This window comes from Aulonocara sp. 'chitande type north' Nkhata Bay, linkage group LG18, assembly GCF_057382095.1.
Source record: "Aulonocara sp. 'chitande type north' Nkhata Bay isolate Kocher_YH1m ecotype deep benthic linkage group LG18, A_spYH_male_GT1.1, whole genome shotgun sequence".
Classification (NCBI taxonomy): domain Eukaryota; kingdom Metazoa; phylum Chordata; class Actinopteri; order Cichliformes; family Cichlidae; genus Aulonocara; species Aulonocara sp. 'chitande type north' Nkhata Bay.
This window is the reverse complement of record NC_141361.1, coordinates 25095704-25239882: the sequence shown is the minus strand read 5'-3', so window position 1 is coordinate 25239882 and position 144179 is coordinate 25095704. Positions and strand designations below refer to the sequence as shown.

General features: G+C 41.8%; 3 protein-coding genes and 1 long non-coding RNA gene across 15 annotated transcripts; 1 reads left to right on the top strand and 3 right to left on the bottom strand.

The window, feature by feature from the left end:
* Positions 1-58668: 58668 nt before the first annotated feature.
* On the bottom strand, positions 58669-61449 carry LOC147308666 (uncharacterized). The gene is made up of 3 exons (XR_015126094.1): positions 60145-61449; positions 59634-59721; positions 58669-59337 (listed from the first exon to the last, which is right to left on the bottom strand). It is a non-coding gene; the product is annotated as an uncharacterized LOC147308666 (long non-coding RNA).
* An 11792-nt stretch (positions 61450-73241) lies between these two features.
* ptger4c (prostaglandin E receptor 4 (subtype EP4) c) lies at positions 73242-75808 on the top strand. Its single transcript, XM_086270983.1, has 2 exons — positions 73242-74359; positions 74488-75808. Exons 1-2 carry the CDS (start codon positions 73505-73507, stop codon positions 75079-75081), a joined length of 1449 nt encoding a protein of 482 aa, XP_086127109.1. The 5' UTR covers positions 73242-73504; the 3' UTR covers positions 75082-75808.
* Positions 75809-76140: 332 nt separating this feature from the next.
* On the bottom strand, positions 76141-94561 carry LOC147308664 (uncharacterized). Of its 2 annotated transcripts, none has more exons than XM_086273272.1 (5): positions 94066-94561; positions 93145-93464; positions 81216-81277; positions 78650-78860; positions 76141-78327 (listed from the first exon to the last, which is right to left on the bottom strand). In XM_086273272.1, the coding sequence occupies exons 2-5, from the start codon at positions 93272-93274 to the stop codon at positions 77828-77830; spliced, it is 903 nt and encodes a 300-aa protein (XP_086129398.1). In that variant the 5' UTR covers positions 93275-93464; positions 94066-94561; the 3' UTR covers positions 76141-77827. The 2 variants fall into 2 exon arrangements, with proteins under 2 accessions (XP_086129398.1, XP_086129399.1); XM_086273273.1 differs by lacking the exon at positions 94066-94561 and adding an exon at positions 93615-93930.
* Positions 94562-98569: 4008 nt separating this feature from the next.
* Positions 98570-142956, bottom strand: st3gal3b (ST3 beta-galactoside alpha-2,3-sialyltransferase 3b). Of its 11 annotated transcripts, XM_086270771.1 has the most exons (14): positions 136566-136942; positions 136430-136459; positions 134626-134773; positions 129201-129287; positions 128697-128738; positions 127442-127484; positions 126102-126194; positions 122749-122843; positions 117751-117814; positions 117559-117654; positions 116999-117185; positions 106134-106280; positions 104133-104279; positions 98570-101233 (listed from the first exon to the last, which is right to left on the bottom strand). In XM_086270771.1, the coding sequence occupies exons 3-14, from the start codon at positions 134732-134734 to the stop codon at positions 101144-101146; spliced, it is 1200 nt and encodes a 399-aa protein (XP_086126897.1). In that variant the 5' UTR covers positions 134735-134773; positions 136430-136459; positions 136566-136942; the 3' UTR covers positions 98570-101143. The 11 variants fall into 11 exon arrangements, with proteins under 11 accessions (XP_086126897.1, XP_086126900.1, XP_086126901.1 ...); XM_086270774.1 differs by lacking the exons at positions 136430-136459; positions 136566-136942 and adding an exon at positions 142885-142956; XM_086270775.1 differs by lacking the exons at positions 136430-136459; positions 136566-136942 and adding an exon at positions 142861-142912.
* Positions 142957-144179: the final 1223 nt, after the last annotated feature.

Sequence of the window (144179 nt, the reverse complement as noted above, 5' to 3'; positions counted from 1 at the left end):
TCAAGCCTTCTCTCGGCCTGGCTTGGGGGGCGGGGAGACGTGCACTCGCCTTTCCTTTTTGCTTTTTCCTGCTCTTGCCAAGTCCTCTGCCGGCTCTATCTCTCCTATTAGCTTTTATTAGGCTTGCACTCATGCCTTTGCCTTTCACCACTTCAAAAGTGCGCCTACTTGAATATTACCTTGATAGGCTCTCTTTGTTTTTGGCCTTCCTCACTACACCGTGAAGAGATGTTGAATAAAAAAAAGCAAAGAAAAGATGGTTTTGTTTTGTGTTTTATTGAAAGCACTTTCCAGAAAGTGTAATTGTTTAGAATGAAGACAGAAGTAGGTAGGTAGGTTTCCATGTGTAATTGATGTGTAAGAATATTGCAGAATCTGCTGTGCTGTGTACTTTGTAAAAACCATGAGAAGGGCTGGCTGGCTGGCTGGAGAAGAAATGATAAATGTCCTTTTTTTTAACCGTTCTCTCGGCCGGCCGTTTGGCGTATGATGTGAGGCAGAGCACTCTGGTACAGAGTGCCGCCAGTTCGAACCCCCACGATCTCGCTGCCACGGCCCTAGCTTGGGGGGCGGGGATGCGCATTCGCGTTTCCCCTTTTGCCTTTTCCTGCTCCAGCCAAGTCCTCCGCCTGCTCGACATCTCTCCTATTAGCTTTTATTACGCTTGCACTCATGCCTTTGCCTTTCACCACTTCAAAAGTGCGCCTACTTCAATATTACCTTCATATGCTCTCTTTGCTTTTCGCCTTCCTCACTACACTAAGTACCATTTTTTAACGCTGTGTACTCACTCTTGCTAAGTACATGTGAACAGATCTTGAAGAAAAAAAACGAAACAAAACATACTTTTCTTTTCTCTTTAATTCAAACCACTTTACAGAAAGTACAATTGTTTACAATGAACAAAGAAGTAGGTAGGTTTCCAATGCTTAATTAGTGTGTAAGAATATTGCAGAATCTGCTGTGCTGTGTACTTTGGAAAAACCATGAGAAAAACAGCTGGCTGAAGAAGAAATGATAAATGTCCTTTTTTTTCAAGCCTTCTCTCGGCCTGGCTTGGGGGGCGGGGAGACGTGCACTCACCTTTCCTTTTTGCTTTTTCCTGCTCCAGCCAAGTCCTCCGCCTGCTCGACATCTCTCCTATTACCTTTTATTACGCTTGCACTCATGCCTTTGCCTTTCACCACTTCAAAACTGCGCCTACTTCAATATTACCTTCATATGCTCTCTTTGCTTTTCGCCTTCCTCACTACACTAAGTACCATTTTTTAACGCTGTGTACTCACTCTTGCTAAGTACATGTGAACAGATCTTGAAGAAAAAAAACAAAACAAAACATACTTTTCTTTTCTCTTTAATTCAAACCACTTTACAGAAAGTACAATTGTTTACAATGAACAAAGAAGTAGGTAGGTTTCCAATGCTTAATTAGTGTGTAAGAATATTGCAGAATCTGCTGTGCTGTGTACTTTGGAAAAACCATGAGAAAAACAGCTGGCTGAAGAAGAAATGATAAATGTCCTTTTTTTTCAAGCCTTCTCTCGGCCTGGCTTGGGGGGCGGGGAGACGTGCACTCGCCTTTCCTTTTTGCTTTTTCCTGCTCTTGCCAAGTCCTCTGCCGGCTCTATCTCTCCTATTAGCTTTTATTAGGCTTGCACTCATGCCTTTGCCTTTCACCACTTCAAAAGTGTGCCTACTTGAATATTACCTTGATAGGCTCTCTTTGTTTTTGGCCTTCCTCACTACACCGTGAAGAGATGTTGAATAAAAAAAAGCAAAGAAAAGATGGTTTTGTTTTGTGTTTTATTGAAAGCACTTTCCAGAAAGTGTAATTGTTTAGAATGAAGACAGAAGTAGGTAGGTAGGTTTCCATGTGTAATTGATGTGTAAGAATATTGCAGAATCTGCTGTGCTGTGTACTTTGTAAAAACCATGAGAAGGGCTGGCTGGCTGGCTGGCTGGAGAAGAAATGATAAATGTCCTTTTTTTTAACCGTTCTCTCGGCCGGCCGTTTGGCGTATGATGTGAGGCAGAGCACTCTGGTACAGAGCGCCGCCAGTTCGAACCCCCACGATCTCGCTGCCACGGCCCTAGCTTGGGGGGCGGGGATGCGCATTCGCGTTTCCCCTTTTGCCTTTTCCTGCTCCAGCCAAGTCCTCCGCCTGCTCGACATCTCTCCTATTAGCTTTTATTACGCTTGCACTCATGCCTTTGCCTTTCACCACTTCAAAAGTGCGCCTACTTCAATATTACCTTCATATGCTCTCTTTGCTTTTCGCCTTCCTCACTACACTAAGTACCATTTTTTAACGCTGTGTACTCACTCTTGCTAAGTACATGTGAACAGATCTTGAAGAAAAAAAACAAAACAAAACATACTTTTCTTTTCTCTTTAATTCAAACCACTTTACAGAAAGTACAATTGTTTACAATGAACAAAGAAGTAGGTAGGTTTCCAATGCTTAATTAGTGTGTAAGAATATTGCAGAATCTGCTGTGCTGTGTACTTTGGAAAAACCATGAGAAAAACAGCTGGCTGAAGAAGAAATGATAAATGTCCTTTTTTTTCAAGCCTTCTCTCGGCCTGGCTTGGGGGGCGGGGAGACGTGCACTCGCCTTTCCTTTTTGCTTTTTCCTGCTCCAGCCAAGTCCTCCGCCTGCTCGACATCTCTCCTATTAGCTTTTATTAGGCTTGCACTCATGCCTTTGCCTTTCACCACTTCAAAAGTGCGCCTACTTGAATATTACCTTGATAGGCTCTCTTTGTTTTTGGCCTTCCTCACTACACCGTGAAGAGATGTTGAATAAAAAAAAGCAAAGAAAAGATGGTTTTGTTTTGTGTTTTATTGAAAGCACTTTCCAGAAAGTGTAATTGTTTAGAATGAAGACAGAAGTAGGTAGGTAGGTTTCCATGTGTAATTGATGTGTAAGAATATTGCAGAATCTGCTGTGCTGTGTACTTTGTAAAAACCATGAGAAGGGCTGGCTGGCTGGCTGGCTGGAGAAGAAATGATAAATGTCCTTTTTTTTAACCGTTCTCTCGGCCGGCCGTTTGGCGTATGATGTGAGGCAGAGCACTCTGGTACAGAGCGCCGCCAGTTCGAACCCCCACGATCTCGCTGCCACGGCCCTAGCTTGGGGGGCGGGGATGCGCATTCGCGTTTCCCCTTTTGCCTTTTCCTGCTCCAGCCAAGTCCTCCGCCTGCTCGACATCTCTCCTATTAGCTTTTATTACGCTTGCACTCATGCCTTTGCCTTTCACCACTTCAAAAGTGCGCCTACTTCAATATTACCTTCATATGCTCTCTTTGCTTTTCGCCTTCCTCACTACACTAAGTACCATTTTTTAACGCTGTGTACTCACTCTTGCTAAGTACATGTGAACAGATCTTGAAGAAAAAAAACAAAACAAAACATACTTTTCTTTTCTCTTTAATTCAAACCACTTTACAGAAAGTACAATTGTTTACAATGAACAAAGAAGTAGGTAGGTTTCCAATGCTTAATTAGTGTGTAAGAATATTGCAGAATCTGCTGTGCTGTGTACTTTGGAAAAACCATGAGAAGGGCTGGCTGGCTGGAGAAGAAATGATAAATGTCCTTTTTTTTAACCGTTCTCTCGGCCGGCCGTTTGGCGTATGATGTATGGCAGAGCACTCTAGTACAGAGCGCCGCCAGTTCGAACCCCCACGATCTCGCTGCCACGGCCCTAGCTTGGGGGGCGGGGATGCGCATTCGCGTTTCCCTTTTTGCCTTTTCCTGCTCCAGCCAAGTCCTCCGCCTGCTTGACATCTCTCCTATTACCTTTTATTACGCTTGCACTCATGCCTTTGCCTTTCACCACTTCAAAACTGCGCCTACTTCAATATTACCTTCATATGCTCTCTTTGCTTTTCGCCTTCCTCACTACACTAAGTACCATTTTTTAACGCTGTGTACTCACTCTTGCTAAGTACATGTGAACAGATCTTGAAGAAAAAAAACAAAACATACTTTTCTTTTCTCTTTAATTCAAACCACTTTACAGAAAGTACAATTGTTTACAATGAACAAAGAAGTAGGTAGGTTTCCAATGCTTAATTAGTGTGTAAGAATATTGCAGAATCTGCTGTGCTGTGTACTTTGGAAAAACCATGAGAAGGGCTGGCTGGCTGGCTGGCTGGCTGGAGAAGAAATGATAAATGTCCTTTTTTTTAACCGTTCTCTCTGCCGGCCGTTTGGCGTATGATGTGTGGCAGAGCACTCTGGTACAGAGCGAAAAAACATGAGAAAAACAGCTGGCTGAAGAAGAAATGATAAATGTCCTTTTTTTTTCAAGCCTTCTCTCGGCCTGGCTTGGGGGGCGGGGAGACGTGCACTCGCCTTTCCTTTTTGCTTTTTCCTGCTCTTGCCAAGTCCTCTGCCGGCTCTATCTCTCCTATTAGCTTTTATTAGGCTTGCACTCATGCCTTTGCCTTTCACCACTTCAAAAGTGCGCCTACTTGAATATTACCTTGATAGGCTCTCTTTGTTTTTGGCCTTCCTCACTACACCGTGAAGAGATGTTGAATAAAAAAAAGCAAAGAAAAGATGGTTTTGTTTTGTGTTTTATTGAAAGCACTTTCCAGAAAGTGTAATTGTTTAGAATGAAGACAGAAGTAGGTAGGTAGGTTTCCATGTGTAATTGATGTGTAAGAATATTGCAGAATCTGCTGTGCTGTGTACTTTGTAAAAACCATGAGAAGGGCTGGCTGGCTGGCTGGCTGGAGAAGAAATGATAAATGTCCTTTTTTTTAACCGTTCTCTCGGCCGGCCGTTTGGCGTATGATGTGAGGCAGAGCACTCTGGTACAGAGTGCCGCCAGTTCGAACCCCCACGATCTCGCTGCCACGGCCCTAGCTTGGGGGGCGGGGATGCGCATTCGCGTTTCCCCTTTTGCCTTTTCCTGCTCCAGCCAAGTCCTCCGCCTGCTCGACATCTCTCCTATTAGCTTTTATTACGCTTGCACTCATGCCTTTGCCTTTCACCACTTCAAAAGTGCGCCTACTTCAATATTACCTTCATATGCTCTCTTTGCTTTTCGCCTTCCTCACTACACTAAGTACCATTTTTTAACGCTGTGTACTCACTCTTGCTAAGTACATGTGAACAGATCTTGAAGAAAAAAAACGAAACAAAACATACTTTTCTTTTCTCTTTAATTCAAACCACTTTACAGAAAGTACAATTGTTTACAATGAACAAAGAAGTAGGTAGGTTTCCAATGCTTAATTAGTGTGTAAGAATATTGCAGAATCTGCTGTGCTGTGTACTTTGGAAAAACCATGAGAAAAACAGCTGGCTGAAGAAGAAATGATAAATGTCCTTTTTTTTCAAGCCTTCTCTCGGCCTGGCTTGGGGGGCGGGGAGACGTGCACTCACCTTTCCTTTTTGCTTTTTCCTGCTCCAGCCAAGTCCTCCGCCTGCTCGACATCTCTCCTATTACCTTTTATTACGCTTGCACTCATGCCTTTGCCTTTCACCACTTCAAAACTGCGCCTACTTCAATATTACCTTCATATGCTCTCTTTGCTTTTCGCCTTCCTCACTACACTAAGTACCATTTTTTAACGCTGTGTACTCACTCTTGCTAAGTACATGTGAACAGATCTTGAAGAAAAAAAACAAAACAAAACATACTTTTCTTTTCTCTTTAATTCAAACCACTTTACAGAAAGTACAATTGTTTACAATGAACAAAGAAGTAGGTAGGTTTCCAATGCTTAATTAGTGTGTAAGAATATTGCAGAATCTGCTGTGCTGTGTACTTTGGAAAAACCATGAGAAAAACAGCTGGCTGAAGAAGAAATGATAAATGTCCTTTTTTTTCAAGCCTTCTCTCGGCCTGGCTTGGGGGGCGGGGAGACGTGCACTCGCCTTTCCTTTTTGCTTTTTCCTGCTCTTGCCAAGTCCTCTGCCGGCTCTATCTCTCCTATTAGCTTTTATTAGGCTTGCACTCATGCCTTTGCCTTTCACCACTTCAAAAGTGTGCCTACTTGAATATTACCTTGATAGGCTCTCTTTGTTTTTGGCCTTCCTCACTACACCGTGAAGAGATGTTGAATAAAAAAAAGCAAAGAAAAGATGGTTTTGTTTTGTGTTTTATTGAAAGCACTTTCCAGAAAGTGTAATTGTTTAGAATGAAGACAGAAGTAGGTAGGTAGGTTTCCATGTGTAATTGATGTGTAAGAATATTGCAGAATCTGCTGTGCTGTGTACTTTGTAAAAACCATGAGAAGGGCTGGCTGGCTGGCTGGCTGGAGAAGAAATGATAAATGTCCTTTTTTTTAACCGTTCTCTCGGCCGGCCGTTTGGCGTATGATGTGAGGCAGAGCACTCTGGTACAGAGCGCCGCCAGTTCGAACCCCCACGATCTCGCTGCCACGGCCCTAGCTTGGGGGGCGGGGATGCGCATTCGCGTTTCCCCTTTTGCCTTTTCCTGCTCCAGCCAAGTCCTCCGCCTGCTCGACATCTCTCCTATTAGCTTTTATTACGCTTGCACTCATGCCTTTGCCTTTCACCACTTCAAAAGTGCGCCTACTTCAATATTACCTTCATATGCTCTCTTTGCTTTTCGCCTTCCTCACTACACTAAGTACCATTTTTTAACGCTGTGTACTCACTCTTGCTAAGTACATGTGAACAGATCTTGAAGAAAAAAAACAAAACAAAACATACTTTTCTTTTCTCTTTAATTCAAACCACTTTACAGAAAGTACAATTGTTTACAATGAACAAAGAAGTAGGTAGGTTTCCAATGCTTAATTAGTGTGTAAGAATATTGCAGAATCTGCTGTGCTGTGTACTTTGGAAAAACCATGAGAAAAACAGCTGGCTGAAGAAGAAATGATAAATGTCCTTTTTTTTCAAGCCTTCTCTCGGCCTGGCTTGGGGGGCGGGGAGACGTGCACTCGCCTTTCCTTTTTGCTTTTTCCTGCTCTTGCCAAGTCCTCTGCCGGCTCTATCTCTCCTATTAGCTTTTATTAGGCTTGCACTCATGCCTTTGCCTTTCACCACTTCAAAAGTGCGCCTACTTGAATATTACCTTGATAGGCTCTCTTTGTTTTTGGCCTTCCTCACTACACCGTGAAGAGATGTTGAATAAAAAAAAGCAAAGAAAAGATGGTTTTGTTTTGTGTTTTATTGAAAGCACTTTCCAGAAAGTGTAATTGTTTAGAATGAAGACAGAAGTAGGTAGGTAGGTTTCCATGTGTAATTGATGTGTAAGAATATTGCAGAATCTGCTGTGCTGTGTACTTTGTAAAAACCATGAGAAGGGCTGGCTGGCTGGCTGGCTGGAGAAGAAATGATAAATGTCCTTTTTTTTAACCGTTCTCTCGGCCGGCCGTTTGGCGTATGATGTGAGGCAGAGCACTCTGGTACAGAGCGCCGCCAGTTCGAACCCCCACGATCTCGCTGCCACGGCCCTAGCTTGGGGGGCGGGGATGCGCATTCGCGTTTCCCCTTTTGCCTTTTCCTGCTCCAGCCAAGTCCTCCGCCTGCTCGACATCTCTCCTATTAGCTTTTATTACGCTTGCACTCATGCCTTTGCCTTTCACCACTTCAAAAGTGCGCCTACTTCAATATTACCTTCATATGCTCTCTTTGCTTTTCGCCTTCCTCACTACACTAAGTACCATTTTTTAACGCTGTGTACTCACTCTTGCTAAGTACATGTGAACAGATCTTGAAGAAAAAAAACAAAACAAAACATACTTTTCTTTTCTCTTTAATTCAAACCACTTTACAGAAAGTACAATTGTTTACAATGAACAAAGAAGTAGGTAGGTTTCCAATGCTTAATTAGTGTGTAAGAATATTGCAGAATCTGCTGTGCTGTGTACTTTGGAAAAACCATGAGAAGGGCTGGCTGGCTGGAGAAGAAATGATAAATGTCCTTTTTTTTAACCGTTCTCTCGGCCGGCCGTTTGGCGTATGATGTATGGCAGAGCACTCTAGTACAGAGCGCCGCCAGTTCGAACCCCCACGATCTCGCTGCCACGGCCCTAGCTTGGGGGGCGGGGATGCGCATTCGCGTTTCCCTTTTTGCCTTTTCCTGCTCCAGCCAAGTCCTCCGCCTGCTTGACATCTCTCCTATTACCTTTTATTACGCTTGCACTCATGCCTTTGCCTTTCACCACTTCAAAACTGCGCCTACTTCAATATTACCTTCATATGCTCTCTTTGCTTTTCGCCTTCCTCACTACACTAAGTACCATTTTTTAACGCTGTGTACTCACTCTTGCTAAGTACATGTGAACAGATCTTGAAGAAAAAAAACAAAACATACTTTTCTTTTCTCTTTAATTCAAACCACTTTACAGAAAGTACAATTGTTTACAATGAACAAAGAAGTAGGTAGGTTTCCAATGCTTAATTAGTGTGTAAGAATATTGCAGAATCTGCTGTGCTGTGTACTTTGGAAAAACCATGAGAAGGGCTGGCTGGCTGGCTGGCTGGCTGGAGAAGAAATGATAAATGTCCTTTTTTTTAACCGTTCTCTCTGCCGGCCGTTTGGCGTATGATGTGTGGCAGAGCACTCTGGTACAGAGCGAAAAAACATGAGAAAAACAGCTGGCTGAAGAAGAAATGATAAATGTCCTTTTTTTTTCAAGCCTTCTCTCGGCCTGGCTTGGGGGGCGGGGAGACGTGCACTCGCCTTTCCTTTTTGCTTTTTCCTGCTCTTGCCAAGTCCTCTGCCGGCTCTATCTCTCCTATTAGCTTTTATTAGGCTTGCACTCATGCCTTTGCCTTTCACCACTTCAAAAGTGCGCCTACTTGAATATTACCTTGATAGGCTCTCTTTGTTTTTGGCCTTCCTCACTACACCGTGAAGAGATGTTGAATAAAAAAAAGCAAAGAAAAGATGGTTTTGTTTTGTGTTTTATTGAAAGCACTTTCCAGAAAGTGTAATTGTTTAGAATGAAGACAGAAGTAGGTAGGTAGGTTTCCATGTGTAATTGATGTGTAAGAATATTGCAGAATCTGCTGTGCTGTGTACTTTGTAAAAACCATGAGAAGGGCTGGCTGGCTGGCTGGCTGGAGAAGAAATGATAAATGTCCTTTTTTTTAACCGTTCTCTCGGCCGGCCGTTTGGCGTATGATGTGAGGCAGAGCACTCTGGTACAGAGTGCCGCCAGTTCGAACCCCCACGATCTCGCTGCCACGGCCCTAGCTTGGGGGGCGGGGATGCGCATTCGCGTTTCCCCTTTTGCCTTTTCCTGCTCCAGCCAAGTCCTCCGCCTGCTCGACATCTCTCCTATTAGCTTTTATTACGCTTGCACTCATGCCTTTGCCTTTCACCACTTCAAAAGTGCGCCTACTTCAATATTACCTTCATATGCTCTCTTTGCTTTTCGCCTTCCTCACTACACTAAGTACCATTTTTTAACGCTGTGTACTCACTCTTGCTAAGTACATGTGAACAGATCTTGAAGAAAAAAAACGAAACAAAACATACTTTTCTTTTCTCTTTAATTCAAACCACTTTACAGAAAGTACAATTGTTTACAATGAACAAAGAAGTAGGTAGGTTTCCAATGCTTAATTAGTGTGTAAGAATATTGCAGAATCTGCTGTGCTGTGTACTTTGGAAAAACCATGAGAAAAACAGCTGGCTGAAGAAGAAATGATAAATGTCCTTTTTTTTCAAGCCTTCTCTCGGCCTGGCTTGGGGGGCGGGGAGACGTGCACTCACCTTTCCTTTTTGCTTTTTCCTGCTCCAGCCAAGTCCTCCGCCTGCTCGACATCTCTCCTATTACCTTTTATTACGCTTGCACTCATGCCTTTGCCTTTCACCACTTCAAAACTGCGCCTACTTCAATATTACCTTCATATGCTCTCTTTGCTTTTCGCCTTCCTCACTACACTAAGTACCATTTTTTAACGCTGTGTACTCACTCTTGCTAAGTACATGTGAACAGATCTTGAAGAAAAAAAACAAAACAAAACATACTTTTCTTTTCTCTTTAATTCAAACCACTTTACAGAAAGTACAATTGTTTACAATGAACAAAGAAGTAGGTAGGTTTCCAATGCTTAATTAGTGTGTAAGAATATTGCAGAATCTGCTGTGCTGTGTACTTTGGAAAAACCATGAGAAAAACAGCTGGCTGAAGAAGAAATGATAAATGTCCTTTTTTTTCAAGCCTTCTCTCGGCCTGGCTTGGGGGGCGGGGAGACGTGCACTCGCCTTTCCTTTTTGCTTTTTCCTGCTCTTGCCAAGTCCTCTGCCGGCTCTATCTCTCCTATTAGCTTTTATTAGGCTTGCACTCATGCCTTTGCCTTTCACCACTTCAAAAGTGTGCCTACTTGAATATTACCTTGATAGGCTCTCTTTGTTTTTGGCCTTCCTCACTACACCGTGAAGAGATGTTGAATAAAAAAAAGCAAAGAAAAGATGGTTTTGTTTTGTGTTTTATTGAAAGCACTTTCCAGAAAGTGTAATTGTTTAGAATGAAGACAGAAGTAGGTAGGTAGGTTTCCATGTGTAATTGATGTGTAAGAATATTGCAGAATCTGCTGTGCTGTGTACTTTGTAAAAACCATGAGAAGGGCTGGCTGGCTGGCTGGCTGGAGAAGAAATGATAAATGTCCTTTTTTTTAACCGTTCTCTCGGCCGGCCGTTTGGCGTATGATGTGAGGCAGAGCACTCTGGTACAGAGCGCCGCCAGTTCGAACCCCCACGATCTCGCTGCCACGGCCCTAGCTTGGGGGGCGGGGATGCGCATTCGCGTTTCCCCTTTTGCCTTTTCCTGCTCCAGCCAAGTCCTCCGCCTGCTCGACATCTCTCCTATTAGCTTTTATTACGCTTGCACTCATGCCTTTGCCTTTCACCACTTCAAAAGTGCGCCTACTTCAATATTACCTTCATATGCTCTCTTTGCTTTTCGCCTTCCTCACTACACTAAGTACCATTTTTTAACGCTGTGTACTCACTCTTGCTAAGTACATGTGAACAGATCTTGAAGAAAAAAAACAAAACAAAACATACTTTTCTTTTCTCTTTAATTCAAACCACTTTACAGAAAGTACAATTGTTTACAATGAACAAAGAAGTAGGTAGGTTTCCAATGCTTAATTAGTGTGTAAGAATATTGCAGAATCTGCTGTGCTGTGTACTTTGGAAAAACCATGAGAAAAACAGCTGGCTGAAGAAGAAATGATAAATGTCCTTTTTTTTCAAGCCTTCTCTCGGCCTGGCTTGGGGGGCGGGGAGACGTGCACTCGCCTTTCCTTTTTGCTTTTTCCTGCTCTTGCCAAGTCCTCTGCCGGCTCTATCTCTCCTATTAGCTTTTATTAGGCTTGCACTCATGCCTTTGCCTTTCACCACTTCAAAAGTGCGCCTACTTGAATATTACCTTGATAGGCTCTCTTTGTTTTTGGCCTTCCTCACTACACCGTGAAGAGATGTTGAATAAAAAAAAGCAAAGAAAAGATGGTTTTGTTTTGTGTTTTATTGAAAGCACTTTCCAGAAAGTGTAATTGTTTAGAATGAAGACAGAAGTAGGTAGGTAGGTTTCCATGTGTAATTGATGTGTAAGAATATTGCAGAATCTGCTGTGCTGTGTACTTTGTAAAAACCATGAGAAGGGCTGGCTGGCTGGCTGGCTGGAGAAGAAATGATAAATGTCCTTTTTTTTAACCGTTCTCTCGGCCGGCCGTTTGGCGTATGATGTGAGGCAGAGCACTCTGGTACAGAGCGCCGCCAGTTCGAACCCCCACGATCTCGCTGCCACGGCCCTAGCTTGGGGGGCGGGGATGCGCATTCGCGTTTCCCCTTTTGCCTTTTCCTGCTCCAGCCAAGTCCTCCGCCTGCTCGACATCTCTCCTATTAGCTTTTATTACGCTTGCACTCATGCCTTTGCCTTTCACCACTTCAAAAGTGCGCCTACTTCAATATTACCTTCATATGCTCTCTTTGCTTTTCGCCTTCCTCACTACACTAAGTACCATTTTTTAACGCTGTGTACTCACTCTTGCTAAGTACATGTGAACAGATCTTGAAGAAAAAAAACAAAACAAAACATACTTTTCTTTTCTCTTTAATTCAAACCACTTTACAGAAAGTACAATTGTTTACAATGAACAAAGAAGTAGGTAGGTTTCCAATGCTTAATTAGTGTGTAAGAATATTGCAGAATCTGCTGTGCTGTGTACTTTGGAAAAACCATGAGAAAAACAGCTGGCTGAAGAAGAAATGATAAATGTCCTTTTTTTTCAAGCCTTCTCTCGGCCTGGCTTGGGGGGCGGGGAGACGTGCACTCGCCTTTCCTTTTTGCTTTTTCCTGCTCTTGCCAAGTCCTCTGCCGGCTCTATCTCTCCTATTAGCTTTTATTAGGCTTGCACTCATGCCTTTGCCTTTCACCACTTCAAAAGTGCGCCTACTTGAATATTACCTTGATAGGCTCTCTTTGTTTTTGGCCTTCCTCACTACACCGTGAAGAGATGTTGAATAAAAAAAAGCAAAGAAAAGATGGTTTTGTTTTGTGTTTTATTGAAAGCACTTTCCAGAAAGTGTAATTGTTTAGAATGAAGACAGAAGTAGGTAGGTAGGTTTCCATGTGTAATTGATGTGTAAGAATATTGCAGAATCTGCTGTGCTGTGTACTTTGTAAAAACCATGAGAAGGGCTGGCTGGCTGGCTGGCTGGAGAAGAAATGATAAATGTCCTTTTTTTTTAACCGTTCTCTCGGCCGGCCGTTTGGCGTATGATGTGTGGCAAAGCACTCTGGTACAGAGCGCCGCCAGTTCGAACCCCCACGATCTCGCTGCCACGGCCCTAGCTTGGGGGGCGGGGATGCGCATTCGCGTTTCCCCTTTTGCCTTTTCCTGCTCCAGCCAAGTCCTCCGCCTGCTCGACATCTCTCCTATTAGCTTTTATTACGCTTGCACTCATGCCTTTGCCTTTCACCACTTCAAAAGTGCGCCTACTTCAATATTACCTTCATATGCTCTCTTTGCTTTTCGCCTTCCTCACTACACTAAGTACCATTTTTTAACGCTGTGTACTCACTCTTGCTAAGTACATGTGAACAGATCTTGAAGAAAAAAAACAAAACAAAACATACTTTTCTTTTCTCTTTAATTCAAACCACTTTACAGAAAGTACAATTGTTTACAATGAACAAAGAAGTAGGTAGGTTTCCAATGCTTAATTAGTGTGTAAGAATATTGCAGAATCTGCTGTGCTGTGTACTTTGGAAAAACCATGAGAAAAACAGCTGGCTGAAGAAGAAATGATAAATGTCCTTTTTTTTCAAGCCTTCTCTCGGCCTGGCTTGGGGGGCGGGGAGACGTGCACTCGCCTTTCCTTTTTGCTTTTTCCTGCTCCAGCCAAGTCCTCCGCCTGCTCGACATCTCTCCTATTAGCTTTTATTAGGCTTGCACTCATGCCTTTGCCTTTCACCACTTCAAAAGTGCGCCTACTTCAATATTACCTTCATATGCTCTCTTTGCTTTTCGCCTTCCTCACTACACTAAGTACCATTTTTTAACGCTGTGTACTCACTCTTGCTAAGTACATGTGAACAGATCTTGAAGAAAAAAAACAAAACAAAACATACTTTTCTTTTCTCTTTAATTCAAACCACTTTACAGAAAGTACAATTGTTTACAATGAACAAAGAAGTAGGTAGGTTTCCAATGCTTAATTAGTGTGTAAGAATATTGCAGAATCTGCTGTGCTGTGTACTTTGGAAAAACCATGAGAAAAACAGCTGGCTGAAGAAGAAATGATAAATGTCCTTTTTTTTCAAGCCTTCTCTCGGCCTGGCTTGGGGGGCGGGGAGACGTGCACTCGCCTTTCCTTTTTGCTTTTTCCTGCTCTTGCCAAGTCCTCTGCCGGCTCTATCTCTCCTATTAGCTTTTATTAGGCTTGCACTCATGCCTTTGCCTTTCACCACTTCAAAAGTGCGCCTACTTGAATATTACCTTGATAGGCTCTCTTTGTTTTTGGCCTTCCTCACTACACCGTGAAGAGATGTTGAATAAAAAAAAGCAAAGAAAAGATGGTTTTGTTTTGTGTTTTATTGAAAGCACTTTCCAGAAAGTGTAATTGTTTAGAATGAAGACAGAAGTAGGTAGGTAGGTTTCCATGTGTAATTGATGTGTAAGAATATTGCAGAATCTGCTGTGCTGTGTACTTTGTAAAAACCATGAGAAGGGCTGGCTGGCTGGCTGGCTGGAGAAGAAATGATAAATGTCCTTTTTTTTAACCGTTCTCTCGGCCGGCCGTTTGGCGTATGATGTGAGGCAGAGCACTCTGGTACAGAGCGCCGCCAGTTCGAACCCCCACGATCTCGCTGCCACGGCCCTAGCTTGGGGGGCGGGGATGCGCATTCGCGTTTCCCTTTTTGCCTTTTCCTGCTCCAGCCAAGTCCTCCGCCTGCTCGACATCTCTCCTATTAGCTTTTATTACGCTTGCACTCATGCCTTTGCCTTTCACCACTTCAAAACTGCGCCTACTTCAATATTACCTTTGTAGAAGCCTACATGCAGTTTAATTTGAAATGTATGCTTTTATTTTGATAGTGCGGAAAACAGGAAGTTGGGTGAGAGGAGAGTGGAGCCATATGGTTTTTTGACCTCGCAATCTCTCTTCATCCATTTTGAATTGACCTTTATAAGTTTTTGTAATTTGGAATTCTGTTGCTGTGTACCTGTTTGGACTTTTGAAGTAAATATTGAGAAACTATCAAGGACTGCGGTTTCGTTTTTTGTTTTTTGTGGATAAGGAAAGAGGGACCAAGCGGAGCGTCAAGCTAAGGCTCCATTAGAAGGAAACCTACATTAGTCAAAAAACCTGCTCTTCACGGATTAATGGAGTTTGGAAACGCCTGACTATAAAGTAAGAAGGAAATACCGCACCGAGGAAAAACTGAAGATGGAAAACCGTAAGTCTTAAATTGCCTTGCCTTTTTTTTTTAATTTGCTGAGGTGCATGTGTATTGATTGAGTTTGGAATTTTGCTACCCATGGACGAACAAAACAGTGGAAAAAGGATTGTAAAAATGACTGAGAAGGCTATGGAAGACTGCAAGACTAGAAATGTCAACACACGTAGACATAAGCTCTCTCAATTAACCGGCATGAAAAAAGAAATTGAGCAATTAATGGAAGATGATGCAAACGTTGACCTCGTTAAAAATAAATTACGAGTTGACTTTAGCTCTTTGCAGCAAGACTTTGCTAGCCTAAATTCTGAACTGCAACAACTTATGAGTGAAGAGGAATTTTTGGAAGATCAAAATAGTTGGTTTGATCCAAAGAACAAGTCCCTGAATGATTTCTTTTGGAAATGTGAAGGGTGGATGAATGAAGTCATGAAACTCTCTGAACAGAACAGAGAGGACGACACAAGAAAGCAGGCAGACAATAGGTCCATGTCATCAAAGTCGGCAAGCAAACGCTCCAGTAGATCTGGATCACAGCGCGGAAGCATTTCCTCTACATCTTCTTCTACATCTTCCTCTATTAGATTAAAGGTAGAAATGGAGCGTGCTGCATTAAAGGCAAAGGCTGCAGCTCTGGAGAAGAGTTTGGCAATAGAAAAGGAAGAAGCGGATTGGTACGCAGAAATGAAAGGAAAAGAGGCTGCAATAAAGGCTAAAAAGGAAATGCATGCTATGCAGACTGCCCTTGCTGAGTCAGATGCAAAACTGGAAGTTTTGCAAAAATATGAAGATACACAGCCAGACATGAGCATTTTTGTAAATGATGATCAGAATGGCAAAACTGAAATTAAAACCACATTCCACCCAACATTGCAGTACGTCTCATCAGCACCCTACGATGGCGACGATGTGCAGACACCAATGCATGAAAGGACAGTGCCTGCGCCAAGCACTGAAAGGGCCGGTGAACCTGTGCTCGATAGTTTGTGTCAAGCCATTTCTCAGCAAGTTAATGTCACTGAGTACCTGGTAAAGAATCACAAAGCTTCTCTATTACCTGACATCTCCATTCCAACTTTCAACGGAGATCCACTTGAATACAACTCTTTTATCGGTTCCATTGAACATGGAATTGAAAACCGCACTGATAATAATCGTGATCGTCTACAGTATTTGCTTCAGTACACGAGTGGACAACCACATGAGTTGGTTAAAAGTTGCATCCACATGGAACCTTCAGTGGGTTATACAAAGGCGAAACAAATGCTCAAAGAGTTTTTTGGAGATGACTTTAAGATAGCTGAAGCCTACATAAAGGAGGCCTTGGATTGGCAGACAATTAAGCCAGAAGACGGCACTGCACTACAGTCCTTTGCATTGTTTCTCACCGGCTGCTACAATGCAATGACAGATGTTAACTACATGGAAGACTTGGATAATACGTCTAACCTAAGGGCATTAGCTAACAAGCTTCCTTACAAACTTAAAGAAGCGTGGCGAAAATATGCTTGTGACCTGCAAGACAAAACTAAGAAAAAGGTCAAGTTTAAGGATTTTGTCAACTTTATCAATAAGCAAGTTAGGTATGTGCTACACCCACTTTATGGAAATATAAGGGAAACTACAACAGGTGTGAAGGACTCATTCAGACAAAGAGCAAAGCCACAATATGCAGAGACATTCAAACCAAAGAAAGTGTTTACAACAGCAATCACTGACCCTCAAATGGAAAACAAGACAGAAAGTGCCAAACAAGTGGCATCAAAAACACGGACCGTCCAAGTGGATTCAAGCAGCAAACCTTGTGTTTATTGCAAGGGAGAGCAACACAACCTCCAAATCTGCAGAAAGCTCAAGGACAAGCCTCACAAGGACAAGATTGAGTTTTTAAGGAGCATAGGACTGTGTTTTGCCTGTTTGAAACATGGCCACATGAGTAGCAGCTGCAAAGACAAGCTCCATTGTCAAGAATGCTCTCGACTGCATCCTACCCTGCTGCACATCACCAATAGGGACTCACAAGAAGAAACAGCAAGGGGGGCTGCTCAACAGTTCGTATCAAGTGCTCTTGTACAAACAACAGCAACTTTCAGCATGACTGGGGCCGGTAAGGAAGATTGTATTCTTCCAATCGTTCCAGTACGTGTCAAGGCCCAGAAAGGAACCAAGACAGTAACAACATATGCATTCTTGGATCAAGGCAGCTCAGCCACCTTTGTGACAGAGTCACTGATAAAACAACTGAACCTGAATGGACGAATTACGAAAATTTCACTCCGCACGATGGGAAATGAATCTGTTGTGAACACCTGCATTGTGACTGGACTGGAAGTCAGTAGTCTGGATGGTAGCCAGTTTATTAAACTTTCAGAGGTGTATGCACAAGACCACATTCCTGTAAGTAAAAACAATATCCCAAGCCAAGAAGATGTTGACAGGTGGTCACACCTGACGGAAGTGAAACTTCCCACTATCCAAGCGGATGTTGGATTACTCATAGGAGTGAATGTTCCCAAAGCCATGGAACCGCTTAAGGTGGTAAACAGCGTGGACAATGGACCCTACGCAGTGAGAACAATATTAGGTTGGACAGTAAATGGACCACTTAGGAGTGGAGGCGACATGAGTGGGAGAAACAGATCGGCGCAAGTGACTGTGAATAGGATATCAGTAGCCAGGTTGGAAGAGCTCTGGCAGCTACAGTTTAAGCAGGACTTTCCTGATGCAGGACAAGACGAAAATCTTGAAATGTCCAAGGAAGATCGTCAGTTTCTGAACATGGTGTCTCAGTCTGCAAAACTGGAGGATGGCCATTATAGTATTTGTCTTCCAGTGAGAAGCAAGGCGCTGTGCTTGCCAAGCAACAGAGAAGTCGCAGTGCAACGTGCGCTGAACTTACAGAAAAGATTCACCAGAGATGTCAAGTTTTACGAGGAATATGTTGCATATATGGATGATATCCTAAAAAAGGGTTACGCGATCAAACTGAACGATGCTGAATGTAAGTCACTGGAGGGACGAACATGGTATTTGCCTCATCATGGAGTGAGACATCCGGTCAAGCAAAGGTTACGTGTTGTCTTCGACTGCGGGGCAAGCTTTCAAGGAACATCGCTGAACCAGCATCTCTTGCAGGGACCGGATTTGACAAGCTCACTGGTGGGAGTCCTCCTGAGGTTTCGACAGGAGATTGTGGCAGTAATGGCTGATGTGGAGGCCATGTTCCACCAGGTCAGAGTCAGCAAGGAAGATACAGATCTCCTCAGGTTTCTTTGGTGGTCTGATGGGAATTACAAGGAGAAGCTTGCAGAACACAAAATGTTGGTCCACATCTTTGGTGCCACCTCTTCGCCAAGTGTTGCATCTTTTGCACTTCAGAAATGCGCTACTGATTTCGAAAGGGAATTTGGTCAAGAAGCTGCAAGGACAGTCAAGAAAAATTTTTACGTGGACGACTGTCTTAAGTCAATTGCAGAGGAAGATGCAGCAATCACCCTGTGTTCTGACTTGAGGAACATGTTGGCAAAAGGCGGATTTCGACTAACAAAATGGTCAAGCAACAGCAGAAAGTTGCTCAACTCAATTCCTGATGAAGAAAGAGCACAAGGATTTAAAGTTCTGAATCCGGACGAGAGTAATTTGCCGATGGAAAGAGCATTGGGAATTCAGTGGTGTGCTGAATCAGATCAGTTCAAGTTCAAGATCAACCTTAAAAACAGACCGAACACTAGAAGAGGACTGCTTTCCCTTCTCAGCTCCATCTTTGATCCACTGGGATTTGTTGCTCCGGTGATTCTGTGTGCGAAAAAAATCTTGCACGATTTATGTCGGAGGAAATACGGCTGGGATGAATACCTACCGGAGGACGTCATTAAGAGCTGGAATAAGTGGGTTGCAGATTTGCAAAGGCTTGACGACTTTGGAGTTGACAGGAGCATCAAGTCAAAGCAGTTTGGTGCACCAGTCTTTGCGCAGTTGCATCATTTCGCTGATGCAAGCGAAGACGCTTATGGCACAGCAAGCTACCTGTTGCTGCGCAATGCAAGTGGCGAGACTCAGTCCACCTTGGTAATGGCAAAGGCAAGGGTTGCACCTTTGAAGTGTCCAACCATCCCACGAATGGAACTGATTGCCGCAACAGTTGCAGTGAAGATGGATAAACTTCTAAAGAAGGAACTAGAAGTAGAACTGCATGAATCTGTTTTTTGGACAGATAGCACGGCTGTGCTAAAGTACTTGAATAGTGAAGGCACAAGATTCAAGACCTTTGTTTCTAATAGGATCTCAGTAATCTTGAGCCATTCTCACATTCGGCAGTGGAGATATGTCAATACCACTTTGAATCCAGCAGATCATGTCTCTAGAGGACAGACTGTTGCAGCATTCTTAAAATGTGGCGATTGGCTTTCGGGACCAAGTTTCCTATTCTGCTCAGAAGATCAGTGGCCGAAGAATCCAGATCCCAGAATGCTGGATTTTGATGACTTAGAGGTCAAAAGAGAAGCTCAGACACATGTCATTCAGATGCAAGGGCTCAAAGACGCAGTAGACCAGCTGATGAATCACTACTCATCTTGGACAAAGCTAAAGCGTGCTGTAGCCTGGTTCATGAAACTGAAGAGTTTGCTTAAGGAATTAATAGCAAAGAGAAAGGAAGCAAGCACAATGAGTGAGGAAATCAGGATGAGCCAATTCAAGAAAGCTTTCAAGGGAAAAAATCTAACCTGTGATGATTTGTCTAAAGCAGAAATGGAAATTGTGAAGTACTGTCAGAAGCAAAGTTTTGAACAGGACTTGGCAATGCTGAAAGAACATCAAAGGGTGAAGAAAAAAGGCTCTCTCTACAAGTTGACTCCAGTACTGCAAGATGGAGTCATAAGAGTTGGAGGAAGGTTGAGTCGAGCAGCGATGCCAGATGATGCTAAGCAGCAAGTCATCTTGCCAAAGGAGTCACATATCACACAGCTTGTGTTAAGACATACCCATGATGTTACAGCTCACGCCGGACGGAATCACATGTTGGCTCATCTGCGTCAAAAATTTTGGATCCCTGGAGCAAATGGAGCCATTAGAAGGTTCTTGTCAAAATGTGTCACCTGTAAAAGGCTACACGGAAGTACTGGCAAACAAATAATGGCAGATTTACCAAAATGCAGGATCCTGCCTGATGACCCTCCGTTCACCAAAGTAGGTGTTGACTACTTTGGTCCATTCCTGGTAAAAAGGGGAAGAAGTCAAGTAAAAAGATATGGTGTCATTTTCACATGTCTTACCACACGAGCTGTACATCTGGAGGTTGCATCTTCACTTGACACTGATGCGTGTCTCAACGCCATCAGAAGATTCCTTGCCAGAAGAGGACAAGTTAAAGAGATGTACTCGGATAATGGAACCAACTTCCGATCAGCTAACAGTGAGTTAAAGAAAGCAATTAAAGAATGGAACTCCAGTATGATCATAAAATCATTGCAGCAAAGGGGGATCCAATGGCATTTTAATCCACCAGCAGGATCTCACCATGGAGGAAGCTGGGAGAGACTCATCCGCTCAGTGAGAAAAATTTTGAACGTCACAGTAAAAGAACAACTGTTGGATGAAGAAGGTCTCCACACCTTGCTGTGTGAAGCTGAGGCTATTATAAACAGCAGGCCTATTACAAAGGAATCTTCAGATCCCAATGACCTGGAGGCTTTAACACCCAACCATCTCCTGTTGCTGAAGGTTAAGCCAGAATTACCCCCAGGAATCTTCAACAAGGATGCCCAGTATGTAAATCGCAGGTGGAGACAAATCCAATATCTTGCAGACATTCTTTGGAAACGCTGGTGCAAGGAATACCTCATGCAGCTCCAAGAGCGTCAACGATGGACTACACCTAAGAGAAATTTCCATGTTGGTGATGTTGTGCTGATCGTAGATGACACAGCACCCAGAAATTCATGGCCACTAGGAAGAATCGTAGAGACCTTTCCAGACCAGAAAGATCTGGTGCGTCAGGTGAAAGTAAAGACCAAGACCAATGAGCTTTGTCGACCAGTTACAAAGCTGTGCCTTTTGCAAGAAGCTGAAGATAATTGATGCACTCTTCGAAAATCAAGAACTAGTTTCCTCTGAGGGGAGGAAAGTGAAAGAAGATTCTTTTAAGATAGTTGAAGTTCAGTTAAGTGATGTAGTCATAGATCTTTTCATTTAAGTTAAAGATTTTGTAGTAATTGTTTCAAAGACATTGATAACAATTAGGGGCCGGTAATGTAGAAGCCTACATGCAGTTTAATTTGAAATGTATGCTTTTATTTTGATAGTGCGGAAAACAGGAAGTTGGGTGAGAGGAGAGTGGAGCCATATGGTTTTTTGACCTCGCAATCTCTCTTCATCCATTTTGAATTGACCTTTATAAGTTTTTGTAATTTGGAATTCTGTTGCTGTGTACCTGTTTGGACTTTTGAAGTAAATATTGAGAAACTATCAAGGACTGCGGTTTCGTTTTTTGTTTTTTGTGGATAAGGAAAGAGGGACCAAGCGGAGCGTCAAGCTAAGGCTCCATTAGAAGGAAACCTACAACCTTCATATGCTCTCTTTGCTTTTCGCCTTCCTCACTACACTAAGTACCATTTTTTAACGCTGTGTACTCACTCTTGCTAAGTACATGTGAACAGATCTTGAAGAAAAAAAACAAAACAAAACATACTTTTCTTTTCTCTTTAATTCAAACCACTTTACAGAAAGTACAATTGTTTACAATGAACAAAGAAGTAGGTAGGTTTCCAATGCTTAATTAGTGTGTAAGAATATTGCAGAATCTGCTGTGCTGTGTACTTTGGAAAAACCATGAGAAAAACAGCTGGCTGAAGAAGAAATGATAAATGTCCTTTTTTTTCAAGCCTTCTCTCGGCCTGGCTTGGGGGGCGGGGAGACGTGCACTCACCTTTCCTTTTTGCTTTTTCCTGCTCCAGCCAAGTCCTCCGCCTGCTCGACATCTCTCCTATTAGCTTTTATTACGCTTGCACTCATGCCTTTGCCTTTCACCACTTCAAAACTGCGCCTACTTCAATATTACCTTCATATGCTCTCTTTGCTTTTCGCCTTCCTCACTACACTAAGTACCATTTTTTAACGCTGTGTACTCACTCTTGCTAAGTACATGTGAACAGATCTTGAAGAAAAAAAACAAAACAAAACATACTTTTCTTTTCTCTTTAATTCAAACCACTTTACAGAAAGTACAATTGTTTACAATGAACAAAGAAGTAGGTAGGTTTCCAATGCTTAATTAGTGTGTAAGAATATTGCAGAATCTGCTGTGCTGTGTACTTTGGAAAAACCATGAGAAAAACAGCTGGCTGAAGAAGAAATGATAAATGTCCTTTTTTTTCAAGCCTTCTCTCGGCCTGGCTTGGGGGGCGGGGAGACGTGCACTCGCCTTTCCTTTTTGCTTTTTCCTGCTCTTGCCAAGTCCTCTGCCGGCTCTATCTCTCCTATTAGCTTTTATTAGGCTTGCACTCATGCCTTTGCCTTTCACCACTTCAAAAGTGCGCCTACTTGAATATTACCTTGATAGGCTCTCTTTGTTTTTGGCCTTCCTCACTACACCGTGAAGAGATGTTGAATAAAAAAAAGCAAAGAAAAGATGGTTTTGTTTTGTGTTTTATTGAAAGCACTTTCCAGAAAGTGTAATTGTTTAGAATGAAGACAGAAGTAGGTAGGTAGGTTTCCATGTGTAATTGATGTGTAAGAATATTGCAGAATCTGCTGTGCTGTGTACTTTGTAAAAACCATGAGAAGGGCTGGCTGGCTGGCTGGCTGGAGAAGAAATGATAAATGTCCTTTTTTTTAACCGTTCTCTCTGCCGGCCGTTTCGCGTATGATGTGTGGCAGAGCACTCTGGTACAGAGCGCCGCCAGTTCGAACCCCCACGATCTCGCTGCCACGGCCCTAGCTTGGGGGGCGGGGATGCGCATTCGCGTTTCCCCTTTTGCCTTTTCCTGCTCCAGCCAAGTCCTCCGCCTGCTCGACATCTCTCCTATTAGCTTTTATTACGCTTGCACTCATGCCTTTGCCTTTCACCACTTCAAAAGTGCGCCTACTTCAATATTACCTTCATATGCTCTCTTTGCTTTTCGCCTTCCTCACTACACTAAGTACCATTTTTTAACGCTGTGTACTCACTCTTGCTAAGTACATGTGAACAGATCTTGAAGAAAAAAAACAAAACAAAACATACTTTTCTTTTCTCTTTAATTCAAACCACTTTACAGAAAGTACAATTGTTTACAATGAACAAAGAAGTAGGTAGGTTTCCAATGCTTAATTAGTGTGTAAGAATATTGCAGAATCTGCTGTGCTGTGTACTTTGGAAAAACCATGAGAAAAACAGCTGGCTGAAGAAGAAATGATAAATGTCCTTTTTTTTCAAGCCTTCTCTCGGCCTGGCTTGGGGGGCGGGGAGACGTGCACTCACCTTTCCTTTTTGCTTTTTCCTGCTCCAGCCAAGTCCTCCGCCTGCTCGACATCTCTCCTATTACCTTTTATTACGCTTGCACTCATGCCTTTGCCTTTCACCACTTCAAAACTGCGCCTACTTCAATATTACCTTCATATGCTCTCTTTGCTTTTCGCCTTCCTCACTACACTAAGTACCATTTTTTAACGCTGTGTACTCACTCTTGCTAAGTACATGTGAACAGATCTTGAAGAAAAAAAACAAAACAAAACATACTTTTCTTTTCTCTTTAATTCAAACCACTTTACAGAAAGTACAATTGTTTACAATGAACAAAGAAGTAGGTAGGTTTCCAATGCTTAATTAGTGTGTAAGAATATTGCAGAATCTGCTGTGCTGTGTACTTTGGAAAAACCATGAGAAAAACAGCTGGCTGAAGAAGAAATGATAAATGTCCTTTTTTTTCAAGCCTTCTCTCGGCCTGGCTTGGGGGGCGGGGAGACGTGCACTCGCCTTTCCTTTTTGCTTTTTCCTGCTCTTGCCAAGTCCTCTGCCGGCTCTATCTCTCCTATTAGCTTTTATTAGGCTTGCACTCATGCCTTTGCCTTTCACCACTTCAAAAGTGCGCCTACTTGAATATTACCTTGATAGGCTCTCTTTGTTTTTGGCCTTCCTCACTACACCGTGAAGAGATGTTGAATAAAAAAAAGCAAAGAAAAGATGGTTTTGTTTTGTGTTTTATTGAAAGCACTTTCCAGAAAGTGTAATTGTTTAGAATGAAGACAGAAGTAGGTAGGTAGGTTTCCATGTGTAATTGATGTGTAAGAATATTGCAGAATCTGCTGTGCTGTGTACTTTGTAAAAACCATGAGAAGGGCTGGCTGGCTGGCTGGCTGGAGAAGAAATGATAAATGTCCTTTTTTTTAACCGTTCTCTCGGCCGGCCGTTTGGCGTATGATGTGAGGCAGAGCACTCTGGTACAGAGCGCCGCCAGTTCGAACCCCCACGATCTCGCTGCCACGGCCCTAGCTTGGGGGGCGGGGATGCGCATTCGCGTTTCCCCTTTTGCCTTTTCCTGCTCCAGCCAAGTCCTCCGCCTGCTCGACATCTCTCCTATTAGCTTTTATTACGTTTGCACTCATGCCTTTGCCTTTCACCACTTCAAAAGTGCGCCTACTTCAATATTACCTTCATATGCTCTCTTTGCTTTTCGCCTTCCTCACTACACTAAGTACCATTTTTTAACGCTGTGTACTCACTCTTGCTAAGTACATGTGAACAGATCTTGAAGAAAAAAAACAAAACAAAACATACTTTTCTTTTCTCTTTAATTCAAACCACTTTACAGAAAGTACAATTGTTTACAATGAACAAAGAAGTAGGTAGGTTTCCAATGCTTAATTAGTGTGTAAGAATATTGCAGAATCTGCTGTGCTGTGTACTTTGGAAAAACCATGAGAAAAACAGCTGGCTGAAGAAGAAATGATAAATGTCCTTTTTTTTCAAGCCTTCTCTCGGCCTGGCTTGGGGGGCGGGGAGACGTGCACTCGCCTTTCCTTTTTGCTTTTTCCTGCTCCAGCCAAGTCCTCCGCCTGCTCGACATCTCTCCTATTAGCTTTTATTAGGCTTGCACTCATGCCTTTGCCTTTCACCACTTCAAAAGTGCGCCTACTTGAATATTACCTTGATAGGCTCTCTTTGTTTTTGGCCTTCCTCACTACACCGTGAAGAGATGTTGAATAAAAAAAAGCAAAGAAAAGATGGTTTTGTTTTGTGTTTTATTGAAAGCACTTTCCAGAAAGTGTAATTGTTTAGAATGAAGACAGAAGTAGGTAGGTAGGTTTCCATGTGTAATTGATGTGTAAGAATATTGCAGAATCTGCTGTGCTGTGTACTTTGTAAAAACCATGAGAAGGGCTGGCTGGCTGGCTGGCTGGAGAAGAAATGATAAATGTCCTTTTTTTTAACCGTTCTCTCGGCCGGCCGTTTGGCGTATGATGTGAGGCAGAGCACTCTGGTACAGAGCGCCGCCAGTTCGAACCCCCACGATCTCGCTGCCACGGCCCTAGCTTGGGGGGCGGGGATGCGCATTCGCGTTTCCCCTTTTGCCTTTTCCTGCTCCAGCCAAGTCCTCCGCCTGCTCGACATCTCTCCTATTAGCTTTTATTACGCTTGCACTCATGCCTTTGCCTTTCACCACTTCAAAAGTGCGCCTACTTCAATATTACCTTCATATGCTCTCTTTGCTTTTCGCCTTCCTCACTACACTAAGTACCATTTTTTAACGCTGTGTACTCACTCTTGCTAAGTACATGTGAACAGATCTTGAAGAAAAAAAACAAAACAAAACATACTTTTCTTTTCTCTTTAATTCAAACCACTTTACAGAAAGTACAATTGTTTACAATGAACAAAGAAGTAGGTAGGTTTCCAATGCTTAATTAGTGTGTAAGAATATTGCAGAATCTGCTGTGCTGTGTACTTTGGAAAAACCATGAGAAAAACAGCTGGCTGAAGAAGAAATGATAAATGTCCTTTTTTTTCAAGCCTTCTCTCGGCCTGGCTTGGGGGGCGGGGAGACGTGCACTCGCCTTTCCTTTTTGCTTTTTCCTGCTCTTGCCAAGTCCTCTGCCGGCTCTATCTCTCCTATTAGCTTTTATTAGGCTTGCACTCATGCCTTTGCCTTTCACCACTTCAAAAGTGCGCCTACTTGAATATTACCTTGATAGGCTCTCTTTGTTTTTGGCCTTCCTCACTACACCGTGAAGAGATGTTGAATAAAAAAAAGCAAAGAAAAGATGGTTTTGTTTTGTGTTTTATTGAAAGCACTTTCCAGAAAGTGTAATTGTTTAGAATGAAGACAGAAGTAGGTAGGTAGGTTTCCATGTGTAATTGATGTGTAAGAATATTGCAGAATCTGCTGTGCTGTGTACTTTGTAAAAACCATGAGAAGGGCTGGCTGGCTGGCTGGCTGGAGAAGAAATGATAAATGTCCTTTTTTTTTAACCGTTCTCTCGGCCGGCCGTTTGGCGTATGATGTGTGGCAAAGCACTCTGGTACAGAGCGCCGCCAGTTCGAACCCCCACGATCTCGCTGCCACGGCCCTAGCTTGGGGGGCGGGGATGCGCATTCGCGTTTCCCCTTTTGCCTTTTCCTGCTCCAGCCAAGTCCTCCGCCTGCTCGACATCTCTCCTATTAGCTTTTATTACGCTTGCACTCATGCCTTTGCCTTTCACCACTTCAAAAGTGCGCCTACTTCAATATTACCTTCATATGCTCTCTTTGCTTTTCGCCTTCCTCACTACACTAAGTACCATTTTTTAACGCTGTGTACTCACTCTTGCTAAGTACATGTGAACAGATCTTGAAGAAAAAAAACAAAACAAAACATACTTTTCTTTTCTCTTTAATTCAAACCACTTTACAGAAAGTACAATTGTTTACAATGAACAAAGAAGTAGGTAGGTTTCCAATGCTTAATTAGTGTGTAAGAATATTGCAGAATCTGCTGTGCTGTGTACTTTGGAAAAACCATGAGAAAAACAGCTGGCTGAAGAAGAAATGATAAATGTCCTTTTTTTTCAAGCCTTCTCTCGGCCTGGCTTGGGGGGCGGGGAGACGTGCACTCGCCTTTCCTTTTTGCTTTTTCCTGCTCTTGCCAAGTCCTCTGCCGGCTCTATCTCTCCTATTAGCTTTTATTAGGCTTGCACTCATGCCTTTGCCTTTCACCACTTCAAAAGTGCGCCTACTTGAATATTACCTTGATAGGCTCTCTTTGTTTTTGGCCTTCCTCACTACACCGTGAAGAGATGTTGAATAAAAAAAAGCAAAGAAAAGATGGTTTTGTTTTGTGTTTTATTGAAAGCACTTTCCAGAAAGTGTAATTGTTTAGAATGAAGACAGAAGTAGGTAGGTAGGTTTCCATGTGTAATTGATGTGTAAGAATATTGCAGAATCTGCTGTGCTGTGTACTTTGTAAAAACCATGAGAAGGGCTGGCTGGCTGGCTGGCTGGAGAAGAAATGATAAATGTCCTTTTTTTTTAACCGTTCTCTCGGCCGGCCGTTTGGCGTATGATGTGTGGCAAAGCACTCTGGTACAGAGCGCCGCCAGTTCGAACCCCCACGATCTCGCTGCCACGGCCCTAGCTTGGGGGGCGGGGATGCGCATTCGCGTTTCCCCTTTTGCCTTTTCCTGCTCCAGCCAAGTCCTCCGCCTGCTCGACATCTCTCCTATTACCTTTTATTACGCTTGCACTCATGCCTTTGCCTTTCACCACTTCAAAACTGCGCCTACTTCAATATTACCTTCATATGCTCTCTTTGCTTTTCGCCTTCCTCACTACACTAAGTACCATTTTTTAACGCTGTGTACTCACTCTTGCTAAGTACATGTGAACAGATCTTGAAGAAAAAAAACAAAACAAAACATACTTTTCTTTTCTCTTTAATTCAAACCACTTTACAGAAAGTACAATTGTTTACAATGAACAAAGAAGTAGGTAGGTTTCCAATGCTTAATTAGTGTGTAAGAATATTGCAGAATCTGCTGTGCTGTGTACTTTGGAAAAACCATGAGAAAAACAGCTGGCTGAAGAAGAAATGATAAATGTCCTTTTTTTTCAAGCCTTCTCTCGGCCTGGCTTGGGGGGCGGGGAGACGTGCACTCGCCTTTCCTTTTTGCTTTTTCCTGCTCCAGCCAAGTCCTCCGCCTGCTCGACATCTCTCCTATTAGCTTTTATTAGGCTTGCACTCATGCCTTTGCCTTTCACCACTTCAAAAGTGCGCCTACTTGAATATTACCTTGATAGGCTCTCTTTGTTTTTGGCCTTCCTCACTACACCGTGAAGAGATGTTGAATAAAAAAAAGCAAAGAAAAGATGGTTTTGTTTTGTGTTTTATTGAAAGCACTTTCCAGAAAGTGTAATTGTTTAGAATGAAGACAGAAGTAGGTAGGTAGGTTTCCATGTGTAATTGATGTGTAAGAATATTGCAGAATCTGCTGTGCTGTGTACTTTGTAAAAACCATGAGAAGGGCTGGCTGGCTGGCTGGCTGGAGAAGAAATGATAAATGTCCTTTTTTTTAACCGTTCTCTCGGCCGGCCGTTTGGCGTATGATGTGAGGCAGAGCACTCTGGTACAGAGCGCCGCCAGTTCGAACCCCCACGATCTCGCTGCCACGGCCCTAGCTTGGGGGGCGGGGATGCGCATTCGCGTTTCCCCTTTTGCCTTTTCCTGCTCCAGCCAAGTCCTCCGCCTGCTCGACATCTCTCCTATTAGCTTTTATTACGCTTGCACTCATGCCTTTGCCTTTCACCACTTCAAAAGTGCGCCTACTTCAATATTACCTTCATATGCTCTCTTTGCTTTTCGCCTTCCTCACTACACTAAGTACCATTTTTTAACGCTGTGTACTCACTCTTGCTAAGTACATGTGAACAGATCTTGAAGAAAAAAAACAAAACAAAACATACTTTTCTTTTCTCTTTAATTCAAACCACTTTACAGAAAGTACAATTGTTTACAATGAACAAAGAAGTAGGTAGGTTTCCAATGCTTAATTAGTGTGTAAGAATATTGCAGAATCTGCTGTGCTGTGTACTTTGGAAAAACCATGAGAAAAACAGCTGGCTGAAGAAGAAATGATAAATGTCCTTTTTTTTCAAGCCTTCTCTCGGCCTGGCTTGGGGGGCGGGGAGACGTGCACTCGCCTTTCCTTTTTGCTTTTTCCTGCTCTTGCCAAGTCCTCTGCCGGCTCTATCTCTCCTATTAGCTTTTATTAGGCTTGCACTCATGCCTTTGCCTTTCACCACTTCAAAAGTGCGCCTACTTGAATATTACCTTGATAGGCTCTCTTTGTTTTTGGCCTTCCTCACTACACCGTGAAGAGATGTTGAATAAAAAAAAGCAAAGAAAAGATGGTTTTGTTTTGTGTTTTATTGAAAGCACTTTCCAGAAAGTGTAATTGTTTAGAATGAAGACAGAAGTAGGTAGGTAGGTTTCCATGTGTAATTGATGTGTAAGAATATTGCAGAATCTGCTGTGCTGTGTACTTTGTAAAAACCATGAGAAGGGCTGGCTGGCTGGCTGGCTGGAGAAGAAATGATAAATGTCCTTTTTTTTTAACCGTTCTCTCGGCCGGCCGTTTGGCGTATGATGTGTGGCAAAGCACTCTGGTACAGAGCGCCGCCAGTTCGAACCCCCACGATCTCGCTGCCACGGCCCTAGCTTGGGGGGCGGGGATGCGCATTCGCGTTTCCCCTTTTGCCTTTTCCTGCTCCAGCCAAGTCCTCCGCCTGCTCGACATCTCTCCTATTAGCTTTTATTACGCTTGCACTCATGCCTTTGCCTTTCACCACTTCAAAAGTGCGCCTACTTCAATATTACCTTCATATGCTCTCTTTGCTTTTCGCCTTCCTCACTACACTAAGTACCATTTTTTAACGCTGTGTACTCACTCTTGCTAAGTACATGTGAACAGATCTTGAAGAAAAAAAACAAAACAAAACATACTTTTCTTTTCTCTTTAATTCAAACCACTTTACAGAAAGTACAATTGTTTACAATGAACAAAGAAGTAGGTAGGTTTCCAATGCTTAATTAGTGTGTAAGAATATTGCAGAATCTGCTGTGCTGTGTACTTTGGAAAAACCATGAGAAAAACAGCTGGCTGAAGAAGAAATGATAAATGTCCTTTTTTTTCAAGCCTTCTCTCGGCCTGGCTTGGGGGGCGGGGAGACGTGCACTCGCCTTTCCTTTTTGCTTTTTCCTGCTCTTGCCAAGTCCTCTGCCGGCTCTATCTCTCCTATTAGCTTTTATTAGGCTTGCACTCATGCCTTTGCCTTTCACCACTTCAAAAGTGCGCCTACTTGAATATTACCTTGATAGGCTCTCTTTGTTTTTGGCCTTCCTCACTACACCGTGAAGAGATGTTGAATAAAAAAAAGCAAAGAAAAGATGGTTTTGTTTTGTGTTTTATTGAAAGCACTTTCCAGAAAGTGTAATTGTTTAGAATGAAGACAGAAGTAGGTAGGTAGGTTTCCATGTGTAATTGATGTGTAAGAATATTGCAGAATCTGCTGTGCTGTGTACTTTGTAAAAACCATGAGAAGGGCTGGCTGGCTGGCTGGCTGGAGAAGAAATGATAAATGTCCTTTTTTTTAACCGTTCTCTCGGCCGGCCGTTTGGCGTATGATGTGAGGCAGAGCACTCTGGTACAGAGCGCCGCCAGTTCGAACCCCCACGATCTCGCTGCCACGGCCCTAGCTTGGGGGGCGGGGATGCGCATTCGCGTTTCCCTTTTTGCCTTTTCCTGCTCCAGCCAAGTCCTCCGCCTGCTCGACATCTCTCCTATTAGCTTTTATTACGCTTGCACTCATGCCTTTGCCTTTCACCACTTCAAAACTGCGCCTACTTCAATATTACCTTCATATGCTCTCTTTGCTTTTCGCCTTCCTCACTACACTAAGTACCATTTTTTAACGCTGTGTACTCACTCTTGCTAAGTACATGTGAACAGATCTTGAAGAAAAAAAACAAAACAAAACATACTTTTCTTTTCTCTTTAATTCAAACCACTTTACAGAAAGTACAATTGTTTACAATGAACAAAGAAGTAGGTAGGTTTCCAATGCTTAATTAGTGTGTAAGAATATTGCAGAATCTGCTGTGCTGTGTACTTTGGAAAAACCATGAGAAAAACAGCTGGCTGAAGAAGAAATGATAAATGTCCTTTTTTTTCAAGCCTTCTCCTGGCTTGGGGGGCGGGGAGACGTGCACTCGCCTTTCCTTTTTGCTTTTTCCTGCTCCAGCCAAGTCCTCCGCCTGCTCGACATCTCTCCTATTAGCTTTTATTAGGCTTGCACTCATGCCTTTGCCTTTCACCACTTCAAAAGTGCGCCTACTTGAATATTACCTTGATAGGCTCTCTTTGTTTTTGGCCTTCCTCACTACACCGTGAAGAGATGTTGAATAAAAAAAAGCAAAGAAAAGATGGTTTTGTTTTGTGTTTTATTGAAAGCACTTTCCAGAAAGTGTAATTGTTTAGAATGAAGACAGAAGTAGGTAGGTAGGTTTCCATGTGTAATTGATGTGTAAGAATATTGCAGAATCTGCTGTGCTGTGTACTTTGTAAAAACCATGAGAAGGGCTGGCTGGCTGGCTGGCTGGAGAAGAAATGATAAATGTCCTTTTTTTTAACCGTTCTCTCGGCCGGCCGTTTGGCGTATGATGTGTGGCAGAGCACTCTGGTACAGAGCGCCGCCAGTTCGAACCCCCACGATCTCGCTGCCACGGCCCTAGCTTGGGGGGCGGGGATGCGCATTCGCGTTTCCCTTTTTGCCTTTTCCTGCTCCAGCCAAGTCCTCCGCCTGCTCGACATCTCTCCTATTAGCTTTTATTACGCTTGCACTCATGCCTTTGCCTTTCACCACTTCAAAACTGCGCCTACTTCAATATTACCTTCATATGCTCTCTTTGCTTTTCGCCTTCCTCACTACACTAAGTACCATTTTTTAACGCTGTGTACTCACTCTTGCTAAGTACATGTGAACAGATCTTGAAGAAAAAAAACAAAACAAAACATACTTTTCTTTTCTCTTTAATTCAAACCACTTTACAGAAAGTACAATTGTTTACAATGAACAAAGAAGTAGGTAGGTTTCCAATGCTTAATTAGTGTGTAAGAATATTGCAGAATCTGCTGTGCTGTGTACTTTGGAAAAACCATGAGAAAAACAGCTGGCTGAAGAAGAAATGATAAATGTCCTTTTTTTTCAAGCCTTCTCTCGGCCTGGCTTGGGGGGCGGGGAGACGTGCACTCGCCTTTCCTTTTTGCTTTTTCCTGCTCTTGCCAAGTCCTCTGCCGGCTCTATCTCTCCTATTAGCTTTTATTAGGCTTGCACTCATGCCTTTGCCTTTCACCACTTCAAAAGTGCGCCTACTTGAATATTACCTTGATAGGCTCTCTTTGTTTTTGGCCTTCCTCACTACACCGTGAAGAGATGTTGAATAAAAAAAAGCAAAGAAAAGATGGTTTTGTTTTGTGTTTTATTGAAAGCACTTTCCAGAAAGTGTAATTGTTTAGAATGAAGACAGAAGTAGGTAGGTAGGTTTCCATGTGTAATTGATGTGTAAGAATATTGCAGAATCTGCTGTGCTGTGTACTTTGTAAAAACCATGAGAAGGGCTGGCTGGCTGGCTGGCTGGAGAAGAAATGATAAATGTCCTTTTTTTTAACCGTTCTCTCGGCCGGCCGTTTGGCGTATGATGTGAGGCAGAGCACTCTGGTACAGAGCGCCGCCAGTTCGAACCCCCACGATCTCGCTGCCACGGCCCTAGCTTGGGGGGCGGGGATCCGCATTCGCGTTTCCCCTTTTGCCTTTTCCTGCTCCAGCCAAGTCCTCCGCCTGCTCGACATCTCTCCTATTAGCTTTTATTACGCTTGCACTCATGCCTTTGCCTTTCACCACTTCAAAAGTGCGCCTACTTCAATATTACCTTCATATGCTCTCTTTGCTTTTCGCCTTCCTCACTACACTAAGTACCATTTTTTAACGCTGTGTACTCACTCTTGCTAAGTACATGTGAACAGATCTTGAAGAAAAAAAACAAAACAAAACATACTTTTCTTTTCTCTTTAATTCAAACCACTTTACAGAAAGTACAATTGTTTACAATGAACAAAGAAGTAGGTAGGTTTCCAATGCTTAATTAGTGTGTAAGAATATTGCAGAATCTGCTGTGCTGTGTACTTTGGAAAAACCATGAGAAAAACAGCTGGCTGAAGAAGAAATGATAAATGTCCTTTTTTTTCAAGCCTTCTCTCGGCCTGGCTTGGGGGGCGGGGAGACGTGCACTCGCCTTTCCTTTTTGCTTTTTCCTGCTCTTGCCAAGTCCTCTGCCGGCTCTATCTCTCCTATTAGCTTTTATTAGGCTTGCACTCATGCCTTTGCCTTTCACCACTTCAAAAGTGCGCCTACTTGAATATTACCTTGATAGGCTCTCTTTGTTTTTGGCCTTCCTCACTACACCGTGAAGAGATGTTGAATAAAAAAAAGCAAAGAAAAGATGGTTTTGTTTTGTGTTTTATTGAAAGCACTTTCCAGAAAGTGTAATTGTTTAGAATGAAGACAGAAGTAGGTAGGTAGGTTTCCATGTGTAATTGATGTGTAAGAATATTGCAGAATCTGCTGTGCTGTGTACTTTGTAAAAACCATGAGAAGGGCTGGCTGGCTGGCTGGCTGGAGAAGAAATGATAAATGTCCTTTTTTTTAACCGTTCTCTCGGCCGGCCGTTTGGCGTATGATGTGTGGCAGAGCACTCTGGTACAGAGCGCCGCCAGTTCGAACCCCCACGATCTCGCTGCCACGGCCCTAGCTTGGGGGGCGGGGATCCGCATTCGCGTTTCCCCTTTTGCCTTTTCCTGCTCCAGCCAAGTCCTCCGCCTGCTCGACATCTCTCCTATTAGCTTTTATTACGCTTGCACTCATGCCTTTGCCTTTCACCACTTCAAAACTGCGCCTACTTCAATATTACCTTCATATGCTCTCTTTGCTTTTCGCCTTCCTCACTACACTAAGTACCATTTTTTAACGCTGTGTACTCACTCTTGCTAAGTACATGTGAACAGATCTTGAAGAAAAAAAACAAAACAAAACATACTTTTCTTTTCTCTTTAATTCAAACCACTTTACAGAAAGTACAATTGTTTACAATGAACAAAGAAGTAGGTAGGTTTCCAATGCTTAATTAGTGTGTAAGAATATTGCAGAATCTGCTGTGCTGTGTACTTTGGAAAAACCATGAGAAAAACAGCTGGCTGAAGAAGAAATGATAAATGTCCTTTTTTTTCAAGCCTTCTCTCGGCCTGGCTTGGGGGGCGGGGAGACGTGCACTCGCCTTTCCTTTTTGCTTTTTCCTGCTCTTGCCAAGTCCTCTGCCGGCTCTATCTCTCCTATTAGCTTTTATTAGGCTTGCACTCATGCCTTTGCCTTTCACCACTTCAAAAGTGCGCCTACTTCAATATTACCTTCATATGCTCTCTTTGCTTTTCGCCTTCCTCACTACACTAAGTACCATTTTTTAACGCTGTGTACTCACTCTTGCTAAGTACATGTGAACAGATCTTGAAGAAAAAAAACAAAACAAAACATACTTTTCTTTTCTCTTTAATTCAAACCACTTTACAGAAAGTACAATTGTTTACAATGAACAAAGAAGTAGGTAGGTTTCCAATGCTTAATTAGTGTGTAAGAATATTGCAGAATCTGCTGTGCTGTGTACTTTGGAAAAACCATGAGAAAAACAGCTGGCTGAAGAAGAAATGATAAATGTCCTTTTTTTTCAAGCCTTCTCTTGGCCTGGCTTGGGGGGCGGGGAGATGTGCACTCGCCTTTCCTTTTTGCTTTTTCCTGCTCCAGCCAAGTCCTCCGCCTGCTCGACATCTCTCCTATTAGCTTTTATTACGCTTGCACTCATGCCTTTGCCTTTCACCACTTCAAAAGTGCGCCTACTTCAATATTACCTTCATATGCTCTCTTTGCTTTTCGCCTTCCTCACTACACTAAGTACCATTTTTTAACGCTGTGTACTCACTCTTGCTAAGTACATGTGAACAGATCTTGAAGAAAAAAAACAAAACAAAACATACTTTTCTTTTCTCTTTAATTCAAACCACTTTACAGAAAGTACAATTGTTTACAATGAACAAAGAAGTAGGTAGGTTTCCAATGCTTAATTAGTGTGTAAGAATATTGCAGAATCTGCTGTGCTGTGTACTTTGGAAAAACCATGAGAAAAACAGCTGGCTGAAGAAGAAATGATAAATGTCCTTTTTTTTCAAGCCTTCTCTCGGCCTGGCTTGGGGGGCGGGGAGATGTGCACTCGCCTTTCCTTTTTGCTTTTTCCTGCTCCAGCCAAGTCCTCCGCCTGCTCGACATCTCTCCTATTAGCTTTTATTAGGCTTGCACTCATGCCTTTGCCTTTCACCACTTCAAAAGTGCGCCTACTTGAATATTACCTTGATAGGCTCTCTTTGTTTTTGGCCTTCCTCACTACACCGTGAAGAGATGTTGAATAAAAAAAAGCAAAGAAAAGATGGTTTTGTTTTGTGTTTTATTGAAAGCACTTTCCAGAAAGTGTAATTGTTTAGAATGAAGACAGAAGTAGGTAGGTAGGTTTCCATGTGTAATTGATGTGTAAGAATATTGCAGAATCTGCTGTGCTGTGTACTTTGTAAAAACCATGAGAAGGGCTGGCTGGCTGGCTGGCTGGAGAAGAAATGATAAATGTCCTTTTTTTTAACCGTTCTCTCGGCCGGCCGTTTGGCGTATGATGTGTGGCAGAGCACTCTGGTACAGAGCGCCGCCAGTTCGAACCCCCACGATCTCGCTGCCACGGCCCTAGCTTGGGGGGCGGGGATGCGCATTCGCGTTTCCCCTTTTGCCTTTTCCTGCTCCAGCCAAGTCCTCCGCCTGCTCGACATCTCTCCTATTAGCTTTTATTACGCTTGCACTCATGCCTTTGCCTTTCACCACTTCAAAAGTGCGCCTACTTCAATATTACCTTCATATGCTCTCTTTGCTTTTCGCCTTCCTCACTACACTAAGTACCATTTTTTAACGCTGTGTACTCACTCTTGCTAAGTACATGTGAACAGATCTTGAAGAAAAAAAACAAAACAAAACATACTTTTCTTTTCTCTTTAATTCAAACCACTTTACAGAAAGTACAATTGTTTACAATGAACAAAGAAGTAGGTAGGTTTCCAATGCTTAATTAGTGTGTAAGAATATTGCAGAATCTGCTGTGCTGTGTACTTTGGAAAAACCATGAGAAAAACAGCTGGCTGAAGAAGAAATGATAAATGTCCTTTTTTTTCAAGCCTTCTCTCGGCCTGGCTTGGGGGGCGGGGAGACGTGCACTCGCCTTTCCTTTTTGCTTTTTCCTGCTCTTGCCAAGTCCTCTGCCGGCTCTATCTCTCCTATTAGCTTTTATTAGGCTTGCACTCATGCCTTTGCCTTTCACCACTTCAAAAGTGCGCCTACTTGAATATTACCTTGATAGGCTCTCTTTGTTTTTGGCCTTCCTCACTACACCGTGAAGAGATGTTGAATAAAAAAAAGCAAAGAAAAGATGGTTTTGTTTTGTGTTTTATTGAAAGCACTTTCCAGAAAGTGTAATTGTTTAGAATGAAGACAGAAGTAGGTAGGTAGGTTTCCATGTGTAATTGATGTGTAAGAATATTGCAGAATCTGCTGTGCTGTGTACTTTGTAAAAACCATGAGAAGGGCTGGCTGGCTGGCTGGCTGGAGAAGAAATGATAAATGTCCTTTTTTTTAACCGTTCTCTCGGCCGGCCGTTTGGCGTATGATGTGAGGCAGAGCACTCTGGTACAGAGCGCCGCCAGTTCGAACCCCCACGATCTCGCTGCCACGGCCCTAGCTTGGGGGGCGGGGATGCGCATTCGCGTTTCCCCTTTTGCCTTTTCCTGCTCCAGCCAAGTCCTCCGCCTGCTCGACATCTCTCCTATTACCTTTTATTACGCTTGCACTCATGCCTTTGCCTTTCACCACTTCAAAAGTGCGCCTACTTCAATATTACCTTCATATGCTCTCTTTGCTTTTCGCCTTCCTCACTACACTAAGTACCATTTTTTAACGCTGTGTACTCACTCTTGCTAAGTACATGTGAACAGATCTTGAAGAAAAAAAACAAAACAAAACATACTTTTCTTTTCTCTTTAATTCAAACCACTTTACAGAAAGTACAATTGTTTACAATGAACAAAGAAGTAGGTAGGTTTCCAATGCTTAATTAGTGTGTAAGAATATTGCAGAATCTGCTGTGCTGTGTACTTTGGAAAAACCATGAGAAAAACAGCTGGCTGAAGAAGAAATGATAAATGTCCTTTTTTTTCAAGCCTTCTCTCGGCCTGGCTTGGGGGGCGGGGAGACGTGCACTCGCCTTTCCTTTTTGCTTTTTCCTGCTCCAGCCAAGTCCTCCGCCTGCTCGACATCTCTCCTATTAGCTTTTATTACGCTTGCACTCATGCCTTTGCCTTTCACCACTTCAAAACTGCGCCTACTTCAATATTACCTTCATATGCTCTCTTTGCTTTTCGCCTTCCTCACTACACTAAGTACCATTTTTTAACGCTGTGTACTCACTCTTGCTAAGTACATGTGAACAGATCTTGAAGAAAAAAAACAAAACAAAACATACTTTTCTTTTCTCTTTAATTCAAACCACTTTACAGAAAGTACAATTGTTTACAATGAACAAAGAAGTAGGTAGGTTTCCAATGCTTAATTAGTGTGTAAGAATATTGCAGAATCTGCTGTGCTGTGTACTTTGGAAAAACCATGAGAAAAACAGCTGGCTGAAGAAGAAATGATAAATGTCCTTTTTTTTCAAGCCTTCTCTCGGCCTGGCTTGGGGGGCGGGGAGACGTGCACTCGCCTTTCCTTTTTGCTTTTTCCTGCTCTTGCCAAGTCCTCTGCCGGCTCTATCTCTCCTATTAGCTTTTATTAGGCTTGCACTCATGCCTTTGCCTTTCACCACTTCAAAAGTGCGCCTACTTGAATATTACCTTGATAGGCTCTCTTTGTTTTTGGCCTTCCTCACTACACCGTGAAGAGATGTTGAATAAAAAAAAGCAAAGAAAAGATGGTTTTGTTTTGTGTTTTATTGAAAGCACTTTCCAGAAAGTGTAATTGTTTAGAATGAAGACAGAAGTAGGTAGGTAGGTTTCCATGTGTAATTGATGTGTAAGAATATTGCAGAATCTGCTGTGCTGTGTACTTTGTAAAAACCATGAGAAGGGCTGGCTGGCTGGCTGGCTGGAGAAGAAATGATAAATGTCCTTTTTTTTTAACCGTTCTCTCGGCCGGCCGTTTGGCGTATGATGTGTGGCAAAGCACTCTGGTACAGAGCGCCGCCAGTTCGAACCCCCACGATCTCGCTGCCACGGCCCTAGCTTGGGGGGCGGGGATGCGCATTCGCGTTTCCCCTTTTGCCTTTTCCTGCTCCAGCCAAGTCCTCCGCCTGCTCGACATCTCTCCTATTAGCTTTTATTACGCTTGCACTCATGCCTTTGCCTTTCACCACTTCAAAAGTGCGCCTACTTCAATATTACCTTCATATGCTCTCTTTGCTTTTCGCCTTCCTCACTACACTAAGTACCATTTTTTAACGCTGTGTACTCACTCTTGCTAAGTACATGTGAACAGATCTTGAAGAAAAAAAACAAAACAAAACATACTTTTCTTTTCTCTTTAATTCAAACCACTTTACAGAAAGTACAATTGTTTACAATGAACAAAGAAGTAGGTAGGTTTCCAATGCTTAATTAGTGTGTAAGAATATTGCAGAATCTGCTGTGCTGTGTACTTTGGAAAAACCATGAGAAAAACAGCTGGCTGAAGAAGAAATGATAAATGTCCTTTTTTTTCAAGCCTTCTCTCGGCCTGGCTTGGGGGGCGGGGAGACGTGCACTCGCCTTTCCTTTTTGCTTTTTCCTGCTCTTGCCAAGTCCTCTGCCGGCTCTATCTCTCCTATTAGCTTTTATTAGGCTTGCACTCATGCCTTTGCCTTTCACCACTTCAAAAGTGCGCCTACTTGAATATTACCTTGATAGGCTCTCTTTGTTTTTGGCCTTCCTCACTACACCGTGAAGAGATGTTGAATAAAAAAAAGCAAAGAAAAGATGGTTTTGTTTTGTGTTTTATTGAAAGCACTTTCCAGAAAGTGTAATTGTTTAGAATGAAGACAGAAGTAGGTAGGTAGGTTTCCATGTGTAATTGATGTGTAAGAATATTGCAGAATCTGCTGTGCTGTGTACTTTGTAAAAACCATGAGAAGGGCTGGCTGGCTGGCTGGCTGGAGAAGAAATGATAAATGTCCTTTTTTTTAACCGTTCTCTCGGCCGGCCGTTTGGCGTATGATGTGAGGCAGAGCACTCTGGTACAGAGCGCCGCCAGTTCGAACCCCCACGATCTCGCTGCCACGGCCCTAGCTTGGGGGGCGGGGATGCGCATTCGCGTTTCCCTTTTTGCCTTTTCCTGCTCCAGCCAAGTCCTCCGCCTGCTCGACATCTCTCCTATTAGCTTTTATTACGCTTGCACTCATGCCTTTGCCTTTCACCACTTCAAAACTGCGCCTACTTCAATATTACCTTCATATGCTCTCTTTGCTTTTCGCCTTCCTCACTACACTAAGTACCATTTTTTAACGCTGTGTACTCACTCTTGCTAAGTACATGTGAACAGATCTTGAAGAAAAAAAACAAAACAAAACATACTTTTCTTTTCTCTTTAATTCAAACCACTTTACAGAAAGTACAATTGTTTACAATGAACAAAGAAGTAGGTAGGTTTCCAATGCTTAATTAGTGTGTAAGAATATTGCAGAATCTGCTGTGCTGTGTACTTTGGAAAAACCATGAGAAAAACAGCTGGCTGAAGAAGAAATGATAAATGTCCTTTTTTTTCAAGCCTTCTCCTGGCTTGGGGGGCGGGGAGACGTGCACTCGCCTTTCCTTTTTGCTTTTTCCTGCTCCAGCCAAGTCCTCCGCCTGCTCGACATCTCTCCTATTAGCTTTTATTAGGCTTGCACTCATGCCTTTGCCTTTCACCACTTCAAAAGTGCGCCTACTTGAATATTACCTTGATAGGCTCTCTTTGTTTTTGGCCTTCCTCACTACACCGTGAAGAGATGTTGAATAAAAAAAAGCAAAGAAAAGATGGTTTTGTTTTGTGTTTTATTGAAAGCACTTTCCAGAAAGTGTAATTGTTTAGAATGAAGACAGAAGTAGGTAGGTAGGTTTCCATGTGTAATTGATGTGTAAGAATATTGCAGAATCTGCTGTGCTGTGTACTTTGTAAAAACCATGAGAAGGGCTGGCTGGCTGGCTGGCTGGAGAAGAAATGATAAATGTCCTTTTTTTTAACCGTTCTCTCGGCCGGCCGTTTGGCGTATGATGTGTGGCAGAGCACTCTGGTACAGAGCGCCGCCAGTTCGAACCCCCACGATCTCGCTGCCACGGCCCTAGCTTGGGGGGCGGGGATGCGCATTCGCGTTTCCCTTTTTGCCTTTTCCTGCTCCAGCCAAGTCCTCCGCCTGCTCGACATCTCTCCTATTAGCTTTTATTACGCTTGCACTCATGCCTTTGCCTTTCACCACTTCAAAACTGCGCCTACTTCAATATTACCTTCATATGCTCTCTTTGCTTTTCGCCTTCCTCACTACACTAAGTACCATTTTTTAACGCTGTGTACTCACTCTTGCTAAGTACATGTGAACAGATCTTGAAGAAAAAAAACAAAACAAAACATACTTTTCTTTTCTCTTTAATTCAAACCACTTTACAGAAAGTACAATTGTTTACAATGAACAAAGAAGTAGGTAGGTTTCCAATGCTTAATTAGTGTGTAAGAATATTGCAGAATCTGCTGTGCTGTGTACTTTGGAAAAACCATGAGAAAAACAGCTGGCTGAAGAAGAAATGATAAATGTCCTTTTTTTTCAAGCCTTCTCTCGGCCTGGCTTGGGGGGCGGGGAGACGTGCACTCGCCTTTCCTTTTTGCTTTTTCCTGCTCTTGCCAAGTCCTCTGCCGGCTCTATCTCTCCTATTAGCTTTTATTAGGCTTGCACTCATGCCTTTGCCTTTCACCACTTCAAAAGTGCGCCTACTTGAATATTACCTTGATAGGCTCTCTTTGTTTTTGGCCTTCCTCACTACACCGTGAAGAGATGTTGAATAAAAAAAAGCAAAGAAAAGATGGTTTTGTTTTGTGTTTTATTGAAAGCACTTTCCAGAAAGTGTAATTGTTTAGAATGAAGACAGAAGTAGGTAGGTAGGTTTCCATGTGTAATTGATGTGTAAGAATATTGCAGAATCTGCTGTGCTGTGTACTTTGTAAAAACCATGAGAAGGGCTGGCTGGCTGGCTGGCTGGAGAAGAAATGATAAATGTCCTTTTTTTTAACCGTTCTCTCGGCCGGCCGTTTGGCGTATGATGTGAGGCAGAGCACTCTGGTACAGAGCGCCGCCAGTTCGAACCCCCACGATCTCGCTGCCACGGCCCTAGCTTGGGGGGCGGGGATCCGCATTCGCGTTTCCCCTTTTGCCTTTTCCTGCTCCAGCCAAGTCCTCCGCCTGCTCGACATCTCTCCTATTAGCTTTTATTACGCTTGCACTCATGCCTTTGCCTTTCACCACTTCAAAAGTGCGCCTACTTCAATATTACCTTCATATGCTCTCTTTGCTTTTCGCCTTCCTCACTACACTAAGTACCATTTTTTAACGCTGTGTACTCACTCTTGCTAAGTACATGTGAACAGATCTTGAAGAAAAAAAACAAAACAAAACATACTTTTCTTTTCTCTTTAATTCAAACCACTTTACAGAAAGTACAATTGTTTACAATGAACAAAGAAGTAGGTAGGTTTCCAATGCTTAATTAGTGTGTAAGAATATTGCAGAATCTGCTGTGCTGTGTACTTTGGAAAAACCATGAGAAAAACAGCTGGCTGAAGAAGAAATGATAAATGTCCTTTTTTTTCAAGCCTTCTCTCGGCCTGGCTTGGGGGGCGGGGAGACGTGCACTCGCCTTTCCTTTTTGCTTTTTCCTGCTCTTGCCAAGTCCTCTGCCGGCTCTATCTCTCCTATTAGCTTTTATTAGGCTTGCACTCATGCCTTTGCCTTTCACCACTTCAAAAGTGCGCCTACTTGAATATTACCTTGATAGGCTCTCTTTGTTTTTGGCCTTCCTCACTACACCGTGAAGAGATGTTGAATAAAAAAAAGCAAAGAAAAGATGGTTTTGTTTTGTGTTTTATTGAAAGCACTTTCCAGAAAGTGTAATTGTTTAGAATGAAGACAGAAGTAGGTAGGTAGGTTTCCATGTGTAATTGATGTGTAAGAATATTGCAGAATCTGCTGTGCTGTGTACTTTGTAAAAACCATGAGAAGGGCTGGCTGGCTGGCTGGCTGGAGAAGAAATGATAAATGTCCTTTTTTTTAACCGTTCTCTCGGCCGGCCGTTTGGCGTATGATGTGTGGCAGAGCACTCTGGTACAGAGCGCCGCCAGTTCGAACCCCCACGATCTCGCTGCCACGGCCCTAGCTTGGGGGGCGGGGATCCGCATTCGCGTTTCCCCTTTTGCCTTTTCCTGCTCCAGCCAAGTCCTCCGCCTGCTCGACATCTCTCCTATTAGCTTTTATTACGCTTGCACTCATGCCTTTGCCTTTCACCACTTCAAAACTGCGCCTACTTCAATATTACCTTCATATGCTCTCTTTGCTTTTCGCCTTCCTCACTACACTAAGTACCATTTTTTAACGCTGTGTACTCACTCTTGCTAAGTACATGTGAACAGATCTTGAAGAAAAAAAACAAAACAAAACATACTTTTCTTTTCTCTTTAATTCAAACCACTTTACAGAAAGTACAATTGTTTACAATGAACAAAGAAGTAGGTAGGTTTCCAATGCTTAATTAGTGTGTAAGAATATTGCAGAATCTGCTGTGCTGTGTACTTTGGAAAAACCATGAGAAAAACAGCTGGCTGAAGAAGAAATGATAAATGTCCTTTTTTTTCAAGCCTTCTCTCGGCCTGGCTTGGGGGGCGGGGAGACGTGCACTCGCCTTTCCTTTTTGCTTTTTCCTGCTCTTGCCAAGTCCTCTGCCGGCTCTATCTCTCCTATTAGCTTTTATTAGGCTTGCACTCATGCCTTTGCCTTTCACCACTTCAAAAGTGCGCCTACTTCAATATTACCTTCATATGCTCTCTTTGCTTTTCGCCTTCCTCACTACACTAAGTACCATTTTTTAACGCTGTGTACTCACTCTTGCTAAGTACATGTGAACAGATCTTGAAGAAAAAAAACAAAACAAAACATACTTTTCTTTTCTCTTTAATTCAAACCACTTTACAGAAAGTACAATTGTTTACAATGAACAAAGAAGTAGGTAGGTTTCCAATGCTTAATTAGTGTGTAAGAATATTGCAGAATCTGCTGTGCTGTGTACTTTGGAAAAACCATGAGAAAAACAGCTGGCTGAAGAAGAAATGATAAATGTCCTTTTTTTTCAAGCCTTCTCTTGGCCTGGCTTGGGGGGCGGGGAGATGTGCACTCGCCTTTCCTTTTTGCTTTTTCCTGCTCCAGCCAAGTCCTCCGCCTGCTCGACATCTCTCCTATTAGCTTTTATTACGCTTGCACTCATGCCTTTGCCTTTCACCACTTCAAAAGTGCGCCTACTTCAATATTACCTTCATATGCTCTCTTTGCTTTTCGCCTTCCTCACTACACTAAGTACCATTTTTTAACGCTGTGTACTCACTCTTGCTAAGTACATGTGAACAGATCTTGAAGAAAAAAAACAAAACAAAACATACTTTTCTTTTCTCTTTAATTCAAACCACTTTACAGAAAGTACAATTGTTTACAATGAACAAAGAAGTAGGTAGGTTTCCAATGCTTAATTAGTGTGTAAGAATATTGCAGAATCTGCTGTGCTGTGTACTTTGGAAAAACCATGAGAAAAACAGCTGGCTGAAGAAGAAATGATAAATGTCCTTTTTTTTCAAGCCTTCTCTCGGCCTGGCTTGGGGGGCGGGGAGATGTGCACTCGCCTTTCCTTTTTGCTTTTTCCTGCTCCAGCCAAGTCCTCCGCCTGCTCGACATCTCTCCTATTAGCTTTTATTAGGCTTGCACTCATGCCTTTGCCTTTCACCACTTCAAAAGTGCGCCTACTTGAATATTACCTTGATAGGCTCTCTTTGTTTTTGGCCTTCCTCACTACACCGTGAAGAGATGTTGAATAAAAAAAAGCAAAGAAAAGATGGTTTTGTTTTGTGTTTTATTGAAAGCACTTTCCAGAAAGTGTAATTGTTTAGAATGAAGACAGAAGTAGGTAGGTAGGTTTCCATGTGTAATTGATGTGTAAGAATATTGCAGAATCTGCTGTGCTGTGTACTTTGTAAAAACCATGAGAAGGGCTGGCTGGCTGGCTGGCTGGAGAAGAAATGATAAATGTCCTTTTTTTTAACCGTTCTCTCGGCCGGCCGTTTGGCGTATGATGTGTGGCAGAGCACTCTGGTACAGAGCGCCGCCAGTTCGAACCCCCACGATCTCGCTGCCACGGCCCTAGCTTGGGGGGCGGGGATGCGCATTCGCGTTTCCCCTTTTGCCTTTTCCTGCTCCAGCCAAGTCCTCCGCCTGCTCGACATCTCTCCTATTAGCTTTTATTACGCTTGCACTCATGCCTTTGCCTTTCACCACTTCAAAACTGCGCCTACTTCAATATTACCTTCATATGCTCTCTTTGCTTTTCGCCTTCCTCACTACACTAAGTACCATTTTTTAACGCTGTGTACTCACTCTTGCTAAGTACATGTGAACAGATCTTGAAGAAAAAAAACAAAACAAAACATACTTTTCTTTTCTCTTTAATTCAAACCACTTTACAGAAAGTACAATTGTTTACAATGAACAAAGAAGTAGGTAGGTTTCCAATGCTTAATTAGTGTGTAAGAATATTGCAGAATCTGCTGTGCTGTGTACTTTGGAAAAACCATGAGAAAAACAGCTGGCTGAAGAAGAAATGATAAATGTCCTTTTTTTTCAAGCCTTCTCTCGGCCTGGCTTGGGGGGCGGGGAGACGTGCACTCGCCTTTCCTTTTTGCTTTTTCCTGCTCTTGCCAAGTCCTCTGCCGGCTCTATCTCTCCTATTAGCTTTTATTAGGCTTGCACTCATGCCTTTGCCTTTCACCACTTCAAAAGTGCGCCTACTTGAATATTACCTTGATAGGCTCTCTTTGTTTTTGGCCTTCCTCACTACACCGTGAAGAGATGTTGAATAAAAAAAAGCAAAGAAAAGATGGTTTTGTTTTGTGTTTTATTGAAAGCACTTTCCAGAAAGTGTAATTGTTTAGAATGAAGACAGAAGTAGGTAGGTAGGTTTCCATGTGTAATTGATGTGTAAGAATATTGCAGAATCTGCTGTGCTGTGTACTTTGTAAAAACCATGAGAAGGGCTGGCTGGCTGGCTGGCTGGAGAAGAAATGATAAATGTCCTTTTTTTTAACCGTTCTCTCGGCCGGCCGTTTGGCGTATGATGTGAGGCAGAGCACTCTGGTACAGAGCGCCGCCAGTTCGAACCCCCACGATCTCGCTGCCACGGCCCTAGCTTGGGGGGCGGGGATGCGCATTCGCGTTTCCCCTTTTGCCTTTTCCTGCTCCAGCCAAGTCCTCCGCCTGCTCGACATCTCTCCTATTACCTTTTATTACGCTTGCACTCATGCCTTTGCCTTTCACCACTTCAAAAGTGCGCCTACTTCAATATTACCTTCATATGCTCTCTTTGCTTTTCGCCTTCCTCACTACACTAAGTACCATTTTTTAACGCTGTGTACTCACTCTTGCTAAGTACATGTGAACAGATCTTGAAGAAAAAAAACAAAACAAAACATACTTTTCTTTTCTCTTTAATTCAAACCACTTTACAGAAAGTACAATTGTTTACAATGAACAAAGAAGTAGGTAGGTTTCCAATGCTTAATTAGTGTGTAAGAATATTGCAGAATCTGCTGTGCTGTGTACTTTGGAAAAACCATGAGAAAAACAGCTGGCTGAAGAAGAAATGATAAATGTCCTTTTTTTTCAAGCCTTCTCTCGGCCTGGCTTGGGGGGCGGGGAGACGTGCACTCGCCTTTCCTTTTTGCTTTTTCCTGCTCCAGCCAAGTCCTCCGCCTGCTCGACATCTCTCCTATTAGCTTTTATTACGCTTGCACTCATGCCTTTGCCTTTCACCACTTCAAAACTGCGCCTACTTCAATATTACCTTCATATGCTCTCTTTGCTTTTCGCCTTCCTCACTACACTAAGTACCATTTTTTAACGCTGTGTACTCACTCTTGCTAAGTACATGTGAACAGATCTTGAAGAAAAAAAACAAAACAAAACATACTTTTCTTTTCTCTTTAATTCAAACCACTTTACAGAAAGTACAATTGTTTACAATGAACAAAGAAGTAGGTAGGTTTCCAATGCTTAATTAGTGTGTAAGAATATTGCAGAATCTGCTGTGCTGTGTACTTTGGAAAAACCATGAGAAAAACAGCTGGCTGAAGAAGAAATGATAAATGTCCTTTTTTTTCAAGCCTTCTCTCGGCCTGGCTTGGGGGGCGGGGAGACATGCACTCGCCTTTCCTTTTTGCTTTTTCCTGCTCCAGCCAAGTCCTCCGCCTGCTCGACATCTCTCCTATTACCTTTTATTACGCTTGCACTCATGCCTTTGCCTTTCACCACTTCAAAACTGCGCCTACTTCAATATTACCTTCATATGCTCTCTTTGCTTTTCGCCTTCCTCACTACACTAAGTACCATTTTTTAACGCTGTGTACTCACTCTTGCTAAGTACATGTGAACAGATCTTGAAGAAAAAAAACAAAACAAAACATACTTTTCTTTTCTCTTTAATTCAAACCACTTTACAGAAAGTACAATTGTTTACAATGAACAAAGAAGTAGGTAGGTTTCCAATGCTTAATTAGTGTGTAAGAATATTGCAGAATCTGCTGTGCTGTGTACTTTGGAAAAACCATGAGAAAAACAGCTGGCTGAAGAAGAAATGATAAATGTCCTTTTTTTTCAAGCCTTCTCTTGGCCTGGCTTGGGGGGCGGGGAGACGTGCACTCGCCTTTCCTTTTTGCTTTTTCCTGCTCTTGCCAAGTCCTCTGCCGGCTCTATCTCTCCTATTAGCTTTTATTAGGCTTGCACTCATGCCTTTGCCTTTCACCACTTCAAAAGTGCGCCTACTTGAATATTACCTTGATAGGCTCTCTTTGTTTTTGGCCTTCCTCACTACACCGTGAAGAGATGTTGAATAAAAAAAAGCAAAGAAAAGATGGTTTTGTTTTGTGTTTTATTGAAAGCACTTTCCAGAAAGTGTAATTGTTTAGAATGAAGACAGAAGTAGGTAGGTAGGTTTCCATGTGTAATTGATGTGTAAGAATATTGCAGAATCTGCTGTGCTGTGTACTTTGTAAAAACCATGAGAAGGGCTGGCTGGCTGGCTGGCTGGAGAAGAAATGATAAATGTCCTTTTTTTTAACCGTTCTCTCGGCCGGCCGTTTGGCGTATGATGTGAGGCAGAGCACTCTGGTACAGAGCGCCGCCAGTTCGAACCCCCACGATCTCGCTGCCACGGCCCTAGCTTGGGGGGCGGGGATGCGCATTCGCGTTTCCCCTTTTGCCTTTTCCTGCTCCAGCCAAGTCCTCCGCCTGCTCGACATCTCTCCTATTACCTTTTATTACGCTTGCACTCATGCCTTTGCCTTTCACCACTTCAAAAGTGCGCCTACTTCAATATTACCTTCATATGCTCTCTTTGCTTTTCGCCTTCCTCACTACACTAAGTACCATTTTTTAACGCTGTGTACTCACTCTTGCTAAGTACATGTGAACAGATCTTGAAGAAAAAAAACAAAACAAAACATACTTTTCTTTTCTCTTTAATTCAAACCACTTTACAGAAAGTACAATTGTTTACAATGAACAAAGAAGTAGGTAGGTTTCCAATGCTTAATTAGTGTGTAAGAATATTGCAGAATCTGCTGTGCTGTGTACTTTGGAAAAACCATGAGAAAAACAGCTGGCTGAAGAAGAAATGATAAATGTCCTTTTTTTTCAAGCCTTCTCTCGGCCTGGCTTGGGGGGCGGGGAGACGTGCACTCGCCTTTCCTTTTTGCTTTTTCCTGCTCTTGCCAAGTCCTCTGCCGGCTCTGACTGTGCAATTTATCCCGGGAGAAGTGTAATGAGAGCAATAAAGTCCTACATCCCATTAATGCCTATCAGAGGATAAGGTCTTCTCATAGTGGTTCATTATTTCAGAGCTGGAAAGGATAGGTTATTATGCAGCCTGGTATACGTGAGTATATAAATGCAGACTGTGACACTGAATCTGGTATAATAATAATGGGTGCCTTGATAACTTGGGTTGTATAGACGTGGTCGCGGTACCGATTTCCTCTGGTTTATTTAAGAAAAGAAAAGTAGCAGGTTTTATGCTGCATTTATTTGAATTTGGCAAAAGGGGGGTTGGTACAAACTAAACTAAAGTGATAACAAATTATTGTTAAATGTAAATATGATAAATGGAGACCATTGTGAGTTATGCCAGTAATGGAATTAATATTTCTCACGAACACTAGGGCACCAAAAATTGGAAAACAATTCAAAAATAATTTTTTGTGTGAAAGAGATAAACAGAGAAAGTTAGTTGAAAAGCAACTGAAGCAGAAATATTAAAATATCCTACTGCTGTCAGTCAGTGTTGAAATCAGAAAGTAAAGTCTTGTTGCACCACTTTTCTAAAAAGTCTGTCATGATATCTGTGCTTGAGCCAGCTGGCCTTTCATCCTAACATCTCACTTATTATATAAGAGTCACACTTCTTCTAATTTCCTTGTTGGAAAGTTAGTTGATATGCAGCATAGATGGTGTACGCATAAACTTGGTTTCTGGGGAGTGGTCCTCATTCCAGTCAAAAAGGATGATAAAGAAGGGTATGCTTCAGGGATGGCCTACCTTGTGAGTGACATGTTGATACCCTTTGAGTTTGCAGTTGGACGAGGCTTCAACTCAAGGGTCACATCACAGCTATGTCAATCTTTTAAGAACCAGGCAAACGTAAAAGCAGCTGTTGAACAGGCGCTTTTACTCAGCTTTTCTTAGCTTAACTACAAACATGATTATGTAAATTATTGCTCAAGGTGGTCATGAACAAATGACCACAAATGTTGGTCCCAAACAACACCATTCACGTTCGTATCATATGATTTGATTTGATATCTGTGGCCAATTTGGATTCACCAATTAACCTAACCCCACCAACTGAATGTGGCAGGAAAAGGGGGGAACACACAGACTCAACACAGAAAGGCTCTGGCCAGCTGGTGGAGTTGAACTCAAGACCTTCTTGCTGTGAGGCAACACTGCTAATCACCCCAAGTTAGAAACCACTGGGAAAAAATTAATCTAATGCAAGGAAGCTCCACCCTCCCCTATATGGTCTGAGTAGATGCTTAAGTCCATTTAAAGCAATTCCAGCCTCTTTTGTTTAAAGCAAACAAATAGCAGACAGGTAACTCAAGAAAAGAGAAAAAAAAAGTAAGGCGAGTTATAAATCATTGACAGAACAATGCAAACTAAATGTGCGCACCAACATTTACAACACAGTGTAATGTCATATTCTATACTAAAACAAACTAATCACCTTAATTAGTTTGTGAAGTTTGCGGACGACACTACAGTGGTGGGTCTTATCACCAACGGTGATGAGACGGCTTACAGGGAGGAGGTCAGCGCCCTGACCCACTGGTGTCAAGACAACCATCTCACCCTCAATGTCGCAAAGACAAAGGAGTTGATAGTGGACTTCCGGAGGTGCAGAGAAGTACACACCCCCATCACCATCAACGGCGCTGCTGTGGAGAGAGTGAGCAGCTTCCGGTTCCTTGGCGTACACCTGGCTGAGGATCTTACGTGGTCAGTACACACAAACAAAACAGTGAAGAAGGCGCAGCAGCGCCTCTTCTTTCTCAGGAGACTGAAAAGATTCGGCATGAGCCCCCGCATCCTCAGGACCTTCTATCGCTGTGCCATTGAGAGCATCCTCACTGGATGCATCACCACCTGGTATGGCAACAGCACCGCCTACAACTGCAAAGCTCTCCAGCGAGTAGTGCGGTGCTCTGAACGGATAATTGGAGGTGAGCTTCCCTCCCTCCAAGACATCTACAGGAAGCGCTGCCTGAGGAAAGCGGGGAGGATCATCAAGGACTCCAGTCACCCCAGCCATAAACTGTTCAGACTACTTCCATCAGGAAGGAGGTTCTGCAGCATCCGGTCCCGTACCAGCAGACTGAGAGACAGCTTTTTCCATCAGGCCATCAGACTGCTGAACACGTCATAGACACCTCAGCTTCACTACTGGAACTTCAACATTATGCACTCCACACTGTATATAAATGCCACTTGTTTTGCACATATTCAACTCTGTATATTTTATATATTTTATTATTATTATTATTATTATTATTATTATTATTTTATTTTATTTTTTTACTATTTAATTTGTAAAAATGTGTATACACACACACACACACACACACGTAGGAAAATATTTAGTATACACATCCAGAAATGCATACACTATTATATATTGTACATATATTTATTAGTTTCAGGTTGGCCATTCTTGTATTTTGCTCGTTTGTGTTGTTGTGTTTGCACATCTCTGTTGCTTGTGGGGCTCGCACACAAGAATTTCACTCGCATGTGCTGTGCCAGTGTGCCTGCACATGTGATGTGACAATAAAAAGTGATTTGATTTGATTTGAATTAAAGTAACGGTTTACGCTGTAACTTTGGCAAATGCAAAACCTAAATATGAAAAATTAGGTGGGACAGTAAAACCTAAACTCTGGATCCGTCACATACTGAATGCTGTGCCTTCATAAACTGATAAGGTCATCAGACTTTCGCCTGCAGACCTCACTGTGTGTGCGGCGACTTTAAATGTTCAGACAGAGATACGGTCAGGAGGGAGGGAGCGAGAAAGAGATCTCGCAGACTTAATTAAGTTAAAGAAATAATCTCCATGACTCCATCTTCAAACATGTTTGAAAAAAACAGAAAAAAACATGCACTGCAGCAAAATTGATGTTTTAACACAGTTTTTAAAAAAATATATTGATCACCTATTTGATAAAGTGTTTAAAAACCGCTCTGAGCTAACCATCACCATGGAAACATAACACATAGGAGATAATGGCTGTTCATTAAATCTGGCCATTTGGGTTTACTGAGCTGAACAAAGATTTGTGGGGCCCCGAGTTTATAGAAGGTTAAAAAAATCAATTTTAATCGCCATATTAAAAAGGCAGACCTACATATTTTTCCACTGTTCATGCATAATGTTATGAATAAATTGCAGAAACAACTCACTTGTCTTGTTCTGTACATTTGAGACTGATGGTGGTGACATCACATGTTCAGCAGTCAGTGAAGTGCCACAGGTGCTGGCAGAGATTTGACAGTCTGTCAGGGTTAATGAGACCCCCACGTTTGCAGGCTTTTATCTACAAGAGAGGCAGAAAACTAAATGATGAACAATTGTGAGACGTCTGAAAGCAATGTGGGAAAAACATTACCAAGCTGTTGTCTCTGCTTTCACTCTCTGTGGTTTGTGTGGTTTTCACAGTTAACGTATTCTAATTAGTGGAGTTTGGCAGCTTTTGTGGTAAAGATCATGACACTGCATGGCGGTGATGACAATTAAGCTAGTCATTTCTATCAATTAATCAGTTCGCCTCTGGCACCACATCTTTGCCTCTCTGTGGTTACTGACTCACTTGTTTCAACAGATGGATTAAACAGCTGTTAATTGCCTGTGAAAGTTCATGTTCACTCTTTGCTGTTGGGAAGATTTCATGATGTGGCCATAACTGAAACAATAACGCTAAACTGTTCTGCTAAATATTTTTACAGGAGCAAAGATGTTTAGGTTGCCTGAATCAAGTCAGATTGAATTTACATGATTTCCTATGGTGATATTAAAAGCAAGTTATATTTGGGATGAAAAATTAAATGTCAGTCTGCTGAATATGATCAAAATTGACTGTGATGATGCTTATATCCATCCATCCATCCATTTTCTGCCAATTATTCTTGGTCGCAGTACATCCACCCGTTCCCAGCTCCTTTCACCATGGGCATTTCCAGATTGGATCAGAGTCCAGTCCCTCTCCGGGAGGATGGTTCCAGAACTCAAGCCATGTATTGAAATTAACCTGACGATATCTGGCTCGTTTCTGTCACCTCACACACTAACTCAGGCTCCTTCCCCACCATAGAAGTGGTGTTCCTTATTCCATGAGCTCCTTTACACCTGCCTGACAAACATTGCACCAGACCCATACGGCGTCTCCTGCAGGTGGTGAACCCACAAGAGGCCCATGTTGCCCCTTCAGGCTGATCACGACCAGGCCCCATGAGCTAAGCCCTGGTATTTGTAACTCATTCTTTGTCTGGCCCCTCACCCAGCACAAGTTTGCCTTTGGACCCTACAAGGATCAAAAGACCCTGAAAGAAGAAGCTGATGTTGTCTCCCAGCAGTCACAGTGGAATCATTAAAAATAAAATTTAATGTGACACTCATAAAATAAATAAAGGCATTTATTCAGAAATGTGGTGGGTGTGAGTGATCAGCTGTTCTACCAGTTGATTTTCACCAAAGTTGTTCTCAAACTGTGGAGAAAAAGAACTACCAGCACATACTGCAGAATTTGAATTACTGGCATCTGCACTCCAAGGTTCAAAGCAGTTGCCATAAAACATTTTTAAAATTACCTTGGATTGAAAACTGTTGGCTTGTAATATGAATTACATGACTTAAATGTTCCCATTTCGTTTGTTTTGCTGCACACCTGCAAACGTCAAAACTACTTCCCCTCATTGCATCTGTTTTTGGTGATCTAATCCTAAAGAGATGATCCTTGCAACATTACCAATGCCAGTAGACATCTGACACAAACCCAAGCCTGCATTGCACATCCAGTAATCCAGAATACATCTATAACACAAGACTGCAGGTCTACCTCGACACAGATGGTCTCTGATGCAGCTTTGGCAGTACACACATGCTTATTTTGAAGAAACCCTTAAAGTAGCTTAAACCAATCACCCTGCTGGATGCACCCAGTTCCCAGGGCGTTATGTCTATTAACAATAATAATTCTCTGTGACAGCTGACTTCCTCCTGCAGTGCCATGCTTCTTTTCTTAACACCTTATCACTTTCTCTAGATCCACAAAGACACAGTGAAGCGACTTCTGATCTTCTCCAAGCTTCTCCATCAACACTCTCAAAGCAAACACCACATCTGTAGTGCTCTTTCTCAGCATGGAAGCCATATTGCTGCTCACTGTTCATCACCGCTCTCCTTGACACAGCTTCAACAATTCTTTCTCATATCTTCCTGGTATGACTCATCAGCTTTATCCTTCTGTAGTCGCTACAGGTGGCAACATCAACCCTGTTCTTGAAAATCTGTATCAGTGCACTTCTTCTCCATTCCTCAGGTATCCTCACACTCTCCAGAATTGTGTTAAACAATATAAACAATCGTCCACTGCCTTATCTCCTAAACATTTTTGTACCTCCACAGGTATGTCATCAGGACTAACTGCTTTTCTACTCTTCATCCTCTTCTTAGTTGCCCTCACCTTCTCCTCACTAATCCTCTGCACTTCCTGATTAAATAACTGTCCTTCCCACATCCATCCGCCTCCCTCTCTCAGTCTCTCTTATTTTTCTTCATTCATCTTCATGTCATCTGTTTTTAGAATTAGTAATTCAGGTACTTCCTTAGTGTTTACTCTCTTATCCGCTTAATGGAAACTGGAATTATTGTGCTGTGTTATGTACATTTTGGGAAATACACTTATTTGTTTTCATAGATAAGAAGATCAATACAACTCTGTCTGCAAATGAAATTAAGCTGAAGGCAGTCAGGTTGAAGTCATGGAAGCCGTGAATCTCTTAGCTCATGAGACTGATTTCTTTTATGATGTTTCTGTGGCTTGGAATGCCATTTAAATGATATAAAAATAAAGTAATGGAGGCTATAGCGAATCTAGGCTGAGATGACGGTGTCGGTACTCAAACTCAGGAAGCTAGACCACCTTAATTCTTTTAGAACTCTCTTCTGCATTCATATTGATCGTTCCTTCTGGAAACTCAAAGATGAAAGAAGACGTGGCAGGCCTAGAAACTATCAAAACTATCTACACTCGTTGGAAGTCATGTCCTTAAGAAATAGTAAGCAGTACATCAAACCCTGACACAGGACACAGGCACCACAGACCCTTCAGTTTATCAATCTAGTATTCACTGAAGCCTAATCAGAAATGGTCTCATTGGAAAGGTAGCTGTCAATCAGGAAACCATTCTTAAGTAAGGGAAACAGAGAGAAAAGGCTGAAGTGTACTAAATTACACAAGAACTGGACTAAAAATCAGTGGCAACAGGTCTGATGGAGTGATAAATTCAAATTTGAAAATTCTGGTTAAAATTCTGGACAGAGGAGGTCAACAGAGAGGCACAGCAGTGAGCTGTACCTCTCTGTCTGGACTCTACACGTGCCCCAGTGGGTGTTTTTATTAAAATTATGCAAAGTAATGCTTGCTCAGTTGCTAACATGTCTCATATAAGTCTCATACCCTGGTTACATAATCAACCTCTGAATTTCCTGTAAAAAGTAAAGCGTCTTTGGAAGTCCACTGGTTTTGTTGACCATTGTGAATTCTTCAAAGAGCTCCTTTGCTCTTAAAATGAGGCAGTCAAAAAGGCTAGATCCTTATATTTCTATAATCTTATGAACTGTCATAAGATTAATCCCAGGGTATTATTTGATACTATAAACCACATTGTTTCTCTTCAACATCAGCATGCCGCGCTACTTTCTGATGACGACTGTGACACATTTCTCAATCACTGTGTAAATAAGGCGATGAACCTGAGATCGAAAATCTCCTCAAGTCGCTCACCTTATGAAGATGGTCCTCAGTGCACTGAGTCATTTATTTCTTCTTCACCAATTTCACTTAATGACTTAACTTCAGTAATATTGAAGTGCTCCTTAGACAAATTACCTTCTTCTATCCTATCTGGGAGTTTCGTCAGCATTGGTCCTTTATTGCTGTCTATCATTAACATCTCACTGAGGCAATGTTGTTTTCCATCCTATTTTAAACATGCTGAGGTAACTCCCCTACTAAAGAAAACTAATCTTAAACCCAGCGCAAGTAATAATTATCACCCTATTTAAAAATTGCTAGTAAATTATTAGAATAAAATGGTAGAAAATCACTTCAGATCTTTATTATGGAAATGACTGATTTTTTACCCCTTTCAGTCTGACTTTCAAAAGCAGCACTCCACTGAGACCACTCTCTTGAAGGTCTATAATGATCTGTTAATGGCTTTTCATGCAGGAGATTGTTCTGTAATTATTTTACTTGATCTTAGTGCAGCTTTTGATACCACTGACCATAAAACCTTACTTAATAGGCATAAGGTTTTGACTGTTTTTTCTGTCTCTGCGTCAGACTAGTTTTCTTTTTACTTATCTGATAGGATCTTCTCACTAACCTATGGGGTTCCACAAGGTTCAATCTTGGGGCCATTATTACTTTCTTTCTACATGCTTCCTTTAGCTGACATTATTTTTTTTTTTTTTTAAAAACATTTCTTATATTTTTTAGGCTGATGACTTTCAGCTGTATATGTCTTTTCAACCCAGTATCACAGAAAAATGTGTAATAGACACGCCAATCTACCATGTACATTTCACGCTTTTTGCCTCTCCATAAGTCTTCGATAAAGTTTCCCAGCATTATCAATTGCCTTGGTTCTCTGTCACTGAATGTAAAGCCTTATGCAATAAATATTGGTGTCATTGTCACGGGTTGCTCTGAGGATCCACTCGCAGGACTCCGGAGTGTGTTGTAACAGAGACAGTTTATTCACAAATATCTTCACCAAGTGTATTTACAGGCAGTGCGAGGACAGTGCTATATACAAGATGTGCGAGGACGGGTTCCAGGGCTCCAGGGAAAACAAGGGGATCACACACATGCTCACGCCAACCTCTCTCCGCTAGTGACCAGCCACCTCATACACGCTCCACACGGGGAAACACGGGGACGGGTCCAGGGAATCTAGAACAGAGAGACAAGTGTTACTTTCTGAGTCGGAAGTGTGGGAAACTAGGGCTCGACGTGTACTGACAGGAGTCTTCACAACAATCCAGCGTTGAACAGCTGATCTCCTCCTTCTGATATACCAGCTGGTCTGATGAGGCCCAGGTGTGCATGATCCGGGAGGGCGTGGGCCGAGGGCGTGAACCCGCCATGAGTTCCGCCCCGGCAAAACAGGGGAGGGGGAGAGAGATTGCTGATCAGTGCCTTGCCGACCCCGCAGGTCGTGACAGTCATTCTTGACTCTGAAATCAAATTAGTTAGTTATGCCCTATTAAATGTGTCTATTAAACATTAAAGACTTTTAACTTTCTTTAATTTTTAATTTTCTGTTGCCTTGACAACTGTAATTTTCTTTATGTATGAAGCTGCCACTCAGCCTTGTACCAATACGAGATGCCACATCTTCCCTGTAGATTCTTTTTTTTTTATTTTAAGTAAAGAATTATTTAAACATTCTTTCATTTGTTTTATAAGTAATATAGGTGCAGAAACCCTCTCATATAACCTGGTGCCTGTCCGTGAAAAGCTCTCCAAGTCAGTAAAAGAATCATGCGCTCTGAAATAAACCAGAAGCCAATGTAGCTGCATCAAGATTGGAGTTACATGTCAAAACTGGGAGGATTTTGCAGGAGCATTTTAAACAACCTGCAACCGTTCTAGGGAGGTTTTGCTAAGATGTATATAGTGCATTGCAGTAATTCAATTGTGACGAAACAAAAGCATGAATAATAATTTCCAGTTCAGAATGTGACAAAATGGAGTTTAATGGAGCAATATTCCTTAGATGATGAAAACAGGAATGAACAACAGACATTGACATGTGCATCCAAAGTAAAACCAGAATCAAAGGTTATACCATGGTGTCTAACAGAGGTTTGTGCCAAAAACAAGATGTCCAAGTGTCTCCTTTATCCCAGACATGCATTTTTCTGGTGTAATGACAATTATTTCAGTCCTTCATTGCTGGCACCAGATTATTTTTCTCAAAATCTGACCTCAAAACTAATTCCAGACCCCTTACATCTGACTACTCACTGCTCTCCACTGCTTTGAGAGATAGGGATCAGAGGACAGGCACAACGGCAGGCTATAAGAGAATTAGCTAACACTGCTGAGAGGACCAGTCACTGGCTATGGTTAAAAAGGGCTGACATCCCTTGGGCAGCTAAGGCAGTCAGCTAACCAGGAGAGAAAATAAAATAGTCTGCTCTTCTCCCCTCTGCTCTTCTCCCCTTCTCTGGGAGGCAGTTGGGAGGTGGAGCGTACAGCCCGATCCGGCGGGAAGGTGTGGGAAGCCAGAGCTGGCCCCTTCCGGCTCTGTTTTCTGCTCTCTCCTATCTTGTCCCGTTTGTCTTACTTCTCTTTATCACCTTTTCTATCCCTCTGAAGAAGTGAGGTTCCATAAATGCTAAAGACGTTGCAGTTGCAGTGAATAGATAGGAGAAAATAAACTGTAGAAAACTAAACAGAAGAAAGAATAAGAGAAATACGAATTTAACATAAACCAGTGACACACTCCAGGGCCTGATCAACCCCGGCAGGGCCTCCTTGGATGAGGGTGTCTAGTGATAATGGCTGAAACACCCGATGAATCCAAGGTCCACCACTGACGATGTGTCCCAAATCTTAATATGATAATCTAGATGAGATCTAGATTGAGGCAATGGTACCACTGCGCCACCCAATATCAAGATATGTTCTCTAGATGAATAATGGCATGTTCCTGTTACGAAATGTTCCTCTCACATCTTTCCAGTGGAGTGTTTTGTATGGCCACAAACACACACACACATTCACCTTAACACAGACACACAATTCAAAGTTCAAATTTTATAGCCTGCAACTGTTGACTGTGTGGTTTCAGTTCTGACATCCCACACACTGTCCACGCAACTTCACTAAATGTAACATGTTTGTGTATTTCTGTGTGTGTGTGTGGGTGCGCGTGTGTGTGTCAGCATTGTCTTTGCATTACATAGCTCTCCTATTTCAGGAATTAATGTTGGTATCCTGGATCATCAGATCATCTTTTTTCTTTCCACACAGTGAGAGCTGACGTGACTGTTTCATGTTGTTATCACTGCTATCACAGTGATATGAAATCTAATACTGGGCCATCATGAGGCAAGTTTTATTAAGTTTTCTCCTTCAGCTCATCAAAATTTTGTCTATAATAAGATATGCATTGTGTGAAAGTGATACTTATAATGACATTGACACTAAATGGTTCAGCGCTGTAGATCGCAGGGATAATATTTAATATTATTTGAATACTTTTACTGAAGATAAGACAAGGAGATTTATTTCCTAATAACCTTAATGATTACTGCTCTAACGAGGCCTCAGTGCTCAGTGGATGGTCTTCACTGTGAATAGAAATATGAACTGATTTAAACTTCATTGTCCTGAGCAATTTGCTTGGTTCCTATTCAAAATCCTCATTTATTAATCTTGTTTTGCAATAATTCAGAAAAAGGAACAAGGATGCCAAACAATATTTTTACTGGAGAATTTTATGAGAGACAAAAAAAAAAAAAAGAGGACATTCTTCCGTAGCTCATAAACTGAAGAGCAAGGTTTGGTAATTTACATGAAAAATGTAATCGATACACACTGAATTTCACGAGATAGCACTACATCTTCAAGAGGAATTAAAAATACACTTAACACATTATAGCAATACATTTTGCGGCAAAATCTTATAGAGCAGGTGATATTGCTTTTTTCTACCTGCAAATGTGACAGTGAAGGTTTAGATAATTTACAAAGTCATAAACAGACAGTTACCCTATAACAATTACGTGACAAGTTACTGGAATCGTTTAGCATACAGATGAAGAACAAAACTAGTGGGAGAACTTTGTTGATGATGGATGGAGTGCAGCAGAGGGAGCTGTTCCAGAGCTGAGCCCACTGGAGAATATTAAAGAGGAGACCAGACGCAAAGACGCTAAGCTGGGCTGGAAGCTGTTAGCACTACTGAAGCAGTATAACCTGATGTTGAGTGAACGACTCTTAAATATGCAGCTGGCTGATAAGCCGAGGGAGAGCAGGTGTGCTAGCCAGAGATCCAGTCGAAGCCGGTTGCATGACCTCATAGCTGTAGTAAGATTTACCTGCTCACACACCAGACCTCAGGGAAGAGAGACAAAGGAACTGTTGGAGGATAAGTGAGGAAAAGTCAAAGAAAAGGGGAGAAAAACAAAGGAAAGGCAGAAGTATCAGGGCACGAGGGACCATGATGGCTATGTTTTGGGTATGATGGTACATGCACACACTGAAAACAATAGTAGTAACACCCCTGAAGCTGTTAAAGAACTGCAGTGGATGAACATTTCAGTGTGGCTTTGCTCACAGTGAAGCTGCACAAACACGAGCTGAACAAAACCAGGATATTAATAAGACTAAAGGCCATCTGACGCATTGTGTAAATTAGAGAACTTTGGAGTTACCAGGCGGTGTGGTTTATAACCCGGGAGACAAAATTATGCAGCCTTTCATCGTGCTCTTGGCAGCAGTCCCTTTCTCCTGGATAGAGCTCTGCACACACAGATGACATGTTGGCAGTCAAAACGTATCGAAAAATCGTTAATGGGTACTGCGTAGGTGTAGGTTTGTGCTATTCTTGGTTTCACATTGGTCATAAGTATTTAAAAAAAACAAAAAACTTTCACTGCAGCCATTTTTTCTTTCACAATTATTCCTCTTTGCGGTGAACTCACTGCAGTTTCCTTCGGCAGTCACACAAACTTTGTCACTCAGTCAACATTTGACCCCTGAAAAGCATAATTTCCACTGCTCTTTGGTGGACTTAATGCAAGTGAATCTTCCCACAATCGTTTGCTTTTAACAGCCAGAGAGTTACAGAAAGGGTGGTGTTTGCTTATTCTGAATACAGTACGACATTGTGAAAGCAAGTATGTCACAAAACGGCTGTGTGCAAGCAGGAGAACGCAAACTCACCAAAATGGGAACTTGACTCAAAAATGCAGCTTTATTTGCTGAGCAGAAGTAAAGGTGATACAAAACAATGCAAATTCAACTGGGGGAAACTAATACACCAGGAGACACGGGAGAACCACACACAGCTATGAGGGAGGACACGACACTGACAGAAAGAAACACAGGGCTTAAATACACTGAGGGATAACAAGGGTAATGAGACACAGAAGGAGAGCACAGCTGGGAGTAATTAGACTGAACAAGACAAGGGAAGCAAGACTAGAAACACTGACATGGGACAAAGATCTTCAAAGTAAAACAGGAAACACACTGACTGAACTCAAGACATGTAAACCTAACAGACTGCGGAGACAGAACATAAGGACCTGAAACATGGGACAGAAAGGCACACTAGACACAACACGGAACAAAGGGAAGCCATCACACAAAACCTAAGAACTAAACCCTTGACAACCATAACTAAAACCTAGGGAAATGACAATAATCAAAACAGTACAACCAAGGAACATAAACCATAATATAAAAATACAAGAACTCAAAATACTGGTTCATAAAGACCCAGAACCGTGACAAAGTACATGAATGCAGCATCCTCTGTTTCTGAGTAAGATCAACTCCTTGCGTGTTCAGTCTATTTACAACACACTTAAAGGTGTTTTCACATCTTTCAGCTGGTAAAATTAGCTTTAGTCATCGTTTTCATAAGGCAAAGCTAGCATCCCTTTAAAAGTCAAAGTCAATAACAGATGCAAACTTGGTAACCTACCTAGTTAGCATTTACTGTTCAGCTACTTTTATAAATTATAGTCCAAAAATAGTTTTATTGTAACAACTGTTACAACTGACTTAACCTCAACTCAATGACACCTTGCAGTCATTGAGTTGATAATGAACTCCTCTGTATCCCAGAGTATTCTAGAGTCAAATGTGAGGCCACCTGTCTGACAGCTAGAGCTTGACCCAGACTAGGTTATGCAAAAGGACACTGATCCCAAGCACACCTATAAATCTACAACAAAATGTCTGAAAAAGAAAAGAATCAAGATGTTCCAGTGTCAACATTAGACGTAAGACCTTAAGAGAGCCTCAGTGAACTGCAGCAATGCTGTAAAGTAGCAGTATGCTTCGTCAATATGCTAGCGGAGGAGATTATCCCCACTGCGAGAGTCACCACATTCCCAAACCAGAAACCGTGGATGGACAGATCGATCCGCACTGCAGTAAACGCCAGGACCGCCTCCTACAACGCGGGTCTCGCCACTGGCGATATGAGCGCCTACAAAGCGGCCTCATACGGCGCGCGGTGAGAGATGCCAAACGCCGGTACCGGGAACGTGTGGAGTCCCGCTTCCACTAGGGCGACACACGGAGTATGTGGCACGGACTACGCACCATTACGGACTACAAAGCCAGGGACACTGCGCCGATCAACGCCGACTCTGCATTCACCAACGAGCTGAATCGGTTCTACGCCCGTTTCGAGGTTAGCCAGGCGGCTAATGCTATCTACTGCCTGACTACCGAGGACAGTGACATCATCAGCTAGAGACCGGTGACCAGCATCGCGGAGCATGACGTCTGAGCGGCACTGAGGAGAGTGAACACAAGGAAAGCGGCGGGGCCAGACGGCATCACCGGCCGTCTGCTGCGCTGCTGTGCTGACCAGCTAGCAGGTGTGTTCACTTACATCTTCAACGAGTCCCTGGCGAAGTCTGTGGTCCCCACATGCTTCAAAAGATCCACCATCATCCCTGTGCCCAAGAACAGCAAACCCTCATCCCTGAACGATTACCGGCCAGTTGCACTGGCCTCGGTAGTAATGAAGGTGTTTGAGAGGCTGCTGAAGAACATCATCTCCTCCTCCATCCCAGACACCACAGATCCGCTGCAGTTCGCCTACAGATCCAACAGATCCACAGAGGATGCCATCGCCCACGTCCTACACACCACTCTCAGCCACGTGGACAAGAAACAGGGTAACTATGTGCGAATGCTGTTTGTTGATTACAGTTCAGCGTTTAACACAATAGTGCCCTGCAGACTGTTCACAAAGCTCAGGGATCTGGGACTTAACAGCCGTCTGTGTGCATGGGTGTTGGACTTCCTCACTGGCAGAACTCAGGTGGTGAGGGTGGGCAGGTGCTTCTCCAACAGCATCACCATCAACACAGGAGCACCTCAGGGATGTGTCCTCTCGCCACTGCTCTACTCCCTCTACACTTCAGACTGTGTGGCCACCCATGGCGCCAACACCATTGTGAAGTTTGCTGACGACACAGTGGTGTTGGGTGCCATCTCCAACAACGATGAGACGGCCTACATGGATGAAGTGAAGAATCTGGCATCGTGGTGCCAGGACAACCACCTCCAGCTGAACGTCAGCAAGACCAAGGAGCTGGTGGTGGACTTCAGAAGGGGTCAGCACAGAGACTACAAGCCCATTATCATCAATGGAGCTCCAGTGGAGAGGGTGCAGTCCTTCAAGTATCTTGGTGTCCACATCTCCTCAGACCTGACATGGGCTGCCCACATTCAGGTCCACACCAAAAAGGCTAGGCAGCGCCTGTATCACCTACGACAACTGAGGAAGTTCAGGGTCTCTCCAAAGATCCTCAGGATTTTCTATACAGGCGCTGTGGAGAGCATCCTCACACAGAACATGACATCGTGGTTTGGGAACAGCTGTGTGAAGGACCAAAAAGCTCTCCAGAGAGTGATCCGTACAGCAGAACGCTGCTGCAGGATTGCTCTCCCCCCGCTTCAGGACACCTACACCAGGAGATGCCGGACTAGAGCAGCGCAGATACTGAAGGACCCGTCCCATCCTGGCAACAAACTGTTCCAACTTCTGCAATCTGGTAGAAGGTTCCGCATCTTCCGGGCAAGGACAGAGAGACTCAAGAGGAGCTTCTATCCCCAACCCATCCGTGCCCTAAACACACACACCCGCCCTCTCACATCATCTATAATTGACTGAGACAGGACTCTCTTCCAGACACTCTAAACCAAGGCACAATGTACATTTCAATTCCTTTAATTTTAAATATGTTTATATTGTCTATCCTGTAAAATAGTCAGATGTCTATTCATATTAATGTACAGAATTCACCTGCTTGCTGCTACTACTGCACATTCACCCAGTGTATATACTATATATATATATATATATATATATATATATATATATATATATATATATATATATATATATATATATATATATATATATATATATATATATATATATTTTCTTCCTCTACACCCCCCCCCCCCAACTTTTGCACATGTCGAGGAGCGTGTCAGGCTACATTTCACTGTGTGTTATACTTGTATAACTATGCATGTGACAAATAAAGAACCTTGAACCTTGAACCTTGAAGAAGACTGGGCAGCAAGGTGAGAAAATTATTACCTCAAGTTATTGATGAGGAACATGGAATACATTGTTTTTCCACTGAGTCCTGTGAAAACTTTCCTTTTAACATGACTGTATGTGGTCATCTTTTCTCATTTTATAGTCCATTACTATAGTTTTCCTTTGGTGATACATAGTTCCCTGAAATCTTGCATGCCAGTGACGAGGTCTACCGAGCCATTTGAAGGTATCCAGCTTCCTTCAGCTGGCTCCAGTTTCCAAGGGAAAGGAAAAAGCCAGCTTCTGCTTTCTGGTCAGACCATCATGGAACTGCTTAGTAGTTTATGGAACCGGCTTACAATTTCAATATTAAATGCATTTCGTTATGTAAGTGAAATTAAAACTGGATGGAAAATCTGTTATTTCTATGTGCTTTAAACTGGTTACTTTTTCCGATGTACTATATGCTGAGAGTCTGGTCCACATATTAGTCATTACTACACCTTGCTTTTTTTCAAAACTGTCTATTCGGTTCACAAGTCAGGTTCTGTTCTGCGTATTTCCTTGAGAGCATTAATGGATGTTTGACCAATTTATCCACTTTCTGACCCTTCAGGCCAGGAGTTGGCGTAAGGTGATCCAGATCAATATGGAGTTAACGGAAGTGCGGAGGCAAACAGACCAGAGCTTCATCTCCCTCCTGCAGGCAGTAAGGGTGGGGAGGTAACCCTGTTTCATTATCACATTTTGTTTTGTTCAAATAATGTAATTGCACCTGAAATGGTATTACATTACGTATACTAAGTGGTTTCTACTTATGTACATATGTTATAAATGTCCTTGTAGCTGTTAGGAGCACTGCAGGTCTGTTTTCTTCCAAACAGCTTTGGGATTGCTCTGATTGGCCAGGAAACCTGTTAAAGGAAGTCAGTTAACACAATTCAGGGTGACACTCTGTGTCATGGTCCACTCAGGGTTCAGACCTCAACCTGATTTAAATTCTGTGGTGGGACATTAAGAGAACAACCTAATCATAGTGCAAGGTCCAAGTCTTGATTACATATGGGGAAGGTTGCATCAGGAAGGCCATCTGAAATTCTGCGGTAAGTGGATGAAGTGGTAGGGAGTGTTCCCACGGAGGAGAGAGGGAGACAATGTCAATGCCAATGGACATGCTGGTGAAAGGAAAAGAGGTGATGAGAGGGTGTTAAGTGGGTAGAGAGATGAGAAATGCAGATGGACAGATGGTAGTGGACTTTGGAAGGTTGGAAATGGCTGTAAAGAACATATATTTCAAGAAGAGGAAGGAACACAAGGTGACATAAGAGTGGAGGAAGCTGCACACAGGTGGACTACATCTCATGGAGGTGCAATCTCAAAGAGATATGAGGCTGCAGGGTGGCATTGAGGAAGAATAATATTAGGCAGTATCAAATGTCTGTTTTCATGAACTGGCAGATCAAGAAGAAGAAGCAAGAGAAAACACATGCAAGGTTATGCAGAGTTCAGGGAGCAGTTGAGACAGACTCTGGGTGGTAGGGAAGAGTTACCAGATGACTGGGAAAGTACCAAAAGGTGTTTGGTATGTCTACTGGACAGAGGAAAGAGGGCAAGGAGACTTTAGGTCGGAATGAGCAAGTACAGGAAACGAAGAGGTTAGCAAAGAAAAAGTGGGATAGTCAGAATGATGAAGAAAGTAGACAGGAGTGCTGGGAAGCTAGGTCTACATCAAAGAGAGAGGTGGCAAGACTAAAGGAAAAGTCTTACAGTAAATTGTGAGGTTGGACTGTAAGGAAGGAGTAAAGGGTTGATTATATCAATTGGCTAGAGAGAGACTGGAAAGGATGTGCAGCAGATTAGGGTGATTAAGGATGGAGATGGAAATGTGCTAATGAGTGGAGGGAGTGTGTTGAAGATGGAAGGACGACTTCGAGGTGGGATTAAATCAGAGATCTGCTTTCAGTCCCTTCTTGTTTCCAAAGTTGATAGATAGCCAGACGGATGAGGTCAGGCAGGAGTCTTTGTGGACAATGATGTTGCAGATGACTTTGTGATCTGTAGTGAGAGTAGCAGGTGGAAGCGAGCCTGGAGAGATGGAGGTGTGCTCTAAAGAGAAGAGGAATGAAAGTCAGTAAAAGCAAAATAGAATATACGAGTGTGAATGAGAGGGAGACGGGTGAAAAGGTGACTAAGTAAGTACCAAAAGGTGTCAACCGTTCAAAGCAACAGACAAGGCACAAGAGAGGTGAAAAAAGATAACAGCAAAGTTAACATTTACAAGATGGTAGTGAGACTTGCTGTGATTATAAGGTTATATTGCTTTAATAGTCTAACAGCCTCCAGCTTCAGTTTATCTTCTTTGGAGCTCCTCTCCTAATATTCTCCTTGCTGGTCTCCAGTGCCCTCTAACAGTCCCCTCTGGTGCACTCCATCCATCATCAGCACAGTTCTCTGTTACACATTCCCACTAGTTCTGTTTTCCCTCTCTATGCTAAACAATTCCAATAATTTGTCACTTAAATGTGTAATATGTATAGTGTATTTTTATTTCCTCTTGAATAACAGTAAATAGTGTTATGTTATGAAATTCATTGTGTATCAGTGAATTTTCATGTCACTAATCAAACCCTGCTCCTCAGTTTACAAGCTAGGGAACTTCACCTGTGAAAATAATGACTGCAATCCTTTTTCTTTTTTCTGAACTACTGCAAAACAAGATTCACAGACGAGGATTTTGAAGAGAAACCAAACAAAACGCAGAGCCGGAAGCCAGAACAGAGACTTCTTTTGTGTTCACAGTGAAGACTATTCACTGAGCACTGAGGCATCGTTAGTGTAGTAATAATCAGTTTTTATGATTTTGTATTTTCCTTTTCTTTTAAATTTTAGTTTGAGGTTTTTATTGCTCATATTTCAGTGTAGTTTCAGTTTTTCATCTTTTGAAACCAGTTGATTCCCAGTCTTGACATTTAAAGTGTGCGTGTGTGTGTGTGTGTGTGTGTGTGTGTGTGTGTGTGTGTGTGTGTGTGTGTGTGTGTGTAGGAGGGCTGATATTTTAAAACATTGCCAGAAAAACAAATAAGACTTAATTGGCGTACAGGGACAAAGAAAGAGCTCCAAATAGGGGAAGCTTAGGTTTACAGACATTAAATGAGCCTTAGCCTCCCTGGTGGAAGCATCGTGGCAGGCTGCAGCAGAGCAATGTAAAGAGTTTTGATTGAATATCAGTTGTGGGAAAAGAAAAATAAGATGAAGGCACATGATGACATAACGGCAGCACAATACCACTGGCAGCGCTGAACTGGGAGACATCACCATCCAGTTATAGCAGTGGAGTGCACGTCACGAACGCGGTGACATCACCACTTTAATTCTATCACTTTTCCCAGAAAGGAGACATGTCGTCAGAGTGGGGTTAAGTTAAGGGGGCGTCTTTATTTCTTTTTCTGTGCACACTTTGTTCTTTGGGGGTTTCTACACAAATAAAGCACTTTTTGCTTTTGCCACATTAAGTTTTTCTTGTTCATTCGAGGCAAATTTCACCTGAGGGGGAAAGAAAATAGAGAACCTAATAGGAACTATTAAACCTCCAGGGCATCCACGTACATCACGGTGAAAAGTCTGTCCTACATTTCTTTTAAAGGGAATACTGAAATAACGTATAAACAAGATTAAATCTCATCTATGACTAACTGCAGGTCTGCCTTATAAAAGCAACAATGATGAGAAGCGCTGGCATTCTGTGGGTGGGTTTGTCTTAGTCCTTTTACACAAAGATAAAGCAACAAAGGAGACAGAATGTAGAGACTTGATAACTCTTTTGTGTCTTGCATGCACATACGTTGACAAATAAACTGAATCGCTGTGGCTTCCATAACTTGTGTGCAAGGTGCAACTCTTTGTCCTACCACCTGTACATGATGGGAAGTTTGTAGGAATTTTGCCAAATGACCTTTGCTGAAGCACCCCCAAAATGAATCAAAGTATCCCCAAATATTTCTTACTTTTTTTGACAACATTTGCTGTTTGTGTGACACACTACTAAAAATATAAAAACCATACAGTACTTTGTTGAGACGCAATATTTTAAGAACAAAAGTATAGCTACCATAGATGTTCCAGCTCGCCTCCCCCCTGCTCTGGCTCTAGCTCCCTTTCTGCCAGAGCGATGGTGCCTGAGACGCAGCGGAGCGGAGGGGTGAGTGCCTGGCTTAAAACAGGACATGTTAGCTTACCCTTCAGTTACTGTTAGTTAGGTAGGAGTCACACCATGTTTCTTTTTAGCTGAAAAACATTACACCCAGGTAACCTGCAGTGTTGAAAACGTGTTTTCCGACGATGTTTGCTACCCTACAATCCGTCCTAGTCTGTAGTAAAATTTGCGACATCACACCGTCCTGTTGCTCCCATTGAAATACATACAGCCTATTTAAAATCTAAAACTTAAAATTGCCCATAGCCTGCTGTTGTTACCACTGTCCTGTTTGAAATGGAATGAGAGAAACTATTTATTTTGTCATATGTGCATGTGCCGATATTAAACCCAAGTATAAACTAGCGTTTCCTGGTTTTAGTCAGGAATTGCTAATTGGGATTCAGGCGTGTGAGGAAGAGAGCCAGAGATTAATAATAACTAATGATTAAATACAGAACGGTCTATAAACACACAGTGAATGAACAAAAGGAGAGTCGAGAAGAAACACTCAATGCATCATGGGAAACCCCCAGCAGCCTTGACCTACTGCAGGATCCTAAGAGAAGATTAAGGGTCACCTGATCCAGTCCTAGCCAAATGCTTTATCAAAAAGGAAAGTTTAAAGCCTAATATTAAAAGTAGGGAGGGTGTCTCGGCACACTCTGAATGGTGTTAATTTGAAACTGTCTAATAATTAGACTAATTTTAGCGATATTGCACAAATGCAAGAAAGCATTCCTATATAATTGTTTAAAATGCACATTGAAGGAAAGATCCTGGTCAAAATTAATGACTCCAAGATTTCTCACAGTGTAATTGGAGGCCAAGGAAATGCCATCCAGAGGAGGGATCTGGTTAGACACCATCTAATGCTTTGCATTGCACTTGGTGAAGCAATCTGCATGCCTGGGTGCTTGATATCATACATCTGTGGCCATGAAAGTGATTAGAAAATGTGAATTCAATAATTTGGATGAGCGAGTGGTTACTTTTGCTAATATAGTGTAACGTTAGAACTGAAAACAGGACACAACAGCTAGTCCACCAATTTGTAAAAGCTTACCAGATGAACTCATGTGCTCAGCTGAAGTTGCTTTACACGTTCCCCTGTGAACAGGTGATATCACATTATCTTGCCAGCAGTTAAGCCAGTATGACAACGTTCATTTTGTTTGCAAAGGCATCACATGCTGATCAATAGCCAGCTTCTATATTGATCCTGTGTTGAAGACAGAAACAACTCCTGGGATTTTTTAAAAATGTAACAACCATTGAGAATCTTCTAAAGCTGCTCTGTGTTATTTCACAGTGAGAACTGAAGTGCCCTCTAAAAGTCATTAACACCATTTAACCAACTGTTGTTTGCCACACCTGTAATGGCCAACCTTCCTTTACAGCCAGCGTAATGAATTTGCTCAACAGGATCTCAGCATCCTTCAGTACTGCTTATGACCTCCAAGGACAATTGATTAGTGGGTCTGAGAAGTGATCAGTGTTGGTCAAGTTACTTGAAAAAAGTAATCAGTAACTAATTACTGATTACTTCCCCAAAAAAATAATCCCGTTACTTTACTGATTACTTATTTTCAAAAGTAATTAATTACTTAGTTACTTTTTAAAAACACGATTTACAACCTGAAGAGGTGATAAAGCGATAGATCTTTCAGCCCAATTCTACTTTTTCTGCATAATCCATCATACAAAATGTAATCAAATGGAAAAGTCTCTTTTTTTTACTTGTTTTATCAGTTTTAATCTTTTAACTTTATGCATCAAGCAAAAATTTAATTATATGCAACATTCTCTGACTTGAATAAATTAGTTTAACATTTAAACCTATTTTCTGCACATTCCAGCACATAAAATAAAATATTTTTTGTGTTTACACTCAGTCTTTCAAATAGATGCAAGTAAAACACAGCAGAAAATAAATAAAGTCAAAGACTCAGCGGTCCTTTTGCTCTATTTTCACCTGTAAAGCAGGACTGCGGTAGGCGGAGGTTTACCCTGGTGCAGGTGTGCCGCAGCGGTCAGTGGAAGAATCCGCAGTTTCTCTGTGAGTTTCCCATTATGTCATTGCGCACTTGGTGCTTGTTTAGGGGTTTTTTTTCGCTGTAAAAAGAAGTTTTCTTCCCACGCACAACGGAGGCTAATGTTTTTGTCACTTTTTATGGAATCAAACTCAAAGTAAGGTCAGTACTTCCATGCTCATACTCTCTCCCACAATCGATATGTGATCCATTGTTGATCTGCACACAGCTGTTGTCACGAACGTCGCACTCGCTTACGTCACTGTCGTGAGACATTCTGGCAAAAAAATCACGGTTGCAGTAACGCAGCGTTCCTACGGGAAAGTAACGGTAATCTAATTACCGTTTTTGCAATAGTAATCCCTTACTTTACTCGTTACTTGAAAAAAGTAATGAGATTACTGCCCATCTCTGGAAGTGATTAAAGCCCTGTAGTTTGAATAGGGATCGTCCGTCATGTATTGGGTGAGAATAAGACACACAGACAAAAGCGTTAAACCCATGTGTGCTCAGTCGAAGGGAGAAAGAGTATACTATTGTGTGAGCATCAGAGCTGCTGATCTCTGAAGGCGTTTGGTTATTACAACAGAAAGGGACGCTTCAAACCCACAATCGAACACACACCCAGGAGGCATCTGTCCCTGACGGCGGGACAGGAATCCACTTACACCGACAGAGACGGAGAGACTCTGCAACAGCGCACCGTCAGACAAATCTTACTCCTATTGTGTATGATGAATTCTTTCATTTCCACCGATTAGATTATCCTGCTGTTTCCGCTCTGTGTGTTTATGTATGTTTGTACGTGTGTATAAAGCTGCATTGTGTGGAAAATCAAACATTAAAATCGATTTTAATATTGAGATATATGTATCTGAGTACTTCCGTTGTTTTCAGGGATAACATTGTGTTTTCCATTTCACATTAGTAAATAATTCTACTTCAGACTTTATATAAAAATGTCAGAAATGATTAGCAGCATATAAGTTTGACAATCAGCAGGGAAACATCAACAACGCTCTCCACCGTTATCAGTGTTTACCATTAGAACTAAAGCAAAGACTTCAGCAGAACGACTTGTCACTGTGTGGTTAGTTTGTGAATCACCACCTCGATAAGACGATAAGAGATTCGTTCTTGACAATTGCAGCAAACGTCCACTGTTTTTTGAGCTCCATTTAGTTTGCTCTAACAGTCTGTGCGTAATTAACTCCCAATTAGCAAGGGAGCGGCTCCTCATCACTGAGCCTGTGGGCTGACGTCGTGCAGTCTGACTCCTAGACTGCTCTGGTTCAATCCAAACGCTTTGAAAAAAAATATGAACGGATTAAAGACTAAACAACATTTAGAGAAGTAGTAAATTATTCATTATGATGACTTCTGAAATTATAATTTCACCCACAGGCTAATTCCTCTCGACATTTAGTCGATCTTAGTGGAATGACTAATCCGATGTATGGAGGTATGTATGAACGTATAGGAGAGAGAAAGGAGGCGATCGAGCTTGCGACGAGGCTGATAGCAATCTCACAGCTCACTGAACGTCAACTTCAAATTCAGTTTTAATACACACTCCCCCATCTTTGTTTGCCGCAAGTCAGATATTTATCTGAATAAGTAAATAGATTCATAAATAAATGCATTTAGTTAACCAAGTGCAACTTCCTGTAAATGAAACTGGGTGAGGTTTGATAAATTGGTGGGCAACCGTGTAATGTGTTAACTCGTGGATGATCTGATATCCTCGTGTTGGTGTTGTTCCCAGACCATCATGAAAATGTTGTTCCAGGTTCAACATTGCAAGTGACCAATCACATTGTTGTGACGTTATTCTTGATGTTTAGACTGTGCATCTTGGGGTGCCGGTATGGTGCCAAAAAAAGTGATTGTAAACTGTTATAAATGACCTTTTGGCCTCTAATGTGTCAAATATGTGCCAAACATATCTCTCATGAATGGCATCCAATCATTTTCAGCCCGAAAGAACGTTCCACTTTTTGTGGCTTTTATATATCCATTATTTGTGCAGGTAAAAAGTCTCATTGCCATTAAAAGTGTCTTTTTTCAAAAGCCGCACCAAACACAACATCACTTTTATATAAAGATATTTTAAGTAGCCAGAAAGGACTGGATTGATCATTATAGAATACAGAGTAGGCAAAATGACGCAGAGTCATGAAGATTTTTGCAAAACAGTCTTGACTTACAAACAAAAGCAAAAGTGTAAGACATAAAAATCACAGACAATCATTTCTTGGAACAACACCTGAAACGTCTCGTGCATTGGATGATTTTTTTTAAACTGAATGAAGCGTGTGCTACAAAAGACCCAAGGACTCTAAACAAGGAATTCAAAAAGAACCCCTCATTATGCAAACTCTTAACACGGTTCGCTTATCTGTTAGGGCTGATTCACTTGACAAGCATCACCGTCATCACAAGAATATCTCTATTTTTGTTTCTGATTTCCCATTATGTCATATTTCGGTGTTGAGCTCAACCTCACTCAGACTGTTTTGCCTCGGATAGGGCCACATTCATGCGACAATACACCACAGATTAACATTAGTGGCTGTAGAGCCATCAATTTAGCTAACAGCAACATGGACAGCTTGTTCCCTCGAGTCCTCTTCAACAGAGACATGTGCACCTCCATGCTCGTTTGATTGATTGCCCTTTTCGCTGGAATGTGTGGATTTCATTTGATAGCACCGTGCTCGATTTTGACATCAGATTACACAAAAAAAAAAAGATATGAAAGAGGTGGGTGTATTTTTATAGTTTGTGAAGGAATGGTAGCTGTCTTCAAACTACAAAAAACAAAACAAAATAGCAACAAGCAAACAAAATCCGTTTCTCTTTGGAAGGTCATCGATTGCATCTCAATCGGACAGCCACCAATAACCAATAGCCTGCTGAAGGTTGACTTTGGTGGGGAGTGGTGCCAGTTGCTGGGGAGGCGCTGACCTTGGTGCTGAAGTTTAGTTTTTGCTGATCTCCACCTTTATATGTGGACCATATAAAGAGGATACTGTTGCAAACTGCACGTCAGTGAGCCGTAATCCAGAGCATTCTCACATGATGTGAATCTCAGAAAGCCTCCTTATGAAATCGGTGAGAATCAGTGAGAGCTTGTATTTTTATTATGAAAATTTGTGATCATTATTTAAAAATTTCAGGTAAAATAAGTTATTAAAAACAGATTAACCTTTTGCTCTACGTGGCTGTAGAGATATATAAATGTAGCCTATTTAATGCGGTTATTATGGCGTACACTTTGTAAGTCCGTCCAAAAATTAGACAAAAGGAGTTTAATCACTAAACGATACCAGCTATTGTCATTTGCCTGGCGGCTTTAGTGAGCTGAGACTAATGGAGTTTTACTTGCGGGGTTAATAAGGCCATCGGGGAAAAGACGCATGATTGTACTTTGAGACATGAGATCCTCGGAAACCTGCGCGCTTCCAGCCCGCACGTCACTGTCCTGACATCAGCACAGAGCTTAAATACCAGCAAATCCGAGTGGTGTAAAACAAAAACAGGCACACCTGTTGTGGTTATGCCGGGATCCGAACACAGTGCTGGAACACAACATACGTTTCACTGCTGTGTGCTTTATGCGTTTATGAGCACAAGATTCCACGCAATGTGATTTTTTTTCCTCTTCATTTTTTTGGAGAAGCATTTTGTTTTTTTCAGAGCGACTTTTCTGGAGGTCACTGAAAGTCCTTCGTGCTTTAATCTTCGTGCATTGTTACTGCTTTTTTGTTTTGTTTAATAATGATCAACCACACTGCCGCGTTTGAAGAACTGGACACAAACGTTTCTGAGCCGTCACAGCTTCTCTCGCTTAACCAGAGCGCTTTCCCTGCGCTTCGGCTCGAGTACAAGTCTCTGATCACTTCAGCCACCATGTTCGCCGTGGGCGTCCTAGGAAACCTCATCGCCATAGTGGTGCTGTGTGTCTCCAAAAAAGAACAGAAGGAAACCACTTTCTACACGCTGGTCTGCGGTATGGCCATCACGGACCTGTTGGGGACGTGCTTCACGAGCCCGGTGGTAATCGCCACGTACGTGTCTAGCCGGTGGCCAGGGGGAGCGCTGCTCTGCCACTTCTTTTCCTTTTCCATGCTTTTCTTCGGCTCCGCCGGCATGTCTATATTGTGCGCTATGGCTGTGGAGCGATACTTGGCCATAAATCACGCGTACTTTTACTCCCAGCACATAGACCGAACCATGGCGCGGTTTGCGCTCCTGGTCACCTACCTGGCGAACATCGTGCTGTGTATTATGCCCAGTTTTGGATTCGGACAGCACGTTAGCCAAATCCCCGGGACTTGGTGCTTTCTCGACTGGAGAGCAATGGATCCGCTGGGAGCTTGCTACTCGTTTCTGTACGGCGGCGTGATGATTATGTTGATCGCAGTGACTGTTTTGTGTAACTTGGCGGTGTGCAGGACGTTGGTGGGCATGAACCAGAGGACAGGAATAGTCAGGACTGAGCTGTGTGAGCAGGGGTGCTCCCGTCGACGCTTCCCTCGGCTGCCTTCGGTCACTTCTGCGGCAGAGATCCAAATGTTCTGGCTTATGATCTTGATGACCATCGTATTCCTGGTCTGCTCTATCCCATTAGTGGTAAGGGCAACAGACTATTTGTTTCTATTTGTTCTCTTATGTCTGCACCCAGTGCACATTCAGTTACTGGTCTTAGCTTTATTTGATATCATAACTCAGATATCTTCTGTCATGCTTTTGTCTCACAGGTGCGAATCTTTGTTAACCAACTATATGGCCCATCTTACATTTCTGCTGGGATGAAGCCCGACTATCGCAGCGACCTGTTGGCAGTCCGCTTCGCCTCGTTCAATCCCATATTAGACCCCTGGGTGTACATATTGTGTCGCAAAAACCTGCTATTGAAGGGCTGCGAGAAGCTAAAGAGAACAGTTAACAGGGTCAGGGATGGAGGCGGCGACAACATCGGCTGGGCAGAGGGTCAAAACTCTCCACAGTCTTTAAACAGCAACGATACCAGTTACGCTTCCATACGCACATCCAGCTACAGAAACGACCGGGACCATCACGGACTCATCCAGAATAAATCTTTTACAGACTTTGCCCTGAGACAAGCGTGGGAGTACGACACGGCCCGTGTCAGCTTTCACCCGTTCAGCGTCGAATCGACCGCGACCCTTGGCTGTGATGACGAGGTGGAGGGTAACTCCAAACAGGAGGCAGCCAAGGCATCTCCAGGGCGCAGCGTAACGCCGCTGCTTCCTGCGCACATAAGGAGAATGGACATCGTTACCTGCACGTTCAGCACACCGAGCTCCTGTGAGTCTGCGAAGTGTCTCTGAGTGAAGTTCACGAACTCCCGACAGCAGTTTTCAAGCACCTCGGCCAAACCGGGGAAGATCTCCGAACTGTGACTTAATCACGTTTGATCGGTTTAAACCGCCAAGTGTCACATCGTGTAAAATAATATCCAGTAACAACTGCAGCAGTAATCAGCACGTCACCATTAACAGCAGGTAACAGTTTTCATATGATTTAACGTGAGCTGAAAACTAGCAAAGTGCTTCAGGTTTGATCCACGTGATCCAGCGCAGCAGTTCAACAGTAGATTGTGAACTGAAGAACCACGTCAGTTCCAAAGAATCACAGAGACCAAACATTTACTTCTTCATGCTGCTTAACCTTAAAAAAAAAGTTTAGCCAGAACAGTATGTGGTAGATTTTTTTTTACCGTAATAAAAGAAATTTCCAAACTTGGAAATGTAAATATTCATACCCCGTGGGTACAAATAAAGTGCGTGTCATTGTCATTTCATGGGTTTAAAACTCTTTAAATATGCGACGCCCTTACATGTGTTGTTGCACTACATTTCTTTTACGGGGGGCGGTGTAATTTATTTAGTTATTTATTTTTTCTACATGCTGCCAACTCGCTCAGTGCCATGTAACAGTGCTTCATGATGCAGGTATGGAGGACCACGAATGTCTTTCGTGTTTTAATAACTGCTGTTGTAAAAAGCAAATGTGATCAAATCTTATTTTAAAATAAAGAAGAAGAAAAAAACACTGTTCCCCTCACCTGTGTGAGCTCAGGTGCTTACTGGATGTGTTATTTGGTCTGTGCAGATAAATAAAGGCAGCGAAATCACCGGTTTTGCCTGTTCTGCTCAATAAAGAACAATAAGTTTTAGCAGACATCACCAGCTGGCAGCAGACAGGTGGCAGGACAGCAAGTTCCTCTCGCGTCAAAACGAGCATTGCAGTTCGCTTTAGATTCTAGTCCAGCAGGTGGCGCTACAGGATAATTCATCGGCAAATTAAGTTGTGGTGTTAGTTCACACCAGTAACTGTTGCACAGATAACTGGACAGAATAGTCTGAATAATAGGTGTACTAACATGATGTATATTATAAAAAAAACTTTATTCCCTTAGAGGATAATAACATACAAAAATAAAGGAAGCTTTATAGTCATCATAATAACAATAATAATAATAATAATAAGGACAGAGCGACATAGTGAGAGTATGAATGAGAACTAAAAATCACCTTCAAGGTCTTGTCGTCTAGATTAGGGATGCACGAGTTCTAAAATTCTGGGTCGGTAACAATTTAACTGATAGCTGGTAAAAAAAAAAAAAATCAAACAAAGTTATTGCATTGTAAAACATAACTTTCAGTTCATATCTTAGAGCATTTAGTCAGCACAAAATTGCTGGGACTGATAGGACACAAAACATGGCCACTGGTAAGTATGTTACTTGGTCAAAGGCTGATGTCAGTCATCAAGGCTGGGGTTATTCTGAAGACACATCGAGAAACTGTCTGAAGTTGAGTGTTTGGCTCACTGGGATTAGTTGTTCATACAATAACCTCAGTATTTAGTGTTTAAAACAGAGCATCCACCAATGTAACAGCAAAGGAAAACCATAATTGATCCTCTTCACTACACACTGTACATACAATGCAGTATGTATTAAAGTTTAAATGACTATTTCCAGCACAAAGGTGACCACAAACACAGATATCTCACCAGACTCAATTATGTTAGATGCTCTCAAAGTAAACAAAATTCAATATTTATCAGTTCTTCCACATTGTTTCAATGTTGGTCCATTTTTGCCCAATATCTGTTAGTCTGGGATGAAAAGTAAATAAGAATTTGACCTCTTGGATATTGTTTTGCTCAATAGAAAAAAATATCAATAACCAGATTTTAGAAATCCAATCTACTTCTGCCTAGAAGAAACTGTTTAGCCAAAGTTTGACTTTCTGTGCTGGGTAAGTGTGAAAATCAGCATCTGGAAAAGAAAAAAAATGTACTGTATGCGAGCACAAGTAACTGTCGACATGAAAAGTGAATCTTGGCAATAAATAGATATTATCTACAATAGAGTTCATAAAAACAGCTCTCATATGAAGCCATAATAAATAAATAATAATTTATCCAAAATAAATATACTTTACTTTTATACAGTAATACATGAAGATGCATGGCATCCATCTGGCTGAGTTCACCTGAACATAGAGAAGACACAATGTAATGTCCCTGTCTGTGTGCGGGAAGAGAACGAATCTTGTGGAAACACCTGTTCTCACCGAGCATGAATGGTCTGAATGGAAACAAAGCGTCCTTTAACTGTAAATTTTCTTTACATCGCTTGAGCTTCAGCCTTCAGGTCTCGCCCAAATGAAATCAAACACATGAAGAAGGTCTCTGTGTATAATAACCAGGCTTTAGTATCCTGCATTAATTACCGGTTATTCAGTTAAAAAGAATTCACCCTTTAATGAGGGAACAGTATCCAGACTGGGCTTCCCTAATGACCTCCCCCTCAGTCTCTTGATTTTGACCTTGGCCCTTAATGTCCAGCTGCGGCCAGCCCACTTCCTTCTCAGCAGGAAATGTATCAGGGAGGCAAACAAGTGGCCTCTTTTTCTTCTTCTTTTCTGTTTCTGTGTGAGACAGTGCCCCCATATGGCCAAATCCTAAACACGGGGCCTCACACACACACAGACACACACACTATCCAGCCAGAGGCTCTTCAGCTTTATCCATCCTGGGCACTTATCTGTTTGTACTCATCATTCAGCCCATGCACATGCAGCTGGCGGCAGAGAGCGATTGGATGGTTCTCCACGTGGTCTTGGCATCCATGAACGATACTGGCTCGTAGCGGTCGGGGCGGCAGCAGGGGTGGCTGCTGACCTTGCGGGCGGTGCGTCGAGGCAGCGAGCCATTCTCCAGCAGTGCTTTCAGTGCTAGGTCATAGTTTGTTCTTTCGGCCTGGCAGGAGCCTACACAGAACTTAAAAAGGACGATTTCATCCGAATCAAATCCCAGTCCTAGATCCCGAACCCTCATCTCTTTCTTCTCCACACGGCAGTGCCTGCTGCTCTGCTTCGGGTGTCCGTTTCTCCCCTTACCCTTTCTGTTCCTTGTTTCTGTCTCTTCTTCCTTTTCTTTCTTCTTCTTCTTTTTCTTCGATGATCCCTTGGGCTGAGGTTCTGTGGGATCAGAGGAGCGTGGTGATCGTCCTACCCAGCGACTGCTGGGATGGTCATCCACCTCATCCATTACAAAAGGGTCTGAAAGAGAAGGAAAGAAAGGAAATGGTAGGCTGGGAGTGAACACCAGTTTACAGAATTATGAGCAGTGGGGTATATTTCTTAAGTAATCTACAATCTCACGTCTGCATTTTAATATAAAATGACTTCACCTGTAAGTGTATTGTAAGGCCTGAGACACAAAGCAGGCTCAGACTTCTCTCAACCATCTTTCCATTCTAGTACTGCTCAGTAAAGCTTATGTGCTATGACTTATATAGTAAATGGACTGCACATGTATATATAGAGAGAGCTTTTTAGCGTTATCAGTCACTCAAAAACACTTTCCAAAGAGCTTCAGTACCATAAAGAGGGTGCCAAGTAGAGTAAGGGTCACTGTCTTCTTTCTGTTCCTTATCCTCCACCATTTCAGGCAGCGTCACAGGAAGCTGTCTCTCCTCCTGGTTTCCCAGCAGGCCCACAGTGTGGCCTGAGTCTGATCCCACACCAGCACCACCTTTCATATGAGCTCCTTCCACCAGAGGCAGCAAAGCAATGAGCACCCACAGCAGCACCTAAGAAGACAGAGTATGTCAGCTGGTTCTTATTTGATATATATTCTCTTTCAAACACATAAAAAGATTTCCCTAAAATGTGTTATGTATAGTTAATAAAGTCCTCCGCTCTGGTCAGCTGGTTGTTGTGTTTGCAGGGAAAATGTGCCCTCTGGTGGACAAACTATGCAAGGTGAACCCTCATAACATGGTTGAAGGTTCTTCTTCCAGCTGTTATTTACAGTTTAATTTTCATTTGTCAGTCAATATAAATACCGATACCAATAGATTGATAATAATATCAACTTACAGACAATTCGGCTCTAATTGTCAGTACCCTCAGTACCTCTGAAAGTAAACGTCCCACACATTCTCCATAGGGATTTTGAGCCAGAATGTTGAGACTATCCAAAGCAGACCGAAACAATGACTGTGCTCCTGTAAACCACGAATCTGTTTTATCAACCTTATTTCAACAAAAAACATTTTTAATGGTGATGGCGTGGAAAAGAACTACTCCATCCACAATCATAAAAGTGACATCTCTGCTTGTGGAAGCCGCTGTTACCGTGGAAATGTTTAAACCAGGTGTGGAGAACTCCTGCGGGTTTTAGATCTCACCCTGGGTCAACACACCTGAATCAAACGACTAGTTCATTACCAGGCCTCTGGAGAACTTCAAGAAATGTTGAAGAGGTAATGAAGCCATTTAAATCAGCTGTGTTGGATCAAGGACACATCTAAAACCTGCAGGACACTGGCCATTGAGAGCTGGAGTTTCCCCACCCCTGGTTTAAACCGTGTCAACATCAGGTCACGCAAAACTTCAGAAACAGTGTGAATGGTGATTTTTTTTTAAAAAGGATCAAAACACTGTATGATTTAGATGTGTAGGCTGTACACCATCTATCTTAACCAAATCCCACAGCTTTTCCATTAACATTGAAAATTCTCCTACCCTTCCCTCCCCTCAGGTTAAGAGTTTGGGTGTCATACTTGATAATACGCTTTCATTCCAGTCTCACATTAATTACATAACCCGGTCTGCTTACTTCCACTTACGTAATATTAACCGACTCCGTCCCTTCCTCACTTCCCATGCTGCTACCATCCTTTTCCATAGTCTTATTACGTCCCGTATTGATTACTGTAATTCCCTCCTATTTGGTCTCCCTAAAAGGTCCCTTCATAAACTCCAACTTCTTCAAAATTCTGCAGCTCGGGTCATAACTAGCTCATATTACTCCAGTTCTTCAGCAGCTTCACTGGTTGCCTGTAGAAGCCAGGATAAATTTTAAAATCTTACTTCTTACATACAAGTGTATCCATAAATCTGCTCCTTCATATTTGTGTGACCTGCTCCATATCACCACTGCTTCCCGCCTTCTCAGATCATCATCTGCTATTCATCTTACTGTTCCACCCTCACACCTTATCACTATGGGGAACAGAGCCTTCAGTCGCTCTGCTCCTCGGCTCTGGAGCTCTCTTCCTCCTGCACTAAGAAATATTGAGCTGGTTGGCATGCATCTATCTATCTATCTATCTATCTATCTATCTATCTATCTATCTATCTATCTATCTATCTATCTATCTATCTATCTATCTATCTATCTATCTATCTATCTATCTATCTATCTATCTATCTATCTATCTATCTATCTATCTATCTATCTATCTATCTATCTATCTATCTATCTATCTATCTATCTATCTATCTATCTATAACAGTTCTTTAATGTAGATTGTATAAGACATATTAAGACATATTAAGGTAAGTAGAGTAGTTCTAAGGTTTCTAAGGCAGCGAGTTTTCAGAGAAGTGTAATTACAAACAAATATCAGTTAACACCAGAGGAATAATTTGCCTAACCACAAAACTCAGCTGACGGGGAGCTTTACAGATATAAAACTGATAAAGATAATAAGATTCTACTCAGAAGAGCTTCTAAAACACACAGGTTTTTAATAAGCCCCTCAAAAGAGCTGCAGCGGCAGCTTTGTCTCAAGCCTGTTTCATCTTCAGTGATATTTAAGTCAAATAACTGTGCTTTATTTCCGCCTTGGATCAAGCTCCGTCCGCTGGCTTATCATTTAGCACCGAAAGCTTCGGTGCTGACAGGGCTTCATGAAAAGCTCATTTCTGAGTCTGGTGGGGATGGATTTCATTAACAATTTATACACACACATAACTCTTCCTCTGGTTTATAGTGGTCTGCACAGTCAAACTGAAAACTTATAAGGTGAGCTTATATGTACAGAGGAGGATTTCATTTAAGTGAGTTTGAAAAAGATGGAGAACAGAAAGGAGGTGAAGAGAAAAACAGGCAGAAGTTGGAGGAGAGGTAAGTATGAGTGTGCTTGCTGCAGACAAACCTTGCCCTTTGCAGAAGTAACGTCTTGTCTATCCGCCCTCCGAATCCTCCATCTGGTCCCACCTGGAAAGAAAGAGAGGGACAGAGGAATTTAAGAACAAGAACAAGGCTTCAACTTTCCTCCTCCTAGAACTCCTTTGAAAAGGATAACATAAACTAAAGGGACAACATGCGGGCGATATGGTGTGTATACATTCACAATTGTCCAGATACTGTAAAAGAAAACAGGCCCATGGGCCCCTGAGCAAGCCGACATGTCACATAAATCACGTCCTCAGTACATGAGGACAATGTTTTGGTTGCTGCTTCAGTAAGAGACTAGTGTATGCTGCCAGTTACTGTGGCTAGTGTTGGCTTGTCTGTTCATACATCCATGCAAACAACCCCAGTCCGGCAACAAAAGCCAGTATCTGCAATTTACTTGTCAAAGGCATTCTTTAGGGTTATTCCTGTGGCAGAGGTACAAGCAGGGGGAACCAGGCATGGCAAGAGCACTTCACGGAGGTCCCAGACAAAAACCACAGAGATGCAGGACAGGTGATAAGAAGTGTCACGGATGCAGATGTTTATATATAGTACGTGCTGTGTGGAGGATTGTGCTGGCTGCGGAGCGCCTGCAACATGAGGTCATCAGGTTAAACTGTGGCCTCCCAAAAGGGGAACTCAAAGAAGATCAGACTATCACAAAGTTGTAGGTGTTTCTTCTTTATATTGCTTTAGTACTTAAGAAAAACATCTTTAAAATGCTCAACAAAGGCAGCCGGACACCAAAACAGTGGCTCACACTGCTTGGAAGCTTTAAAGGTAACCAGTTCACAGGTTAAGTGAATAATTTGATTAGCTGGTGTTTGGACTGGGAACATGCATGTATGAACTATAATATATATATATATATATATACATATATATATATATATATATATATATATATATATATATATATATATATATATATATATATATATATATATATATATATATATACACCTCAGCTGCCACTCTGAAAGTCCAGTGGAGCATCTTGGAATCAATTTCTTTGTCCAAATATTAGACCAGAACCCAAATATATCGTGAGCGTTGATTGAGATTGAGTGTTCATCAACAACACTGTGTAATCACAAGGTCCATTAGTAGCCATTCTGGAGCGTTTGATCATATTACAGGATCTTCGTCAGCAGGTGCCCATTTATCAAGGAATTGTTTATGTTCAAATTTCAGGAACATTTTGTCCACATTAGATAAATGATGATGAATGGAAAAACAAGGAACTATATTAACCTCCTAAGACCCGAACTCTTCCACGACATGAATTTTTAATTTCTCTTTGATATTTGGGCTTATTGGGACCTGATGAATGTAAAAACAAAGAATTACCAGATTTTTTTTAACCTTATTTTTGTTTTTAAGAAAAATAAGCGCCACATATGAGGATATTTGTTTAAAATTTTGATAGAACAGTAGCAGTATAATGTCCTCGTGAGTGGATATCAGGCCCATGTAGAGACAAATTGAGTATTTTAGTCTAAATAACCCAAAATGTGATGTCCACAGGTCCTAGGAGGTTAATTAGCATTAAAAAATGCAGGTATGATTGATTTTTGATTACATTTCAATTAATATTGAGGTTGGATCGAGATTTCTGTATATTCCAAGGCTAGTGTTAAAAACATGAGGTAATTGGGGTTAGAAATGTGATGTAATCTGGGTTAAAAACATGAGGTAATCAATGTTAAAAAATATGATGTAATCAAGGTTAAAACATGAGGTAATTAAGGTTAAAAGCATGAGATAATCAGGTGATGCTTAGTCTACAAGATGCCAAATCAGGGATTTTTATTTAAAAGCCTAAAGACCAAACTTTCACTTTTCACTTTCATTTAGTCTTTGCCTTCTTTGTCTCTTTTGTATTTCTGCTTAAATTCATTTTTTCGCTTTGTGACTATTTGTAAATGAAATTTCCCCGCTTGCCTGCTAATAAATGAATTACTTCAGCGATGTATGCTTGACTTGTTTAAATGTGACACGAACATGTTTTTTTCTGAAACAGCACTCTGCCCACAATTACCTCCAACATCTTTGAAACCACATCTATCATCTCTGAGAGGCTTTGTGTAACTTTGGCACTGAACTACATACAGCAACACTGCACGCCCACTGTAGCGTATTCCAGCGTGTACCGTTCACGTCTCTATAGATCTCGCCGATATGCAGCGCACCATGTTTATTTAACAGTCACAAAGAAGTTCTGTCTGTGCAGTGAGATGGAAGACTGACAAAAGGTTATGGATCACAGGTCCTGATAAGACCTGTTGGTGCATTTATGCAATCCTGCTTGTTCCAGCTGTGGTGATCCAGTCCAGGCAAAGTGAGGTTACACACACTGAGGGTTGGGCGAGGGAACAAGAGGACATTGAGAGACAAACTGATCGTAACTCAGCCAGAAAAACAGACGCCGCCGCTGCGACATAAAGCCAAAGCGTTCCAACTCCTGGGCTCTGTATCTCCGACTGTCTCTGAGCTGATTTAGAAACTAACAGCAGTGTGAAGTGGGACACAGGGCTGCAGATCCTCACCGAGTCTCTGGAGAGGTGCCATTCTCAACCCCTAATGCCACAGCTGGGAGTGTTTACCCCTTTTTAGATCAATGAGCTGGGAGTCTACATGGGCCTGTCTGCTGGTTCATTTCACGCTGGCTCTGTGGAGCTGTTTACAGCCCGACGCCTCCAGGCTTTTCAGAGATGGGTGGAGGAGTTGAGGGGTGGAGAGAGGGGGAAATAAAAAAGAGCACACCACTGAAGGTCCTGAAGAGCTGCAGACTGACACAAGCTTGCTGATATATACAGTATATGTGTGTGTGTGTTTAGACAGCTAAGCATATGTTTCTTCCTTGTTTGGCTGATTAAAGGCTTTGGTTTGTCCATCAGCCTGCATGTCTGCAGCAAAGAGTTCTTGTCACCTTCCATTTACGTTGTTGCTCCTCGGCGGTGCGGTTGTTGTTCACAGTTAGTTAAGTGGGCAAACTCTCCAAAAGCGAGAGCAACCCATGAAGACAGAGCCAGTTAATACTCGCGGAGCTTACAGGACTGGAGTGCATAGCTACTCCAAATGGTGTTTAAGTGCTTGCACAGGGTGGATGCGGACTGTGTTCTGGGAATATTTATTTAAGATATAAGAAAAGACACCAGCTTCTAGAAAAGAGGACCCAAGTGTAAAACTAACATCAGTTAACTGGACAGAATGCATGCTGAACTGAAGCAGGGAATAATTTGGGATAATTTGGGCCTTCATCTTACGAGCATCAAAACATACAAACCACAAAAGTGATGCAACACAGAAACATGCTTTTCTATTATATAAGAGTGCAATATGGGATTCATTTAGGGGAACACAGCATCTAAATTTTGTTTTTAAAAAAAGCAACTGTATAAGCTTAGTCAGTAAAATGTCTCTCTTTAGATTTCACTTTTCTGTCTGAAAGATAAAAGTTAATATAATATATATTATAAGATAATAAAACCCAAAGAATCATTTAGGCCCTCCTTCATCCTCATTTAAACATATTGTGCAGAATCTGCTGTTCTACTTGCTGAGTCATAATCGGCCTCATTAGTGACATACCTCACACATCTGTCACACATTTGTCTCAAACACTCTTTTTTCCCTGAACTTTTCTGCAGCTATACTGTACATTTGTAAGGCCGTATAAATATTACATTGATTTCCCGTCTATTACTCACCAAGATGTTTTTCTGATCAGTGATCTGTGGGTTCACTGTATACTATTACAGACCTGAGCGTTACTCACAGAGCCTCCATAAACCTCTCACTATTGTGAAGAAAGAAAAAAGCTCCAAGCTCTCTGGTGTTTAGTCTCCCCACAAAACCCAAACGCCGATAATAACTTCCTATTAGAGTCGCTCTCTCTTCTGCTGTGTGAACGCCGGTAAAATGTTCTGACCTCCAGCTTTAACCTGTCACTACCACGGTGCCTGATTGCAGGAGCGAGGAGAAAAACAAGAGTACAGTAAATCACCGCTGGCTCAATAAAAGACACCTGTAAGAGGAGAAAGAGGCTGAACACCAGGAGAGCCGCCTGATCACTACCAGACACCAAGAAATCTGGGGAGGTCCCCTCGAAAAGGTAGCATAATACCAGCTTGTGCCCCAAAGCTCCACAGATATATGCATCTAACCAGCGTGAACTTTACTTTAATCTTGCTTGTAACATGCTGTTGACAGGATTTTCAGGGTTTTTTTTTTCATTAATCTGCACAAAACAAAACACTCCAGGGCGTTAAACAGTAAAAACTTGTGTCTTCTGGGACAAATTTGTAATTTGGGGCTACGGCTTAAACTCAGACATTAACGTGCCATTCTCCTGACTCTCACCCTCTACCCTTTGTTTCTCATTTTCACCCTTCTTATTAAAAGTTCACGCACATTAAATGTATTTTGCTCTTGATAAGTGTCCTTTCTTCCCCTTTACGACTAAACCAATTTCACTCTTCAGCGGTTAACGACAGCATGTTTAAACTATGTGAGGGGGCCATGAAGTCAAAAGGAGAAAAGGCTAGGAGGAGGAGGAAGAGGAGGAGGAGCGATAAGGAGAATGAGATAATAATGAACAAACGAGTAAGGAGAATTAAAAATAGACAATGGGTTACTTTCCAGGGGAAAGAAAAATGAGAAAAAGATAATTGAACCACTGAATGGGAGAGGTCTGAAAGCAAAGATAAGCGTGAACACAAGGAAGGCAAGGGAATGACAAAATGAGAGTGCAGAAAGGGAGCGCAGACTGAAGCCCGGTCAGCCTGTAATCCCATAATCCCTGGCAGGCAGGCAGGATGTAATTGCTCGTTAGTGCCAGTTTCCACTCCTTGGCCTGTCACTGCTGGAAAACCACAGAACGGCGCTAAAATGAGAAACAGATAGCAGGTCCCATGCCTCGGTTCAGATAGGTCCCCCCGAAACACACACATGTGTGCACGTACAGTCTCTCCGCCTGTTGGTCTTTTCTTGTAATCCTTTCCCTGCCACAGAAACACGAACTATTTTTGTTAAATTTTCACAGTTCCCACACACGCACACATACTTGAGGCCACACAGAGGAGGCCGGGATAATCAGAGGTGTGGACACCGCAGTGCCCGGAAGAGGATGGTGAGGAGTGAATCCGTATGACCTCACCACATGTCTTCATCTTTATAACTGAGCGACAACATCTGAGCCCGTAGGTGTCTGACAGTCTTTCACACAGGTAACAGCTTTCAGATATGGGCGGCACAGTGGTTTAGCACCGCCACTTCACAGCTAGAAGATCCTGGGTTTGAATCTGCAGGTTGGAGTTTGTATGTTCTCCCTGTGCCTGCTTCCTCCAGCATCTTTTGGGTTAATTTATGATTCTAAATTGGCTGCATGTGTGACTGCGAGTGTGAATGTTTGTCTCTCCGTGGTAGCCCTTCAGCAGACGGGCAACCTGTACCAGGGTGTACTCTGCATTACATAGGTTCCAGCTCTCTGCAACCCTGAGCTGGACAAACAGAAGAAAATGGACGGTTTAGAGTCTATTGTTATTTAATGAAATGATTTGATATACTTAAAAAGAGTAGCCTTTGGTGTATGTATGATTTCTGCAGCCCCAGCGACCAATCGGCTGCTATAGACAGTTTCTAATTTCAGTCCACCAGTAATTTTCTTTGATAGTTGATAGGCCTGCTTCCTACATTCATCACGTGGACAGAAGTCTTATCACATTATGTGTAAACAGGCAGCTGTTTGCTTACATATTTGCCACATGAACTTAAGAGATACTGCTAGAATGAGCTTTAATCTGGATCGAAAAGTAAAGAACGGAAAAGAAAATGCTTTACTCGAGCAGTTAAACACCACAACCTGGACCTCATTAGACATACCTATTGGAGTTAAACTTATTGGCTGCCTAATAGTAAACCTGAGTGATAAGTGATTTACTTCACTGACCCTGCAGCTTTCTCTGAGGCGAGGAAACTCCAGAGGAAAAAAAAGTGTTTAATGGTTTCTTGGTGGGATAAGTGGGATGAAGCACTTTTCATGGGGAGCAATGTGTTTGAAGTGGAACAGTTCTAGATTAACGCCCTCACACATTTAGGGTCAGGTTGCCAGAAAGAGTTATGGCAGACTGTCAAAGTGCTGGGATCATTGGGTCACAACAAGCACGGTAAAATGCATTTTTCTGCGGGTCATAAAAGTGTCATCCATGACCAGCGCGCTCACCTTGAGCGGCAGCCCTGATGGCTTTATTGCAACTGAGTTAGAGAGAGAGAGAGAGAACGCTGTCGTCGTTTGAATGGCCAAAGCCACCTGACTCCACGAATGGAAACATGCTCTCAATGAAGCAGAAAGCTGAGGCTGTAACAGAGCCAACGGAGAGGAAATTATCAGACGTATTGTATGACTAAGCAAGTAAAAATGTAAAGTGACCACATTGCAGCGGTGTGAAATTTCAGAAATGCAAATCAGACTCTTCCATTTGTTTTTACATGTCTTGCATGCCTTATATGGACCTTACTAATTACACCTTCTTTGAGAAATTCGTCATACAATGGGCGTTTGATGTTTCTGTTGATTGTATGTTTGCATAAATCTGTCAGTTACATTTCATTATGAGGGAAAAAAGCACATTGATTTTTTAAACTGGTTTAAAGCCTCCAAGAGCCAGAAGTATAGTAATACCTACTGAGGTGTTAGGAAAAAAAACAACAACAACAAAAAAAAACCCAATAATTTTATTATGTATCATCAGTGTTTGCAGATATCTGTATGTGCTGCAAAAAGGCTCTGAGATATGAGGTTTTGATCCATTATCATCTGCTGCTGCACATGTCCCAGTCTATGAATTATGGCGAATGTTGTCACATCCTACACTACTCAATATTTTTGTAGTGAAAAGGGATCAGACGTCAGCATGTGATGTGTAAAGGGTTCATTCGCAGTGACAAACCTTCAGAAAATGATCTGAAGGCTCGATAGTTCAGCTAAGCAACAGAGAGGTTATTTTAGCTTTTTTAAGCTAACTGCACTCAATAAAGCTTTTCATTTGCAAGTGGCGGGAACATGTCCAGCATTCACTCTTACTTTAGTTCAGTTTTGTTCTCATCATCTGAAGGAAATGTCTGCTACTTTAGAAGAAACTGTTTCAATGAATTCACCCTCTAGTTGCTAACTTTGCAGGACACAAACACAACTGAATCAATGCTAATGTTTCTCCAAATCTGTTGAGTATCGGGGCAACTGCTTTGTCGTTCACACAACTGGTTTCCCAGTCAGCCCAAAATAATCAATAATAGAGTAATTCAAAATCTATGTGATTTTTTCTGATAGCTTGTGTTTGACACTGCTTGTATCTGTTGCTAAATTTTAGATGTTAAAGTGGCGAATACCTTGCTAAAATTAGCAGGAGAGCTAGAAAAACACAAGCTTTCAGTAGGTTTCCGGTATAATGAGCATATAAACCTTCTAGATTTTTCCACATCAGCTGGAATTTAGTACCACCGCCTCTAGACAAGATTAAGTGTGCAGGGTCACTGGAAAGTTTAGCTATAGTGTAGTTATCGCTAATTATCCACACAGAATCCCACAATGCATCAGACCTGTAAGCGTCTCGTGACCCGATCAGGTAAATTAGACGGGACACCACCTTTCTCTGCGCACCGCCTGCTTTCCCATGAGTTAAAGACAGCAACAGCTGATGCGACACATCTGTGTCCTCACCGTCTCGCTTCCCTTCACTTTGCTTCTCACTAAAGCTGCTTCCCAGTGTCCCTGACCCTAATAACCCAAATTCCTGCCTGATTAAGTTGGTTTTAAAAGGAAGCCACACAGAGAGCCGTTGGTTGAGCCTCACCTTAAATGGGAACACATTTTAGCTATGCTGGAGCGATGATCGGAGGATAGGATTTCACTTTCCGGTGTTTGTGAGGACGGCAGCGCTTAAAAGGCCGCAGAAAGGACAGCGGGGGAGAACACAGAGGGATGGACAGGAATAGATAGAAAACACACATGCACACGCACACATGCATTTGTCATAAACTCCCCCCCCCCCCCCGCCAAAACACTGTAAAGCTTATATTTCCAGGAAAAACTGGCAGTGCAAATCACACACAAATGCACACACCCACACTGAAATTTCTTCTCCCATAATCCCCCCCCCCCTCCTGCACCCTTGCAACCTTTTCTTGTTCCAATCTCATGTTGTTATTTCTTCAAATTAAGCCCACACTGTGCCTGAGAATAGCTCTCAGAGAAGTGGTTATAAGTGACACACACTCCCTCTCTTTCTCTCTCTCTCTCACACATACACACGCATGTGCGCGCGCACACACACACGCACACACACACACGCAGGTCATTATTAGTGTGACTTGGGTCTGGTTGAACCAGCGCTCTCCAAAGTGTTTCCGTGTCACCCTCTCCCACCCCAGACAGGCTGGCTCTAATGACCTGGCCTGATAGTTCAAAGCGGCCCTCAGACGCTATGATTAATGAATCTGACCTGCTAATTTCAGAAGAATACAGCTTATTGTATCAAAAAGCGCTCTCAGAGACACAAACATGGCGCTGGGCTAGTTAACATTCTTCAGTATTCAGAGAAAAAGTTGTTTTAAGAGGAAGATTTTACGATAAGCACAAAGGTTAAGCTTTATGTTTCATCAGCGGCTCCAAACATATTAACTTTTGCTTTGTTCTAAATAATTTAAAGTGTTTGAACTTAAAAAAAAAGCCAAAGTGCTCGACAACAAGAAAACAATCCAAGATCACAGAAAGGAGTAATTCCCCCTGTGTAGTTACACGAGATTGTCCAGCGCTACAAAAGCAGGGACACAGAAAACAGAAGTAGCATGGGAAGCATTTGTCTGAAGGAATACATCTAACAAATTGAAATTCCTTTATGTCAGATCATGCCTCCTTCAATTTGCCCTGAAGGAATCACTGTGGTTCGCTGCGTACTCTAAGCACTTCCAGATTGAAGTTGCCCTGTGGCACCTCACGTTGCATAATCAATCTCTCTCCCTGCGCTCTCTCCATTAGTGCTGGGACAAAACAGCCAGAGTAACGTTACACACACCGAAGCAGAGGCGCAGACGAAGACAAGCCTCCCTGCGCAGAGCACGCATCCATCTTTTACTGACGGGTGTCCATTAATCTGGAAAGATTGTGGTCTGGTGTATTGCTTGAATGTTGCACTGCATCAGTATTGCTGTGAAATGAATCATATGCTTTAATCTGAAGTCAGTCAGATTAATGTGCTCAGTGAACAATGAGTAGGTTTCACTGTTTGTGATGGAAATCAGCTTTTCTATTCTTAAAAGCACAAGGCTTTATCTGCTTTTTAATCTCTCGTGTTGTCAATATGACTAATCCAGGAAATATACAGCCACACATTATCAGACGATTAGGCATAAAAGGTATTTGGTCACACTTTAATTACTTTGCGATCACGTTTCTTTTTAAATTCCCACGACAGACGTACAACGTGAGTTCTTATTTGGAGACACTTTTTAACCTTCGACTTGAAGGCATATAAAAAATTCGGATCATCTGATAGGTCAGTGGCTTGGTGAGTAAACTTTACTGATTAATTATTAATATTATCATTCTGTTAATTTTCACCAATTCGATCATTAATTTGATAACAAACAGTGTTACGTCATCCTCATGATGCCATTCTGAAGGTTAAACAAGAGTTCAGTTTTCTATCAGTCGTTCTAATCTGAGCAGCTCGATTTAAAGCACACATGCTGTAATGAAAGATTTATTTTCAAACAAAATGAACCTATGAGAAGCAGGATGTTCAGAATAACCTCTGTGCTCTGATGGATGCTGTTCTAATGATCAATATTTAGTAAATATTATTTATTTGTACTGAATTGTCGAGTTCTCATCTGCTTTAAAGTTAACAGGTTTTGCCTGGTGAGACAGATGTGTGATGTTAAAATTGTCAATATGATCAGTTTATAAGATTTATGGTTACTTTGTTTAAAGTCCCCCCGTAAAACAACTCTGCTCCAAACTTTGTGGGACTTTTTGTTTTTGTTTTAAACCTCCAGAAGTGACTGAATGTTCCCCCTACCTTCTGCTGTTTTCCTCACTTCATTCCACTTGATTGTCAGCAGAAGCAGAGGTTATGTTTTTTTTGGCAAATCTGAGAGATGCAATCTTGCTTTAAAGGAAAAAAGAAGATATGAGTGTTTTTATCCTCAATATGTCCCAGAATATTAAATTAAACACACCGCGTAATAACTGAGGTATCAGGCCCTGCGGATGAAGGCTTAGTGAGTAATAAAACCAGAGGGGAAGACAAATAGTGTCACAGCGGATCCAAGTCTATCAACGAGGATGCTTTTATTTAAATTAACTCGTGTTTTAGTTTTGATTATAAGTGTTTAAGTGGCTCCTCTGCGACCCCGGCTGGCGTCAGATTAAGAAAGAGTTAACACCGTAACACCAACAAACGGCACGCTAACTCTTGCAAAGCCACATGCCAGTTAAAACAAGCCAGACCACACATCAGCAGGCTGCTGGAAAAGAGAGCATGCCGGCCGGCTGTACCTGACCCTCAGCGGGGCCACTGACCCCCATGACCTTTGACTGGAGGAAGTGAAAGCTGTGGCAGCGTGACGGGCGAGTGTGAGATGCCTGAAGCCGAGGCCATACCCTCAGGTTCCTCCTGAGAACAAACTGGAGATTTTGAAACAATCCAGAGTAAAGTAAAAACAAGGCCGCTTCAATGGCATGACAAGTTTTCACAGGCTTTACAGAAATTCAGCGGGCGACGCCTGCTGGGGACGTGCGACAAGTCTCAGGTGATGCCAAAGCGCCTGGACACACAGAGATTCATCGAGAAAAATCGAGAAAACACTGCTGACTCTCTCAGTGGCTCTGAACATCAGAGGCCTGCCTCCCTCCAAATGGGCCTCATGTGTGAGTGTGTGTGAGAGAGACATTGTATGTATATGACTGTGTGAGTCACAGGGTCATTGAGTCAGAGTGTAAGCATGAAAGTTCATGTACAAATGTGTGAGTCAGTTAGCCATAATCACGTTTTTGAGCAGACAAATCTTGACATTTCAGGAGGGAAATCACCGGATGCTGAAAGTCTGAATGCAAGGAACGAGAAGAATACAGATTAAAGTTGAAATAGATCCCGAAACAGTAACAGAGCGGTAAAGCCAGAGTGATCAACACAAAATACCCTGAATGTCACAACACCTGAAGCTTAAAGACTTCATCTGGCCATGATCCCCTCAAAGCCTCTGGAAAGGAGGAGAACACACGCAGCTGTAAGTCTCTCTCTCTCTCTCTGTTTCTCTCTCTGTATGTGTGTAATCGGCACTTTGATATTTAGATTTGCAGCCCACCACAGAAGGGATCACACTGGAGGACTTCTGACTGCCACTGTCCTCTCTTTGAGAATACACACACACCTATAAAACCACAGTACCTTTGATTTATATTTTTCCGCAGTTCCGAGGCCCCCCTTCCCCTTCTGGCACCTTGTAAACACTTCTGACTATAACTCATATAACTTAACTTTATAAACACCACAGGAACAAACACATCCACTACCCTCCTACGAGACTGCGTTTCATTAATGCCCTCCCAATAAACAGTGAATGAAGCCCAGCTCTGAATCCAGGTCACAGTGATCCTAAGAGTCAGAGGAGTCCAAAGCAGCTGGCAGGTGCGTGCGGGGAGGTTTGAGAGCGGCTGAAGTGAAAGCAAATCAAACATCAAACGATCATTTCAGTGTTGTCACAGCAAACACGAAGACAAGAGGCCCCGGTCTGCTTTTACAGCAAGCATAAAGATATTAGCACCATCACTCTAAACCGCTGTGACAAAGTCTTAAATCACTTCTCGAGCAACTTTGCACGGACCCTGAATGGCGCCTTACCAGCTGTCCTGCGCGCGTCCTGCTCCGCACCGCAGAGGACAGGGAAGCCGCTTCTTCTTCTTCTTCTCCTTCTTCCGCGCTGGGTGCAGCAGCTCATGTTTTTGGCAATCCATACGCTACGATGCGTCATGTTTTGTAACGTGCTGTCACGGCTTGCAAATGTTCAGAGCAGACCGTCTGCTCCGGTGCTGAAGCAGACATAAAGAATCCATCTAAAAACGTCTCAGCTTCAAGGCAAGAAGCGCCTCCTCCTCCTTTATGTGGGGCCAAAAATGCTTTTTTTTCTATGGCCGGAGTCCTTCTTGTAGAGCCTCAGCACCCTGAACAAGAACAGAGACAGTGGATGGTAAATACACAGTAATAACCAGTGAGTTAAGTTAGTTCATTGTGTTTTATATGGCTCTCAAGTCTGACTGAACTATGAATTAAATATAACCAAAGGATGGGGCAGTTTCCCATCTTTTTGTTACCATTATTTTGTTACTCTGTATTATTTGTGATGAAAAAAAATCAACATTTTTTAAACTTCAAGATATTTGTTTCTACAAGCCCTCTCAAAAATATCTGAAGCTGTCTAAAGGAAACGATATTCTGGTCTGAAATACGAGACCGAATGACTTGTCAAGAAAGACATTTTGCAGGCGGTTACATCTACCCAGGACGAAGAAAATAAAACTCTACAGCTAACTGGTGTTGGCAGGTTACTGCCTATATAAAATCTAATTAGCGGGGAGTTTGTTTGCGGTGACACAAACAATTCAACACGGAGAAAGAGAAAGCGAGGAGAGTCGGTCAAACAGTCAGAAGTGCAAGAAATGTTTGCCCTCAATCTGCTTCTTGTACTACGTCTCCGCTGACACGTCAAACCAGCGTTTAATGAAAAGAAGCCAGTTTTTCCAGGCATGACTCTCCGCTTCTTACCTCTAGTAACCTGTTCGGTCTTGTCTCCAAACAGCTCTTATGGTTAATGACTAAATAAGTTTTCAAAGCACGATTTGCGTCTCTTTTACGACAAAACGTCCGGGAATAGACTGTGCGGTCACGGTTTGGTTAAAAAAATCACATGGAAAGCCCTTTTGTCTTCTTTTTGTGGATCTGTTGGCTTGATTGATTTGATTTGATTTGAAATTTGAAGTTAAAACGGAGAAAACCTCTCCTCTGTCGGTCAAAATAAAAAGAAAAAAGTCCATGCGTCACGCATTTACGCAGCGTCTCCAAAAAGCGCATATCTTGTTTTTTCTCTTGGTAAAAGCTATTCTACTCTGGACTCAGGTATCCATTTATCAGAGCTGTGTCCTCTCCACAAATGTACTACGCGGCTACTTTACAATGTCTACAATAGGCTGCTGGACTGGAGGCTATGCGTAAAAACAGCGCGCCGCTCCCCCTGTCAGAGACTTTGTGAAACTGGAGCGCAGTGGCGGCTGCACAAAGTGTTCTGAGTTTTGTTCCTCATCTGCATGGCTCAGATGTCTTTTTGTTCCTGCGCTGGGAGCAGGGAGGGAGGGAGGGAGAGTGGGGGAGACTGTCATATGGGATGGACACGGAGCGTTTCTAGAAAACTGTTCCAGTGGAAGATTCTTGGCCTTCATTGTTTACACACCGGGACTGATAAATGTCGAGAATTTCAGTATATCCCACGTGAATGCGCACACTGAGACATGCATAGGTGAGTTGTGATCCATTTGGGACCCCAAATGACGGTCGGCCCGAAAGACTTTGGCCCTGCACTATTTCTGCATCCCTTGTTGGGTCCTTTCCCTGACCCTTTGTGCCTCTGTAGTCTTCTGTCATCTTTCCATGCACACATGCACCCACGGGACGTCATTATGTACACACACTCACTCATGCCCTCAGATGTTAAATGTCCTACCCTGGCCTGGGCTTGTTATTTGAAGGATGGGCATGTGACAGTCCCCAGACCCCTGATCACTGCAATCCAAATCAAGCACCTTTCCCACTCCTTCTCCATCCTATAGGGTTTATCCCATTCTTCTCTGTTACCCCACTCCACCCACCCACCCACATTCACACGAAAAGGCCCTCAAGCAGAGGCACTCCCTGCAGGGCAAACACTGAGGCCCGCTGAGCACAAAGACTGGGTAAATAGCTGTCCTCTGCAGGCCCACTCTGCTGAGGCAGAGACAAATGCAGGGAGGTTCCCTGGTCTATGCCAAAGTACTATTAATAGTAGCAACCAACAAGGCAACAAAGCGCACAGCTGAGGTGCCTGACATGCAGGAATGTACCATCAGATAAGAAAGATGAGCTCAGCAACAACAGGAGAAAAGGTAGACCCGCCAGGATCATAAAATTCTGGAATATTTGGGACTTACTGATGAATCAAAGATGTCAAAACAAGTGTTTAGAGATGTCAAAACTGAACTTTGTTTGATTCCTTCAATATGCCTGAAGCAGTTTTCACACATATCATCTCTATCTGCCAAATTATGTAAGTTTCCCTCCTTGGTAGAGCCAGGCACCACTTCAAATGAGGCCGCAAGCAGGTGGCAGTTTGAGCAGAGGGCACGACAAATCCAAGTGTGTCTAACGAGTGTGTCCACATCATCCATCATTGTGAGCTATGGCGATGAACTTGTTCAGTATTGTTAAAGGGAATTACAGCATGACACTGTTTGTACACCTACAGTTAAACCCCATGCAAGCAAAACACACACATTTCCAGGCCATACAAACACAAACACACACGCAGGCACTGGATTACTGCAAAAAGTGATTGCATGTATTTGAACTACCGCAAATGGCTTGTTGACCTATAATTTCAAGCCATTTTGAGCAAGAAAGATCATTCCGATTACAAGGTAACAGCTGGAATAAATATTTGGCGACATCAATTTCATATACCCTTTATTTATGCAGGTACAATAAGTGTCATTGACATTAAAATGTCTTTTTTTAAGAGAGATCTGGCCGAGAGGGAAGCAGAAATTGCAACTAACAGTTCTATCGAGGTATTGGACTGGATTGATTGTAATGTAGGTTATAGAGATACTTGCAAAACAGGTCATTTCTTTATTTTATATATAATCCCTTCTTAATTCCTGTTGACTGCAGTCTACTTAGCAATATAAGCAAAGGTATTACACATAGAAAACACAGAGAAGCATTGGAAATCACTTTTTGGGAGACAGAGGGGAGAGAGAAGAGTGCTGTCATGTGAAGGAGACTCGGAGTATATTTTTGTATTCTCTCCAACGTTTCTCTGGTCTCTTCTGGAGGCACAGGTCACTGCCCCTGTCGCCCATTTGTCCTTTCTTTATCCAAAAGGTGACTCTCTTTTCTTGGGCTTCTTCCCACATTTAAATTTGTTTTCACTTTTCAAGTGGGAACTCCTCTCTTCCAATACTCTGACTTTAAAGCCCCCAGGCCACACCTGTGAGAGAGAGAGAGAGCACAATGAAGCTCGGAGAGCAGCAAAACAGCAGATTGCACAGCACCCCGTTTCCACATTAGCTCAACAAGTGTACACACGGCGCTGATAAATCTCCAGTAATTACCGCCTCATCCCAGCATTTCAAAGCTGCATTCCTGCAGGCGTCCACCAGATTTGTTGTATCATTGTTCATACAAACAAATCATAAAGCAAAGCGTCGGCATGTGGCTTGATTGGGGCTGCTATTATGGATGGATGGAGCGTGCGCAGAGTAAACAGCGGTGAAACTTCACAGTGTCAGTGGCTTCAGTTCTATCTCTCGAGGCACAGCTGAAGGGATGAGCTAAGGAATCAAATCAATCAATAGTCAAACGTCTATGCACACAAGGTTTTGTTTATTGCTTTGGATAATCAAGAATCGGGCCAGGAAATACTACTAATAATATATATTTATTTTCCTCTGAGAATAAAATATCCATTAAAATATATACATATACATCTTTCCATCCACAATCCAATACGTATCAACTTTCAGCTGATCTAGAATGGGCCACAGCAGAGGACAAGTTCAGATGCCGACGGGAAAGGAAGACACATCCATCTGCATTACAGGAGCATGACAGGCCCTGTAGGTGTGTCCGATCCACAGACAAAGGTAAACGACACTGTGTGGGAATGTTCATCTCAGCTGACCCGGCATTAGCTAAACAGAGCAGGGGAAGAGAGAAACGGGTGTCTGAATGGGTGTTTTCACCCTCTCCAACTTTCTTTTTACGAGGAGTTTGAATTTCAGGCTCAGAGGTCGTGGCCTCTCTGTTCCAAGCCTTCAGAGAGGAGGTGGGGCCAGGGGGAACCTGTCGCTCAGAATAAAAAGTCCGTCGGCTGAAGAGGTGCAGGCCTGCTCATACCCTGTCTACCGGACCAGCGAAAGCAGCCGCCTCCAGCCAGCCGGGCCGGCCAGCTGCCTCGGGGAGATCCCAGGTGGCAAATATTCCCCTTGCTGCAGGGAGGGAGAGAGCACTCGACCCCACCCTTGTGGACGTCTGGAAATTTGTCGAGTCAGGGTAGCTCGAGTTCTGCGGTTGCGGTGACCAGTGAGACGTGACTTGTGTGTGTGTGTGTGTAAGGGGGGGCAAGTTTCTGGCACCCCATTAACAGCAGGATGGGATGGGACGCTGTGGAGGCGCTTTAAGGGCCCTCGGCGTCTTGTCTTCCTTCACCTCACAGCTGTGGTTTATGATCACGTTTGTAGGGAAGTGAAAGTTTGTGTGCGGCAGCTGAATAGTACCGTGTATTCATTGTGTGTCTCAAATGAGTCCCTCGTGACTTCCAGTGAAATTTGATCCCTGTTAGCAACGAGCAGGTGAAGAGGGAGAAGTGAACAGTGCAGCAGAGCACAACATGGGAAACGAGTAACAGAGGGAGCGAGATAAACACACAAGAGAAAAAGGAGTGAATTAGAGAGGAAGCCTGGTCGCTGGAGGATTGAAAAATGATTTCCCCTGGCTCTGCAGGTTGGAGATACAGAGCACAGATCAGCGGAGGAAATCCCCTTCTCCATCCCATCCCTCCTTCATCTCCACTGGGTTTCCTGCACTCTGTATCCCCTGAAACGGGAGGAGGCAGACTGTGTTCCAACCTGCTGCACATTTCATGAGGACTGCTCCACTATCAGCATGCCAGACTAAGACACCGAGGGCCACGCCGCAGACATATTTGAGCCCAGAGCTGGCACTTTGTGATAAAAGCTAGATTAAAAGCAGAAGGTGGACCAACCACATCAAATTAATTTCCTGCACAAACAATCAGTTTGGACACTCATGCATGTCTCCAATAAGGTCATTTACAATAAAATGAAAAGACCACACGCACAAAGTTCCATTACAAACCTTTTTATTAGGTAACAGAAAGCCTTTTGTAACTGTGTGTGTGTGCGCGTGTGTGTAAAAAAAAGAATTAACACGTTCAATCACTTTGACCTCCTGTTAATGCTTCAAAATTAAAGATTTATAAATACCACGAACAACAAAAGCAAATACATTCTGCTTTATTTTGAACAGATTAGAAGAAAAGAAAAAAGGCAATTTGGACGTAACACATGTGAACTTATCCAGCATTCGTTTAAAAATTAAAATTAAAAACCTAAAAAGTAAGACAGAAATGGGCTCCTTTCCAATTAAGGATCTGCTTAGACTGGTAGCTTTGAAGACTATACTAGTAGTTTTCTGTGTTTTAGGGTTCAAACAGCAAATATTTGATTTTTTTTTTTTAAATCATAGTTTTCAAATGATTTAATGTAAGTAGCCATCTTGTTTATTAAAGTACAATATATACATCATTTCCCCCTAAAACACAAAACAAAACAGTATAGGGCTTCAACTTGACCTTGGATTGTATACAATGTACATACAGTACATACATGAAGTGGACCGGTCCCAAACCCCAGGAATGAGACCTGTCCTGACCCGGAGCTGGAGCTGCGCCTACATACCGGAATCAGCTGCCTTTGTTCTCTTTCACAGCAGTCACACTCCTCGCTACAGCTTCCAGGTGATGAGGTGTAAGGCACTGACAGTGCCTCATGATAGTGCAATGCTCAGATGTTCCCTGTACCTTTTGCTCTCAGACAAAGGCCCAAACGGGGCCCAGTTTTCCAAAAAAGAAAAAAGTATCCATTTTCAAACCCAGGAGAACCATTCCGAAAGGAACTGTGCATGGCGTGACGATGCACGACCCTGGCAGCGTGTGGAAACTAATGAGCATGAAGGAAACAAAAATAGCAATGCATCACGCGCGTGTGTGTATGTGTATACAATCTACACTTCCAATAGAAGAGTTAAAAAGACAGAAAACTGGAGAAAACCCTATTCACAAAAAAAGTAAAATAAACCCTGCTTTGGTAAAGCAGTTTTTAAAATGCACCATCACTATATAAAGCTGATTATCGCATTCATATAATATGATGAACATATGCATCTTCTCGCTCTCCCTCACTGTTTGAAGGAGATTGCGCGCGTGTGTGTGTGTGTGTGTGTGTGAGAGATCACGAATATGTTCAATGTTAAAATACAGAGAAGCCTGCAACAGGATCTCCATGTGAGAAGTGCAAAGGCCTCAGCAGCACATTAATTTCAAACTGAAGGTGGCATTTATCACCTGTGGAACTTTTTTTTTTTTCCTTTCTTTCTTAACGCCCGCTGTCACAGAAGGTCACATGTGTTGTGTTAACAAACGCTGCATAAAACAAAGAAAATGAAGAGGTGCAGACATTTAACACCCATCCAGTTTAAAGCAGATTCAGTCGCACGGTTACTTCTGCCACAAGCCTAGATGATGCTGCAGTCTCTGGGGAAGCACATGGTGCTGAAGTTTAAAGCACAAATGCAAACTTTTGTTTAGAACAGAAAGCAGGCCTGCCTGTGACCAAAACACTGGGACTTTGGAACAAAATAAATAAACAAAAAACAATAATATATATTCCACAATCTAAGAGTTCACCATTTAGTGAAGAACAAAACCTCTGCAGCAACAGGAGAATGGAAAAGGGATGCCATAAAACACCCTGGATCACTTTATGTCTCATGAACAAAGATAGGATTAAGTAAGAGGAGACTGCAGTGTCTTACTTTCTCGCTTACAGGTGGTCAACTTTAAAAACTACAAAAGATAGCATCTTTATTGAAAAAAAGAAGATGTAGAGTTTTAAAATACCTCACATAAACTTCAATTTTAAATACCTCAAAGAGCTTCAGTCTTCATTAATATTTAGCTTTTTGGTGGCTTCTTACCTGATGCAAACAGCATGAGGAGCCGCAAGCTTATATTAGTGTGTCAAAGCAACACCAGTCTTTGTGACAGGTGGGGGGTGTCAGGGATCATCTGGTGGAGCACGTGTTAGTTTTTAAGTCAGGACAGAATGGGGGGAAAAAAATGAATGAATGAAGTAGTGACAGACGAGGATCAGGGCAGCTGCTGCAGCGCTTTAAAAAGCACAGTAAAAATTATTTTTGATATTTACAATGAGGAACAAGAATACATTCAGGCAGCAGAAGGAGAGGGGGGTGGCCTCTTCTCTCTACGAGGTACATTTGGCACTGCTAATATTCAACCATCCCCACACATTCTAATAGTCCTTCTCCATCCCTTTGTCTTCTGTCTCTTCACCAGACTGACCGGAACATCAAGCTAAACTCTGACTTCTGTGGGTCATAAAGTGTCACCTCTGCTCTTACTGTTCATTCATGTAATACTCGGGGCTTTGAAGTGGTAAACACTGCAGTGTGGGGCCGGCGGAGCGTTCCTGCGAATGTCTTTTGATAAGACGCAAAACTATGCAGATCCAGTGCTCCCCCCATGCTCGTTTCCCCCCGCTTCAATCAGCAAGAGTCTTTGGTTCAGAAGGCACGTGTGTGCGCGTCTCTCCACAGAATCCCTCCTGTATTTTATTCTTTTTTAAATATCCTTTGATATAAAAACCCCGGCAGTGTGCAGGCCACCCGGACTCGAGGGTTTTTTTTTTCCTTCTTCAAAAAGTCAATCCATTTCCCAGCTTCCTGCTAGTAGTCTTTTGGGAATGGCGGAGGGAGACTGTGGGCGGGTGTAAACTTAGATACCATTGGTCAGATCTTTGATGACGTTTGCCTTCACCAGCTTACGAAGGAACTCCTTTTCCTTGGATATGTTGTGTGTCCATGACTGCAGGATAATCAAAGGAAAGGACATGTTCAGAAAGATACAACATCACAGATGAAACACGAGGATAAGTGGTGGGAGGAGGCATATTAAACAGCACATTTTCCAACAGTGCCAGACAAAACTGTATGTTAAGTTTAGGGTTACTATATCCCCAGTGTCTATACATGTGGGTGTTCAAGTGTACAACAATGGAGCATGTGTTAAGCCATGGTGGTCAGTCTTCTGTCCTGCTGTGCTATAAGAATTCAGTCCAGTGGGATAGTTAGGGATAAAAGGAGAAGGAATATATAGAGAAAGGAGGCACAGGGTGGAGGAAGAGACCTATGAGAGAGAATGAAAAAAAGTGGAGAGCTTCAAGACTCTCTTATAAGGTCTGGCTGTGTGTCTGTCTGGGTCAAGCCTCCTACAATTACATGATGGGAAACGCCACAGCCTGAAAGAACAATAACCTGCAGTTTTCGCAGAAGTCAACAGCAAAATTACAATGACATTTAAAATACAATAACAACAATAACAACCTGCTGGCAACCACTGGTTGGGAGAGAAAAGCGTGTATTCCGCGACCAGTTGGCAAATATTTACTTAAGGTTACGTGCAATCGCTATCATTAAAAAGGTCCACCATGAAAAGCTCCTTCCAGCTGCTTTGGTCGCTAGCAGATTTGGTTGCCAGTAATTTGTGAATATTTGCACACAAGTTGGCGTTTTTCATGTAAACTACTCAGAGGTAGCGAAACTGAAAAGTGCACCTTGTGGGGTCGTCATCTAATATCGTTAGCTTCATAGCATAATTGCCTAAGTCATTTGACTAAGTCAATGACTTAGGCACTTATGCTATGAAGCTAACGATATGGAATCCAGCATGTAAGCACTCGAGACAGTTTGCTCTATTTGCTTTTAGCTTCCACTCTGGCTGGTTTTATGGTGTTTCATTAGCTTTAATGACGATCCGCTGTGGTGACCCCTATAGGAAGCAGCTAAAAGACGAGGAGGAGCAGGGTAGAAAAAAAACCCCCAATGCCTTCCCAGCTTCACTAAAAGTCTGTCCGTATCCACTTTGCACACATGACACGGGACAGACAGGGCAACATATGCATTGGTTGCAATCATGTCTTTGGGTAACTTCCAAATAATAACTGTAAGACTTTATTCCTCTTCGACTTCTTTCTTTAGTGAAACTCCACATGACAAAAATGTTAAAGTTGCGACCATAAAATCAAAACTGGAAGATGAGCAGAAAGATGCCAATGGCTCCACAGCCTCAGGTCATCATTCTCTGTGGGTTTTCACAGTCATTTCATCAACTATTGATCCGATCAGTTTAAATTAGATCATTTCCAAGCACAGCTTTGAGATGACAAAAATGAGGATGCATAGATAGACATGTATTGTGGATTTTAATCCTCCACCCAGACAGTTAAAGAACAGGCCTAAGTTCTAAAGTTCCAGAAAAATCAAAACCTCAGGCGCTGGTTAAGCTTTCCAAACAACAGAGATAAAAAAAATGAAAGGCTAAAAACATTAACATTAATTAGCCATGTATGGCTGATGATGACAATGCTGATGAAGATGATGACAATAAATGCCAAAGGTTTACTGGGAGTTTAGACAAAGGTTATCATCATACTGAGCTCATGGTTTACACATGTCAGCGCAGGGGTGACATCTCTGATTCAGCTCGGTTTCAGTGTAAACACAGAGATCCAGACGTGATGGAGCAGAGAGCGCTCCGTCATGAGGACGTTTAGAAAACGATCGTTTAAGTGACTGATGAAAGACCGTTCCCACTTCAATCTAAAAATTTAGTTCGACGATTTTCATTTTTCATCTTTCATGAATTTATGTTTTAATTTATCAGGAAGTTTCACCAATCTTTCATTTTGTTTATGGTTTAATATACGTACGGGTTTGTTTCCCTTTTTTCCCCCCCAGACATTTTCTCTGGTTTCCACTAATCTGTGCTCTTAATCTTTCATGAAAGCAGCTCTGACTTAATTTTCCAAGTCAAATGGGACGTAAAGTTACAGACAGGTGACAAATTAAGAGAATTGCCTGAGCTCTTAAACCTCAGTATCGAGGTGGCCGTTACTCTCTTGTGGCCATGTGGCTGGCATGCTTTTCCTCTTTGAAGCATCACTCCACAACAAGCTGTTTAGTGATTGCTTTCATCTTACAATGTAGCATTTCCTGATTCTGATGGGCGTAGTCTACATCCATCTGAAGGGCACGAGGGGTCACTGAATGGTTTAAAAAGTATTGAAATACTGTGTATTGCATACTATGGCATTTACACATCTTAACTATAGAAGATATTGGATCAGTGAAGGGATATTTTTTGGAAAGTTAATCCTTTCACAAAACATCCAGAGACTTTGAGCTGATGGCGCAGTTATCAGACAAAATGTTCCTGACACCTCTGCAGCTTTAACAGTCCCTTGTAATCTTAAATATTTGTAGAACAACCATTAGCTAACTGCAAAGAGCTGTTTAGCACTCCGGAGCACCTCCAAGCATTTTTTCTTCCCATAAGCTCATAACGGTTATAATTTTGGCTTTAAAGAAGAAAAAAAATGGGAGAAGTTGAACCCCAAAAGAATTCTTGGACTAATATTACCATAAGTCCAAACAGTGACTGCTTTGTAGTGAATGTATTTTGGCTGTAGGCCAGTTCACGTCCCCCTCGCACTCCTTCACAGGAGTGGTGGTCCCTCCTAATCAAAGTCTACAGTTGTTACTTTGGTTATTCTACTGTGGCCAAAGGGTAAGGAGCAGCTAGAATATATTGTTCTCATTAGGAATGAGCCCACGTCGTTCCGCATTTCATTTAAAGAAATCTTAAAGAGTGCCTCCAATGCTGGATTACCCTGTAGTGAAATAAGTGCTGATGTGCGAACGCTCACCTCTTTAATGGCGGACATCTTGACAGACTCGTAGTAGTGCAGAGGTGCGTAGGGCTTGTTCATGTCGTAACCAAAACCAGCCACCGCCACCTCGTCGCAGTTGTGCAGTGCCATTGTTATAGCAACAGTCCCCAAAGTTGGAATGTTCTGTGGCAGAAACACAGGTGTGGGCAACACACACACACACACACACACACACACACACACACACACACACACACACACACACACACACACACACACACACACACACACACACAAAATGAAAAACAGGTATGACAAAAGAAAATCTACCCTATTATTATTATAATTTTCTCATTGCATCTGACACAGATGTATTCTACCACTCTCGTATCTGCTTCCCTCCCTCCGTCTTCGGTACTTCTGTCTTTGTTCTACTTCACTGCTGCTAACTGACTCTGAACACTTGGTGATTAACTATTACCTTTGAGATGTGATGCCTGTAAACCCCTGCTACGACACGCTGAGCTACAGGGTTGAAGCTGTGCTTCCTAACCGCCCTGGGGTGCCAGAGATCTGGGATTTGGGGGGGTAGGTAAAAGGGCCTCTGTGTGTTTGATTGTGTGTGAGGATGTTGCAGAACAACAGAGGGTGTGTGTGTGTGTGTGTGTGTGTGTGTGTGGGGGGGGGGGGGGGGGGGGGAATGCAGGGTGCAGAAGAAAGCAGAGGGAGGGAGGCCCTATTTAAATCATTACCCTGATTTGCAGCCCTCAGGGTAGGTGGAGCTGAACCAGCAGCTGGCCAACCCCCCACTGCATGTTCTAATAAGAGATTATTTTACACACATGCAGCCACACACACTCAACATAAACACCAGTATAACAAATAGTCCTCCTCATTAATTTCCATGTACATAAACATACACTGTGATGGTCAGAGGAGAAACGGTAAAGTGTTTCTAGGGAAAGAATGTGCCAAATCATACAACTCTGCAGCCAGACAGCCCTGCAAACACCCAGACACAAACACAAACGTGCACACAGATCATCATGCACTCGCTCTCTTACGCACAAACACACACATATATAATGTGATGCCCACATGTTCAACACATGTTGCAGAGCTGAGTTCATGCAGGGGTGTTCTTGGTGGCCCCCAGAGGGTGGTGTTAGGGTGATACACTCCTCATGTCCCCTCCAATTCCCCCTATCCCCCCTTTACTTGCCAAGTGTACACAGACACATACACACACACACACACACACTATATACACTTGCACACCAGTATTTAATTTCAAACAGTCTGATGTTTAGTTTGTAATTTTTCTGCTCTGCAATCGATTTGATAGCCACCAATTTAAATTTCATCACTTTACTTCTTAAACAAAATATTCTCTGGTTAAAGGGATGACACGGCAGAGGGATCCACCCTGGCGCCGGGTTACAGCGAGTATTCACTAGTTTTTAATGTACCGAAGTAAAATGCAGTGAAAGATCGGAACGCTTTAGATCCGTGGCTCCCTAATCGCAGCTCCTGTTTCAAGAATGAACTCTGCTCATAACTTACAGCAAAATAAGCCCCTAAATGGCTCCAGAATCAGCAGATTATATAACATGTGTATATTTTCTTCAATTAGTTACTTAAAAAAGAAAAAGGAAAAAGACTCTTGTGTAAGCAGGGCGCAGACGAGTGGGACTGTAATTATTCTGCATTTCATTTGGAAACACAGTCCAATCCCCTCCCCATTCTTTCTGGATATCGAGCTCTCATTCTCTTACAAAAGCAGATGAACGTCTCATCTATGCATACAAAGTCGATATCTGATGTAGCCTACGTAACTGGCCGACGCCGTTGCCAGCATTTATCCTTGTCTGGACTGCACAGTTACATTTCAAGGGGGTGCACATCAGGTTACACCACTGGACACAGTGCAGGTTTTTTTTTTTTTTGTTTGTTTTTGTTTTTTTTAAGAAGGGTGTGCAGTTACAACATACCTACAGTGAAGGTTTAAAACAAAAGTAAAGTTCCACTGTTACTTACTCCTTTGCCCATTAGGCCATTGTTGAATGGCAGGCCAATGAACTGGAAGGCAGCCTCCTGGATGAAGTAGGGGTTGAGGATTCTCATCTCTGTCGGCTCCCGAGGCACAGACTGAGCCACAGACTTCCAAAAGCCATCTGTGCCCCTCTGAAAAGTAAAAAGATGGAGGACAGCAGAAAAAGGTCAGTTTGTGTATGGTAAAGAATTTATTTTACACTGTCAGATTAGAGACATGTCACAGAGGCACAAATGGGAAAAAACAAAAAACAACAACTAAAGGTTTCAATTGATGGCATTGGTGATAGGCAACTAAAATTTACCAACCAAACATCAACAAAAGATTATCCTCCTTAAACAAAGAAGCAAACCAGAAGCCAGGCTCCGTCTACCACTGATTGGGGAAATTACTTCTGGACCTTTAATGAATGAAGGGGAGGTTGGGGGTTGCTGTTTGCAGGACACCAGCAATTTTGACCCATCAGAAGGAAAGTCTAGCAGTTTGTGAGAGATGCAGTTGCCCTAGAGTGGTAACGAGAGGCTGCACTAAAGTCCTCATCAAAGTTTTAGAAGATTTAGATAAGACAATAGTGCGACACACAGTTGAACCTTTAAGGCTTTAGTGCCATTTTCCTTCTGAGAAAGAATACTTCATAATCTAAGTGAACACCAAATAAGGAGAATGATTATAGGTGCTGATAATAGTGCTGCCGTGTTAATATGCACCGACTCTGGAGCAAAACTGCTCCATTACCGTGCGGAGACTTTCTGTTTCCTACAATTTTCTCAGGCTTCTGGAAATATCAATATTAGTGAAATAATTGATTTTGACAAAAAATCTTTTGTAGACCCACTTTTGTCTGAAGTCAGACACCCTGCTGGGAACCTATCCATACTCAACATCTCTGGGTAAATATTGCATTAGAAAGAAAATCACAAAATCACACCTTGACCCGAGGGTGTTCCGAGAGACCTCGGGTCTTTTTACACAAGGAAATCTTCATCAGTCGCAAGCACAACCCGTCAGACATGCTAGTAACACCACCTGAATAAAATTATGCAACTCTAATGAAAGGCACTTGCCCAACTTGGTCCTTCCAGAACAGCCGACTGATATTAATAAACTGAGACAGACAAAAAGCTCCCCCTTGGAGAAGTTTATACATAATGCAAGTGAATCCTGAGTCCTAGCTTCCTTTACTGCATTCAATTCAAATGTTACACTAAATTAACAAGTAACAAATTAACAGTGTGTGATTGACTTGTCTCCTCAGATCCATGAAGCCAATGTGAATCACCTGTTCAAACAGTCAAACACTCGCCTGGGTGCCTTTGATACAGCAATGTGTGTGTGTGTGTGTGTTTGTGTGTTGGCAGAGGCAGTAGCAACAAGTCTGATGGCTTTGTGGGTTCAACAGTGGCGGCTCTTTTTGAACGCAGGCCCAGCTCTGTGCCCTCGGCAAGCCGCGACAGGAACAGCAGCTCATCTCTCCTGTCAACACAGCTTGTGTTTGCCAGAAATCTATTTAGCCGAGCTGTTTGGATGTGTGCAGGTCTGTGTATGCTGAATAAAGAGTGATGCATTTTTTTCTTTATTCTAGGAAGGAGAGCAGCTAATGACACAACACACACACGCACACACACAGCAATGACCTGACATGCACATACACACAAATGTCACAGGGTGGGGATCTCTTTGAAGATCAGACAAGTACAGGTGGTTTTGAGAAATGTATGAGCAATTAGTATGTAAGGATTTGGGATTGTTAGGAAGGATGGGAACGGTGGGTATGTTTATGAGTTCAGGAATGTGGGAAGCTGCTCACAACCCTGTTTTCCAAAACGCTGTAACACTTTGTAACATGTAAACAAAAAACAGACAGCAATGATTTACTTGATCCCAAACTTTGAGAAGGAAAGATATGGTGGATTTCAAAATGCTGTGAAAACTTGGTGAGCAAATGGTTTAGAAAAAAACAACAACAACAAAACAAAACATAAAACTACAAATGTTTTAGTGATCATAAAAAATATTCAGAGAATTCAGTGGCATTCCTGTGCACAAGAACAAGACTGAAAACAAGTCATGAATGGCTGTGATGTTCAGCCTCGGGCTGCACTGCATTAAAACCAGACAGTTCTGTACAGAGTCAACGCACAGGCTCAGGAACACATCACAGGAGCAGGAAATAAATGTTAAAATACCAAAAGAAAATTATTAATTCCACAGACTTCCTTGTACCTGAGAGATAATTTAAGGTGAATTAAGGGGAAGTGGAAAACTGATCTATTTTTATGGCCAACTTGCGCTTCTACAGAGGCACATTTAGGGCTTGAACATTATATACAGTTTACCAAACCACATCCTGCATGTACTACATTAATATGGCTTTGTAGCAAAATAATCTTGGTGCTTAACTAGCTAGCGTGCAGTAAACACCTGCCACCCACTGGAAACATTTGATACATTACAAATGAAACATATGCGAGAAGGACGACAAACCGCTGAGCAGAATGAGAAAGAACTTCACTTTCAAACAATAAGCCCTGTTTTGGATGTGTCATTGAAGGTTAAACACACAGCAAAGAACAATGAACATCAAAATGACATAAGATAGGTATCCAGTAAATAAAGAGTAAAAGAAACTGCTTTAAAGCAGCACTGAAAAGGCTGCACTTCCAGCGATGAGTAGCGTACAATCTGTACTTAAAGCTCCTACAAATAGCCTTAAGGGAACAGGATGTGGCTCCCACTGTGGACTAACTGCTAACCTCTGTGTGAGCACGCATTTGTTTCTCAAAACAAAGCGCTGTAACTTTGCCCTAGACACGATAGGAAGCTACGGAAAGAGTCTTTCACACCACTTGCTAATGACGGACGCACACATGCTCAAAGGTGAACACACGTGTACTGCATTGGCTGGCTGGGCTGTCACTGAGCTGTGTTCAAAGAGGAAATGACTGTTTCCGTTCTCCTGTGACAGCTTTATGGTTAAATTGGTTTAGATTATTAGATTTAAGTGTGTGCACAAGGCAGTGCGCTCCAATAAAGCACCTGTTAAAACAAACCTGAACTGGGTGAGTTAATTATTTGCAATGCAAGGAGATAGATCCTAGAGGGGGTCAACATTACTTAGTTACAAAAACTTAAAAATCAGCTTAGTGCCAGTCAACCGTGTTGAGGAAAAGATGATACAACTCCTTGCCGTCTTGTCAGAAGGTGGATCTCAAAGCATAACGAGCCTGAACTGAGCGCAGATGAGCAGAAATGATGAGTTCACAGATTCAACAATTCTCCAAATAACAGGAACAGCAAGCTTATACTTGCTTATACAGCTACATCAAAGCACAGCATACAGCTCGGGCTGGCTTAACCTCAAACTCTGAATTACACACATTTGCCCACTACAGCCAACATTCATGGCATTTCTTGAGAGCTAATTATAAACATTGTTTACCACACAGTGCAGAGAGCTGGAAATGCAGTTCTAAATGTATGCACTGTGTGAGACAATCCCCAGCACTATATCAATGCAGTGATGTTGCGATAATATCTGTGCAATACTGATTTTTCTGTGCTGAGGATGAAGAGGATGTACCAACAGAGCAGTAAGGCTGTTGAGATTAGAAAAGGACTATTATTGATTCCTCGGAAACCACAAACAAAAGCATGTACGATTAAAGTAGATGGCAGAGTACAGGTAACTTGTCAGCTTGAGCTGAAGCCTTACAAAGGCTAAGTGTATTTGTTTTGTGATTTCAAAGCTGCTGGAAAAAATCACAATTACATAAACCATTAAAGAAGAAAAAAAAAAAAAAAAAGGGATCTTGAATCAGAGGATTAAAGCGTGCCACAGGATGAGGAGAAGTCCTACTGTAAGCCTAAAGATGGAAAGGATCAAACAAATGGAAAAAGTGAAGCAAAAAGGAATGGTACAAGGAAAAAGGTCGTTAACAACAGAGCTAAAAATCTCGAAAAAGGTAACTAAGATCATGTGCTGGTGAGATACCTAAATTAGACTGTCCATAAACATAATGGTATGTATCCTGTGTCCTTGCATAAAAAGGCTCAAATAAGCAACAGCTTTGGTTTAGAGCCTTGCATTGAGAGTTTTTAGCGTGCTTTGGTTTCATTGTGGTTTCCAGCCCAAACCAAAACTGAACTCACCTTAAAACTAAAGTGGTCCGCTGTGTTAAGTGAAACAGCCAGCTCAGTCTATAGCTTCTGGGGGTCCGAGCAAAAAGTGCAGACACACGGAACAACAATGAAATATGGGGGATAAAGGGAAAAAGGTTTCACATTTGCAGGATTACTACAAGTGGCTTTAAATGCCTTCAGCGTAAACCATCTGCCACAAGTAGTGAAACCAAACAATCTCGTCACCAGAAGCGGTTTTCAGTTTTAGCTTACATGTGACTACTCTTCAGATTGATCTCAGAGTATTGCTTCAATAGCAACGAATGGCCTTACTTCCCTGATTGACAACCGTAACACTTTTTGGAGTTTTTCAATCCTGTAAACTTACCGAGCGAGAATGTGTTTGCGTTTGATGTTTGTGCCGTGGAGCTGCACGGCTCAGACGAGGTGGACCGAATTTCCGGAGGGCCGACTTAAAGCAATTTTGAAAACGAAACGGCAGCCCCAAACTGCGAACAATCACAATTACAGCTGCCTGGAGGTCATTAGCACTGTGTACATGTCAGGTCTCTGAGTTTACAAGTGGTAGTGTCTTACCACTTAAGTGCTCCTCTGAAGAGGAGCCATTTGTGCAAGAATGTCTGAATGGAGGGAGGTAGCAGTAAAACTTGGAGGTGCGCAGCAGGGGATTACAGTTACTAAAGGTCCACTTATAATATTCCCCCTCTTTGTTTTTAGGAGGGAATCTGAAGCGGTCCCCGATTTGTGTTTTTTGTTTTCTTGACACATACCACAACCTCTCCTCCCATTGAGGTCACAGTGATTGATCGATTCCTGGTCTCTCTGAGGTTATTCGGTATGGGAAGCACAAATCTTCAAACTTCCACGATTGCAAAGATGAAAATCGTGCCAATGCTTCACCGCTTCACAACACTACAACCTTTAAAACCAGCAGGTGCAGCAAAGTCTCTGGGAAATAACAGGTGACGTGTTGAAAGATCACAAGCAGTGTCACAAGGATCTGCTTGTATCTCATTATATATATAAAAAAAAACAAAAACAAATGAATAAAAAACTAAACAAAAACACAACAACACAAACATTGGTTCTTTTGGTGACCTTTTGACAATTAATAGGTCGCCTTAAACTCTCATAAATACATCATTAATCAACATCCACTCTATTGGAACACAGCACCAAAGGAACCCAGTGTACAGGTCCCAGTGTAAATCACAGCAGGCTATGTAGGTGAAGCACTTCTGAAACACAACACTCGTGGCAATCAGTGACATCCGGACACCACGTTAGTCACTTGGTTCACGTTCAGAATCCATGTTTACAAGTATGTAAATGTTTATGAATGCATGTATGCATGCAACTGGGGGATTCTCCACAGATGTTTGGGCTTAAAAGAAGAGCCATATACCTTCCTGCAGTTCATCCACAGTGAAAGGGTTGCAATAAACTTTTTTGGGATAAAATGACAAGTATGTAAACCCAAAAATCTGGGCACCACACAGGGTGACACAGCTCACTGGCTCACACCAGTATTCCAGCCATCGGGAATTTACATTTAAATTTCTCAATAATGTGGAGACCCTTGCCATTCTAGAGACTCGATATTTTAGCTACACTCGATTTTTTTGGCATTACCAAAAGACAGAAATATTGGCTACACTATAGTATTTTGTTACTTTGGAATAAGAACCCCTGGCGGCATTTCTATTAAAGGAGAAGTACTTTCTTCGACAAATTGTCTGCATCCATCATTTATCTCTCTGCCCTGCAGCCAGCAGCGAAAGCTCCTGTAAACAAACAGGAGAGATAGAACACCGACACTCCACCTTCAAACCCCGTGTTTACCACCGGCTGTATATCTTTCACTGGATCTGTTTAAAAATATCCCCACATATACAAACACATGCAGGCTGTGTGTGCATGAACTGTGAGTGCACACTGTGCATGAAGGAGAAAAAAAAAATTTGCAAATTAGACCCAGGAGAGAAAAAAAAACTATATCAGCAATCGTGGAAATCGCGTTTGAGCACATGTGTAAACAGCATGTAATGTGGCAATCAACCAGCCTGTTGCCGTTGTGGGGTCCAATTTTAAGGCAGAGTGAGAAAGTTAGCTTGTAATCAGGTAGACAATGAGGGATAAGGGAAATTGGAAGCTTTGTGATGCTTTGGGACTGTGTATGTATTAAAAAGGACAGGCACAATTAGGAAGAAGGATTAGATGTGATCACGACTGGATTTCTTTGCGTGAGTCTGCGTGTTTGTGGAAGTGTCCGAAACTCTAAATAACAGATTGGGAAACTGTCTTGCTAATTTGTATTCTGGCCAGCTTTCCAAGACTGCACTCTAGGCTCATGAAAATCTGCAATAAATGAAGGATAGTCCGGCACATTTACCACCGGCTAACTGAGTCATTCGGAACTGCGCAAGTGTGTACCACCCACTAACCTTTCAGGGAAAAAAAAAAATTACACTTGCTTTCATAACCACAGAAGGCAAGTAAAAAAGGTTTTTCATCCCTTCCAGCTCCAAGTATGCAGGTTACACAAAGAAATTCCCGGCTGTGAAAGCTCCCGAAGGACAACTGTCCAGAGTTACATTATGTTACCCTCTAGCACGAACAAAATGGATCGAGTAAAGGGGTGCAGGGGGGGGGGGGCTTGCTGCTACATGATGAGGATTTCCTGCAAATAGTTCTTTACCAAAAGTATGATTGTTTTATTCCATTAAATACCTGTTTGTGTGGTAAGAAGTAAAGGAAAATAGTTTTAAAATAATGAGCACGCATATATTTAAAAAAATTCATTATTACAATTATTTTTTTTAGGAACGTTTTTCCTGAGATCACGGGAGGTGAAATCAAACGTGCAGATAAAAACATCTTGGTGTTTACTCTGCATTTTTCCTGCTGCTAGTGAATGAGATACAATGAAGACAGGATATCAGTCTTTTGACGGGTTTCTTTCATGTTGCTGCCAAGGCAGAAAATCCAACAGCAAACAGATATTGCTCTCCTAGTAACACAAGCAGCTTCATGCTTCACTAAAGGTATATGCTGCATCTTCTTACCAAATAGTTTAATGTGAGCAAACAAATTAAATGCCTGTGTGATGCATTTTTAAATAAGCACATAAAAGCTCGCTGCAGACAGTTCATTTATCATTTAAACCAACGTGACGTGCTACTTATTATACACAACTTTCGAAACTAGTGTCAAATTAAAGCATTCCCTAAACACATCGGCTTACAGTCATAACAACACCTACCACCACTGAGACTTTACCGGGGAGCAACGGTCAGCACTAATGAGGAAGGCAGCCCATTTAACATCTGGACCAAAGCAGTTTAAACCGACAGATTGCACAACCGACCGACTCTGCTATTCTAGGACTGTAGACTCTTAGCAACAAGCCTGAACAGTTAGAGGGGCTTTTTTTTTGGATTGTAATTCTATAAACCACCTCACTACACTGATATCCATTAATGGATTACTTTTACACTGAAAGAGTTTCAAGGGCACAAGCTGCCAAAATAAAAATGGAGCAAACTGTTTAGAATAGCAGTACAGATGAATTGCATTCGATTTCCTGCCATATAAATAGCGTGTCCCATTATGTTCCTGTTTTCTGGAGGTCAAACCTGGGTGTCTGCACATGTGTCAGTTTTATTCTGCCATGCTGTCATCGAGCCTCAAAACAGAAGACACTGATGATATTTCTGTTTCCTGATAATTAACGCATGAGTTGCATTCCTCCTTCCTCAGCAGATCAAAGAGGACTGAGTCAGACGCCGGGGGCCAGATCAATTATCCAGGCAGCCATTTTCACTGTCCTCTCCATCTGACACGCCACAAAAATCTGGGCACTATCAAAGGCTGAAGAAAGCAGTTTTATTTTATTTTACCGTCAACTTCCACTACTCACTCTTTCCTCAGCTGTTAACCCTTTACTCCATTTGACATTATCCTTTCCACCTATCCATTTTCTTTTGTCCTTTAACCAAAATTCACACTACTACTTTGTTTCAGTTTGTTATGCCATACCCTAACTGTATTGTCCATTCCCACCCACCCACCCTTATTCTGTTTTTTTCCACTTGTGACTTTCTATTTTGACAAAAGCCGCCTTGTAAAAATTCCAGCTGGGATACGGTCTCTGAAATTCACTCGGCTGTGTCAGAAAATAAAGCAGGTTTCCCAAATCCTGTGTTTTCTGATGAGACTTTTTTTCCAAAACAAAACAAAACAACAAAAATAAATGATTATTCTGCCTGCTTAAAAATACACTCCCTACTCTGATTTTTAATAAAATTACAAATGTGAGTTTTACAACACCAACATTAACAACAACAAAAAACCAAAACCCACACAAACAAACATCTGCTTTAAATTCAACACTCCTCCCCACGCAGGAGACCTCTGTGTGCACCTTTGCACCACTTCCTGTGTTCACAGTTTGATTGCTCACTGGAAATCCAAATATGACCACCTGCATGTGCTCTTTTTAGATTTCACCACAGACAAACATCAACTTCTGTGTCAAACTGATGCAGCTTTCATGTCGAGGATGATCACTGGAGCCAGACACTAAAGCTACGACCTGAACACCAAACTGTAGTTTAGAGAAAGCACACAGAGTCCAAACCCAAAGGTCAGTAGTGTGACCAGAAGCATGCTAACCACTCACACCTCTGTATGTCTGTCCTTTCTCACAAATCCATTTAAATTTTACTTATTCAGCGCCAAAATCTCAACAACAGTTGCCTCAAGACGCTTTGTATTGTAAGGTAAAGACCCTACAATAAAAGAGAATAGAACCCCCAAAGTGAGACCAGGCAGGGAGACACGATAAAAGGCACACTGTGGAAGAAAGCCATGGATTAATAATAACTAATGACTATTTTCAAAGTGGTGTATAAGCACCACTTTGGAAATTCCAAGTGGAAGTGTTGCTGTTTTGACAACTGAAATTTCAGTGTGCATGCAAGTGGCCAGGGAGCGATTCAAACCTAGGAAGAGTGCTCGAAGTGATGCAACGGTGCACAGAATGGCCTTAAAGGGGAAATCGTCCAAATTTAAAATCAAGTCAAGTTATTGCCCTTTATGGGTGAATTTGTGACCTCCACTCACAGAAGGAGGGAGGACTGGTTTTGCTTAACACTGCATATGTTGAGCTTTATAGAAGCACTCAGCAATAATGTAAATCCATAAAGATATAAAACATGCTACAACTTTAAAAAAAAAAAAAAAAAAAAAAAAGGGGGGGGGGGAAAGGGGAAAAAAAAGGAAAAGAAAGGGAGGCTCTAGTATGTTCCCTTAAATACTTTGAGGCAGGCCCTTTGACCTTAAGCTAAGTGGATTCAAAATAATCCCAGTCAAAGATATATTATAGACTGCTCAACAAGAACAGAATGAAAGTGCCAAGAGAGCTTTTTTCTAACAAAAGGACAAAACGAGAAGAGGAGGTATTAAAAGACTGCCATGTTCGGTAATACTTTCATAGATAACGTAGACACAATTGGGCCATTCAGTCTGACCCTGTGAGATTAATAGGGCAACTCATAACCTGTCAATTAACTGTGCCAATACTAATATTCCATGGGACATGTGATAGGCTTGTTACATGGCAAAGCAAAGGGAAAAAATAAGGTCATTTTTCCTTGAATGTCCTTTCCACATTAAGCATTTAAATCAAATTCAAATTTTATTTGTCACGTACACAGTCATACACAGTACGATATGTAGTGAAATGCTTGGACAACTGCTCGTGACCTAAAGAAAACAAAAAAGGAAAAGGCTATGAATAAGACAGGAAATAAATATGAAAAATTAAAAAGGGTAAATTTAACTAGGTGGGAATAAAATATAAATTAAGGTTAAAAATGAAATAACTGTACAACACAAATTAGAATGAAGGGTAAATTTAACTGGGAAGAATAAGATAAAATATATAAATTAAAGTTGAAAATAAAATAACTGTACAACAAAATACACAATACACAATATAGAACTATATAAGAATGTATGAAGAAATCTAAATCTAAATAAATATATACACAATAACAGCAGCTGTACAAGTATTAACCGACAATGAAGAATATATCATTCATCTAAAACATTCCCAATATTAATTTAGTATATGGCATAGTTCTGTGTATTCTTATTTATTCTTTTACAAAGTGGTTTAGATTTCCACAGAAGGTAATCAGGAGGATGTGATTATAGATTATACTGCTCTGATATAGATGTTCAAAGGAGGACAAAATTGTTGCGCAATAATTCAGCTGAGTGCTGATCAAACCAACAAATACAGAGTGAGGAATGTAAGTTCATACATTCTTATATAGTTCTATATTGTGTATTTGGTTGTACAGTTATTTTATTTTCAACTTTAATTTATATATTTTATCTTATTCTTTCCCAGTTAAATTTACCCTTCATTCTAATTTGTGTTGTACAGTTATTTCATTTTTAACCTTAATTTATTTGAATGTAAGTGAATGCAAGCATAAGCAGGAATCTTGTTCTATGAAAACTGCTTGCATTTTGGATCCATTTATATTTTAATACTCAAGTAGTTCAAATATCTTCCAGGTTTTGTGTTTGTAAGTTCAAGATTTCAACCTTCATTCATTGGAAGAAAAAACAAAAACAAACAAACAAAAAAAACCACCAAAAAACAAAACAACCCACCCCCCTTCAAATATGTCCTTACCATTTTCTCCTTGTAGACCATTTGTCTGAGCCACTTGAAATCAAGTGGTTTGAAAGCAGATAGAACAAAAAGTGAGTCTTGTTCGTAGTTTTCTGGGTTCTGGATCGCACCCTCTGGATATGTAATCCTTATGGTGGTTTTGGTTCCTACATCTTTTCCATAACCTTTTACTAGAGCTTCATTCAACCTGTCAACGCAAGAAAGACAACAAAGGGTGGAATCAGGAATTTAAGAAAAGCATAGTGAAAAGCACAGGATTATTATTTTCGATATTTAGATAAAACAGCACGTCTGCAAACAGAAAGACAAAGCAAAACCTCCACATGAAGGTTCAGCTGAAGCATAAGCTGGGTCTATGCATAAAGACTGGCCAGAGGAAAACCCAGCTTGCAACCTCATCACAAGAGCTAACATCTGACAACATCTGGGTAAGCCACAGTCATTCTGGAAACGAGTGGAATGTTAAGTGAGCCCCCAAAACCCCCAAAAAAAACTTCACACTATTTAACTTATACAGAACACTGCTGTTATACAGAATCCCTTTTATTTTGGTATCTTACCTGACCACCACATCGTATTCGTCTATTCGGGACCCCAGAGACTTGTTGGATAAGATCCCACCATTACCCACGACGATGCATCGTTTACAGCTGAGACTGGAAGGCAGGACAGCCAGACATTAGTCATATTAAGAAGAAACAAGGAAGCAAAAAGAGACTTCATGTTGACGCTGACGAGTAGGGTGCAGGTACCTGTCAAGCTCCTCTCCCAGCCCGTAATTTTTTGTTATAGTCAAAATGCTGTCTATTATTCTCTCTGCAGAGAACGAAGAAAACAAAACAGGATTTTAAAGACAGGACAGAACCTCCATACTACAATAAATCCCCATTAAAAATTCATCCACAAGTACATTAAATGCAAAATGTGGGTGAAATTCATTGCCAAGCTTAGAATTTTTACCTCGGCAGTGAATGATGCTCCAAGTATCAAACATTAAAATACTCCATCTACTAATCTGGCACTAGAAATGGAGCTCTGTCATCAGAGTCAGTCACTTTAAGCGCTCAGAACGTCCCTTTAGCTCCAAAGACGAGTTGATGTTCTCAAATAATGAAAATGACATATTTGAAAAGCTCAAACTGGGGGAAATCACACTTTTAAAGGCCAAACAGACTGCCAAAGATTTCAACATCCCACCCGAGATATAACAATCTAGGTGGTCTTCAAACAGGAAGAGAGAACACCACCCTCCGTTTATTCACTCATAGATAAGGAGTGACCAGTGAACCTCAGGAATAGTGGTGATGGGGATTACAGGAGGGGAAGCTGTTGTATTCTGGAGAGGAGTGAATCTGAGAGAAACACCCATACGGAGTTAAGGATGGTATGCGTGTGTATGTAAAAACTCTGCCATAAAAGCACTCAGAGTGGAATGCTGTTTTCAAACAATCACATTCTCCTGGTTAAGTGGCCGGTGTTGTACTCGTCTCCTTGCATGGCTAGCACCCCTCTGATCACAGGTTGAGAAACGGCGATGTTTAGCCATAGCGTGCATTCCTGCCATGTTCTACGGACTATTGTGCTGGAGTCATAGCTCCAGCATTAGATCTTGCATGCATTTCTTCCTCCTAACCATTTTTAGACCTCTTATATTTATAACTCATCTTCTTCAACATCCCAAATGTGCAGATTCCATTAGAGTTGCACCTATTTTTGTTCCATCTTACATTTGCAGGAATTTGTAACTACGTGGATTTAACAGCTGTGATTTAAAAAAAATAAATAAATAAAATCCTCAATTTGCATCTTCATCGTTTAAATTTTTTTTAAAAGACACACAAAAAGTCTGGCATTATTTTATAGCATTCTATTTCATTTATTATATTCATAATGCAGCACACCGTCTGCCTTTACTCTCACTCTTGTTGTTTCTCTTGGCCTCTTTTTGCAGACTGAGCGTTTAGACTGGGGCCTCAAACCAGGTTGTAAGACATATTATAGTCCATCCACCCTGTCTAACAATCCTAATGATTAACCTAGTGAAGAGAGGCGAGCAGAGCCACAGCTTATTGTTTGGATGTGGTGTCAATGTCTGGCGTCAAGTATCACCCTGAGCAGCATAAACACAAGGCCGAGGACCACACCTGGATCCGAGCGGGTGAAAAGTGAAAAATCACAATGGGTAGTGTGCTCTTTCAGAGGACAACATGGAAGCTAATTGCTCTAAGTACCTGCGGTAAACCCTTTCAGCAAAGCATGTCTTGTGGTAGTGCCAAAAGACAAATTGCTGCAAGTGCAGACATTAGTCCAATGTGGAACTCTTGAAATGTTAAAAATCTTTACTGGCAACACCGGCGAATAGCAGAAGCATCACATAACACATAAACACAGACACTTTGCTGGAAAGAGTGGCGACTAAACACTACAACAAATCCTGTGATGAAAGAAAGATGATTGCAAAAAACAAAAAGGCCAAAAATTTATCTGCAGTACAAAGATAAAGTAGCACTATCCTTGATAAATTAGTTAACAACTGTGAAAAAAAAGAAGAAAAAAAAAAAACTGCTAATGACTGCAAATGTGAGATGTGTTCAAGTCTTTGGCAGCAGCTCACAGTCTGGCTGCCTTAATTGTGCTTCCTCCTAACTAAGTGTAAAGTTGCATAACGGTCGGTGTGATTTCATTTGGTGGACATGCTGAGAATGAAAACAGCATCAATAGTGCAGGGACATCACTCCTTTACTTGTAAAACTGTGGAGCTGCCTGATGAGGACACAGTTTTTAAATAGTCTGCTGTAGCTTTCTAACCCTGGATCAGTATTTGCAAAGATAGATTAGCTTCTCTGATCAAAAAGTTCATCCCTACACACATACACAAAAAAAAAAAAGTTAATGCCCCAAACTAAATATAACAGCTGGAAACAAGCATGGATACGTACAGAAGCAACTAACAACAAATCACATCCTTTCCTCCCAACAGGTTCTCCAAAAATAGCACTGCAAAGAATTTATAAACTTATGGTTCAACACCCTCACACCACAAAATTCCTCCAGTCTGTTAACAGTTTAAAAAGAAGTCCACTTTAGACTGCAGGAATAAGATATTTTAAAAGATTTTCATTTAAAATTTAAATTAATCCTGAATTTTGAGCGATCACTGGCAGCGTAGCTTTATTCCCCCCGGAAACCAAATCAGGGCAGCTTAACGTTTACTTTTCCTTCTTCAGGCTATAGCTGATGTGTCCCAAAGATACTTCTTGGCAGAATAAAAAGTAAAAATAAAACTCCCACCCACCAGCGCTACTCCGTGGTCTCAATTTGGAATCCTTTGTGGAGTTCTATTCAAGATCCACACGTATCATCTCTCCACATGAATACCACTAAAAGGGAAACCCCACTGCCATCACAGTCCGTGGAGAAAACAGAAACCAGGTGTAACACTCACACAGGGAGCGCTCTATTGATAGCCGTGGCTGTGTGTGTACATGAGTACACGTTTAATTGACGGTGGAGAACTTGCCAGAGCACAAAGGTAACATTCCCTTTACCTTCTGCTTGTAAGTATTGGAAAATGTGACAGAGCATGCCAGTGAAGACAGATTAATGTTATCTCTTAGGTTCCCATGGTACTGTGTACTTGTTCGATATCTGAAGTGCTGGAGTGTGTTAAGGTCAGTTAACAAGTGCAAACACTGTGTGCGGACATGCTAACGTTGGAGTGTTAGAAGACATCAAATTTTCCGGTCCCAAGATAGAGTTCATCCAGCAAATAAATGTAAATCACTTGAAAGGTTACGACAAACACAGAAGTCTGCGGAGGTTGGACTGACTGCCTGAGAATACTTAAAAAAGTTAATTAATTTAAAAAAAATCTATCCTATACTTATGAATGTTATACCGTGAGAGCATTACCAGTATTACCATGTTGTGCTTCGCTGGCTGTGAAGGCAGTAAAGCAAGTATTCTTTAATTTCAGGGTATAGGTACTAGACTTTCCCAGCTGTCAGGGGGCAAAAAGTGGGGTACATCCTGGACAGGTTGCCAGTCCATTTCAGGGCAAAAACCTAGGGATAGCAACCATTCAGTCACATTTACACCTACAGACAATTTAGAATCACCAGGTAAATAACCAAGTCTGTGGACTGTTAGCTAGAGTGCTGGGAGAGAACCCATGTAGGTAGAGTCAAATTTTGGATTTGATTGGCAATTCCATAACTACAGCTTGGTGAGTGCAGTTTTGACACACTCTCCACCTCCGGCAATGGCTCAGAAGGTAGAGTTGGCCATCTGTCAGTCGGAAGGTTGTTGGTTTCCTTCACTCCAGTCTGCATGTCAAAGTATCCTTGGGCATTATGTTAAAGTTGTCCTGATGCATCCATCAGAGAGACAGGTCGGCATAGAAAAAAAAAAAACTGCCTGTGATTGGGTGAAAGAGGCTTGTAGTAAAAGACTTTCGAGTGCTTCGAATAGAAAAGCACTTTATACGTGCCAGTCTATTTATAGGGGCTTGGTCTCAAATTAACTGTCCATCTACATCTGCAAGTTAGAAGACTTGCTTCCAAAAAGACTTTAATCACTCAAAGTGATTAAAGTGACCAGTTACATATTTTTTCACCTTCAAGAGAAAGAAGACTGTTGTTGGAGATTAGCTTTAACTAAACAAAGGTTGATATGAGACCAATTAGCATCAGAGCTAAAAGCATGACCTGGGAGCCCCAAATAATTTCTGTCAGTTTCTTGTGTCTATTGTAAATGAACTTCTGCAACCCTTTTGGGAATTTGTAAACACTCTGTGCTTGCATTATTATTTGGAGACTATAATTATTAATAATTATCCATTTTTCAAAAATAATATGCAACAAACAAACATGCAAAGGAAAAATACATTATTTCCATATTATATATATTATGTCCAAAATACAAACTGCAACAAATGGCAAAAAGAAATTCTTTAAGTCACAGAGGAAATAATGAGCCTTATTTTTCTTAGATCTCAGATTTTCTCAACAACTCATACAAAACAAACCAAGTGGAAATTCAGTCTGAACTGTTAAAATAACTTCTTAGGAGACATTTTGAAATTGTTGGTTGGTATGTACTGACTGTAGCCAAGTACAAACAGTATGAGGAGCCAAGTGATAAAACCCCGATAAATAAAGAATGCCATTGCTTCTACTGAACAAAATAAAATATTGGCAAGCTAGAATATGATGTTGATTAATACTGAAAACACGCAAAGCTTGTTGGCTCATATCTGAGATACCAGGCACTACAGGCACAAAACTGCACTACATCAGGCATCAATCTCCCACACAGCCTCTAAACGTAACAGTGGCAAACGAACACATGCTCAGTCTTACTTTAAATGAGCACTCCACCAATCTTTATGGCTTAAGCTTGGTGTCTAATTTAAAGAGGGGGGGAAACATGTGAAAATAGCTGTCCTGTGTGGCTTTGCCCCCCCCACACACACACACACACAAAAAAAACAAAGAAATAGAAAATTACACCAAAACTTGTAGAGCTAGAAATGAAGATATTTAGAAGACAATGGTCTAATGAAGGACTGACATGCATCAGGGAAAACATGAGAGAAGCATGAACCACAAAAAAAAAAAAAAAAGTCGGGATCTCGAAGCTTCTTTCTGTTTTTATGGGCAACTCCTTCTAAAACCCCAGAACATATAATTACTATAATCCACAATAAACATACAAACTAGTGGAGGGTGAACTGTGATGAATGGCTTTACCTTGCGTTTTAAAGCCGAATGGAGGTAAGTAGTTGTTGACTTTTGATAGCCGTTTGAAGTTTCGATCAAGAAACATTGGCGCCAATTTCGTAAACCTGTAAGAGAGATGAAACAAAAGTGGAGATGGTTCTCATTAGCCGAGATACAGAAGATAAAAACACCAATGCTGTAATATCCAGTATTCTTAGTATAACAGCTCCTGTTACAAACTTTCAACAATTACTTATTGTGTGCTGAATCTATCCCGGCAGGTTCTCGTAATCCTCACTACACTTGGGATAATAAAGTTTATGTTACCAAGGAGGTGATAACTGAATTTTTATGTCCCACCATCATTAAACCTAGCATCCCCACACCCTGTAAAAGCTTCCTAAAATGAGCAAAGCCTCCACACACCTTAGCACAACAGCTCAAATCTAAGCAGGTGATAGAAATTAAGAGGTTGCAGTGCATAACCCGTCAACATAACCTCTCCTCCAGGGCCTAAATCACATCTGACACATGAGGTTGTCTGAAACAACACTCATGTCACAATGTTTTTTTCCTCTAACGATCTGAAGCAAGACTGAATTAGAGTGGAGGATGTTGTTCTCAATGAAGAGACACGATAAAACTTCAGGGGTTGATAAAAAAAGTTTACCCACGACAGAATACACAGTTGAAATGGCTAGAACAAAATGTCAGTCCCATTAGAAAACAAATTAGGCCTGATAGTCAAAAACACCCCAGTGGCCAATGTTTTTAATGGCCCACGACCCGCTACTTCCGCCATCGCCTCTTCCTTATCCTGTGTGGCTATAGAAGTGTGCGTGTGTGTCTCTCTTTGATTAACTGCAGCTCCGATATCAAAAAGGAGTCATTTCCTCTTAGTAACGCCTGTGACCCTAGCGCTGGGTTATGTGCCACTTCTGCAAGTGTAGCTTCGGGATGGATGTGTGTTTTTATAACCCTCTGTCAAGCTCGAGGGATGCGAGGCAAGAGGGAAAAAGGAGCAAGGAGCCGTTCGTGTCGTTTCTCCTCTGATGTTTACATGGATGGAGCTCTATGGATGTGCTGTTCTTTAACAAGCTGCCTAACATTTTGTGTCTAACTTAAAAGCATCGTGACACCCCTACAGAAAAGACAAAGTTAAGGAGATTTATCAAACTGGTGTACATCTTTAGTTAATTTCTAAAGAAATACAGAGATTACATTACAGAGTGCTTATTGCACCCCTTCCCTAGAACTAGACCACCAGCAATATAAGTGTTGCATTTTGCTGATGCACCTGTCCAATAAACACACAGAGCTGTAAATTATTCCTCCTGCAGCCGACAAACAGCATTCAAACTATGGAAGCACGAAAAGACTCACAAGCTCGATTACACCTCTGTTTCTCAGCAGGACCCTTGAATACTTGTTCCCATAACATAACACTGCCACTGGTTGACAAGAAATATGTGAGACACAATGACCAAACATGGCTGACATTATTGGGAGACCTTCCGGTTAAGCTTCAGCCTCTTCCAAGCACGGTAATCATTCTTTGAAATCCTCATTATTCTCCAGCGAGCGACTAGAGGTAGTTATGTATGGCTCTCTCTCCACCTTGACTCACCTCGCCTGACAGGGGCATGCACACTCAGAGACTTGTGTCCAGGCAAAACAAATGGAGATTCATTAAACCTGGGCCTTCTGAGGCCACATGGGGCTATAAATAACACGGGACCATTACAAGTCAGTGAGCCCTGACCAACAGTCAGTCACTGACATCCTGACCAAGCAGAGACAGGGGGCTGCTTGTTGTTAAATAAGTAGTGAGGGCTCCCAAAAACAGCCAACAGGCAGGGATGCATTGTGCTCATTTCCTTTGCTGGGTCCATCTCTCACAGGCAATATTTTCATAACCGTGCCACTTCGAGTTCACTGCCAACACTTGATTTAGGGCTCTAATACAAACAGTTTTGGGGGAAAGAAGAGGGTGAGGGGAGGGGCGTAAAATAAATTGGAGACTGCAGGGCAAGGAGCTTCAGAAGAAGACAAACATGGAGGAAGCAGATGATGATTAGATGGAGAGCCATAGGACCTCACTGCTAGAGGTTAAGTAGGTTTTCTTTAACTGTCGAACTGTCGTCCACACCAATTCACACAAACTGTTAACGAGAATATTTTAATGGTAAATGTACAAAGCAGGCAGAAATAAAGAACGCTAACAGATAAGATGTTAAACAGCCGACTTCCCTTCCACACAGGAGACAAATCACGACCAAACACACACACAGCACAACTGTGTACATTTGGCTGTACACTTACACTTATTTATACAAATGAGCATACAGACAAACTTATACTAAGTGCAGCATTAATTGTGCTTATTGACCTGTGAGAGACTGGGTTGAAGGTGGTAGTAATCAGTGGGCTCCCAGGGGTTTTCTGTGTTGAACAGAACTTTGATCCGACACGTGCGGCTGATGAGAGGAAGTCATTACCAGGGAGGACATTGCTAAATCATAGCCTCTCATATAGGTAGAGGGCAGTGGCACAAAGTGCTTTGTCCATCTTATTTAAAAAAAAAAAAAAAAAGTTGCACTTTATAGTCCACAGGGCAGCTGATAGTGTTATTTAGAGCATTTGGAGCCACTGTAGGTCATATACCTTTAATAGACTCAATTAAATACTACTACTTTTAATTTAAAATTTAAAACTTGGTGCTTCAGGCGATACATAAAGGAGGTTCAATATATTCCTTTGCCCAATAGCTAGGTCAAGTAGTTACTTTAGTGTCACAGCCTATTATTTAGCAACATGAAAACTACCCTTGCGCAAGAACGCTAAAAGGACAATGTCCAATAGACTGAGCTGAAACGGACGACAAAGTGGAGACAGTGAAAAATCAAAAGAACCAATGACATCAGGAGGACTGTTGGGGATTGTATAGACTGTGTAGGCTGGGTATTAGAGACCCCTTGATGAGTCAAGGCAGGAAGCTGGTTGGTGGCGTTCGCAGAACGCCTCTAAGGCTCTTTAACACGATAGGGAAGTGATGTGAGACCTTCTACTCAGGCGACAAAAGTTCTTTTGTGTAATGGGGGATCACAAGGACACAGTTGAGGTTTTGTGGTGGGGAGAAGATGATAGAAACATGATTGAAACTGGGGGAGACTGGATAGGAATGTAGGGGCTTCTCTGTTACTGACTCAAAACCCTTAAGGCCTAGTTGGTTTGAGGAGTGACATCATGCAAGTTTGCATGCTTGAGTAAAAGCTTTTCTCTTGCTGACATCCAGTTAACATTATCTATGCGTAAAGATCTTGATTTTGCATTAAAAGTTAGTTCTTCACATGCAAAAAAAAAGTCCAAAAGAAATGTCTCACTTAGGATAGATGGTGGCCATCTTAGCTGCTGCATATCCTGGCTTGCACACTCCTTCGCTGAGGTTGCCATACTTGTATTCTAACTCCTGCGATCTGTACATTAAAAAGAAGAAAGCGAGAGCTTAATTAGACACATCGTGATAACTGATTGCCAATTAAAATGACAAATTCAAAGCTTCAAAAACTTTGTTTGACAAACAATCTGCAGGAGAGATGGGGCTGTGGAATTAGCTGGGAACTCGGCAACAAGTCAGCATATCACCTGTGTGTGTGGCAAGACGAAGCAGAGAAGCCTTGTTTAAATAATCATGCTGGCAGTGGTAAAGCTTGAACCTCCCGATTACTACCAGGATCATTAATAATGTGATGTATGCCATGATTCTACTTCAAATAAACAACGGGAAAAGAGAGGGGGGCCCGTGTCTTTGCACTATGTGAGGTCCAAAAATCAAAGTTGGCTGGAGAAACTGTTTGACTGGGGCCTTCTTGCACATAATCTGAAGCTCATCTATGCTAACAGACTTTATTTCAATCCTCTTCAATCACTTGCAGTAGAGTGGAATTAAAATCTCTGGGGTATTTCCATCAGTTTGCCTACCCCGCATTAAGATATGACCCGAGTCACAAAACTAATTCTGAGCTACAAGATGAATTGCAATAAAATAAAGAAAGCGGCTGCATTACATGAAGTGATCCCGTGTGAATTCCACTTTAAAGCATGTGCTGACATTATGGTTGCAGTGGATGTGGACTGTGATGGCAGCATCTCATTCATTCCTGTGCGGTAACGTAGGGCCAGAGAAAAGGACCTTGCCATGGTGGTTTAGAGCCAATGTGTCAAACCAATTCAGGGAATTATACACACATCAACAAACACAGTGACACAATGACAGCTGCATAATGATCTATTGTAACATGTTCTTACTCTGACAAACCACAGCCAGTCTAAACACAAAACACTAACTGACCTACATCTCAAGTCACACTTGTTTCAAAAGTTATTACTCAGACCACCTATCGTATCTGTGCTCGTGTCACCATCTGTGTTTCCTACACTGTGTGTTTATTTAAAAAGAGGAGGGGGGAGGGGGAAAGAAATAAGGCTAGATTAATTAGCCAAACGTTTACATTTTCATGTTTCGTGTTTTCCCATTGATCAAGCCTGACTGCAGTATTCTGTGATAACAGATGTAAAACACGGCTGAATTAATGGAGTCAAAGTCTAAAAGGGAATTCGGTTTTGGGAATCCATCATGTGTAATGTGGCAAACGATGATGGAGAATAGCTAAATGTGTTATAATAGATGACATAAGTGTTTACTAGAAAGAGATGTACTCACAATTTTGTGTCCAGCTGTAGCAGAAAGCCCTGCTTATCATACACTGGGGACAGAGATGGAAAAAGAAATGGAAATTATCCATCACCACAAGAGCCCACAAACCACTTTGATTTAAGAAAAAAAAAAAAAAAAAAAAAAAAAAACAGAACAACAACAAAGGTATGGCATCTTAATGCAGTCATCCAGCTATTCAACTAACAGCTCAGCAGCTGTAGTTGTAAACAACCTGTGTGGCTTTCACGGGGGAAACAATATGGCAGATGTAAACATAAGCATTAGGATCAAGGACTTGTGACAAACAAGCAAGGTTAGGGAGAAGCCAGCCAAAACAATCTGTTGAGTTTAAAATAAAAGTTAGAAAAACAAGTCAGAGATCACCTATGGACAACCAAAGGGACAGCCAGTAGGTGCCTAGTGAAGCGTTGAGGTAGAAAAGAGAGAGAGAGCACAGAAAACCAGGAGGAACATATTTAAGGTGAAATGGGAGCTTTGTTTCCATTGCAGGCCGACTCTTTGCAATAAAGCTGATTGGGTCTGCAAAATACTTGCTATGATCATTTCTGGCCAAAAACATAAATAAATAAAAATCTGTAACTACATTAGCATGGAGGAAATTAGGAATAGTGCAGCATTACACCTGCAGTTGTGGATCTTGTCAAAGAGAAGCTGGAGAATAAAAGAAAATAAAGATAAAGAAAAAGGGTAATGGGAATGTCTGACAGTTTGAAAGGGAAGGATCCAAGCACTGCCCAGGAGGAAGGGAACTTAGCCTTAGCAGCCAAGATGGGTGACACATCTGTAGAATAGCAGCCAGAGGGCAGAGTCAAAGCAACTTAGTGGTTTATCTTAACCTGCAGTAAGTAAATCTTACGTCTTCTAACCCTTTACACCAAAATTCCTTTACACCACCAAAATTCATGCAGACCGTTTCACTGCTGTTTGTTACCAAACTGAGACAACAGAGGGCAGTGTTGTATTGTCCTTCATAAGAGAATGATGGCTGAGCACATGTTCATTTCCCCTGCAGTTGTTATGAGTGTTTCATCAATTTAGCAAAGATACTTCTAAAATCAAAGTACTTTTTTTGTCAGGAATAGATCAGACTGGAAAAAGCAAACAAAGCTCTCTGACTTCTTTGAAAATGCCACGTGTTTCCCAACCTAACAGGGCTGTTGGTTCCCAGGGTTTTCTTTAAAATGGTGTCTGGGACAACAATGATGGGTAAAAGTTTGGGCTGGGGGGGCTGCAGCTGTACCTGAGCCTACTATTTGTCCCACGTTGTTGTCCATTTCCAACTCTGAAACAGAAAAGGGTCAGTTAGCACCTTTTGAAGTCATTCTGTCATGGCAGCATTGGACTTGAAAATAAAGCCAAGTAGAAATGTCAGAAGTTACGGAGTAAGAAAGAGGAGGGGTTAGTGGCTTTAATCCCAGTGGGCTGAATTATGACTGTGAATTCCAATCTTTATTCAAAAGACAGAAAGCCCAGTGAAGTAGAAAATTAAAAGCAAGACTCCATTGTGGTTATATGACCGTTTGGACACTGGAACATTGAGAGTATGATGAATGAATAAGCACAAACGGTTTAAAACCGTTTTGAGACATAAAAAAGGGTTATGGAAAGCGATGTGAAGTTAGCAGATATTTATATTTAAACCCCTCAACAACTCAACCATTAAGAACAAAAAAAAAGAGAAATAGAAAAAAAATGCTTCATAACTGTAACCCAGTATATGTGGGCAGAGTCCCAGTGCCTCTACCTGTAATTCTTTTCACTTCAGCACCTTTAGTCTGGGCTCTACTGTGGGCTCTAGTCTGGGCTAGAGTCGGCTCTTCTGCATCTTTGTCTGTAAACAAAAGGGGTTAAACTGAAATAAGATCATGAGGATAAAGCTGTGAAGGCAACTATTAACCAAACAACCAATATACAAGGTCCTAAATATATATTAATAAATGCTTTTACTTCAGCAGAAAAGACAACAGTGGCCACAAACAAGAACAGATGCGCACAAACAAGAGGCAGCGACAGAAATGAAAGGAAACGGAAATATAACCCGGTCCTTCAGTAGTGGCTTACACGGAATATAGATAAGAATATAAATAGGTTTTAAGGAAGTTTACTTTAAAGACGGGGCTTGCAATATTGATAAGCCTGCAGTGAAGATCACTTTGACTTTAATATACTTTCACATTTCTTCCTCTTACAGAAAAGTGATTTCAATCTGTTTGGCAGATCAGATAAAGTCTGAGGACCTTTAACAAGGTTTTCAACCAAACAGAAGTAAACTGCTGCGCAGAAATGTTTTCTTTTACGAAACAGGCTGTATGCAAAACCGAGCTGCTGCCTTTCACGACTGTTCAGACTCGCCAATTAGTGAATTTCAGGCTCTGTTCCGGCTGAAACTGTATAGGTGTATCACTATAGCGCTGAGACAAGAGAAGTTGATCTCTGAGGCTGAAAATCAAGCTGGGGATATTTAGAGCATGCTCTTTGAGCTGCTGTTGAGCTCAATGTTAATGAAGCACTGAGAGTGACAGAGAGAATCCCATTTTAAAATAAATATACTGGACTGCCTTTTGCCATCTGAACTGCCACGTTCACCTCTCTTCTCCATTCTGATGCTCAGTTTGAATTCTTCTTGACCACATCTACTACATGTGTAGTGATTAATTTTATATTGAACAGGTGAGTGCATGGGTTTACAGATTTGTGAGCAAAGTTTAAAGAAATTCTTATGAATGCCTCGGACAAACAGGGTTAAATTCAAGACAACATTTTCAATTCATCTAATGGAGTTTAGGCTTTAAGTAATCTGGATTAAAAGCTGTGGCATGTTGGCTACCGCAATTACAGAGAAACTGTTAGCAGCTCAGTTGGTGCTGTACACATTCTTTTCTCACCCTACAGACGTTAATTTCAAGTGTGATTTAGCACCCTAAAGTAGTGTTTTTGTTACTAGCAAGGAACCCAATAATAAGTGACCCTGCTGTTGGTAAGCTTGAAAACAAAGTTGGCTGTAAGTAGATTATCCATAAAATTGAGATAAGTTTAGCATGAACACTCTTAGAGGGACATTCTCTTTTGAATTCCTGTTAGAAAACAGGTGGACAACTGAGTGTAAAATGTCATGCTGACCCTCTGCAGTCTGCATACTGACTACGTTGGGGAATGGATGGGCGCTTACTCCCATCTATATAGTAACAGCTTCTTTGTTTTCTCAAGTGCATTTAAGACTACTCAGCCACTGCTATTGAGAAATAAATGTTAGGAAATGTCAGTGAACGTGTCCACCATCTCATTCATTACAGACTACATGACAGGTGGCGATGTGCGAGACTGGTTTGGTGGTGTGCAGTATAGGATTTCCACAGGGGACTGATGTCTCTGTTCAGACGGTCAGTACAATGCCTGCCGATGGTATCCACAGAAATGCACTGAGGAGTGGTTGGAACTTGGATGTGTTAGTGATAGCCGTGCTCTTCCTTCTGAAGTCTACAGACCTGTGTCTATCCCGGGACAGGATGGGTAAAAAAAATACCTGAGCAAATGAACATTTTCTAGCACTCAGCTGTGGTGAGTGCAGTGTACTTTGCGGTAGTCTGTAAGGGGAGCGGCATCAGAGCTGATGGCTTAAGCAGACTACACAAAGTGATTAGCACAGCTGGCTCTGTGATTGGCTGCAAACTGGACACTTTGGAGGCTGTGGTGAAGAAGGGGTATTTGAATAACCCGTTATCCATCAGGGATAATCTGGGTACCCTCTGTGCCATTTTCTGGACAGGCAGCAATGTACCTCCTCTAAGAGACTAAATCAACCCCACTGCTGCAAGAACAGATACAAGAATTCAAACAGAGGACACAAACTTTTGGATTTCCACAGAGCGCCACAATTACAAGCATAACAAGGTGATAAAGCTATGGTTACTGGCTCTGCTGCAGACCTAACCTGCTCTGATGAAGGTGACGCTCAAGTAAACAGATCCACGTGTACAAAACTACCACCTAATGAACTATTTTGTGAACATAAGTATTACTTGCAAGCCATCATTAACCTTTGTGCAGTTATTGAGTATTACAAATTTATGGGAGCAGCTTTATTATTTTACTTTGTAATCGCTAGATGTGCTATCAAATGCCATTTTACTGTTTTATAACCTTTAATACAAATTCCCAAGATAGAACACGCAAGCCTTGCGCTTCTCTGACATATGCAAAACAAAGAGTTTAGAAATAGGCCTGCTGTTTGATATGGGGGGGGTTTTTTTAAGTTCTTTACCTTGTCTGGAATTGGAACTGAAAAAAAATACAGCTAAAATGCTTGCAAATTATTATGTAACAGAACACATAGGTATAAATAGCAGTTAGACCTCACTATCTCTTGCCATTAGGGCTGTGACGCTGACAGTCTTAACAGAAAACCTTTTCATTTCCTTCCTGGTTTCAGATAGACCTCAGCGCTTTTCCAGTCTTACTGATCACACAAAGCACACAACATATATTCATACAGTCCTTTTTAATATGTTTATTAAGCCTTTAATGTTTCTGTATTCTTCTAATATACGAATAACATTTCTAATATTTCTCAGATTGTATTTGTGTCCTGGTTTGTCAAATATGCTGCTCTCTTTGCCAATCCACCCTTCTGCTTGTGGTTGCCTATATGCTTTTTTTATATTTTTGCATGCATAACTAGGTAGAACAGCTCTGTGCTGACTTACTAAGTTAAATACACCATTATGTGACCACTTAGGGATCGTGCATGCTTGGATAAGTGAAACCAGACAAGGAAAATCTTTCCCTGCTTTATGAACCTCAATTACCAGTACAGGCTCCACCTCAGCTGAAGAAGCGTGTTAAAATACCGACTAGAAACCATCTCACAATAGAAGCACATGAGCTGACATAAAAAGAAATTGAATACAATGATCACACACCCATGTTCAAAACCAGCCTTCACTTTGATTTCAAATTCCCACGGTCAAAACAGCAGAGGCAAACTGGTAAACGAACAGATTCTTAATAAATGTAAACAAATGTAACCAATAAAAATTTCCCAGTATTTCCCAGCTGAAATCCCAAAAAGAGTGCACAGCAATGCCACAAATCAGTGAATGCATGACACTGTACAATAAACAAACAAAATAAATGATGGTATTAATGATGTTTATAATCAAGTCTACATATAACACTTGCCCCTGGAGCACTAAGTCCTGCACTGTAAGACAATAATGGTGAAGAGAGAGATCACTCTTGCGACAGCACAGCTTAGCTGACCAGGCCAGAGGGCGGGAGGGACAAGCCACATGTTCTTCTTTCCCCTTTGACCTTCTTTAAGCCAAACATCTGGTATCACAGCACTACGGAAAGCCAATATTTCCCCCTGCAATCTTCTTTTGGTGTGCTGCTGAAGTGTGTTCACTCTCTTCACATCATGCACCCTTATATGTAACCTATTAGAGGACACTGCTGCTGTACAATTTCAAACCTACAAAGGTAACTGTACAAAGCTGAACGCCTTTGTATTTCACACTTTAAGATGATGAATGTTGAATTTCAAGAAAATGTGAGATGTTGCAACAGAACACAAGAGCCTGGTTAAAAAAGAGGGAGCAAAAAGCACTGTGACAACCAGGACCATTGACTGATCACGTGATCTGTCAGTAATGCAACATAAGAGAGATGAGTTTTTTACTTTTATTTAAAGTTATTACTTTTAAGTCATATTTGGACTCAGGGAGTTAGCCACCGTCACATGGCAACTAGACCAACTTAAAAAAAGAAAAGCAGAGGTACCAAACAAGGTTCAGACCATTAAAAAAACAAAACAAAAAAAAGGTTGTATCATCAATGATTCACGGACAAGACATTGATAGTGAGAGTGCCGAGTGATCCAAGAACAAACAAGGCCAAGTTAAAACAATGAGGGCAAGGCAAGAAATTAGGTCATAATGTATGAAAAATGTGAACAGAATCTATGCGTGGCTTCCTACTGAAACACTTTCCTTTTGGAATCAGTACAAAAACAAATTTAGCTGCATGGCTAAAAACATGGCACAAATGTCAGGGGAAAAGCTGATGCCCTTTTTGTTACTCACCATTTCTTTAGGAGGGCAATTCTGGGGAATGGTGATAAGTTAAAAAAAAAAAAAAAAAAAAAAAGACGAAGGAAATAAAAAGATTATTCTCTCACTTCTGCTACAGGGTTTTTAAGCAGTTTGCTGCACTGTAGTTAGTTAATGGGATCAATTATTGAGGTAAACAGTTTTATCTTGATGGGAATAAAAGCAGAGTGCATCAGTTAATAGCTTGTAATGATAAAGAGCTGCAAACTAACTGGAAAAAACTTACACTTGTGGTTTCTGTGTCAAAACACTGCTCCCTGAGAAACCCTTCTTCAGAAAACTTCCAACTTTCTACCAGAAATCTTCTAGCCCCCTCTGCTGGACACAAACAGCTGTGTTTTGGAGAGGCCAGGGGCTTTAACAAGTTGGTTGTTAAGCACTTAGCCAAACAGAAATTGGTTTTCATCATTACTTCTCTAAATAAATACAATTCAATTTACAAATGCCTACTCATGACCAACACCCAGCAGGTGTGCTCTCTGTCTACATTATTATGTGCTAATTTTAACTAACTAATTTTCAGTTTCAGTGGCCGGTGCAGTCGTACTGTGAAACTAACTGCCAGCCTCATGTCAAAAGCATAAAGGAAAAGGGGTGAGGTCACTTGATCAGTTGTACACAAAGTTTGTTTTGTTTTTTAAACTGTAGTCTAGGTGGAGGCAGTTAAATATCCATTTCTGAGACAATCCACATGGGTGTGTCCACTGCTTTCATACTTGATGTACAAGCAGATCCAATTAAAATGTCCCCTCCACATTCAGTGCTCCTCTGAAGTAAATGAAAAACTAACTTTCACATCACAAACACACAAGTTTTGAGACATAAACACAAAGCTTGGCCTTCTGGCCTATCAAATAAATAAGAAAAACAAAAAAATGAGCGTGCAACTAGCTGACAGTGAGCGCAGAGAAGCAGACAGAAAAACAGATTTAAAAAAAAGAAAAAAGAAAAAAGACTTGCTCTCTCTAAAAACAGATAAAACATGCAATGTTTCGAACAGCTACGACAGATGGACGATGAGGTGATGGAATAAATGTTAGTCATACTGGAGATGTCACTTACGAGACTTCTGTCCCCACATGGGTAGATGCAGCTTCCCGGAGGAGTAGTAAATAAAGCCCAGGACCAGCATGGGGCACAGGATGAACAGCAGCTTGTGTGCAGGCTTCATTGTCTTCAGTCATTCACATGGCACTATTCAGGTCATCACCTGGAATCACAGGAGGAGAGTGGGATATTTTATTTACACATCTGTAAAGACTAAAGAAATCTGTCAGCAGCACAAGAAAAAAAAAAACTGATACAAACAAAACACAGTGATTAGAGGAGGGGGAAAATGAGGCATAGCAAAAGATCGGCTGGCAAGAAAGATAAGAAGAAGAAGAAAAAAAAAGAGGGTAAAAATGTTTTTTTAGGTCAAATGTGTGGGATGAAAGGTAGTTTTATCAAGACAGATCTTAGATTTCTCATTTAACTCTACAGAGTTGTGATTGTTGATCTCTTCTGTTGGTTACAACAGGAAAATAAAAGTCACTAAAAATAAGAAGAAGAAAAACACATTGATTTGATTCATGCAGGGAACCTTGACAAGAATTCCAAATGCAAGAAGTTACAATAACTGAGAGGCAGAAGAAGTCATTTTGTTTTTTAGCACGTCTTTAAGACATGAGTACAGCAATACTGAAATGTATCAGCATGTGCTGCTAAAGCCCTCACTCCAGCAAACTTTTTCTATAGTTTAACAGGAAACCCCACGCCCTGTGTTCATGGTTTGACACCTGCAGAGCGCTCATAATCTGGGCTCCCTGTTTAAAACGAACAAAAACTAAGTTACTGCTGTATTTAGTCACCGTTATAGCTCAGTTAACCTCGATCTACTTGCCTCAGGCAAACAAATGTGAATCAACATGCCATAATGCAGTGAATTATGCAGTCTAGAGGTTACCTGGCAGAAGACAAAACAACCCAGTCAGTGATCTGTGTGACCTTGTCCCTGATTGGAACAAACTGCTAAATACAGGTCTGTTGTCTACAGATTCTTTCAACCCCTGACACCATTGGAGATTTTAGTTCGGTCTTTGGGTGCCTAGAAAAGCGCTATATAAATGCAATCCATTATTTAAAATATATATAAATAAAAAAAATAAAAATATGAGGAGACCCTGCTGAAAAAGCATGCTGCAGAAATTCTCAGATCTGACATGCTTCAAAATATTGATATCAAATATCAAGTGGACTGTCTCTGATCCTGGAAATTGAAGGCAAACTGCCGAGAAGGACTCAGCAGCTTTAGCACAGGGAGGTGGCGAAGCACAGCTGAGCACAGAAAAGAGTAATGCCTCTGCCTGACACTTTAACAAAAAAAAAAGAAAAAAAAGTTAATAATATGCATGAGCCAACAGATGTTGTCCTCTATATTTAAAACGCAAGCACCAACCTGCGCAGTTGTTGACACTGCGCTGACCATCTCGCGTAAAAATGAACTTATTCATCCAGTTTTGTTGTTGCCTGCAATCTGTGAAAAGTTTGCCCAATAGACAGTTAGGCAGACACACTCCTCGGTCGGTGCCTTTGACTACAGACTCGCAAACAAAACGCAGACACCTAATTTTAAAAGAAAAAAGATTTAAACATAATAAAAATAAAGAGTAGGTAGGTAGGCCGAAAAGGGTAACCGCTGCAGCAGAAACGAACCCGAGGCGGTTGGAAGGTATCACAGGGTACAAGTCTAGAAGCAACAGTCGCTCACCTCACCTCACCTCACCCCACTGCTCATTTCATACACACGGTTCCTAAAGTGTTGTATCAGAGGCCACATTTAAGGTCAGGTCTCTATATTCAGGTGTAAGTCACGTTATTCGCCTACCTTCAGCTGAGACCGCAGGGAGGTCCTTGGCTAGCAAGAACAAACATAACGGAACTTTGAGTGGTCAAAAGTTGTGTCCCAGTCTTTCATAAAACGGCCGTTTTAACAAGGGTTTGCCTTAGTCAAGTCCACTTACCCTGACGTCGTCGTAGCAAATGATTACCCAGATATTTACTGAGAGAGAGTGAAGAGAGAGAGCTGTGGAAAAGACGACAGATGACATGAACGGCTAGCTATTGTAGCCTCGGCTAGCCACTCGTTATGCTAACAACGCTGCGTTGGCACAGGGGGAGTTTTGCCTTCATCCTGTCGGCAGGCCTACAGTTTAGCGCGGCGCTGCTCCAGACATTTTTGAGGTACAACAGCGAGCTTGGTGAAACGGTCCACGGAGGCAGTACGGATAAAAAGGCTCATAACAACAGCGAGTATGCCAGAGCCCGCAGTACAATACTGCGATAATACAGCTGTTGGTGGTAGAATGAGAGACTACCAGTTTGGCTGAATTACCCACCGCGATCACAGCCGAATAAAGAAAACACGGTTTAGCCACGTCTCATTGCCATTCCCAGCGGACTGTTATAAATTTAGTCTTTACCTTTTCTGTTTCCTTCCGAGTCCCCCCGTGAGAAACAGTACCTCTCTTAGAATAAACAGAGGTTTGGCCGATAAAATGACAGTGTTCTCCCTCCTCTCCAAGCCATCTTGATAAAATCTGCGAAAGTCAGTGGATCAGTAAGCAGAAGACGAACGGCTCGAGTCTGTGTGTGTGTGTGTGTGGCTGCTGAGACAGGAGAGCTCCCTGCCTCCCCGGGCTCTAGTGTGCATCAAGAGTGACTAAAGAAAAACGCACTCCCTCCATCAACATGATGATGATCAACAGCGGCTTGCTTGTCCACAGCAACACAGTTTGCCTGCAACGGTCACATGAGGCTTTCAGTGAATTACGATGCCCCCGCTTCCTGTTTTAGTAGGGCCAGGATGAATGCACCTTTTCATGTGGATCTTCACGTGGTGCTTCTCTTTGCTTTTCTGCTGTTGTAGTACTGTTGTAGCTGGGTTTCCATCAATAGCTCACATATACACGAACCGTCCTTGTTCTGCAGCAATAATAGAGATCCTGTAACGTACAGAGCATGTTGTCCTGCCTGTCCTGTTAGTGTAATGCTATGTGCTTGGCCAGCACAGCTTTAATTGGGGAGTATGTTTTGATCCCACAGTTGGGAGGATTAGTATTAGTTGACTTGAAGCCATTTTTGTTTTCCCTTTAGGAGGATTTTGTAGGAAGCCTTTGAGGAGAACATTCTCCTTCAGTCAATCCTGTCTTACTCGATTAGACACGGATAATGAGACGATCAGTTGTATGGGCAGAAATCTGTGCCATCAGAAACTGAATTTGAATAAGTTAAATTCGAATCTGAATTGTAACTTAAATAAATGCTTTTAAAAACTGAATATGAATTATCCTAATTTGAAATTCAATTTATTGGTTTGAAAATGATCATCACTAAATAGAAATTGAATTTTATATTTTGAAAATGAATTAATTTTCTTTGAAACCGTATTTTATCCTTTAAAAGTTTAGCTCTCGAATAATTTCAGATTCACTTCTCACCATTCAATTTCAGTTCCAAAATTCAGTTTTTGGGGACTTACGTCCAGTTCAAGAGTAATCGAGCGCAGATTAATAGAACTACGTTTTACTAGCGGACCGAAAGTGTTACTGACTGGAATCTACAGCATCTTGAGCTGAATTAAGACTTCAGAAGTCATTCGTCATGTCGAATCACCAGCGGATAAACTCTCAGGTTGGTAATAAATGTATAACATGTATAAGAACAAGTCAAAGGAGCTTGCAAAGAAAAGCGTCTGGACTTCTTTAAGTTGCTTGAAGACGTTTCACCTCTCTTCCGAGAAGCTTCTTCAGTTCTAAGGTCAAATGGTGGGGAGTCCCAGATTTAAACCTAGTGGGAGAATATCCCCCCACAGAGGGACAAAAGGACCCCCTGATGATCCTCTAATCACATGAGCCAAGGTATGAAAATGGGTGTGGGTCCCAATCAGCCAGGGTTTCGGGTGAGCTCATTGTGAAACCTGGCCCCACCTTATCACGCGAATTCCTGAGGTCAGATGGCCCAGGATGTGAGTGGGCGTTCAGGGGTCCTTTTGTCCCTCTGTGAGGGGATATTCTCCCACTAGGTTTATATCTGGGACTCTCCACCATTTGACCTTAGAACTGAAGAAGCTTCTCGGATGAGAGGTGAAATGTCTTCAAGCAACTTAAAGAAGTCCAGACGCTTTTCTTTGCAAGCTCCTTTGACTACGATGACCTGGATGACTGAGAACCTTCACAGACAAAAATAGGAAATACTTCCTTTTAAAACTACACATATTACATTCATCACTTCAGTATTCGTAAAGAGGAGGTAATAATATGCACCTGTTTCCTAGCTAAATGTAAAGAAAAGATAAATTGCTCAAGACTTTTCCACAGTACTGTATACTTAGCATATAAATAAGTAAATAAAATTTCTCAGTTCCAACAGTTGATATGTCGATTTTGGATTAAATTCAAGTGAACACAACAAACTATTTGCAAATTGTGTTGATTCCTGGACATAGACCCGTATCATCCTCTGCATCAGCATGGCCCCTGTAGACTTTGTATGCTGTATGCTTTCAATCCCAGCTAGACTTTTACCCCATCACATAGCTGCTTACAGCACATTATGTTGCAGTAAATCCATAGTCCTGTCCTTCTCACCTGCTCAGGTTACTCACTTTATTCAGTTTTCCTTGTGCTTCTTGTTTCTTATTTATGACACGACATTCACATGGTCTCATTTCCTACATAACCAGTTGTTGGGCTGAGAGCCAAGGCAGGAGGCAGCAGTCTTCCGTTTTTTGCCCAGCAAAGAGTGTGGCAGAGTAGCACACCGATCTATTAATATTGAATCAAGCAGGAAATAGAATCTGCTCACCCACTGTTCTCCATCTGGGGTCAGGAGATTAGCAGGAGCCAGGAGAAAAAAACACGAGCAAACTCACGCACGCACACACTTACCCTATTGAGAATCACAAGCCCTTTCAAGAGCTGGTGTGGGATTCCCTTATGAGTTGGCACAGGAGTCATTCATTGCTATGGTCTTGCAAGAAGGAAGAATCAAGAATTTTTCTGATCTCTAACCACATCTGTGTAGTGCACCATTATTTATTCGTCTGGCTTACTGAAGGGAAAATGTACCATTTCTCCTATACAATTCTGTTCTGTCTATCCCAAGTTCAGTCCCTGAGATGAAAGCACGTGGAAATTAATTTGATCATTTGGGGGTTGTGGCTTAGCACTTTTACAGCTGTGGTTTCCCTCCTTCTACTGATACACTCCACTGCTCTGATGAATTATTTTCAGACTTGCAAACAAGAACAAACCAGAGCAGTATAGCCTTGACTGACTATTTGGTCATGTTAACAGAAATACACGTGCTGGTGAAAATGCTATCCTACTCCCTGCTTCTTAATTGCTTTCTATTAGCAGTGATACCATCCGGTTACAGATATTTAAGTTTTCTCTCCACAGTGCAGACGGTTTCTGTCGTGCATAAGTTCACACTTTTGCCTAACCAAGGAGCTTTTATTTTATTCTTCTAACAATGAAGTTATTATTTTTTTTACAACATAGTACCTTAAATCGGCTTGTATTACAGTTTTTCTCAGTTACTTTGGCATGTTTCTTGCTCAGCTCTGATTGTGTATTCCCCAAAAGATGCAGCCATATAGTCTAGCAGCAGAAGGCTTCAACTCATCCAGAATAATTTATTCAGGTTTCACAATCTCACAACTAAATGACAGCAGCAACCTGGCCAGGGTGTACCCCACCTTTTGCCCTATGACAGCTGGATGAGGCTCCAGTACTCCTGCAAACCTAAATTAGATAGACAATTGAGGAAGTAGATGGAACTAAAGGGAATTTTCCTTGATATCTTCCTAAAACTGGGCTGATCTGCAAGTATGCCTTGGCCATCCAGTCATACGGGTTAGAAGTGATGTCATTCAGGTTAAAATTATGTTGCAAAGTTTACAAGTAAATGTGACTCACTGCAGTTTACAAACCTAATGACACGTGCTCCTGTTGCAACCTCGAACAGTCGGTATCCACAACGTAATCTCTCTCTCTCTCTCTTCTTTTTTGCCTTAATTGTCAGGTATGCACATGACCAAATGTACTATGCAAATGCAGTGATATTAACAGAAGTATTTTTTGTTTTAGATATGTCAAAAAGTATCAATTTGAATGAATTAATTGTGGAACAGGATTATTAACATCCTTTCTATGTCTGTCCTCATCGCAAATCTGAGTTAAAATAATACACGACTACAGCCAAAGTGAACGGTGGGCAAAATTAATACTCCAGTGTTCTGCCATGTGAATCATCAGACCACTTCCTTAGTGGTGTGTGTGGCTTTTACTCTAGCAAACAGTTCTGCATTTATTTGCTGATTTGCTGACAGATATCTTACATTTACTAACAACATCAACATCAACAGTTCCAGCAGCATTTCTTTATCATTTTGAAAAAATGACATGTACTGTTGAACTTGCACTTAAGATGTGGTTAAGCATCTTTATGGTGACAGAAATAGTTTCACTGGTTCTGCTCACTTAAGACCAAACTATTAAAAATAACAACCTGGAATTTTTACTGGCCTTTGTCACCATCAAAATGAACAAGGATCTGTAATTAATCTAAATTAATTAATTAATTAATTATTAATTTGGATGTGGACAAATATATCAACAAAGGACTGAGTATTGGCTAGATAAACTATGGGAAAAAAATCACACACAATTTCATAATAATACATAATAAAGAATGTAGAACTATTTGAAACATGAAAGTCTTTGTCACAAAAATTGAAGCAAATACTATTTTCATCCAAATTTCATGCTGAAACACTAAAGCAGAAATGTCAGTAGCCTGAACAGAACACGATTCTTGTGTCTCAAGATGCAACTGACTGAGAAAAGTTTTCTTTTAGGTTTTTGAGATATTCATATTCAAACCTCAAATTTTCAAGAGAGGAACAAAATTCTGTGGGTATGGGTTCTGATGGACCATTACAACAAAAAAAAGATCATGTCTACAGAATTGATTCTGGAAATTAATTATTCAGACGTTAAAATTCATATTACACTGTGATTAATTCAGTGTTTGGTGTAATATGTTTAACTTTTGGCTCCTGTCACAGTTCAAATCAATTTGGAAACATCCCTATCCGATTGTTCAGTCTGACGTCACTAGCCGTGTCTGGACCTAAACTCCGCTGCAGGTCCATATATCAAACGATCACTATGGCATTACTGAGAGTTGAAAAACTGTCTAAAGTCTTTCATCTTTAATAAAATGATCAGCGTTCTGCTCTACCAGGTGTAACAATTGAGTTTAACATCCAGGCATCCATGAAAACGGAATTTATGACATTTAACGGAGTTAGAAGTCAGCAGGGAGTTAGCTCGCTAGCTTCTATCTAAATACAATATAGCATGTCCTGACTGCGGGGTTTTGGAAACAAATTAAAACGTACAGCTCTGTTATCACTTCCAGCATAAATGAAGACAGAAAACTAAACAGCAGTGACGTTTGTAGGGTTACTGAAGCTTGGCTAGCTGGTATATAATGATGTGCTACATGACCGCTAGCGACACAGCTATGTTAGCATAATATAAACAAGCTAACTTTTTTTCCACTCGATAAAAGTTAACGTGAGTGTTCTCGGTGGTCAGGAACAAATGTAATCGCATGGCAGGATGCTGTAAAAGGACCAAACTTCAGCCAGGAGAATAACTGAGATAATCCATCCACAATACGAGGTTAGTCATTCATACTGCTGCATGGGCCGGGCTGTAGTTACATCCTAAGGTTTTAAAAACTGAGCTTAAATAAATGATTAGCGGTAAAAAAAAGCCGAGGGAGGTCAACAGTGATCACTGACTGTTTTAGGAGCTTTTTGAGATCAAATAGAAGAAAATACATAACATTAAACATGTTAACAACACAAAAGCCATAAACGCAGACTACTTTAGGCCCGGAAGTAGGATTCGTCGCGTCATCACTGAACAACCGGATTAGAGTATAACCTAGATCTCAGAGTGCTTATAAATAGTTTTATCTCTCACCGAAGTTTAAAACAATTGTAAGAACACTGTAAAAGTCTGAAGCGCATGTTTATGTGTATGGGGTCAATTTGGCATAATAAAAAGGAATTGTTATGGCAACATACACAAATACAGAAACAATATCCCGATGGAGGACATAATTTTGCGAATGAATAGATTATTAATGTATCACTTACAGAACTGTTCTTGGCTTTTTAAAGTTGTGTAACATATAGGGGGGAAAAAATCTGATTAATGCATCTGAGTTTTATAAACTTACATTAAAGGTAGAAAGAAACATCACCTTTTCAGCTGCTGCCGTCAAGTCCTTTAGCCAGAGTATTAAAACTAGACAAGAACTAAGAACTAAGAACAGATGAATCACGGAGGTTTCCAAAAAAAAAAAAAGGACCATATTGATTTGGAGACTTCCTTTTTAGGTCACCGTAAACAGTAGTTAATCAGTAACAGAAATAATGGGGAAAATAAGACTCTAGAAATCCAATAAAATACTGGCTGTACATTGTGGCTGGGCTCTGTACACAGCTGTTAATTAATTACAAGGTTGGAATTCATTATTTCATACAATACAGTATAATAATGTTTGGGGACTGGATGAAGCAGGAACTGATAAAAGCAGAGGGAGATATTTGGTGCGACCTTCGTACTAGATGTTAACAAACATCGCACAAGCTTGTTTAAATAAGATCCTGTTGTGACAGATATTTCATGGAATTTGGATCCTTTGTACATTTATAAACAGCAGGATTTCATGAACAAGAAGCCATAACACAGTAACTGTGAGTTATTTTAAGGTTTTATATTTGAGGACATAAAATAAATCTTGTCCTTAACAGGAATTAAAATGAAATAACTACAACCTGAGATGATCTACAGTGCATATAATATTCAATTTTATCATTTACTTAACAAAAATAAAGCCAAAGTGCTGCTGATCAAAATACACTTGATTTATTAATCAACAGCAAGTGTGAAAAGCAAAGGTTTTTTTTTAGTTTGCTGGCCTGGAGCATTCAGGTGTGTCTTGATAATGAGAAAGGACATCAGCTCCAAGGTTAGATCGTGCAATACTCAGACAAATTGCCAAAAACCCAAGAGCTACATCCCAGTCTCTACAGGCCTCGGTTAGCATGTTAAATGTTAGAGCTCATGACAGTACATTAAGAGAAAGACAGAACAAGTACAGGTTGCTTAGAAGGATTACCAAGAGAAAGTCTCTTCTCTCTAAAAAGAACCTGGCAGCATGGCTTAACTTTGAAAATTTACATCAGAGCAAACTACAAGACTTCTGGATGTCATCTGGATAGATGAGACCAAACTGCAGATATTTCTCCATAATGCGCATAACGCCTCATTTGGCTAAAAGAAAAGGGGTGATTGGGGTAAAGGGGATGCCCTTTTTTGCAGCCACTGGACCTGAGTATCTTATATTGTTATATTGTTATGTTATATTCTTTTGTGAGGCCAACTGTCCGACAGCTAAAGACCCAAACTGGGTCAACAGGTCAATGATCCCAAGCACAGCAGCGAATCTAGAACAGAATGGCTGAAAAGGAGAAGAATCAACATGTTACAATG

Bases quoted from the DNA above. Each gene is read 5' to 3' on its own strand.
- ptger4c (XM_086270983.1), top strand. From the start codon at position 73,505: ATGATCAACCACACTGCCGCGTTTGAAGAACTGGACACAAACGTTTCT. The intron at 74,360-74,487 runs GTAAGGGCAACA...TTTGTCTCACAG, and splicing joins TCTGCTCTATCCCATTAGTG to GTGCGAATCTTTGTTAACCA.
- LOC147308664 (XM_086273272.1), bottom strand. From the start codon at position 93,274: ATGACGCATCGTAGCGTATGGATTGCCAAAAACATGAGCTGCTGCACC. The intron at 81,278-93,144 runs GTAAGGCGCCAT...CTTTCTTTCCAG, and splicing joins GGACGCGCGCAGGACAGCTG to GTGGGACCAGATGGAGGATT. The intron at 78,861-81,215 runs GTTTGTCTGCAG...CTGTCTTCTTAG, and splicing joins TTACTTCTGCAAAGGGCAAG to GTGCTGCTGTGGGTGCTCAT.
- st3gal3b (XM_086270774.1), bottom strand. From the start codon at position 134,734: ATGAAGCCTGCACACAAGCTGCTGTTCATCCTGTGCCCCATGCTGGTC. The intron at 126,195-127,441 runs GTGAGTACATCT...TTTAATGTACAG, and splicing joins CTACAGCTGGACACAAAATT to ATCGCAGGAGTTAGAATACA. The intron at 117,815-122,748 runs GTAAAGCCATTC...CGTTCTCTGCAG, and splicing joins ATTCGGCTTTAAAACGCAAG to AGAGAATAATAGACAGCATT.